The sequence below is a fragment of the Tamandua tetradactyla genome, chromosome 16, assembly GCF_023851605.1.
Source record: "Tamandua tetradactyla isolate mTamTet1 chromosome 16, mTamTet1.pri, whole genome shotgun sequence".
Taxonomy (NCBI): Eukaryota; Metazoa; Chordata; class Mammalia; order Pilosa; family Myrmecophagidae; genus Tamandua; species Tamandua tetradactyla.
In genome coordinates, this window is record NC_135342.1 from 57,603,295 (window position 1) to 57,747,473 (window position 144,179).

At 35.8% G+C, this 144,179-nt stretch overlaps 1 pseudogene; it reads right to left on the reverse strand.

Moving 5' to 3' along the window:
• Window positions 1-23,326: 23,326 nt before the first annotated feature.
• LOC143658445 (zinc finger and BTB domain-containing protein 1 pseudogene) lies at window positions 23,327-87,891 on the reverse strand (annotated as a pseudogene).
• Window positions 87,892-144,179: the final 56,288 nt, after the last annotated feature.

Sequence of the window (144,179 nt, forward strand, 5' to 3'; positions counted from 1 at the left end):
AGTGGCACCACTCACTATTACCCCTAGCAATCCACTAGGAAAATTTTTGTTTCCTGTCCCTGCAACCTTAAGTGCTGTTGGTCTACAGGTTTTAGTCCCAGAAGGGGGAGTGCTTCCACCAGGAGAAACAACAATGATTCCATTGAACTGGAATCTAAGACTGCCACCTAGTCACTTTGAGCTACTCATGCCCCTGGATCAATAAGCCAAGAAGGGGATTATATTATTGGCTGGGTTGATTGACCCTGACTAACAGGGGGAAATAGAACTGCAACTACACTATGGAGGTAAAGAAGAGTTTTCCTGGAATGTAGGGAGTCCCCTAGGGTGTCTTTTAGTCCTACCATGCCTTGTGATTAAAATCAATGGAAAACTGCAACAACCCAATCTAGGCAGGACTACCAATGGCCCTGAAACTTCAGGAATGAAGGTTTGGGTCACCCCACCTGGCAAAGAACCACAGCCAGTTGAAGTGCTTGTTGAGGGTAAAGGGAACATGGAACAGGTAGTGGAAGAAAGAAGTGATAAATATGAATTATGACCATGTGACTAGTTACAGAAATGAGGAATATAATGCTATTTTGTTCATGTTATAATATTTAAGTTGTAAGATATCAAGTTTAAGAGTGAATATTACCCAAGGACTAGCACTGTACTCTGGGGAGATTTAATGTGTCTCTGGTTTTATGTGGGACAGTTGAGTATTCCTAGCCAGGAAAAATGTGTCTGTTATTGTTTTCTATTTAGAGATTAAGCACAGTTTAAGGTGATATGTAAGGTTGCCAAGTTGACAAAGGGTAGACTGTCATGGTCAGGTTCATGTGTCAACTTGGTCAGGTGGTGGTGCCTGGTCATCTGGTTGGGCAAGTGCTAGCCTGTCTGTTGCTATGAGGACATTTCATGAACTTAAATCATTATTATGTCAGCTGTATTCATAGCTGATTGTATTTGTAATCAGCTAAGGGAAGTGTCTTCTGCAATAAGTGATGCTTAACCTAATCACTGAAAGGTTTTTTTTTTTTTCCCACATGGGCAGGCACCATCAAACCCGGGTCTCTGGCATGGTAGGCAGGAACTCTGCCTGCTCAACCACCATGGCCCACCCTCACTGGAAGGCTTTTCAGGAGGATTCAGAAGAGACAGTCACTCTCCCTGCCTCAGCTGGTGAGCCTCTCCTATGGAGTTCATCCAGACCCTTCATCAGAGTTCCCAGCTTCACAGCTTGCTTTACGGATTTGGACTTTTCCATCCCCACAGTTGTTCAGCCAGCCTCTTCTGAGAGTTTGTTGAGGAACTTCATCAGAGTTACCAACTTGCAGCCTGCCCTAGAGACCTTGCACTCTACATTCCTACAGTTATGTGAGACACTTTTATAAATTTTATATCTATGGATATCTCCTGTTGATTCTATTTCTTTAGAGAACCCTAGCTAATACACAAGGTAAAGGATGATGTGGTTCATACTGAAAAATTTCAACTTCTGAGTGAGACTATAGAGAGAGATATTTATATGGTACAGAATTTATATTTTGTGTAACACATTATCTAATTTAACTTGTATGATCAATTTATTTGAACACCATAATTACATGAAATCTTGAAATGGGTGTGAGATTGTGCTGATTTGTACATGTTAATATGATGCATTGATATATCCCAGAGTAATTTGGGAAGAGAGTAAAAAATATTTGCAGTGTTCTCTTGGAGGTTTGGGAAGAAAGGGGGAACTATTCAACATCTGCATTTGGAGAATTCCTGATATTCTCGCAGGCAGTGTGGGCAACAAATTCAATACGGTGAGCACTGATCTTGGGGTTCAACCCTATGAAACTTATTCCTGCAAAGGAGAAAATGTTAGTTATAATTATTTCTAGAAGTCACCCTCAGAGAACCTCTCTTATTCCTCAGATGCAGCTTCTCTCTCTAAGTCAGCTTGACAGGTAAACTCACTGCCTTCTCCACATACATGGGATATGACTCTCAAGGATATAAATCTCTCTGGCATCATAGGACAGGACTCCTGGAATAAGTCAGGACCAGGCATCATGGGATTGAGAAAACCTTCTTGACCAAAAGGATAGAGAAAAATAAGACAAAATAAAGTTTCAGTGGCTGAGAGATTTCAGAGTCAAGATCAGATTTCAGAGTCAAAGTCAATATCCTGGAGGTTATTCTTATGCATTATATAATATCCCTTTTCAGTTTATGGTGTATTGAAGTGACTGGAGGGAAGTACCTGAAACTGTTTAAATGTGTTCCAGTTGCCTTAATTCTTTCAGATGATTGTATAACTATATAGCTTTTACAATGTGCTTGTGTGGTTATGAAAATTTTGTGTCTGATGCTTCTTTTACCCAGGGCTGGACAAATGAGTAAAAAAAAAAAAAGAAAGGACAAATAAATGAATAAATAATAAGGGGAGGGGTAAAAATTGGGTTGATTGAAATACTAGTGGTCAATGAGAGGGAGAAATGAGGGGTATGGAATATATGTTTCTTCTTTTTTCTTTCTATTTCTTTTTCTGGAGTGATGCAAATATTCTAAAAATGATCATGGTGATGAATACACAACTATATGATATTATGAGTCATTGATTGTATATTGTGGATGGACTCTATGTGTGTGAAGTTTTCTCAATAAAGATGATAAAAAAAGAAATAGAGGACTAATGGAGTTGATAGTGTAATAATAATGATTGATCATTGAGTCTGAGCTTGGGAAGAAAGGATGTGAGAATATGAGTGGGTGGGAAAAAATTGAAGGGTAACGGTGTCAAAAGATGAAAAGTCTAGGAGGGTTGAAGAATTGGCAGAGTTGGCATATTTGACAAAGTGTGTTAGAAGGGTATGAGAATGTGGTTGATGGTTGAGATGCCCAAATTTGCTATTAAGAATAGGGTGTGGCATTTGGTAGTGTCATTTAGTAATAATCATGGATGACTGATGTAAGGTGGAAGACCAGATCACTTGAGGAAGAGAAGTAGAGAAATTGAGAGGCCAGACTCTAGAAAGGGTTCTCTACATGAATATTGACCCATTCAGAATTTCCAAAGCAGTTGTTAGGCAGAGAGACAAAAACCAGGGGTTAAAGTCTGAGAGAAATGAAGAGGATTAGCAAGGAATTGGAAGATGACTACCACAAAAGGGTTAGAGTATAGGGTGGCATGATGACATGTTGTTTAAGCCTTTGATGGAGGAGAGCATCTAACTGTTTGGAAGTAGCTATAAAGGGCACTGAGACCTCTCCCACCTCTCTGTCTAATAGCATGAGCTTCTACCAGACAAAGTTCTCTGCCTGATGCTCTCAATGGTCAATTGCTGATATACCAGGGTTTCAAAGAGACAGTTTATCACTAGGCATGAAGCAAAAAATCAGATGGCCTATTGACCCCAAAATCCATCTCCCTGAACTGCGGTAATTTTGATAGTTTATAGTATTGAAAGATGAGCAGGTTACAGGATAATGAGCACAATGGCTCCAGATAATATAATTAGAAGTGATCTAATTATTGACCATGCACAGATTGATTACATGCTCTAGCACAGAAGATACGCAAAAAAATGGTGATCTTAATATGATGGTGGAAGTGATTTTCGTATTTTGTATTATAATGAGGATTATAGTTGTAGCTACTGTGTATGTTGGGTCCATTTTGTTTAGATACCAGCTTCAGTTATCAAGACAGCTTGATAAGACAGAAGTGTCTTTAGTAATATAAGACTGTACATTTAGTAAAAAAAAAAAGGATAAAATGGGTACAAGGAATGTTAGCCACAAGATTTTAACAATCACAAGGGCACAAGATAAAGGCTATTATCAGAAATCAAGGCCACTGGGTTTCAGCTCAGAGATTTCAGGTATTTCTTTCTGTCTACTCTAATACACAGAAGGAAACAAAAAGGCATATCTATATAATGATTTGATAATCATAATCAACCCTTAAATCCTAACTTCTCAATTACAGAGTGATATGGGAAACTCCAGGTAATAACTGAGAAGAAGGGACTATTTAGAGGAGAGGAGGGGATAGAGGAATGTTGCTGAACAAATGCTGTAGTTTCTGAGGGCAGAGTGGTTATCTAGCAAGAAAAATATATGTACTGCCAGAGGTGTTATCTGCTTCTAGTAGAGGGGAATCTTGAGCTCCAAGAAGCATTTCCTCAAAATCTTCATGCTTTTGAGGTTTATCCTATAACAATTTGAGATGGAATTTGAATGCCAGTATTACTCCAAACTCAAAAAATTCCAAATCTTTTTTCTAAGAAGATTCAGAAACTATCTAATGAAGTTAGGGGAAGAGTAATTTCTGTGTAATAATCTCCTATTTTCCAAATATGTTTAAGATGCTAGAAAACAAAATATGTCTTTACCAATTTTAAGATACCTCTGAAAGGTTGCTTTTTTCCCTCCCTGCATAGCTCACATTGAATTTTTTTTTTTATCTTTATAGATCAACAACACAGTATATATAGAAAAAGAGCAGAAAAATCTGGTCAGGTTGAAATCCCAGCTCTAGTGCTTTATTAGATGTGGGGTTTAGACAAATCTTTTAACCTCTCTGAGTCTGTTTCTATATTTGTGATTTGGGGATAACAATATCTACCTTGTAGTTATATTAAAATCATAAAAATGGTGATGGGGTGGGGTGGGTTTTGGGAAAAGAACTTCAATTCAAAATTTTTGTATTTCGAGGAAGAAATCACATAATTCATTACAATGGAGGACAGTTTCTTTATTCTCACAGAGACAGTAGAAGGGGACAGGGAGAATAAGAATGGAATTTTAAAGCTATTTCTAGGCCACCTGTACCTTGAAATGTGCCCTACATGGCTTGATCTAGATTAGGTTTTCTGTACTTCAATAGAGTATGGTAATAAACATTTGGATATCCAAAGGGGCAAAGACAGAGTAGAAAAGTAATTGACTCTGCGTAATAAAAGGAGGACAATAGCCTGTGGGAGAAGCTCTGAAAATGCGAAATAGCGATTATTGACAGAGAGAAAGACAAAGAGAGAGAGAGAGAAAGAAAGAGGTTCAGAGAGAAGAGATAATATTTAAGCAATATAGTAGAGGAGATAATGGCATTTTATAAATTGGATGCCTAATATTCAAGTTTAAATTGTTTGCCTATCTCTAACATAAAATCCTCCATTAAGCAGGAGATTGGATCAATTAAACCAGTGTTGCTGGTGAAAGATTAAAATACATCATTCTCTGAAAAAGTCAAATGTTTTAGAGAGTGTAAACTCCTAATCAACCCCACCCTACTCCTTCTCTGCTCCACCCTACTCTTTTCCTTCTACCATATTTTGTGTTCTGAGATCTGGGCTCTTTATTAAATACTTTGACCCACCCTTGGGGCATTAACAGCTTTTTGCATCCAGAAGCCAGCTAAAAAAACAACACCCATACAGCTTTATGATGCAAAGCTAGCCTACAAGCCCATGAAAAACATTTAGCATGATGCTCACCCAGTGAAAGTGCACGGGAAAAAGTCTAGTGTTCTCACTGAATGAATCTTTTACCAGGCTTAATCTGAGTAAAGAGATTCCAGAAAAAGGGAAGGGAATGGGTTTATGACATTTCCATGAATGAGAGAAGTCTTGGAACAAATTAGAAGCATTGCCAGAAATAGGAAGAGTGGATAAGTGCATGGAAGGCTGTGAGCAGTGGGACAAATAATTCTATTGCAATGGCAATAGAATTGGGGGCTAATGGTGATAGCAGAGAGGAGTGTACTTAAAAAACCCATCTGGAAAAGCAATCCTAGGCAGATTGGTACATAAGGGTCTGGATTGGACTGCTGAATTATGTGCAAAAGGATGGTAGGTTGTCTTGGACGCCACCAGGATTGAATGCCATCATCATCTCCATTTATCCAGGACCAGGTAAGCCCTGGGAACACGATGATAATGTGGCCAAACTGACAGGGAGCCCTGATAGCACCGGATTTTGAAAAGCACTGATAAGTAGAACCTGAGCCAATTTAATTTGATTTTGAAAAGTAAAGATATCTGACATTTCTGGAACCCAAGTGTCATGAAGAAAGTGAAATCAGGTCACACAGTTCATTGGAAAATAGAAAATGAAATATCTCCAAATAAGATGGGAATATAATTCACAAAAGTAGGTAACCTTTAATAGCTTTGTGATTTAGGCACACAGGGTCTAGCGGGGCTGCCTGGATTACAAATCCTAATTTACATTTAGTATTTACTTGAAAGGGTTATGGAAAGAATTGAATGATGTTATTCATGTTAAATAGCTCATCTCAGTTCTAGGCACATAGGGAACACTCGATAAGTGTTAGCTTTATCATCTGTTTCATTCTAAATTAGTTGTCAAAATCTGTCAGCCACAAACAGTTGCTCATTACACAACACAGACCTCAATCCACCCAAAGTTAGGAAAAGCATATTTTTGTTACATGTGGGCCTTTTATGTTGGCAAGTGTAAGTACATTGGTCTGAGTTTCTTTAGGAGATAAATCTCTCAGCTGGGCTCCCTCACTCTGACAATTGAGGTTGCCTAGATACTGCTGGTGGTGTGGAGCGCAACCACAAAAGTGCTGTCGCTGGACTGTTTTGTTGCCCTGATGTATAAATAGATTTTCTGTAAAAACAGCCCAACCTTTTGTTTGAAAAAAGTTTAGGGATCCACAGCATTTGAACTAATTATATTTAATAGAGTTAAACATTGTATAATATTCCATAAAATAGTAGCGGCAGTTGTCTTCCAGGGGCAATTAGTCATCCCCCAACTGAAGACTTTTAACACAAGCATTTCTTTTTCAGCTTTCAGTATTGGGCATTTAAACATGTTAGGAGTGTTAATTAATTTACACTTTCAGAAAAAAAAAGTAGAAGGGCTTCTGAGAAATAGTGGATGTGCATAATCAGCTGCTGTATGATATTAGGCATCTCATATCCCATGTTAGAAATGTCAACCCACACTCCAAATTGGAATCACAGGGATGAAATGCAAATTAAGAATAGCTAGTGTTTTAATGTCATGAATTTGGTAAAATCAAGGGTGTATGTCAAGGAAGGACTAGTAATATTTCTACTAATACTGACATTATTGGGGATACCCGACTGTTTTCTAGCCCCCAAGCATATCTTCCATACAACAAGGTTGACTCATGCTTTCATTCTACAGTTTAGGTATTGTCAGCCCAATTTTGCACATGAGAGAGTGAAAACTCTGAGAGTCTAAGTAAATTGCCTCAAGTCACACATATAACTAAAAGTGTTACCATGATTTGAACCTCCAACTTCTAATTACAGCATCTTTCTTCCACCCTACTCTGTCTCACATAAAGGGCCTGAATGGATGTGTTTACTAGTGATAGTTGTAATAGTCAGGTGGTATGGTCAAATTAGGATAACTCAAGGAAAGTTTATTTGTAAAAGCATATATTGAAGTATGGATATAGGATAACTGCAATGAATAATGCATAAAACCCTGAGCTTTATGGAGAAAAACTATTGCTATCTCTAGATTCCAAGGGACAGAGGCAACAAGCAGTTACAGAAAATAGACTCATGTGAAAAAGGCCACTTTGAGAAAAGCAGTGACAGTGGCAACCACAGCAAGTCCTGCAAAATGGAATGTGGGAATCTAAATACCCTGACCCTTCCTCTAATCTCCTTTTGGGACTCCTTGTTGTCCTAATACAGCCCCAAAATAGAGTCACAGGAGAGCAGGATGCAGAAAACTAAAATTAGATGTGGGGGACAAGCAGAAGATAACAGGCATGGTAGCCTTATTTACATTAAGCATGTGTGCCTAGGAGAGACGTTGCTTGTTTCAAAAGTACATTGTTATAACTTCTTGCACCCTTTTTCATCTCAAAACTGATTGTGAAAGTTAACTCTCAAACAATATTGTGGTTTGTAAATAATAGATAATACAATTGTGAGAAAAATTAAAACTTTCGATAATTCATTATATATGTTATACATGCACACACACACACACACACACACACACATACATTTATATACTTTGAGTCCTTTGGAATTGCAGATCAACTATCCAGTAATGAAAAGATGATCCTCTACCCACTCATGAGTCAACATAGTGCAGCCTCTCTCTGCCAACAGCTATTCTCAAGAGTGAAGCATGTTCTATTGCCCACCAAAGGCCAAGGAAAGCCCTTGAAACTGTTAGATACCAATTCAAGTGTCAAAGTCAGGACTGTTTTATGAAGAGATCAGGTGTAGATCAGAGGAGATGAGAGCAAGCAGCTGGGACTGTAGTTTGTCTAAATACAACCTTCTTCTAAAATCCAAAAATTTTAGAAACCAGGGATTCAACAGATAATAACAGATTCCTCCACATCTTACTTACGTATGTTCTTATTTGTTATCTCTCCACCACTAAAAGATAAACTGCAAGAGAGGAAAGGTCTTGCGTGGCTTTTTAAACAGCGAATCCTTAGACTCCTAGATATGTGCCTGGTGTATAGTACTACTCAATAAATATTTGTCAATTGACTGTGAATGAAAATCGATTCTCTCTTGACACTTACAGGTAAATGAAGAATGTTTTATTTACAGAACTACTCATATGTTTATACTTAATGGCAGACATCTGAAAAAACTTCAGTTTCCCTGATATTGGATGGTATTTTAAGCAAATAAGTTTGCCTCACAAAAGCAGTGAAACAGTGACTGTGGAAAACAAAAACAAAAACAAAAACAAAAACAAAAGCAGTGACTGTGACCCAGTTGAAATTCAAATTTAATTCTACAGACCATAAAATAATATGTGATTTCTATTATCTTATTCTAACTAGGTACAGTGAAGGCCTCCCTAGTGAGGTGGCTAAAGACCTTGGGTTTGAAGGCAGATTACACAACAATGACTACTGAAAAGACAGTCAAAGACAAAAGAAGAGTAAATGTCATGGGCCAAAGGTGTGTGTGCTGGTTAGAAGCTATTATCTACCCCAGAAAAGCCATGTTATTTAATCCTCATTCAATATTGCTGGGTGGGTTCTCTTTGACTGTTTCTAGGGACATGCAACTCACCCAATTGTGGGTGGTAATTTTTGATTAAATGGTTTCCTGGAGATGTATCTCTACCCATTCAAAGTGGGGTTGCTTACTACAGCCCTTTAAGAGGGAACCATTTTGGAAAAAGCTTTAGAACAGCCAGAGACCATTGGAGATAAAGAAAGAAAACTCCCCCAAGGAAGCTGTTGAAGAAAGCTAGCCATGAGTTTTTCCAGCTGAGAGAGAAACCTTAAACATCATTGGCCTTCCTAAGCCAAATATTCTTCCCTGGATCCCTCAATGTGGGCATTTTTATAGCCTCGCCTGCACTGACATTTTCACAGACTGAGAACTGCGAACTTGCAACTTAATAAATGCCCTTTTTTGAAAAGCTATTCCATTTCTGGTATATTGTATTCTGGTAGCTAACAAGCTAAAACCATATGTGATTGGCATTTAGTGATTCCAAGGTTGATCAATTTCACTCAATTTGCATTGATTGGGAAGGAACAATACTGCAAGGCATTTTCGATGTCATGAAGCTCCTGATGTCAGAATAGGATCCTGGAATAAGACTCAGGCTTTTTTTATCAGCATTCAATTACACAACCAAGGACCCTGCCCTTCTTCAAACATTCTGATTGTGAAACAAGGATCAACTTCCTGAAGGTCTCATCAAATTTTCATGCTGCCAGAATCATGTTAACATGAATGATCCTTTTTTTTTTTAAGTTTCTTGTTTCTTTAAAACATTTCCCTTTAAAATGTCATAGTCTGACACTTTTTTTAGACTTAAGCTAAAAGTAGTTTATAGAAAGGAGAAAAGCAGAGTGTGGTTCAATTGAAATACTCTACCCACCACCATCATACCTCGTGTACCCCATTAAGTTCTAAATATGTTGCCCAGGATCAAAAGAGTGCATTCCAATGAGTGACTAAGATTAACAATAAGCAATTAAAAACTCCTAAATTTAATGTTTCTTAAAAGCGGGCCAGGGCGGGCCATGGTGGCTCAGCAGGCAGAGTTCTCGCCTGCCATGCTGAAGACCCAGGTTTGATTCTGATGTGCCTGGAGGATGCCAGCAGATTATTGTAAACTCAAACAGTAGTAACTCCAATTGCAACTGCTGTTCCAGATGTGGTATCACTGCTTGAGAAAATCAATACATTGCCTGGTACCTAATATGCAGTTATTGATCTGGCAAATGCTTTTTTCTCAAAAACTGTTAGTAAGGACCACCAGAAACAATTTACATTCAGCTGGCAATGTCAGCAATATACTTTCACTGTCCTATCTCAGGGGTATATCAACTCTCCAGCCTTATATCATAATCTTGTCTGCAGGGAGCTTGATCATTTCTCCCTCCCACAAGATATCACACTGGTCCATTCTATTGATGATATCATGTTGACTGGACCTAATAAGCAAGAAGTAGCAAGTACTCTAGACTTACTGGTAAGGCATTTACATGCCAGAGGATGAGAGATAAATCCAACAACAATACAGGGGCCTTCCACCTCAGTAAAATTTCTAGGTGTCCAGTGATATGGGGCATGTTGAGATATCCCTTCTATGGTGAAGGATCAGTTGCTGCATATGGCCCCTCCTAGTACCAAAAAACAGACAGATTGCCTAGTTGGTCTCTTTGGATTTTGGTGACAACATATTTCAACATATTCCTCAATTGGATGTGCTACTCTGGCCCATTTATCGAGTAACCAGAAAAGCTGCAAATTTTGAGTAAGGGACCTGAACAAGAGGAAGCTCTGCAACAAGTCCAGGTTGCTGTATAAGGTGCTCTGCCACTTGAAACATATAACCCAGCAGATCCAATGCTGCTGGAAGTGTCAGTGGCAAATAGAGGTGCTGTCTGGAGCCTTTGGCAGGTCCCTATAGGAGAATCATAACACAGACCCTTAGGATTTTGGAGCAAAGCCTTACCATCTGCTGCAGATAACTACTTTTGAGAAACAGCTTTTGGCCTGCTACTGTGCCTTAGTAGAGACTGAATGCTTAACCTTGGGCCACCAAGTTACCATGAGACCTGAGTTGCCTATCATGAGCTGAGTGTTGTCTGACCCACCAAGCCATAAAGTTGGGCGTGCGCAGCAGCACTCTATTGTAAAATGGAAATGGTATATATGAGATAGGGCCAGAGCAGGTCCTGAAGGCACACGTAAGTTACATGAGGAAGTGGCCCAAGTGTCCATGGTCTCCACTCCTGCCACATTATCTTTTCTTTCCCAGACCAGAACTGTAGCCTCTGGGGAGTACTTTACAGTGAACTGACTGAGGAAGAGAAAACTCCGGCCTGGTTTACAGATGGTTCAGCACAATATGCAAGTACCACCTGAAAGTGGACAGCTGCAGCACTCCAACCCCTTGCTGGGGTGTCTTTGAAGGGCAGTGGTGAGGGGAAATCCTCCCAGTGGGCAGAACTTTGAGCAGTACATCTTGTTGCTCCTTTTGCTTGGAAGGCTAGAGGTGCATTTGTATATTGACTCATGGGTTGCTGCTAATGGTTTGGCTAGGTGGTCAGGGACTTGGAAAGAACATAATTGTAAAACAAGTGATAAAGAGATCTGGAGAAGAAGTATGTGGATAGACCTTTCATAGTGGGTTAAAAACATGAAGATATTTGTGTCCCATGTGAATGCACACCAGAGGGTGATTTCAGCAGAGGAAGGTTTTAATAATCAAGTGGCTAAGATGACCCATTCTGTGGATACCAGTCAGCCTCTCTCCCCAGCAACTCCTGTCATTGCCCAATGGGCTCATGAACAAAGTGGTCATGATGGTAGGGATGGAGGTTATGCATGGGCTCAGCAACATGGATTTCCAGGCTGACCTGGCTGCAACCACTGCTGAGTGCCCAATCTGTCAGCAGCAAAGACCCACAGTCAGCCCCTTATATGGCACCATTCCCCAAGGTGACCAGCCAGCTATATGGTGGCAGGTTGATTATATTGGATCACTTTGTTCATGGAAGGGGCAGTGATTTGTTCTAACTGGAATAGACACATACTATGGATATGGGTTTGCTTTCCCTGCACACAATGTTTCTGCCAAAACTACCATCTTTGGGCTTATAGTATGACTTATCCATCATCATGGTATTCCACATAGCATTGCTTCTGATCAGGGAACACACTTCACAGCAAATGAAGTGTAGGTATGGGCACATGCTCATGGAATTCTCTGGTCTTACCATCTTTCCCATCATCCAGAAGCAGCTAGATTGACAGAACAGTAGGTTGGCCTTTTGAAAACTCAATTACAGTGCCAACTATGTGGCAATACCTTAAAGGGCTGAGGTAATGTTTTCCAGGAAGCTGTGCATGCTGTGAATCAGCATCTGCTGTATGGCGCTGCTTCTCCCATAGTCAGGATCTATGGGTTGAGGAACCAAAAGGTGGAAATGGGAGTGGCACCGCTCACTATTACCCTTAGTGATCCACTAGGAAAATTTTTGCTTCCTGTCCCTGTGACCCTGAGCTCTGCGGGTCTACAGGCTTTTGTTTCAAAAGGGGGGGGGGGGGGGTGCTTCCACCAGGAGAAACAATGATTCCATTGAACTGGAGTCTAAGACTGCAACCTGATAACTTTTGGGCTACTCATGCCCCTGGATCAACAAACCAGGAAGTGGATTACATTACTGGTTGGAGTGATTGACCCTGACTATCAGGAGGAATAGGACTCCAACTACATAATGGAGGTAAGGAAGAGTTTTCCTGAAATATAGGAGATTCCCTAGGGTGTCTTTAATACTACCAGTGATTAAAATCAATGGAAAATTGCAACAACCTAATCCAGGCAGTGCTACTAATGCTTCTGAAGCTTCAAGAATGAAGGTTTGGGTCACCCCAACAGGCAAAAACCAAGGCCAGCTGAAGTGCTTGCAGAAGGTAAAGGGAACATGGAATGGGCTGTGAAAGAAGGTAGTGATTAATATGAACTATGACCGCATGATCAGCTACAGAAATGAGGAATGTAATGCTGTTTTGTTCATGTTATGCTATTTAAGTTGTAAGATATCAAGTTTAAGAGTAAATATTACTCAAAGACTTGCACCCTATTCTGGATGTGTTTCTGGTTATGTGCAGGACAGTTGGGTTTTGTTTCTGGTTATGTGCAGGATAGTTGAGTTTTTTTAGGTGAAAAAATGTGTTATTTATTGTTTTCTATTTAGAAATTAAATATGGTTTAAGGTAATGAGTATAGCTACCAAGTTGACAAGGGTTGACTGTCATGGTCAGGTTCATGTGTCAACTTGGCCAGGAGGTGGTACTTGTTTGTCTGGTTGGGCAAGTGCTGGCCTGACCTTTGCTATGAGGACATTTTATGGAATTAAATCATGACCACGTCAGCTACATCCATAGCTGACTCCATTTGTAATCAGCCAAGGGGAGTGACTTCTTTAATGAGTGATGCTTAATCTAACCACTGGAAGCCTTCTAAAGAGGATTCAGAAGAGACAGGTTCTCTTCCTGCTTCGGCCAGCGAGCCTCTCCTATGGAATTCATCCAGACACTCCAGCGGAATCATCAGCTCCATAGCCTGCCCTACAGGTTTTGGACTCTACATTCCCACAGTTATGTGAGACACTTCTATAAATTTTATATTTACAAATATTTCCTGTTTATTCTGTTTCTCTAGAGAATGCTGACTAATACAGAAGCCAGCAGTGGGGCCAAAACAATGTCATCATCTCCCAACACTTAATTGTACTGCCAGTACTACCTTCATGTGACTTTATTCCTACCCTGAAAAACACAACCAATGTTGTTTTACATAAATATGGTGCCTTCTGTGGAGACAAGAAATCTAAGAAGAAAGAGCAAAGTCATGGAGTCCGAGTCCTGACCCCAGTGTTAATTATCTGTGTTATCTTGGGTGAGTTATTTGACTGCTCTTAGCCTTTGTTTCTCATTGTAAAATAGGTTAAAGTATGCCAGTTCAGTTTAAGAAAAAAAAAAAAGAAAAATATATATTTGTCAAGAGTAACCCACTTTGCCAATCAGATTGTAAGGTCCTCATGATATATAGAAAAAATATACTATATTGTGCAAGTTATTCATGGTTTCGTTTTCATAACTAATAATAACTACATATAGAACATGCCAGGCACTCTTCTGAGTATATTGCTTTGGGAGAGGCAGTAGGATACAATGGTTAAGAGGGCAGAAGCTAGAGTCTGACTTCCTAGATCCCCATCAGATTTCATCACTGGGCTAAATGAGATTGAGTAAATACCTCAACCAATCTGTGCTTTGAAATTACACTCTACAGAGGAAAATAGTATGCAAGCCCATTTTAAATGCAGGATTACTGGGAGGTTTTACCTGTTTGTTATCTGAAAAGGGCTTAAAATATAATAAGCTCTTGATAAATCCTAATTAATTTTATTGATATTATTTGAATATTTATTATTTTATTGCTACCCTATTTTTCAGATAAGAAACTGAAGCTAAGGAATGAAAGTCACCTTGCCCAACATAATATAAATAACAAAAGAAGGGCACTGTAACAGATGTTTAACACACGTGTGAATATTTTTTACCTATCCACCTCACACATCACAGATTCTGCGTTGAGTTTATTCCCCATCTAACACTGCTAGGTATTACTTCTGATTACCATTTCTGCCCAACCTCTACAGAATGCCAACCAGCCAAGAGGCAGCTCAGATTTCATAATGAAAATTGTGAAATAGCATAGGAATAAATATAGCATTCCATCATCTGGCACCTAATTTAGGATATTAGCATTTTAGCAACACTAAATATTGTCTTTTTCCATTACTCTTTTGTATCTTATGGTACTAAACCATCAGAAATATTATACTGAAAAAAAAACTCTATAATTTGAATATGCTTTTCTTAAACTCATGACTGAATATGTTTTGATTAAATCATGATATGCTAAAAATATAAGCAAAGAATGTATATATTTTTAGGTAATTAACAGTTGGAATTAGAGATGAATATCACTTCCTCCTCCTTACCAGTTGGTTGGTGATTATAACCGGTATTTTTGTCCAGGCCAATTTTTATCATCAGTCTTTCTTACAGAAACTTACATCTTTTCAGCTGATGTAATTTGCCTGATTTAATATAAGGACTATAGAATACTGAGTTGGAATCAGACAAGATAAAAAACATTTCTGAGAATCTGAGCCCCAGGGATTACAATAAAAAAGTAGTATTCAGATATTTTCACAATAATTGATACATAGAATTTAATAAACATCACTACCTTCTCTTGCAATGGAAATTCTCCATGTTGCCTTTGATTGTGTTCAAATTTCTAGGGTACCCATTTTTTTCTTTTCAGTTTTGACACTCACAAAGCTTCTCCCAATTCTCAAAAGCAAGGTCCATGTGGTTGGTCTGGGATGCTGCAGTATAGCCTACAATTCCCTTTTCTTCAAGTCAGAGAAATATTTGAATTATATTTGAATTATTATGAGCAATGAGTTCACCTTCCTCCAAGTGGCACATGTGCCTGAAAAGGAGAGGGATTCCACTAGTGGGACTCTGTGTCCTTTCAGAAACAATTTGGAAACAAGGGCCATATTCAGCTCTCTGTAGTCTATGTTCATCTTACAAATACTTTCTAGTTATGTATCACTGTCCCGTGTTACAAAGAAGAAAACTGGAGCTATGAGTGGTTAAACTATTTCCCAATGTCATACAGCTGGAGCAAGGCAAAATTAGGAGTCAATCCTGCTGTTTGTATTGGACTCAAAAACTCTTATTCTTTCTACCTTGTTGGATTAGATGTTGAGGATTCAAAAAAAGGAGTGGCGGAACTGACAATGAAGCTTGGAGGCTCACTGTGAGAACCTGAACGGAGGAAGCAGTGGTAGAGACAGAAAACTTAAGGTGGCTAAGAAGGGAACCTTATTTACATTTATTAAACACCTACTCTGTACTCTGGACTGTCATTTTCCCAACATATGAAGTGACTCCACGTTTAAATCTTAAGGTATTAGGAACGTGATGATTTACAGAAAGGCATCAGGAAGGAGAACCAGGAAGTAAAGAAGAATCATTTTTGTTTAGCTAACCAAGATATTTTCAGCCTATGTGTCCAAGTCTAAGTGCTAAAGACAGTGTAAAATTTTCATGGCATTCAAATAAATTATAAAGCAATGATGAACAGAAAACACATAAGTAATGTTAATTAAAAATCAAAAGATTAAAAACTCATGCAGAATAGAATATGCACTGCTGTTTTTAAATTTTAAATGTGCCCACAAATAAACCAAAAGGATAACACTAGTCTTTTATTTTATTTTATGTACTTTCTAATTTTACTTTGTACGGAACTATTATATATGCTATTTGGTCTCTTCTTTTGAAATATCTCAGCATAGTTGTATTTTAACCTTGAAAAGTAATTGTTTAAAAATAATTTTAAAATCCCAAATGGTTATATGGTCCCTTTGGTTGAAGAAAACATTTCTATATATTAGTGCAGTTTGTAATTTTCCTACCTCCACTACTGTAAGTTTTCTATCTGTGGTTGCTCTTATTTCAATCCATACTGTTCTAAGGAATGACTCCAGTTTGGTTCAAATCAAACTCCCCAAAGAAAGCATTTATTACTCAATGTAGGTTTCCAGTTACAAACTCCCTGGATTTATAAGGTGCCCCACAGGGTAATTCAGTTCACTAAACGAGATGCCCAGTTCACTAATGAGGTTTTCACAGACCAACTCTACAGAAATAGGTCGGACCTGTGGTGTGATAACCTCTAGGATGCTCTAGATGGCCACGGGGACATTCCTTCTCTTGCTGCAAGAGGCAGCAAATGCAGAACTCCTTTGTGAGTGCTGCACATTCACCTGCTTTTAATAAGCTCATGGGTGTTTTCATCTTAATGCTTTGTAGAAAATAGTTAATTTGTGAAAACAAATTTAAAGTTAATGCCACAATTCCTGGAAACTCCCACCTGCTTAAAAAATATGTTAAGCCTATGAAAGACTATCTGTATTCCCCCTGCACAGCATTGTGTGGTTGTATAGACAAAAGCATTGCTATAGCTGGCAAACCATCAACTTTGGAATTTTTAGAAGAAAGATTTGAAAGCCAGCTCCATCATTTACCAACTGGGTATCTTAAATTTAGTTTGTCTCAGAAACAAGACTCTTGGCCAAGTGTTAAAGTACAAGTAGTTAATTTGGGAAGTGATAAAAGGAAACGGTAGGGAAATGGCACAGGAAAAGGAAGGAACTTGCTAAAGTGTACATTGAGTTGTAGATTGCCATTGAGGGCAATTTGGGCTCAAACCCATTGGAAACCTCTAGAAAACAGTGTAAAACATGTGTCTCAGTTATCCCACCTCACAAGCTGGGGTGTTATCACTTCCATCAGTCATTCATGAAGAGCAATTTCTAGAGGGTGGAAGTTCTTAAGTGCTCCCAGCCTGTTTTGTGCAGGGATAGTGCAAGCTCCAAAGACCCGAGCGACTCTTGAAACAAGTGCACTGTGATGCTGAGGGATGAGGGAAAATAAAACCTTAAGGCTGCTATGGAGTAACATGGAAGAAAATTAACCACTCTCTGCCCCAGTAATCTTATCTGTAAAACAGACTTTCGAGAGTATGTATTAAGGTAGTGCTTATGAATGCTGCCTGGCACATAGCTGTGTTTTGTGTTGTTTTCTTTCTTGATCCAGAGTATAATGTGTTGTCTCTGTGCATTGTTTTGTGGATGAATTTAGAGATATCCCTCCTTTGTCTTCTTTTAACTACTCATCTTGGCTTGGTAGCTTCCTGACAAGCTTTGAATAATAGAATGGGTGGAGGAATTTCAAGATTTCCCTAAATAGCACATAAATAACAAGTCTGAGTCTGTTGATAGGATTGCTAGTTTAAGACTATCTTGGAAGTGTTATTATTATAGCATCACAATTCTCCAAATTATCCCTAATGTTTTCCAGTCATTATGGGATATTGAACAAATTAATTCCTTGCTTAGAGACTTACATTTCCCATCAAAAGCACACAAACAAACCAATAAACTGACAAAAGATATGAGGCTGTTGATCTAGGTATTAGTATCAACAAGTATAAAACTCTCCCTCCTTCAGGGTTCCAAACAAATATAAAATTTCCTCTTCTTCTAGGTTCCATTGCTAATTTACCACACTAAAAACTCAGTATCTTGAATGCAGTATTCCCTAAAATGCAAAGCAAGATGAAAGCCTTGAACCAATAGATAGATTACAATTTCTATCCCATGTTTAAGTTATGGATCCCTGTAGGATCCAATAGCCTAGAAATTTGAGATATACTGTTAGATTTTAAATCTGAGAATATCAAAGTTTGACGAATTATTTGTTCAAATAAAATTCTGTATCAGTTGTATATGAGCAGAAAAATTGGACTGGTCCAGTTTAGGTGGGGGTGCAAATCCATAATTCTTCATTTTAAGTGCCCCAAGCGTGCTCTATATATTGAGCCCTGAAGCATATATGAAGAACTCTGGGGCCCTGGAAATTCATAGAACTATGCCTAATTGGTACAGGTAGCTGGCCTGTCAAAGATCTACCTGAAGATAAGGCCAAGGGTGGAACTGGGCATATTGACTCTGGAATGGTATTTTCCCCGGTACTCCATGACCGGTGCAACTAATTATCCCTGACACAGCTCTCCAGTGATGGAGGACATATAAATCTCCTTGGTGGGCTTTCACAACACAGATCATTCTTGATTAGAATTGATCCAGCAGGATTTAGAGGCAGGAAAAAATATGTTCCCTCACATGATTGTGAAGATGGATTGTTCCAAAAAAGAGGTAGGCTGTCTTGATATGCAATGTGATAGCAAATGGCCTCCCGCGCTAAGCCTGGTACAAAGACTCACCGCCAAAAACCAACCAGAAAGGAAGGTGTGCTGGGACATGAGATGTGCATAACAGAGCCCCTGAGGCTATAAAAGCAAATAAATAAAGTGAAATATGGTAAACACAGGAGGCACGTTGTTACTATATTGTGGAATCTGTTATCAAAGCCAAAGTTGTAATCAGGGAAGAAAAGCGGTATTTCAGATAAGCAGTCTATTAGTTCTGATTTCAACTATGCTTTCAGAGTTTGCTGATTATGCTTCTTAACAAGAGAAAAGTAGTGTAAGATAATTTTTATGTCCTAAAATCATTCGAAAAGGGTTTATTTACATAGCTGGTATGGTGTGGTAAAGACAGTACAGATAAATACTGCATTATTTTTCCTCCTCCTGTATGGTAGCTTCACGCATATTTTAATAAAGTCCCAACAAATTGCAATATTTTGTCAAAAGGAAACCAAGCACTTTTGTGTTAGCCAGAGGTCAACAAAATTCAATGTTCTTTTTATTGGTGAGTTGAACCCTTTTGATTTCTCATTCAGTTTAAGTATCAATAATTTATACAAAACACTTGAAACTTGAATCTTCTATATTGTTTAATCTAGAGGTCTCTATTACCAATATTTAACATGCCTGAACCCTAGCAATTGCTTCAGAATCCATTGAAAGTTTTAATCTAACTTATTTGAAATAGTTAGACATTTTTTATCAACTTGCCTGCATCAGAGAAATGTCGATATCCTGATGTTTTGTACTATACAATTCCTTCGTTAAATCAATCACCCAACTCTTTACTTATTCATTTAATTAATCGTTTGATTATCTAAATATTTGCATTCTTGATACATACTTATTAAGCCTCTATTCTGTATCAGGCCTTGGGAGCATAGTAATAACTATAGTAGTAAAAATAGCTGCCTTTATAGACTTACCATTTAATTGAAACTTTTTTTTTAGTAACATTACTTCATTCATTCATTAATGAATAAAACACCCCCAAACATTATTTTCAAGTCTGTCACTTGCATCTGAGTAACATTAGCCAAATTATTTCATATTTCTGGTTATCTTTTTCCTCGTGTACAAAATCCTTAACTGTGGGTACTTCAGAGTGATATAAGAATCAAATAAAATATTGTATGTAAAAACACTTGATAACTACACATTGCTTGCCTATGCACATGAAAAGAATAATAAATATTAAGCAGACACCTTGAAATAAATATTTCAGACACCTCGATGGCTCTCCATGTCATCACCTCCCTTTGAAATTGTGCATTTGCTTGCATATTTGGTCTATTTTAGTCATTCTGAATTGCTCACATCTCTGAACACACCCCTTGCCATTTTATATACTGTTCTCTTTTCCTGGAAAATCATCCCCTCCTCCCTCCCCAATCCCATATTGAATTATGGAATCTTTTTTTGTTCTTCAAGATCAAATTGGCGTCCCCTTTGTAAATCCCATCATGATCTACCTTGCTTACAGGAAACATGGGCAGTGCCCGCTACACACTATACTTGCTCTTTTTTTTTTTTTTTATTCAATCATCTTCAAGAATCAAGGCTATTGTACTACAGTTCAACAATTTCAGGTATTTCTCTCTAGTTACTTCAATATACCCAAAACTGAAAAGGGATATCTATATACCGCATTAAAAAAAAAAAAACCCTACAAAATGACCACTTTGTTTCATTTCTCTTCCCTCTTTTGATCCATAAACTCTCTTAATCCCATGATGCCAGCACCAGGCTAATCCCTGGGAGTTATGTCCCATGTAGGGAGGAGGGCAGTGAATTCACCTGCGGAAATGCCTTAGTGAGAGAGGCCACATCTGGGCAGCAAAAGCGTTCTCCCGGGGTGATTCTTAGGCATAATCATAAGTGGGCTTGACTTCTCCTCTGCAGGAATAAGTTTCCTAAGAGCAAACCTCAAGGTCGAAGTCCTGGTCCATCAAATCGGCAGTCCCATGTTTGTGAGAATGTCAGGTAGGAAAATTTAATGTGTCCACCTATCCCCCTAGTACCTCAAGGGGACTTTGCAAATACTTTTTAATCGTCTACCCAGATTACTCTGGGATGTATTGGGGCATCACACCAACCGGTCCAAATCGACAAGATCTCACTCCCTATTCAAGTTTCTATGTAATTATCATGTTTGAACAAGCTGATCATACAAATTATTATTAGATAGGGTACTACTGAAAATAAAAGTTTTGCACCAAATAAACATCTCCTCCTTTGATCTCACACAGAAGTTAAAGTTTTATTTAAAACACAGTCAATATCGTCCTTCCTTTACCTTTTATTATGATTCATCTTCGTCCTACCCAGATCAGCTTCATTCATATCTTTAATTGAAGATAAATATATCACTTTTTCTCAGTATTTTTAACAGTAGCTGTAAGGGGTAATGCTGACTTTCATACATGCAGAATCCACACTATTCTTTGGAAATGACTCTTTGTTATAACCCACAGCATGGCTAATTAATGATTTATTTCCATGTTTATACACTTGCTTATAATCTTTGGGCACAGAGGCTATGTCCTCTCATCTTTGATTTCCTGCGCAAAATAATAGGCACTAATTATAGAGTTTAAGATGATAATTCCTTTCTTTCCTGAGAACATTCCCTGTAATATGATAATGCCATCCTGTTTAATTTAGCTCCGTCAAACCTTTCTTTTCTGCAATTGCATTAATATCTCTTGAGTATCACAACCTTGTTTAAATACATTTTCAACAAATTATGTCCCTTCTGAATGATAATAGGTCATCCAAGGGCTAGTGTGCCTCTTTATTTTTCAAGGGAACCATTAGTTTTTTATCTAACTGAATATTTTAGCAATCCCAGTTCAGATTTGCACATGTGATAGAAGAGATCAAGAGTGATTTCATCCACATTTGTCTTAATACATTTTTGTCACTTAGAATTAAATTGAGACATTTTTTCATTATCTGAAATAACTGTGACCGCACCCTAGTAGTACTCTTACTCCTCCCGCCCCATGAACATATTTTTATACATCTAGATGATTTTGTAAATATGGAGATATTGATATCTAATTGCTTATATATGTTTTTCCATTTCATCCTCAAGTAGAGCATTGAGGATTGTTACTAACCCTATTCTAATAGATCAGGAAAGAGTCTTTATATGACATGCTTGAGTTGGTGTGGTTTTTTTCCTGTAAGAAAGGATATGTCCAGGATGGGATCATTGGCACTCATTCTTCTCAATCCATAGGAACAAAAATTAGCTCCTTTTGTTATCAGTCTTGTTAGAATATTGAATATGCTCATGGACCCCTTTCCAACTGGCTGGCTTCTACCTGTCTTGTGGTCTTAGGTCAGGCCTCACTTCTTTTATCATTGACTAGGTGGGGACTTCTTCTACTTAACTCCTCTGCTCACTTGTACTCCCTCTGTCAAAATCCTATTCTTTATTTACTTTGTAAATAGAACAACCAGATTTACAATTATTTTATTAGATTTATCAATACATATGGCAGCTTTCTCAAATCTCAAAGTAAATTCCAAAAATATGTCATTTTAAAGGTGAAAAATCATTTTCCTAGACATCATATTCCCAGAGAACTATTAAAGTCTATATTTATAAACAAGAATAATTGATAGACTAACACTTTAGAAATCAGCATATTTTAAATTATTTTAAATGAATGCAAGTTAATGTCTTTTAATTAACTATCATAGTTAAATTTATCACAAACCAAAATGGCTTATCCCCACTAATTTCTCAAGTAGGTAAAGTCATTGAGTTTTACACTTAATAAAAGTTTTAATTGTGATTACTAAATGACAATATTTTATAAGTTATAGGAAATATTCATTTATAGGAATTTCCTCAGTTCCATCAATCTTTTTAGGCCAAGTCTAAGCCCATGTCAACTTTCAAGGTTAGATTCAGTGCAGCTGATCTGCAGCTTGCCAATTTATGAATCTCAATTTCATTGATAATAAGTGGAATAAATAGTGGCTAAATCACTCTTCAACTGAACAAAAAAGAAAAAAGAAAAAAAAACCCCACTAAACTAAAAGCAAATGGCATAATTTCAAATAACTAATTATTTAAAATGGAAACAAAAAAATTTAACGTGACAGCTTTATAAGGAACAAACAAAAATCACATGGAAATAGTGAAACATTTTATTAATAAAATACAGAAATTTATTAGTCATTGAAGGGGTAACAATCAATTGTAGTCTACAATTAAAAGCAATTTTAATCATAGCTAAGACAAACAAAACAATTTTATTAAGAAACATCAAACTGACAGCAAACATTTAATAACTACTAAAATGTAGATACTAAAATCCTAATAAAAATATTAAATATAAAAGAACTTGAAATGTTTTTTTCCAACAATTCATGTTATAAAATCAGCTTCTAAATAGCTCATATTCTTTGCTTTGGTATTTTGTCTGCTATCAATGTGCGTATAGTAGAAAATCACTTATGTTCTTTTCAAATGCTTGGCATTATAATGTGAGCTTATATCATTTCTCAAATTAAATTTTGCTCCACATATTCAACATATAAACAGATGCACATCCATGTGCTGCTCCAATTGTTCATTATTTGGGAATATCTGGAAGCAGACCTGGCATATAGTCTCACCAGCAGATAAGTGAGAAACCGTAGGCTGTACATGGTCATGTTTTCTGAACTTTCCTTGACCGCAGAGGGAACAGATATACCTGGCCATGCATTTGTGCTTATCATTGGTCAGTCGTCATTGCTGTTCTCTTAAAAACTGCTTTCCACATGTTTGACAAACAAACTGGTTTTCCTTAGTATGAACAGTACAGTGTTCTCTTAAGTGGCACTGCTGATAAAATCCTTTTCCACAGAGATTACAAAAATGCTTTCATCTGTGATCTCTTTCATTTGCCTCCATAATGGCTCTCTTAGACATATCTTGGTCTAGGCAGCTCGACATATGTTCAGTTACTAAGTTTTCGCTTTCAAAACGTTGGCCACAATTAGTACATGCCAATGGACAGGCAGAATGTGTAAACAACTGCTTTTTTTGGATGTTGATGATCTGGAAATGAGTGTCCCTAAAATCATCCAACACTTCAACAAACATATCTCTTATTTCAGACTGCTCTTCAGGATCCTCTTCTATGTCCATTTTCTCCTCAGTGATTCCTAATCCATTCATTGTCAAATCTTCTCCACATCTCTGAGCATGCTCCTGAAGTTGTCTGCCCTTCACAAGTATTTGTCACGTTTACCACATTCACAGATATCTTCAATGTGCTTGGCTAAATGATGAGATGACAGGTCCTCCTCCATTGTTATAAGTCCACACAGTTCACAGGATGCATCTTCAGCATCCTCTTGCACTGGGTTACTGTTATTTGGGGGCCTCATATTTTCTAAACCACCTCTTCAATCAGTACTTATTGACATCTGAGGTTTTAGAGTTTTCCTACCACTTTTTTTTTTTAATACTGACGTCTTCTTCAACACAATATCTATAAAATGACTCTTCAGGTTCATCCTCTAATTCATCATTGTCAGTGGATTCATTAGTCTTTATTATTAATAACAATGTTAATGTCTTTCAATTCATCTGTAGAAATCTTCTGGCTCCACCTTGATAATGATTCTTTTTGTTTCAGCAGCTCTGCTTTTCTTTTCACTTGGTAGTTCTGATTCCACTGTGCCACATTTTCTGCTTCCAGTGGTTGAAACTGAATCAGCAGCAGCCTGGTTTTTGTCTCCTCTGTATTTGCCTGTTTGTGCAGAAAATGTTTTAGAAGACTCTTCACCAAATCCAGCTTTGATGTTACTGTCTTTCCCATCTCTAATATCTACTATTTTATGATAGGCTCTTGTGTTTTGATATGAATGTCCATTAGTACAGGTTAGCACATGCTCACCTAATAATTTTTCACAGCTAAAGCCAAATTCACAGCTGTAAAGCTCTGTCCAAAGAGCCGGGACACATGTTCTTTTGGAGCAGATAATCTGGACTCAGAACTTTATTTTGCATACATCAAATAATGGTTCAGAGAAATCACCTAATTATAAAGACTTTTCAGCAGGCTCTCTATTATGTGGTATGTTTACTTTTGAACTTTGCTCTGCACACCACCTGTTGGCTTCATTGCCATTTCTAGCAGTGTCTTCATACATTCTTACCCCAAATATCATTTTTCTGTTCTGTTTGTTGGAACAGAAGATGAACATTTTGAACTTGAACAGTCTGCATCCTGCATGTCTTCTAAGCAGTCTGGAATATTGTACAGCTGTAAGTAGTTAATTGCCACTTTAAAAGGCTCAAAACTAAGGGGAGCGGTCATAATTTTCCTAAGTACATATAGGTACATGAGATCAAAACACTCAGCACTAATTTTCATGTTGCTTAGATTCAGTTCTGCAGTACTATGCTGATGGTTCATGAAAAACATTCTAAAGTAGAAGTTACAAACAGATAGAACTGGTTTATGTGCTTGAAAGTAAATGTCATCAGTTGCAATACAACAGTCACAGAGAAAACCCCATCCCCTTTGATTGTCTAGCTGATGAAGGACATAGCTGCTGCGCTGGGCTTAGCCATCCATCAGAGACCTTTTCCACTGAAAATTCCCAACTCCCAGATTTTGTACTAGACAAAAACCATGTGTTGCTGGTGACAGGGTGTAGGAAAGAGCAAACCAAGAATCTGCACAGCTCTTACGCCTCCTTCCTGGGAGTGCATCCAAGTCTGCCTTTTTTTTTTTTTTTTAATAAAGACTCTTATTATGTGATTGTCTGACTCCAGACTCTTGAGAATTAGAGGCTAGGAACTAACCCTTATGTATCTTTATATTTCTAATATTTGGTGCAATCCTTAGCACATTGATTTCATTTGATAGGTATTTTTGAATGAATGACATAATGCATCTTTAATTCCCAATAGTTACATTCTTATCTGGAAACACCCAATCATATTGACTCAGTCATGCTTTGCATGATCCTGTTAAGAGATGTGACCAGAAACCCCTCAAGACAAGCATGTTGCCTGTCTTCTTTTTAGTCTGGTAACCTAATATTTCAGAATGTCCCCCTTACTCTGTCCATCAGATTCCTCTGGAATATATGTTAAGTCATAGGAGAAGGAAATATTACCCCCTTGCCCTTGCCATTTAAAATTCCAACAAGGTCATCCCATCATGTAACTTTAACAAAGAACAAAATGTAGTAGCATCAAATAGCTTCTCCCAGAGTTAGCACTGGAGATCATGAAAACATAGGGCTATATGAAAATCACTACAATTTTTGAGCCTCTACTATAGTTCAGGTGCTTGGCACCGCACCATACAGAGTCCTCATAATAGACATGGATAGTAGGTAGTGTGAATACCAATGTTAAATTTACAAGTTGAACAGAATTTCACAGAGGATAAGTAAATATTCCAAAGAGAAAAGAAATGATTATGCCCCAATGTTCAGGTCTTGTCCTGTCTTCCCAAAACTCAAGGTCAATATCTTGCTCAAATTTCATTCAGGTGGCTGTAGCTTGGATAAAAATCTAAAATCACCAAGATGTTTGTTCAAATTGCAAATCTTCTTCCTGGTTCTTAACTTACTAAATCAGTGACAGAGGAAACTCAGGAATTTATATTTCCAGCAATTTTTCCAGATGATTCCAAGAGGTAACCAGGCTTCATGATACTGCACTGCATTAAAGATGTTTTCTAAAATAAATTTAATTTGAGGCAGTATAACTCATTTAATTAAAGTCTAACAGATACCCAATATATGTCAGGGATTGTCCTAGACTGTGGTGACAGCACAAACACTAAAAAAATGATTGAAATTGAACCCAAGGTACAGACAAGTCATGATAGGGAGATGGCATAGAAAGAAATAAATTATAATACACAGTGATAAAACAGTAATAAGAAGGACTGAGGTCTAAAGTAGGGTAGAAAAGAGAATGATTAACTCTACTCAATGAAGGAAATCAGCAAAGCTTCCACATAGGATGGAATATGTTTCTAAAAGAGCTTCTCATATTCCTTGTCAAAAGCGAGTATCTTTATGGTGCATTTCTAGCCCAAAGTTTCAATTTTCACCAAATAAATAGTTTGACTTTACCTTGCTTTTTTTTAAAAAAAATATCTATCACACAGTCTCCCTCTGTATTTATTTTGAAACCCAACATATTCAGGGAATATTTTGGTGACTTCTAAGAAAGTATATTGATGAAGAATAAATTGAATGAATTTATTCTTGATATTTCTTCCTTTTGACCTTTTATTTTTATTGGGTTATTTATTTCAGCACATAGAATATATGATATGGCAGTATGAAATTCGTATTTTATTCTATATATTTTGTGGGTTTATTATTTTTTTCTTCCAAATTCTCAATGTAGCTTGTGAGAAAGCACAGTGTAAATGTGGAAACCTTCCTTCTCCTGACATTGTCTACTGCAACTGCCTTTGGCCTTTGTTTACTCTGAAACATCATGGGAGTTACAGTTTAATTATTCCACATGGAAATGGTCTAGAATAAACTGCAAAGATAATCCATATGAATATTCATCTATATTAAGTTTCTTCTATTTCCTTTTGTGTCTTTGGTTGAGAAGTTTTCTTTTTTTGTGGTTTGTTTGTTTTTGTTTTTGTTTGTAAATGAAAGGAAGGTAAATGTCCAAATAGAAAGGAAATCTTTGAGAGGACGTATTGAGTCCTCCATGTTTACTGATGACATCAGTGAAGACCAGACAGGACAAGAGATTTTCCCAAGAGCACACAGCACCCCTAGCCTTCAAATCAATGTCTTTTCTTTCTCATTCCATAATATTTCCACTTTATCTCTCTATCTCTTGATATCAGTATATAAGGGGATGACTCAATTCTTGTAAATAATATTACTCAATTCTTATAAATAATTTGTTTTAGGGCTTCTTGAGATGTATATGGGAACACGTGGATTTACACATGTGCAGGTTTGACCTCCTGACTGTCAAAAACTGCATGTCTCCATGATGTTTATTAATTATTAGTCGGTTTTAAAAATGTGAGGTGGTATACCTCCCTGAACGTAAGGGATTGATCCAGGAGAGGTTGGCATTTTGCAGTTGTTGTTCACTTCCCTTAGAACTCTTCTGCCTATACAGATCAAACAAGAGTTTAATAGCTAGCCCATCAATTTCATGTCTAGACACCCTACGATCTACCAGCCACACCGTAGGCCCCTGTGGATAGACTACTTTGACTGCTGCTTTAAGTCTGCCACTATGGTAGCCACATTCACCTTGTCTTTGGTGATTAAGTGCTTCCATGTGGCTTCTGTCAACATTTGCATCACTCCAGAAAACGAAATAAGAAGAAAAAAAAAAAACTCATATACCCTATACCCCTTACTCCTCCCTCTTATTGACCACTAGTATTTCCCAATTTATTTTACCTCTTATCCCCTTATTATATATTTATATTTTATCCATATTTTTATACTCCTCTGTCCATACCCTGGATAAAATGAGCATCAAACACAAGATTTTCACAATCATACAGTCACATTGTAACAGTCATATCTTTATACAATCGTCTTCAAGAATCAAGGCTACTGAAGCACAGCTTAACAGTTTCAGGTGCTTCCCTCCAGCCACTCCAATAAACCATACACTAAAAAAGGATATCAATATAATGCATTAAAATAACCTCCAGGATAACCTCTCCACTGTTTGAAATCTCTCAGCCATTGTAACTTCATTTTGTCTCATATCTCTCTTCTCCCTTTTGGTAAAGAAGGCTTTCTCAATCCCACGATGCCAGGTCCCAACAAATTCCAGGAGTTCTGCCCCACATTGCCAGGGAGATTTACAACCCTGTGATTCATGTCCCACATAGGAGGGAGGACAGTGAATTCACCTGCTAAGTTGGCTTTGAGAGAGAGGCCACATCTGAGCAACAGAAGAAGTTCTCTGGGGGTGACTCAGTGATAATTATAAGTAAGCTTAGCCTATCTTTGCAGGAATAAGTTTCATAGGGGCAAATCCCAAGATCAAGGGCCCAGCCTATTGAATTGGTTGTCCCCACTGCTTGTGCGACTATCAGAAATTTTACAAATGGAGAAGTTGAATATTTGAGAATCTGGCTTTTGATTGTGTTTCTTTTTGGTGAAGTTTTGTGAGAAAATGAATTATTTAAATATTATGTTAAGTATCATAGCCACTATTACTATCCTTTTCCCCATCAAAACACAAATATCTAATGCATTTTTTAGTACTGAAATTTCTTTTGTGTTGACCCATGGGGTAAGTGATTAATATTTATTTCTGTTTCTGATACTTTACTCTTGAAGAGTAAGGTTTATCTTTAAGTCAGCCATGCACACTATTGCAGCCATAAATTAGTAGACAGAAAGGAAAATATCACCATGGAAAACTAGAGGGGAGAAATTACATCACATCAGGTGTGGAAGAAATCTCTTCTAGTTTTAATTTTTCATGAAAACAAACGGCAACAGTGATAGAGAAGGCTGGCCTTGTAAAATCTAAAAGAGATGGTGCTTATCCCAAGGCCTAGTTTCTCATCCAGGCATCTGCGACCCTGTGTATTTTATGGTACCTCTGATCAGAGAAAATCAGTGTTAAACCTCAGAGAAATTCACAAATAGATGCTCTCAAGTCTCAGTGCTCGACACACAGTGCTGGCAAGGTGTAATTTGGTACTTTGTCAAAGTTCAAGAGGTGAGCCAATACAAATCATTGATCTCTGCCTTATAAGTTGTTATTGTCATTATTCATCTAAAAGATCCACATAATATGTGGTACTACCTTCACCACTAGCTTATGCATGATTACAAATGCCCTCAGACTTGAAGGGAAAGTTTGAGAATATTCTTGCATGTACATGTAACAGTATTTTCATGCTCAGGAGTTTCAGTGTTATCACTGGTTTGACAAAAAATAAATGGTAGCCAGTTTAAAGTGGGGGATAGTTCCCATTGCAATTGAATTACAATTTCCTAAATGTCTAAAGGAAAGGGATGAGTTAAGCTTTTAGCAAAGATCATTGCATGCATGGGAAAATTTACCAGTGAAGTATTATTATTATCCTTCTGTTTAACATATGAAGAAATTAGGGATCTGCAAGTTGAGTGATTTCCCAAATTCATACACAGCTAATGAGAAGGAAGCCACAATTCCTGCATTGTGCTCTGTCCATTACATTGTGTGAATGGTCAGATCTGAATGAGATTTTAATGTCATATATCCTCCATGACTCATAAAATGCCCAGTGTCATAACTGGTTGATTTTCATGACTGGTAGAAGAATTTATAGTATAATAGACTATAAAAAGTGCAAGCATTCAAAATGACTATATGTTCTCATATTTCAGATGAAGAAATGGAGAGGGAGAAGAAACGACTGCCAATTGATCATTAATAGAACTTATTGAACTTAATCCTCATTATGTCACTCCCTTCTTTAATATTCTTTAGTGGCTTTCCATTGAACTTCAAATAAAATCCAAACTCCTCATAGTGAGTGAGATAACTGCTGAGTGAATTGCTATATCATGGGAACACATTCTCATGTACAACAGAAACTTTCAGCAAATGACCGTTTTATTACTTACACAGCACAAAGTGTTCAAAAGAGCAGGGGAAGAGACCCCACCATGGCCAGTCTCTTCAGAGGCCAATTGCATGGGTCAGCCTTGATGGATGGCAGCTCCACATGTCCTACTTCCCCTGGGAGAGAGAGACAATTGTGCTGCCTAAAGGTGGGGGTATTTATACAACTCAGGAGAAGGTGGCCCTGCCACTGAATGTTCCAGGTCTGATGAGCTGCTGGAGTTGCTTGCTCCCAGTTTCTGGGCTTAAGGCAGTGCTGGGACTTTTTTTTTTTTTTTTTAACTGTGTTTATTTTTTTTATTAATTAAAAAAAATTAACAAAACATTTAGAAACCATTCCATTCTACATGTACAATCAGTAATTCTTAATATCATCACAGAGTTGCATATTCATCATTTCTTAGTACACTTGCATCGATTTAGAAAAAGAAATAAAAAGACAACAGAATAATAATTAAAATGATAATAGAGAGAGAAAAAAACCTATACCTCACATGCAGCTTCATTCAATGTTTTAACATAATTGCATTACAATTAGGTAGTATTGTGCTGTCCATTTCTGAGTTTTTATATCCAGTCCTGTTGTACAGTTTGTATCCCTTCAGCTCCAATTACCCCTTCTCTCTCTCTTTTTTTTTTAATTAACGGAAAAAAAGAAATTAACCCAACATTTAGAAATCATACCATTCTGCATATGCAATCAGTAATTCTTAACATCATCACATAGATGCATGATCATCGTTTCTTAGTACATTTGCATCGGTTTAGAAGAACTAGCAACACAACCGAAAAAGATATAGAATGTTAATATAGAGAAAAAAATAAAAGTAATAATAGTAAAAACAAAACAAAACAAAACAAAACAAAAACCTATAGCTCAGATGCAGCTTCATTCAGTGTTTTAACATGATTACTTTACAATTAGGTATTATTGTGCTGTCCATTTTTGAGTTTTTGTATCTAGTCCTGTTGCACAGTCTGTATCCCTTCAGCTCCAATTGCCCATTATCTTACCCTGTTTCTACCTCCTGCTGGATTCTTGTTACCAATGACATATTCCAAATTTATTTTCGAATGTCCGTTCACATCAGTGGGACCATACAGTATTTGTCCTTTAGTTTTTGGCTAGACTCACTCAGCATAATGTTCTCTACGTCCATCCATGTTATTACATGCTTCATAAGTTTATCCTGTCGTAAAGCTGCATAATATTCCATCATATGTATATACCACAGTTTGTTTAGCCACTCTTCTGTTGATGGAGATTTTGGCAGTTTCCATCTCTTTGCAATTGTAAATAACGCTGCTATAAACATTGGTGTGCAAATATCCGTTTGTGTCTTTGCCCTTAAGTCCTTTGAGTAGATTCCCAGCAATGGTATTGCTGGGTCGTATGGCAGTTCTATATTCAGCTTTTTGAGGAACCGCCAAACTGCCTTCCACAGTGGTTGCACCATTTGACATTCCCACCAACAGTGGATAAGTGTGCCTCTTTCTCCGCATCCTCTCCAGCACTTGTCATTTTCTGTTTTGTTGATAATGGCCATTCTGGTGGGTGGGAGATGATATCTCATTGTGATTTTGATTTGCATTTCTCTAATGGCCAGGGACATTGAGCATCTCTTCATGTGCCTTTTGGCCATTTGTATTTCCTCTTCTGATAGGTGTCTGTTCAAGTCTTTTTCCCATTTTGTAATTGGGTTGGCTGTCTTTTTGTTGTTGAGTTGAATAATCTCTTTAAAACTCTGGATACTAGACCTTTATCTGATATGTCATTTCCAAATATTGTCTCCCATTGTGTAGGCTGTCTTTCTACTTTCTTGATGAAGTTCTTTGATGCACAAAAGTGTTTAATTTTGAGGAGCTCCCATTTATTTATTTCCTTCTTCAGTGTTCTTGCTTTAGGTTTAAGGTCCATACAACCACCTCCAGTTGTAAGATTCATAAGATATCTCCCAACGTTTTCCTCTAACTGTTTTATGGTCTTAGACCTAATGTTTAGATCTTTGATCCATTTTGAGTTAACTTTTGTATAGGATGTGAGACATGGGTCTTCTTTCATTCTTTTGCATATGGATATCCAGTTCCCTAGGCACCATTTATTGAAGAGACTGTTCTGTCCCAGCTGAGTCGGCTTGACTGCCTTATCAAAGATCAAATGTCCATAGATGAGACGGTCTATATCTGAGCACTCTATACGATTCCATTGGTCGATATATCTATCTTTATGCCAATACCATGCTGTTTTGACCACTGTGGCTTCATAATATGCCTTAAAGTCAGGCAGTGCAAGACCTCCAGCTTTCTTTTTTTTCCTGAAGATGTTTTTAGCAATTCGGGGCATCCTGCCCTTCCAGATAAATTTGCTTATTGGTTTTTCTATTTCTGAAAAATAAGTTGTTGGGATTTTGATTGGTATTGCATTGAATCTGTAAATCAATTTAGGTAGGATTGACATCTTAACTATATTTAGTCTTCCAATCCATGAACACGGTATGCCCTTCCATCTATTTAGGTCTTCTGTGATTTCTTTTAACAGTTTTTTGTACTTTTCTTTATATAGGTTTTTGTCTCTTTAGTTAAATTTATTCCTAGGTATTTTATTCTTTTAGTTGCAATTGTAAATGGGATTCGTTTCTTGATTTCCCCCTCAGCTTGTTCATTACTAGTGTATAGAAATGCTACAGATTTTTGAATGTTGATCTTGTAACCTGCTACTTTGCTGTACTCATTTATTAGCTCTAGTAGTTTTGTTGTGGATTTTTCCGGGTTTTCAATGTATAGTATCATATCGTCTGCAAACAGTGATAGTTTTACTTCTTCCTTTCCAATTTTGATGCCTTGTATTTCTTTTTCTTGTCTAATTGCTCTGACTAGAACCTCCAACATGATGTTGAATAATAGTGGTGATAATGGACATCCTTGTCTTGTTCCTGATCTTAGGGGGAAAGTTTTCAATTTTTCCCCATTGAGGATGATATTAGCTGTGGGTTTTTCATATATTCCCTCTATCATTTTAAGGAAGTTCCCTTGTATTCCTATCCTTTGAAGTGTTTTCAACAGGAAAGGATGTTGAATCTTGTCAAATGCCTTCTCTGCATCAATTGAGATGATCATGTGATTTTTCTGCTTTGATTTGTTGATGTGGTGTATTACATTAATTGATTTTCTTATGTTGAACCATCCTTGCATACCTGGGATGAATCCTACTTGGTCATGATGTATAATTCTTTTAATGTGTTGTTGGATACGATTTGCTAGAATTTTATTGAGGATTTTTGCATCTATATTCATTAGAGAGATTGGTCTGTAGTTTTCTTTTTTTGTAATATCATTGCCTGGTTTTGGTATGAGGGTGATGTTGGCTTCATAGAATGAATTAGGTAGTTTTCCCTCCACTTCGATTTTTTTGAAGAGTTTGAGGAGAGTTGGTACTAATTCTTTCTGGAATGTTTGGTAGAATTCACATGTGAAGCCATCTGGTCCTGGACGTTTCTTTTTAGTAAGCTTTTGAATGACTAATTCAATTTCTTTACTTGTGATTGGTTTGTTGAGGTTATCTATTTCTTCTTGAGTCAAATTTGGTTGTTCATGCCTTTCCAGGAACCCATCCATTTCATCTAAATTGTTGTATTTATTAACGTAAAGTTGTTCATAGTATCCTGTTATTACCTCCTTTATTTCTGTGAGGTCAGAAGTTATGTTTCCTCTCCCATTTCTGATCTTATTTATTTGCATCCTCTCTCTTCTTCTTTTTGTCAATCTTGATAAGGGCCCATCAATCTTATTGATTTTCTCATAGAACCAACTTCTGGTCTTTTTGATTTTCTCTATTGTTTTCATGTTTTCAATTTCATTTATTTCTGCTCTAATCTTTGTTATTTCTTTCCTTTTGCTTGCTTTGGGATTAGTTTGCTGTTCTTTCTCCAGTTCTTCCAAGTGAACAGTTAATTCCTGCATTTTTGCCTTTTCTTCTTTTCTGATATAGGCATTTAGGGCAATAAATTTCCCTCTTAGCACTGCCTTTGCTGCATCCCATAAGTTTTGATATGTTGTGTTTTCATTTTCATTCGCCTCGAGGTATTTACTAATTTCTCTTGCAATTTCTTCTTTGACCCACTCATTGTTTAAGAGTGTGTTGTTGAGCTTCCACGTATTTGTGAATTTTCTGGCACTTCACCTATTATTGATTTCCAACTTCATTCCTTTATGATCTGAGAAAGTGCTGTGTATGATTTCAATCTTTATAAATTTGTTAAGCCTTGCTTTGTGACCCAGCATATGGTCTATCTTTGAGAATGATCCATGAGCACTGGTGAAAAAGGTTTATCCTGCTGTTGTGGGATGTAATGTCCTATAAATGTCTGTTAAGTCTAGCTCATTTATAGTAATATTCAGATCCTCTATTTCTTTATTGATCCTCTGTCTAGATGATCTGTCCATTGATGAGAGTGGGGAATTGAAGTCTCCAACTATTATGGTATTTGTGTCTATTTCCCTTTTCAGTGTTTGCAGTGTATTCCTCTCGTATTTTTGGGCATTCTGGTTCGGTGTGTAAATATTTATGATTGTTATGTCTTCTTGTTTAATTGTTCCTTTTATTAGTATATAGTGTCCTTCTTTGTCTCTTTTAACTGTTTTACATTTGAAGTCTAACTTGTTGGATATTAGTATAGCCACTCCTGCTCTTTTCTGGTTGTTATTTGCATGAAATATCTTTTCCCAACCTTTCACTTTCAACCTATGTTTATCTTTGGGTCTAAGATGTGTTTCCTGTAGACAGCATATAGAAGGATCCTGTTTTTTAATCCATTCTGCCAGTCTATGTCTTTTGATTGGGGAATTCAGTCCATTAACATTTAGTGTTATTACTGTTTGGATAATATTTTCCTCTACCATTTTGCCTTTTGTATTATATATGTCATATCTGACTTTCCTTCTTTCTACACTCTTCTCCATACCTCTGTCTTCTGTCTTTTCATTTCTGACTCTAGTGCTCTCTTTAGTATTTCTTGCGGAGCTGGTTTCTTGGTCACAAATTCTCTCAGTCACTTTTTGTCTGAAAATGTTTTAATTTCTCCCTCGTTTTTGAAGGACAATTTTGCTGGATATAGGAGTCTTGGTTGACAGTTTTTCTCTTTTAGTAATTTAAATATATCATCCCACTCTCTTCTAGCCTCCATGGTTTCTGCTGAGAAATCTACACATAGTCTTATTGGGTTTCCCTTGTATGTGATGGATTGTTTTTCTCTTGCTGCTTTCAAGATCCTCTCTTTCTCTTTGACCTCTGACATTCTAACTAATAAGTGTCTTGGAGAACGCCTATTTGGGTCTAATCTCTTTGGGATGCGCTGAACTTCTTGGATCTGTAATTTTAGGTCTTTCATAAGAGTTGGGAAATTTTCAGTGATAATTTCTTCCATTAGTTTTTCTCCTCCTTTTCCCTTCTCTTCTCCTTCTGGAACACCCACAACACGTATATTTGTGCGCTTCATATTGTCCTTGAGTTCCCTGATACCCTGTTCAAATTTTTCCATTCTTTACCAATAGTTTCTGTTTGTTTTTGGAATTCAGATGTTCCATCCTCCAAATCACTAATTCTATCTTCTGTCTCTTTGAATCTATCATTGTAGGTATCCATTGTTTTTTTCCATCTTTTCTACTTTGTCCTTCACTTCCATAAGTTCTGTGATTTGTTTTTTCAGTTTTTCTGTTTCTTCTTTATGTTCAGCCCAAGTCTTCTTCATGTCCTCCCTCAATTTATCGATTTCGTTTTTGAAGAGGTTTTCCATTTCAGTTCGTATATTCAGCATTAGTTGTCTCAGCTCCTGTATCTCATTTGAACTATTGGTCTGTTCCTTTGACTGGGCCATATTTTCAATTTTTTGAGCGTGATCCGTTATCTTCTGCTGGCATCTGTGCATTTAGACAGATTTCCCTGGGTGTTGGATCCAAAAGTTTGGAAGATTTTTCTGTGAAATCTCTGGGTTCTGTTTTTCTTATCCTGCCCAGTAGGTGGCGCTTGTGGCACACTTTTGTCTGTGGGTCCCACCAGTCAAAGGTGCTGTGGTTCCTTTAACTTTGTAAAACTCTCACCGTCCGAGAGGTTCGCTAGCCGAAGCGGCTTGGAAGAGTGCCAGCCGGCCCGGGGTCTGAACACGGGGAGGGTCGCTGGCCGCCACAGCCCGGGAAAGCGCCTGTCCGAATTTCCTAGTCGGCCCGGGGAGCCAAGCATGGCGGGAGGGCGCCAGCCACAGTGGCCCGCCCGGGAGAGTGCACGTTCCCGGGGAGTCACGGGTTTGTAAGGGCCCCCCCCATCGCCGTTCTCCTCAGCCTTGGGATTTCTGATCCAATTCTGTCAGTTGTTCCGGGGGGCCGCGCATGGTGTGGGTACCAGCCACTGTGGTTTGAGGGGCCCGCCTGTCCAATTCTCCCAGCCAGCCCGGGAAGGGGGAAGGGAGTGACTCCGGCTGCTTGCCGCCCCGCCCGTTGAAGCCCGCGCCCCTCGGCAGTCTCACCAGAGCGGGTTCTCTCAGCCAGCCAGCCGTTCCAGGATGGGGTACGCTGTCTTTTTTATCTCTGTCGTGGCTTTGGGAGCTGTTCTGTATCGTTTCTACTCCCCTAGTAGCTGTCCTGGAGGAGAAACTAAGATCCGCGCATCTTACTAAGCCGCCATCTTCTCCGGAAGTCAGTGCTGGGACTTTTCATTAGATCTGACATCTCCCTTGGGCAATGCAATGAAAACATACCAAAACATGTGCATACAATAGAAAAGGGAGATAGGCAAATACTGGGAATTGGCCCCTAGGTGTTACAGTGATTTTCCTCACAATATTATTTGATTTTATTTTTCTGTTTTCTTTTTCTATGCAGTAGTTATTTGAGTTCTCCTTTAGTTTCCCTGATATAACAATTTCCCACCCTGCTCAGTTTAAAGTTTTTAAGCATGCCATAAATTTTTCCTGAATCTATTTTTCTCTATACCTTCCCATATACACAGTTTTTAACCAACACACGTTTATAATTTGGCATTCACCTTAAATGTCTCTTCTTGGTTGACCAAGATTTCCTGCCCAGGTTATTTTCTAATATCACTTGTATTTATTGTCTTGCTCTTGTCATAATTGAAATTAGATGATTAAAAAAAATATTCTAGGGTGGGCTATGGTGGCGCAATGGCAGAATTTTCACCTGCCGTGCCGGAGACCCAGGTTCGTTTCCCAATGCCTGCCCAAGCAAAAAAAAAAAAAAAAAAAAAAAAAATCGAGTTAAAATCTATTATAGTTCCTTCTTGAGTCTAAAATACATGAGGCTGCCTTTTAATACAAAATATTTTGAACAAAGTAATATGGAGTTGAGGATATTGTGTGTGCTAAAGATTTGAAAGGCCACTTTATTTCCTCATGAAGTTCTTGAATTCTCTCTGCAAGATGATTTCTCCAACTGGCTAGCCCTTACAGTTTTTTTATTTCCCTAACTCAACACCATCTTTCACATTAAAGGCTTTTTTTTACAGCACTCATTTACCTATATTCTATTCTACTAAAAAATTTGAGCACCTTTATGTGCTCTGTGAGCTAAGAAATGCTACAAAGCAATAGAAGTATTAGATTATGAAAATAGACATTTGTGTAAAATATAGTAATAGTTAAGCAATTTTTGCTTCTTCATTATTATATGTCATTAAAATAACAAAAGAACCTCAGCTTACGATATGGCACTAGAGTTGTAATGATATGCAAAGTACAGTGGAAACAAAGATGGACATGTAGGAAATGGCCAATGTAACAGCAAAACTTCATAGTTGAGGAAGCCCAAGCCCCAAATTAATTTGTATCTTTGGTTTGTGATATTAAGTGATACTGAAATGACTGCCAATTAATCATTAATAGAACAAACAGACTATACATTCTTTTCTTCTATGCCCTATCTCTGTTTGAATTTGTTGAGCTCAGTGAAAACCTTGGTTTTTGTTCTAATGACAATATCCACTTTATTTCTCATTTTAGTAGGAACCTCTGCCCTCTGCTGTCTATCAAAGGGGACCTTCATATGCTCGTTTTTCTCCATCCAAACTTCTGTCCCGTGACTACTGCAGCTTGACAGGTCAGAGTGATAAGGATTTTATTTATTGACCTTTTCTTTCAGAATATTGCATTCAGGAACCTATGTCAGTTGCAGTTAAAAGTCCATTTGAAATGATTTCTTCTGTTGAAGGATTTCACTTTGCATGACTCTGACATCTCAGATCTCAGACCAGAAGCATTTTTTATTCAACAACTTCAACAAAAATTGAGAATTTTGAAATTCCAGCAATATTTTTCTTCAAAAAATATATTCCTTTGGTAATTTTTGGTCTCTAGTTATACCATCACTATTTCTCTAAAGCAAACAAGCTCTTGACTTTGAAAACCTCACTTCAAATCTACATTTGTGTTGCCCTCTGTGCAGTCTTTGAGGGAAAATGCTGATCCTCTGTTTAGGTTGCTGTTCAGCATTGTCTCACAGTTTACTAAGTGTGATGTGACACATAAGCACCATACTCTGAATATTAAATAGTACTATAATACTGACCAGCTCTCCTTCAAAAAAATAGAAGGATCTGATGCCTGAAGGTTATGTGATAAGATAATCATGAAAAAGAGGAAGACTGATAAAAGCATGTTTAAGACAATTAAGTACCTATTGGAAGATATTTCAAATTCTTTGTTAACCGATTGTGTATTTTTACATGTATGTGTTTCTTTTAATGACATCCACACCATCTACATCATCCCTTCTAAAAATGAAAATCACATATTTTTAGCATATGTAATGTTTACCTTATTTCATTTTACCAATAATCTTATGGCAATTTTTTCACTAGTTTAGGATGGAGAAATAGTGCTTCAAGAAATTAAAAAATGACCCAAGGTCATACATCAAATGGCTGATTAAATTCAAATTAGAAAGCAAGACTGTAGGAATGGAAAATCTATGCTCTTTCAATTCACTTCTGCATCCTTTAAGCAACAGTGAGTCATATGTGTAGAAATTCATATTCTCTTTTCTTGACACTTAATCCAGTCAACTCCACAAAAGTTCCAGAGCTGCACGTAGAAATTTCCAAAGTATAATATGTTGATTTTTTTCTAAATTTAGAATGAGTTGCTATAACACCATGTGCAGAGAAACCCAAATGGAGAGGTGTACCTCACTATTGGAAGCCAAGTGTCTCCAAGAGAAGTATGTTCCAGGAACAAAGTAAGAACAGTAAATTACCTACTGAGCAAACAAGCTATAAAATCATTAATTAGTCTTATATGCTATATTCTGCAAATCCATCACTTTCCAAAGCTGAAAATATCCCCAAAGCTCAAGCCAAGCTTTGGCAAATGAAGCATTATGGAACATGTGATGTTCTTCTTGGAAAAAAAAAAAATTCAGGACTAAAAAAAGAAAGAAAAAAAAACCACACACAATGTTTTGTATTGAAAGTTTGATTTTACTGCTTGATTCCCTGGAAAATTAATGAGAAAATGTGGCGAGATTTCCTTCTACCATTTTCATTTCTAGTTCATTTAGGTGGTTGGAACCAGTGGAGGAAGCAAAGAAAAAGTTCTGTCAGAAGGGTTGATAATGACTTCCAGAATCACATTTAGTGAATTTGACAATAAAAGAGACATTGTACTGAACAAAAGACAGATTTTAAAATGTCATGTAGGCACCTATCTGGAGGAACATTTTTAGAATACAGTGAATCCTTTGCTATGTTTTATCTTGCTTTCTTATTATAAAATCAATCAAATGGCCAGTGGGAGATTTGAAAGTTACTATGAAACTCTTAATTATCCTAATGAAAACTTTGGAACCTCCTCATTGAACTGTGCAGGCGACCTCCCAGAAGGAATGCAATGGTTCCTTCTGCTTACCTTATTCTGATTCCTTACATGCTACTTATTTCCATGTGACACCTTAACATTCATTATTTCATTTGAGTACAAATTTATTGATGCTTAATGTGTACCAGATTTTCTCCTTATTTTAAGACTATGCTAGCAAAAAAATCAAAAAGTACTCCTGCCCAATTAATAGTCTCCTGAGGGAGACAGATAACAAATAAATAAGGTGGTTTATTTCAGATGCTCAAAAAAAAAACATGAAGATTAAACAAAGTGAATCAAAAGCAAACAACTGGTGGTAATGTGTAATTTAGATAGGGAAGATTCCAGTGATAAAGTGACATTTGATTGGAAACCTGAATGACAAGAAGGAGTCATCTGATAAACTGGATCCAGAGTGTTCCAGGCAAAGAGAAAGTATACTAAAAAATATTGAGTTTGAAAGACCTTGGCCCATGTTCTCAGAACAAAAAGGAAATGAGTATGGCTGGAGGTTACTGATCATGAAGTGTTAGGTATGAGAGAAAGGAAGGGATTAGATCTGTAGAGGTATGATACACTTATTTATTTCTGTTTAATCTACTTTGAGTCCTCTGGATCCCTACCACATAGCTGTTATTCTGTAGACTTCAAAAGCCAAGGCCTTTTGCATTGAACTGAGTCATCAATATTCACTTGAAATAAACTCTAACATTAAACTGCCTAGTATTGTCAGGGGTATATCTATATGTATCATTTTCACATGAACACCTGTCAAGTGAAAATGTACCAGAAAGCATGCTGCTTTGAAAGCAGTATGGGGAAATGGATATAGACTGAGTTAAGAGTCAAGGATCAACATTTTAACTCTGTGCTTCCACTTAACATCTCTACTACTTTGTCCAGGTTATATATCTTCTCTTCGCCCAAGTTTCTTTTTAAAATGAAGATAACCATGAATAAATAGATCATTGTTTGCATATATGAAGGACCTGGAGAGATAGTGAACTGGGCCCTCTTTCAAGGTCCTTCAACTATGAAGGGAAGAAATGAGGGCAGAAATGAATAAATATCATTTCAGAAGAGCAAAGAGTCAGAAAGGAGATAAAATATTAGAACCTGGCTTGGAGAACCTAAGTAGTTCAGTAGCCATGTCAAAAAAAAAAAAGTGGACATTACCCTGCCTTTGATATGGTAAAAGTTAAGAATCATTGGTGAGAAACTATGGTTTTGTTCGTTTGTTTTGTTTTATTTGCTTCTTTCTAAATGAGAAGAGGTCACTATATGTTCTAACGTAGCATGGTTCCTGGCACGTAATAAGCCCTCAATAAATATTTGTTAGATAAGTGAACAAAGAAAAATGGATGGACAGATAGATGTGCATACCCACACAGACAGCAAAACCTTAGGGCTTGATGCAATCCATCCCCTCATATATGCAGTAGAAACTGACTCAGCCAAATCATAGTACATTGTAGGACTTGGATGTCTCTTCTGCAATATCTATTTGGTGGGATTGTTTGTGAAAACCAGAAAACTTGTAACTGGTGTAATTAGTGCCTGAGCATAGACAAGGAAGTTTGTTCAGTTAGAATACTAAAATTACTTTGTTGGGTGTCTCACAATCATCTTGGGAATGCCTTCAAAGGAAACTTCTATGGCTCCACATGTAGCAACTAATAAGAATCTCTTAGATTGGAGGCAAAGAATCTGTAATTTAGTCTCTTTGTTGACACAGGTGCTAGTTTGAAAGGATGTATGTCCCCTAGAAAAGCCATGTTTTAATCTAAATCCCATTTCATAAAGGCAGAATAATACTTATTCAATACTGTAGGTTTAAAACTCTAATCAGATCATCTCCCTGGAGATGTGATTTAATCAAGAGTGGTTGTTAAGCTGGATTAGGTGACAATGTCTTCACCCATTTGGGTGGGTCTTGATAAGTTTCTGGAGTCCAATAAAAGAGGAAACATTTTGGAGGATGAGAGAGATTCAGAGAGAGCAGAGCAGAAAGCCAAGACCTTTGGAGATGAAGAAGGAAAATGTCTCCTGGGGAGCTTCATGAAACAGGAACCCTGGAGAAGAAGCTAACAGATGGTGCTATATTCGCCATGTGCCCTTCCAGATGAGAGAGAAACTCTGAGTGTGTTCACCATGTGCCTTCTCACTTGAGAGAAACCCTGAACTTCATTGGCCTTGTTGAACCAAGATATCTTTCCCTGGATGCCTTAGGTTGGACATTTCTATAGACTTCTTTTAATTGGAACATTTTCTTGGCCTTAGAACTGTAAACTAGCAACTCATTAAATTCCCCCTTTTTAAAAGCCATTATGTTTCTGGTATATTGCATTCCAGCAGCTAGCAAACTAGAACAATGCATATGTTCCTAAACCTTGATAATCTCTATTTTAATGCCTTAAAAGCATCTTGCTTTCCATTTGGTTTTACTCATGGGGGATATAAAGAAAGGCAAGTCACTGACTCTATTATGAAGCAAAATTACAAATATGAGTATGGTTCTCCAATTACATCTAAAAGGATTACTTGGATAAAATAAAACATGAGAGGAAGAAAAGCAGGGAAGAAATGCATGTATAAAGTTGTAGAGTTTCTAAGGTTATAATATTTTAGCTTGCTAAAGCTGCTAGAATGCAATATACCAGAAATGGGTTGACTTTTACAGTGAGGATTTATTAATGTAACTATTAATGGCTCTTAGACCATGAAAATGCCTAACTCAAGGCTTTAACAGGACAGTACCTGGACTCTGAAGACAGGCTGCTGGCACCCAGGACACTTCCATTAACCAGGAAACCTCTGTCACATGGGAAGGCACATGGCCAGTGTCTGCTAGTCCTTTACTCCTGGGTTTTATTGCTTTCATCTTCTGGTTCCAGTGGCCTCCTCTCTGAGCTTCTGTGGGACTTCTGTTAGCTTCTTCAGGGTTTTCCTCTAGGCTGTTTGGTTTTTTTCAGTGTGTCCTTTGTCCTTTTATAAAGGACTTAATCTCCAGATTAAGACCCACTTTGAATGGGGTGGGTCACACCTCAATTGAAATAACCAATTAAAGATTTCCATCTCCAATAGGTCTGTACCCACAGAAATGGTTTAAAAAGTACATAACAGTTTCAAATCACCAGAACTAGAAATATGTGTATGGTTCTCCAATTATATCCAAAATATTTTGGATATAGTAAAATATGAAGAAAAAAGTTGAGAAGAAATGCATGTATAAAATTGTAGAGCTTTTTAGATGACAGTAAATCCTGTGTTAGTCAATAAAGTGTGATGTGGCTACTATACTTTCAGACATAGTAATGGAAATTGTGTACTCATCAGAACTAGGGTAATGATACCTAGTCCTGTCAGACTACCAAAGGAATGCTGTGTGGATTTTTAGGTACCAACTTTTGAAAGCATATTCATCAGAATGAAGTGGTCCAGTTTGGAAAGCAATTTTGTAGGAGAAATAACCAAAGAAAGTCTGTCTTTGACTTGGATGAAATGGCACTCAGCAACTATGAGATTTATTTTCAAATTACTGGAGTGCTAGTGCAAGATTCCTTCTGAGAAGAATAGGAGAGGAGAGGGAGTTATTGAATGCTGCAATTTAGGCTCCCTATAAGGATGGGTCTATTACTTGTTCTATCAAGAGTTATATAAAAATTATGGAAAGATTGTTTAAAATATGAGAAAATGGCATCTGTAATTCTTCACTCTAATATGCATGTTCATTTTTGCATTGTCTCTTCTGATTTCGTCCATATCTATGTCTGTTTTTTAGAATAATTTTTATCATTGTACATGCATGTGCATATCTTATTTATACTTATATTCTAAGATTTTCATTGGATTTGTATTTATTGATTTGATGTTAATGCAATGATCCATCAAATGATGCAATAAAATAATCAATTTTCTTTCTATTGAATATGTACGTAGGAAAAACTCTGCGCAATAAAGATAAAAAGTGAAATGGATACCTCAAAATAACTGAATCTTAGGGCTCAGGTCATGTTTTGAGGTTATCTCCACATATAATCACATTTTATGAAGAATAGGGAATCACAGAAGAAAGGAGGGCTACTTGGGACCCTTGGTAAGTAGAAGAATTATTTCTTCTGATCCCTGCATCAATGCTCTTTTTACACAACCTCACTGGGAGAAAACATTTCTTTTAAAGTACTCAAATGGGGTCACGGTGGCCAGGTGCATCATAGAAGGGATTCAAAACATCAAAGGGAAGACGAGTCTGAGCTTCAAGAGGCTTTCCGATGGAATTGTATGGCTTTCCATAATAAGGCCTAGAAGGGAAGAAGGAGAGAGCATGTATCCTATAGCAGCCTGAGAATATTCTCTAAAGGACATGCATAAACTGAACTGGAAAGACTATGGAAGGTTCTCAACTATTAACTGTCCTCAGTTATATATATTGCTATGGCAGAAAGGTATAATGAATCTAACATTGCAATAAAAATATTGTAAATACCCAATATCCATTATTTCATTGATACCGTACAAGAAATTGCAGCTACTTTCCATGATTATTCCATTTTGTAAAAGGGGAAAGTGGGATGGAATCAGGATGTGCTATTAAGAAAGAACTTAAGCCTAGTAAAGGCTCTTTATCTTTCAATCTTTTATTTGTCTGTCCAACCATCTCAGGCAAACAAGTTTAATTTGAAAAATAAGCTTTCTGAAAAGTCTTCAGATCGAACCAATGAGTGTTTAAAGGTATTTCCCAGGGCTAACACCAGGTGCCATTATGCATGCCAGATGGATGTTTTTATACTTGTCTCTCTTTTATTTTTTTAAATCCTATTTTTATAACAGTTCTTAAAATCAAAGCTAATTAAAACAGTATTTCTACTTTATTTGCAAAAGATATCTACTTCCAGATTTGGTCCGCTATGTATGGTTGCCTATAATTTCTCACTTAAGAGGGTAATTTATTCATGACACTAATTGATGATGAAGTGATTATTAAAGCTACATGGTGTGTCATTCCTTTCACTTTCTGTGTCATTTTACATTGAGTCAGGATGTGTCTTTTCTGAATCTCTGTGCCAGGATAATTACATGGTCATATGTAAATCGCCCCATTCCACTTCTATGATTTTTTGAATGAAAACCGGGCTTGGAATTACTGTAGATCCACAACCATTTTATACACATCATAAAAGGACTTTCAGAATTTAATATGAACTATTAGGTAAAATTAATTTGAAAGAGCAGTTTGAGGACATGTTATCAGAAATTAACTTTAATGGTAAATTTGGAGGGCTTTAAACTTAAGCCAATTGAAAGCTTCAGGATTATGCATTTACTCTCTTTACTAACTTCTTGTTAAGACACTCTGTGACTTGTCCTTTATTTTATGACAAGATACTTGAAAGGTTGATTTGTGTGAGTCATAGTCATAATTGTTAGGCAGCATAAAAAGATAATAGATTCCGGAACTCCTTTTTTATTATATATTTTTAAAGATCTTAATATACTACCGTGAACTTTTGCACTATTAAATCTAAAATAGCATTTTATAAGGGCTTGACTTCAGACATCAAATCAAACTTCATAAGTGAATAAAAATCAAGCCCCTTATTGATAAACTTATTTCATTTTAAAATGTATGGATTATTGCCCTTATGTACAATGTAGAAACTTGGGCATATAAATTGAAATCTCTCACAATCACAGAATGATTTTGAACTTTAGGGGTGTTGGGAGGAGAGGATTCTCATCAACTCCAAACCCAATATAGTGCCAAATATATGGCTAAATATTAACATTGCCTTTCTTGCTACTATTTAGGCCAAAAGTCTAGGTTTGGCATCTCCCTTTTCTTGCACCAATATCTAACCGGTCAGAAGAGCTTGAGAGCCATGCTTCAAACCATTAACAGAAACCCCATTCTCTGCATCTTAGACCCTAAACTATCCTTCCCTTCTGAACTATCACCCCCTTTTTGGTTCTTTGACACTTTAGTGCCTTGAATTCTGCTCTTCTCTCTTGCCTATTTTTCACTCACTCTTCTTGTTGCATTTATGCTAAATATATTCACATATAAAATGCATTAATCTTCTAGTGTAGCAAGGGATGAGCCAGAGTTCTCTTGGGTAGAGGAATCTGACAAGGAGGCTTTATTGTTTTCTCTTGCAAAATTGAAACACAGGCCTTGCACTCCTGTGCTGGTTGGATTGCCACCCCTCTGAGTCTCTTCAGAATCCCCTCTGTTACTTGTACTGACATCAGTCCTTCTAAGCACATTCAGACAGGAGCGATGAAGTCAAGGCCTTGAGGGGTTGATACAGAAATGAGCAGTGTGGTTGGGTTGGATAGATGATTTAATTCCCATTGCCCTAATTTATGGGAAAGCAAGTGACTGAGAGGAAAGAAGGGATCTAAGGAGACATGCTAAGATAAGAGAGGAAAATAGATTGAGTTTTTACACTATTCAGTATTTTAAGTGTTTTCATTTTTAATCATCTAATATTCATTAAAATGCTGGAGATTGATATAATATTTATTTTCAGTTTGAGAAAATGAGACATGCTATCTGCAGGTAAAAGATTTACCTTATTAGGAATATATCTAATAGTTTTGGGTAATGATTGCAAAATGCAGAGTTCTGAGAAAATCAGATCTCCACATGAAAAGTGTCAAGATTCTGCAGTCTTTAGATGCTGAGCACCCTGTTTGCCCCTCCAGGTCCACTCTCCACCCTTCTCCAAAAGGCTCACTTTCCTTTTAGTTTCAAGTTTCCTGCATCCACTTGGAAATGTGTTGACATATCAGAGGATGGGAACAGAGGAAATTTGGAAATTTTATTCTCCCTTTCCCTTCCCTGCAAGGCCCCTTCCTCCAGGTTACACTGCTATTTCAGCAGGATTTGTATTATAGCTGCTGCTGTGGTCCCAATAACTCTTCCTTCACTTTGACCCTGAAGGCCTAGGGTAGATAAGGCTCTTTGTTTTGCTAGTGCTGGGGTAATCACTAGTATACGGTTCTTTTGTTTTTGAATGATGCTACAACTTAAGACACAATTTTATTTAGAGAAATTATACGCTTACAGAAAAATATAAAAATAGAGAATTTCCATATGCTACCCCTCCCTATTATTAAAACTCTGCATTAGTGCAGTACCTTTGTTATAACTGATGAAAGAATATTATAATTGTATTGCTAACTATAGTCCATAGTTTACATTAGGCCGTATTTTTTCCAATATATCACCCTATTATTAACACGTTGCATTATACAACATTTTTAAGTAATTAAAATTTTATTAAGCTTTTTTGTTGTGAGATAATAGAAGATTCACATGCAGTTTACTGAAAAAATGTGGAGTGATATCATGTATGCTTTATCTGGATTCATCCAATGGTTACATCTTGAAAATACAGTATCATAACCAAGATGGAACAATGATGTAATCAAAGTATAGAATATTGCTATCACTACAAGAATACTTTCTGCTACTGTTTTATAGCCACACCTACACCCTCTTTCCCCATCTCCTCCTTAACCCTTGCCAATCACTTATCTTTTCATATTGCTAATTTTGTCATTTAAAGAATGTCATATAAATTAAATCATACAATATGCAACCTTGTTGGTTGGCTTTTTTTTTTTTACTTAAAACAATTCTCTGGAGATTCATTCAGGATTTTATGTGTATCGATAGTTCACTCCTTTTTATTGCTGAGTAAAATTCCAGTTATGGATGAGGCACAGTTTATTTAGCCATTTAATCACTGAAGGGTATGTGGTATGTGGATTTTTCCAGCTTGGGGCTATTATGACAACGTTGCTGCAAACATTCGTGTACAGAATTTTGTGTGGACATAAGGTTTCATTTCTCTGGATAAATACTCAGGAATGCAATTGCTGGGTTTTATAGTACTTGCAAATTCTTATACAAATTCTTTTTCAGAGTGCTTGTACAATTTTGCATTCCCAACAAAAAGTTTGAGGGATACACATCCTCACCAGCATTTGGTGGTCACTATTTTTTATTAGAGGAATTTTAGATAGATATATATGTAGTGATTTGTCACTGTGGTTTTAATTTGTATTTCTCTAATAACTAATAATGTTGAACATTTTTTAAATATACTTATTTGTCATCTGTATATCCTCTCCAGTGAAATATCTGTTCATATATTTTGTCTGTTTTCTTTTTCTGTTGAGTTTTGAGAGCTCTTTATGTATTCTAGATACTAGTCCTTTGAAGGATATGTGGTTTACAACTATTTTCTCCCTGCCTGCCGCTTATGTTTTCATAATTTAAATGCAGAGCAAAACTTTTAATGGATCAATTCCAATTTCTAGACCTTTCCATTTATGGGTTGTGCTTTGAACATCAAGTCTAAGAACTCTCTGCCTAGCCCTAAGCCCCAAGGATCTTCTGTTATCATTTTTTTTTCTAACATCTTATAATTGTACATTTTATGATGAAGTCCATTATCCATTTTGAGTTAACACTTGTATAAGCATGAAATATGAGAGGTAGGTTGAGATTTTTTTTCCTTGTCTATGGATCTTGAATTCCTCCAGCACTATTTATTGAAAAGACTATCCTTCATGGAAATAACTTTGCACTTTCACAAAAATCATTTATGCATAAATGTGTGGATCTCTTTCTGAGATTTCCATTCTTTTCAAGTGGTTTATGTGTCTATTCCTCCTTCAATATTACATGTCTTGATTAATGTAGTTGTATAATTATGTGAAATCAGGTAGACTAATTCCTCCAAATGTATTCTTATTTTTACAATGTTTTTTAGCTATTCTAGGTCTGAAAGGTTATTCATATAAATTCTAGAGTAATCTTGCCTATATCGTGAAAAATATAAGTGATATTTTGATTGCATTAAATCTGTAGATCATTTGAGAAGAACTGATGTCTTTCAACCCATGCATGTTATATGCCTCGCAATTTATTTAGAACTCCTTGTATTTCTTCCATCAGCACTGTACAGTTCTCAGCCTACAATCTGGAACATATTTTGTTAGATTTATACCAGTCTGTCCCTCCTTTCATCCCTCCCTCTATTCATTCTTTCTCTTTCTCTTTCTTCATCTCCCTCTCTTTCTCTCATCACTTCTCCTCCTTCCCTCCTTTGCTTTAGCAATTGCCATGGTAATACAAATTTTAATTTCAGTATCCATGTATTAATTGTCAATATATAGGAATACAATTGTCTTTGTATATTTATCTTGTACCATGTGGCCTTGCTGAATCTACTTATTAGTTCTAAGAGTTTTACTTTTTTGTAGATTTTTTGGACTTTCTACAAAGTCATCTCTATCATGCACAAATAGGGACAGTTTTACTATTTCCTTTTTTTTAGTTAAAGCTTTTTTTATTTATTTCTTGGCATTATTTACCAGTTAGAATTTTCAGCCCTGTGTTGCATAAGAGAAATTAACACAAATATCCTTGCCTTGTTCCTAATCGTATTTGGAAAGCATTCACTTTTTCTGACTAAATGTCATGTGAGCTGTAGGTTTTTTTGTAGATTTATTTTGTTGAACTGAAAATTTCCCATTATTCTTACTTTTCTAAGTAAGTAATTCTTGAATTCTGTCAAATGATTTTGTTGCATAACTTGGTAAGATGTTGTGATGTTCTACTTTAGCCTATTAATATGGTAGAGTACATTGATTTATTTTCAAATATTAAATCAATCTTGCATTCTTGGACTGAAACTCATTTGGTCATAGTGCGTAATCTTCTCAAAGTATTAATAGAATTCTATTTGATAATATTTTGAGTATTTTTGCATCCATATTCATGAGGGTTCTAGGTCTTTATACATATATTTAGTACTACCTTTGTTTCTGGTGTGAGGAGAATACTAGCTTTATAAATTCATAAAATGAATTGGGAAGAGTTTCCTCCTTTCCTATTTTTGGAAAATATTGTGTAGAATTGGTATTAATTATTTTTGAGATGTTCATTACAATTCTCCAGTGGAACAATTTGAGATTGGGATTTCTTTGGGGGAGTTGTTAAATTAGAAATTCAATTTCCTTAAAAATTACGGGGCTAATCAAAATATCTGTTACATATTGAGTGAATTGTAACAGTTCATGTCTTTGAGGAAAAGGTTTATTTCATCTAAGATGTTAAATTTATATTTGTAGAGTTAGTCATAGTGTTTTCCTTCCTGTTTTTCAGGGACTTGCAGAATATCATTGGCAATCTGTGTTTGCTCTCTCTCTCTTTGACCCACCCCCCTTTCTGTCAGTCTTGCTAGAGGTCTCTCAATTTTATTGATCTTTCCAAAGACCCAGGTCTTTGTTTTACTGACTTTCTCTGTTGATTATCTGTTTTCAGTTACATTGATTTCTGCTCTTGTCTTTATATCATTCATTTCTCCTTATTTTGTTTGATTTTGCTCTTCTCTTTCTAGGTTCTTGAGGTGAAGAACCTGATTTGGGACGTCACTCTTTTCTAATGTATGGATTTAGCACTTTCTGTAAATCTCTCTCTTGGCACACATCCCACAAATTCTGATTTATTTTTATCTTCATCCAGTTTAATGCATGTTTTAATTTTCCTTGAAACTTCCTCTTTGACCTTGGGCTGGTTTGAAAATGCTATGTACCTCAGAAAAGTCATGTTTTAATCCTGATTCAATTTTGTAGAGGCAGCAGCTTCTTTTAATCCTGATTCAATACTATAGGTTGGAATCTTCTGATTGGATTATCACCACGGAGCTATGATGCGCCCAATTGTGGATGTGACCTTTGATTAGATGGAGATGTGACTCCACCCATTACACATGGGTCTTGATTAGTTTATGTAATCCTTTAAAAGAAGAAACATTTTGGAGAAACAACAGACGCCTCAGAGCTTACAGAAACTTCACAGCAGAGCTAACACAGATGCCAACACATGGAGAGCAGAGATACAGATGTTTGGAGTTGCCTGGAGCCCAGAACATTTTAAGTACAGAGCCTGGAGAGAGCCCAGGGAAGCCAAAAGATATAAGCCAGCGCTAGAGAAGCAAAGTGAGGACCCCCCACAGGAATAGGCTGAAAGCAATGGAGCCCAGGAGCAGGAGACCAATGGATGCCAGCCACATGACTACCCAGCTGACAGAGGTGTTTCTAACATATCAGCCTTTCTTAAGTGAAGGTAACCTTTTATTGGTGCCTTAATTTGGAAACTTTCACTGTCTTAGAACTGTAAACATGTAACTTATTAAATTCCCTTCTTAAGAAGCTATCCCATTCCAGGAGCCTGCCCATGCCAAAAAAAAGCCATTCCAGTTCTGGTACACCACATTCCAGCAGCTTACAAACTAACACAGGCTTATTGGCTATTTAGTAATGTGTCACTTAGTGTCCAAGGGTTTGAAGATTTTCCTGTTATCTTTGTTATTGATTTCTAGAGAACCGTACAGAGAACCTACTCTATATTATTTCAATTCTTTTAAATTTCTTGGCCCAGAAGATGGTCTATATTGGTATGTTAGTATTTGAATGCTTGAAAAGAATGTGTCCTTTGTTGTTACTGCGGGTTGTGTTTTATAAATGTCAATTAGATCGGGTTGGTTAATGGTATTGTTGAGTTCCTCAGCGCTCTTGATTTTCTGTTGAGTTCTAACAATTTTTTAGAGAGGGGTCTTGAAGTTTCCAATTTTAATTGCAGATTTTTCTATTTTTCCTTTTGGCTCTTCAGCTTTTTATTTCACATATTTTGCAGCTCTTTTGTTTGCTGCATATACTTTTTTGAATAAAATTTTATTGATATGTATTCACTATACCATATAATTGATCCAAAGTATACAACCAGTGGCTTATAATATCATTGCATAGTTTCACGTTCATCACCACAGTCCATTTTAGAACATTTTCATCACTCCAAAAAAAAAAAGAAAGAAAAATTGAAAAGAAAACCCCAAACATCCCATAAACCTTATCTTCTCCTATTATTTTTGAACAGTTTTATTCATACACTATATATCCATCCTAAGTGTATGAACAGTGGCTCTTGGTAAAATCACATAGTTCTACTTCATTACTAAAATTAATATGATAACGTTCTCATTTCTTCTGAAGAAAAAAAAGTCCTATAGCCTTTATTTCCCACTATTATTGACATTTAGCTTTGCTATATTGACTTTGTTTCTATTAATGCAAAAATATTATAATCTTACTCTTAATTATAGACCTTAGTTTACAGTGATGGTATTTTTCCCATATACCACCCTAATATCAGCACCTTGTAATATGATGTATATTTGTTCTCATCCATTCATGTAAAAATGCTCTTATATTTTTACAGTTAACCACTATTTGTCCACTCTTAAGTTTTCTCTATGTGAAACATCTGTTTTTATGCTCTGGCTTTCCTTCTGGTGACATACATGACTCGAGCCTTCCTTTTTCAACCATACTCATACTAATAAGCTATGTCAGTTACACTTACAGTATTGTGTTACCATCACACAATATTGTGTTATCCATTTCTGAACCTTTACAATCAATATTATTGAACATTCTATACTCCTTAATCATCGATTTGCTGCATATACTTTTAGAATCATTATATTTTCTTGGAGGATTGGCCCATTTATCACGATTATATAATGTCTTTTTCTGCCTCTGCTAGTTTTCTTTGCTCTGAAGTCTATTTTATCTGTTATTAATATAGTTACTCTTGCTTTTCTTTGCATGATATTTTTTTATGATTTTTGCATGATATAATTTCTCTTATCTTTTATTTTTATTTTCAATCTGCCTATGTCATTTATTTGAAGTGAGTTCATTGTAGACGGTAGGCAGCTGGAAAATTTTAAAAATATGTTTTGCTTATACCTGTCTTTTAATTGGTATATTTAGATGATTTACACTTGATGTAATTATTGTTATATTATGGCTTGGGTCTGCTATTTTATTTTGTTTTCTGTTTGTCTCTTCTATTATTTAATTCCCTGTTTTCTTTTTTTCTGTCTTCCTTTGGGCTATATAAACATTTTTTAGAGTTTCATTTTTAATCATCTACTGTTTTGAAATATATAGGTAGACAGATTTTTAGTGGTTGTCTTAGATATTGAATTATTTATGCATAACTTATTAGTCTACTGGTGACATCATTTTGCCAGTTAGAATGAAGTGTAGAAATCTTGCTTCCTTTTACCTTTTTTCACTCTTCCTCATTCATAATCTAATTACCTTAAATATTTTCTTTACATACATTAAAACCGCATCAGATAGTATTATAATATTTACTTCAATTTACACACTTTAGAAAACTCAAAATGCAACAGAAATTCTATTGTCTTATTCATATTTTATTCACCATATTTTCTTCCTCCCTTGTATCCCACAACTCCTTATTTTATTATTTCTGATCTGTTTACATATTTTCCTTTAGACATTATTCTAAGATTGATCTGCTGACAACAACTTCTCTTGGTTTTCTTTCATCTGTATATGCCTTGTTTTCGTCTTCATTCTTTTAGCACTTGAAAATTGTGCCAATTCCTTCTTTTTGTGCCTCCATGATTTCTGATGCCAAGTCCTCTGACATTCGATTTTTTCCTCTAAAGAAAAAGTGCATTTCTCTCTCTGCTTTCTAGTTTATTTTTCTCTTCTTTTTCTTTACTTTTCAGAAGTTTGATATGGTATGTCTTGGTGTGGATTTGAGTGTACTCTACTTGAGATTTTCTCAGTTTCTTGTGTCTGTAGGTTCATGTCTCTTGCCAAATTTGAGATTTTTGGGCCATTATTTCTTCGAGGAACATTTTAGTTCTGCTTTCTTTCTCCTCTCCATCTGGAATTCTAATAAAATAGGTGTTAGATCTTTTATTATAGTCCTATAGTTTCCTGAGGGCTCTATTCGCCTTTAGTCAATCTATAATCTCTCTGATGTTCAGATTGGATAATTTCTTTTGCTCTATCTCCCAGTTCACTAAACTTTTCATCTTTCCACTATATTTTTCCATTTATCCCATGCACTAATGTTTTTTATTATTATTATTATATTTTTAGTCTAAATTTCCATTTGATTCTTCTTTAAACTCCTATTTCTTTATTGAGACACTATTTATTTGTTTAGACTGTCTTTCTTTTTCATTTTCTTCAAGTGCTTTCATAATTGCTTTTTGAAGTATTTTTTGATGCTGCTCTAACATCTTTGTTAGATAATTCTAACATTTCTGTCATCTTGATGATGTTGTCTTTTGACTGCCTTTTTTCATTCCATTTGAGATCATGTTATTGGCATGGTGAGTGATTTTCAATTAAAACCTGGATATTTTGAAGTCTTATTTGATGAGGCTCTGGAACTTAAATTTTCTCTTTTAGCTCTGGCAATGGATAATATTTACCACTTTATTAAAATCAAATGAAGGAGAATGCCAGGTTCCTGGATAAGACTCTGTTGACACCTGCAGGTGGAAGGTCATTCCTCATCACTTCCCACCAGGCCACCATTGATATCCTCATTCTGGAAAGGGTAAAAGTGTCCTACCATGTTCCCCACATGACCTCTGCTAATACCATTGGGACAGAGTTGGGGGATGGGGTGTAGAAGGGATTGCATTGTTAGACAGTGGTGAAAGTTCTGATTCTCCACTATGCTTCCTCTGACATCTCTGATTATATTCTTGCTCACCACAGTTGCGGGGAGAGATTAAAAGCCCAGCTATTTACTTGGCTTACTTACATCATGCTGTGCTTAATTACAGCCTTGCAAAGGTAGAAGTCTAGGTTCCCCATTGGACCTTTGTTGATGGGAATAGTGTTGGGGTCACAGATTTTCTAGTAGTGCTTTGCTGGAGTAGAGCAGCTATTACCTAAAAAATTCCATCTTGTTAAGCATCTGCTTTGGTGACAGAGGACAGACTATCATTGGAGTTTTTGTTTGTTTGTTTGTTTAATGTCCATGCTCATTGGCATTTCCAGGTTGCTGGCTTCTTCCACTCCTAGTCTGGGATATATCAGGCTAAAAAAAAAAAAAAAAACCCAAAGGAACAAAGCCAAGGGAACTCACCACTGAGTCATCTGTTGTCTTCCAGATCTATACCTGGTCTGCTTTCTTCTCTTCACCTTTCAGTGTTCTCCTTAAGTATATTTTACATATACTGTCTTGGGTTTTAAGTTGTATGTAGCAGGAGGGATAGGGAAAGTATGTGTTCTCCATCTCACTGAAAATGAGTATGCCTTCCATACCTGTTTAAATAATCCTTCATAAGCTTTTCTTCAATTATCTGGTTGAGTGAAACATCTGTTTTCTTCAGAAACTCTGACTGTTACACATTTTATCACTCCTAAAAGACTGACTTTCGTGGCAGGATAAGTGCCAGATTCATATTTCTATTCTTTGAAAAATACCTAAGTCTATAATAATTTAAAAGTCACAAATATTTCCATAACCCTCTCATCATTATTTCTATGAAAACGTGTAATAAAATCTCTTTACAAAGCAAACCATTATGGTCTGTGCATTCAAGTTTGACAACTACAGGAAAATTTTTGTCCTGAAAACCTATCCACCTAAGTATAAGGGTGAGGAAGAAGGCAAGGGTTTCCTGCCATGTCATGGTGGCCAGAACCTAGAGGAGACAGAACCACATTAAGACTGGATGTGATACTCATTACAAACAGTAATTACTTCTCTTCTACCACTTGAATCACAGTATCGCAATGCATTTCTCCTCCTTGGCTACATATTCTTTAGGCCACAGATCTGGCCTTGTTTCTACAGTGCCTATATTAGTCCCTCATAAAAAGAAGGTAACTGGCAAAAGGTTTTCAATGTATTACCCATATATGTATATGGTCACTTGTACATATTACACTTAACATACTTCAAAAATGCTTAATCAAAGAATGCATGGTATATATTTCTTGAATAAAACATCTTAAGATGAAAATATATTCCCTTGCAAAAATTTAACAGCATCAATAAAATAAATATTATATTGCATTTTTCAAGGATATATTAGCATTGTGCAAGGATAGTAAAATGGGTACAATTGACTTAAAGTTGCATAATTAAAGTAGTTGAATTATTGTCATCCTTTAGAAAGGTACAGATTGTTTCCCTATCATTTTATTATATTTTGAAACTTAATTTTGACTGGCCTCCAGAAAACTCTAGTCCAACGAGAAACAACCTTATTTGTGTATTTTTTTTTTAATTATAAGATAGAGTCTTCTGAAATCATGTTTCTGAATTACCAGTTAATAAAGGTCAATCATCTAGGATCTTGATTGGTTGAAACTGATTTCATTAGGTGTGTTATGGTAATACAGGAGATGATGAAAGCCCATCTGATTAACAGCAATTTGAAAGGCAGGAGTCATTCTGGGATAATAGCATGCAGAATTCTTCAAGCTATTGAAGTGTACAGAAGATGTTAAAATAAGCCATGGTGCTCTAAATGGAGAATTTATCCTATACAAGAAGGATGAATTTATGCTAATTGTTCATTTAGAGTGGATAAAATTGCCTTCTACTTTAGAAAGCACTGACCTCATCATGGATTTGTGAAGTTGGAGGCTGACAAAAAAGGACCAATTTTTATTTTTAAAGGCCAGAAAATAACGAGGAAAGTAAATCAGTGCCCCAGCAGCCGAGAATCAAATAATGCTATGGATATAGTCTAATAAATATCAAATATATATAAAAGACTCCTAACTAAATACCAATGGTCACACTCATCAAATGTTTTACATATCATCTTAGGTATTTTAGTTCCAATGTGTGTGTACGCTTTTTGTTTTCTTACTGTGAATTTTCAACAGAGAACAGAGTCAAATTAGAAGCAGTATAGCCATGGCTGAAATGAGTTGAAGATTACCAGAACCCCTGCCAAAAGATGAGAACTGATTGTGTTACAAAAGAAAAGTTGTATTCTCCATTATTTCAGGCACTTTTACATTATAGGCTGGAAAAATGACTCCTTTCTTCCAGGAACATCTGAAGGGGAATGTATCAAGCCTTTATTTGATAGATAATCATCATGAAGAAAAGCAGTTGGGACAAACAAACACACGTTGAGGTGGCTATTGTTTTGTAACTGGGAGAAATGTATGTACACATTTGATAATACTGTCATTGTGTTTATTAAATGGGCTCCCAATATCACATTTACTGTTGCTATCTAATAAGGATGAAAATATTTAAAAATTTATGCAAGAGGCTGACATATTATTTAGTACATCCCTCAATCATTTTATAGATGAGAAAACTGGTTCTATAAAGATGGAACTAATATATTCTTTTTCTTTTTTAATTCTAGACTTTTTCCACAGAAAAACTTAAGCTACAATTTTTCATGTGAACTTTTCCCAAAAAGATGATAAAGGAAAATTGAAGTGCTTGACAAACCCCCATCAGCCCCTTCTCCAACCACTCCAAAGGAAGGATATTTAAACTAAAATAAATTCACCTTGTAGAGAAAGGGTAAGAGGGTTACATGTCTACATTTTCCACCTCTTCACATGTCTGTGCTGTCCTACCCTAAAGTCATAAGCAAAGCAAAATGACAGGAAAGGTTTTGTTTAAGATTACACTTTTTCAAAAACTCTGAAGGACAACTTATAATGCTTACATTGGTGTAAGACAACTAACACTGTGGCATGCTTCCATATGTATGTAACTGATTTAGTCCTTCAATACTATTTTATTGGCATGTATTCTTAAAGACTTAAATCCCGCATGTCAAATATCTGTGTATTGTAATACCTACTCCCAACCTCAATGAGTTATAGTCCTGGAAATGGGATTCAAGTTTGTTCTGAACACAAAAGCACAGATGTTTGTTTATTTTATAAGCAAGAAGAATGAGAAGGAGGAAGGGAGTGGGGAAAGAAAAGGAATTTAAAAAAATACCTTGTACATTGTTAAAAGTTACGTGTATGGATTCAAGTATCAAATAAAATCTGCATAAATGCACTACATGATTTAGTGTATAAATTGCGCAATCATGTTTTTGTTCATGGAATTTGAACATTAGAGAAGAGTCAAAAAGGTAAGAATATTTTACAATCTCAAGCTTCACTAATCTTTTTAAATTCTCTTTAAGAGAATATAATGATTTCATTTGACTCGCATAGCAATTAGCATAAAGCAATATTTCTTCAAGTATGTTCTCCAAATCATATCAGCATACCCTGGGAGCTTGTTAGAAATGCAACTAAGGCCCTCTCCCCCAACCTACTGGGTCAGAAGCTCTGGGGGTGGGACCCAGAAATCTGTGTTTTCAGAAGTTTGAGAGCACTTGCATGTAAGTACATAGTGTACTGTACATTTTAGAGTTACTCTCCTGAGAAATTTCTTAAAACATATGGTGAATACAATAAGGATTTGTCTTTTTCTAAGAGCAAAGAAGAGGAAAAAATATTTTGAGACTGATGGAAATGATCTTTTTTCCATGTAGATGTCCATTCTTTTCAAGTGTCAAAGGTGAAAGTCAAATAATTAGAGAAGAGTGGGAAGACCAGCAAGCTGCTTCATCCCTGATAATAGCCAGCATTGTCCCTAATACAGAAGGATAAAGGCAGTCGCTTAGGCAGAAATGGGTTGTTATCTCTATTGCGACTTCAGGGTCTGCAAATTAATCCTTTCAACCCTACTTCTAAATTTGATAGTTGAAATTGAAAGTCTTTGTGCGTATCAAGTGACTTATAGAAGTGAACATGTAAATAGTTGAAGAAAACGTGGCACTTTCCCAGGTTAGCTGGGAAACAAGAGATGAATGTACCTATAACAGATATATTTGAGATCATTTTTTTGCATTAAGGACCCTTGAGTGAATAATATATATGAAGGCTGAAGTTAGCTATTGAGGAATAATATATTTGAAAATATTATTCAAGACCACACTTGTGAACTGGAAAGTCATCTGAACAAATTCTCTAGAAACTGTTTTCCAGGTCCAATACAGGGAAAGGAAACATTTTCTTCATTATTTGGCTTAATTTATTTTACATTAATTTGTTTAAAATTGATGATTTATTTAGGAAATTAGAAGAAAAAACACTAATGTACATTTTCTAGTCTATCAATTATTGCAAATGAATTGGAAATTTAATCACATAAGCCACTGTTTTTATGTTACCATATTAGTCTGAATTATTATTTTAATTGAAAGTTCAATTGGAAAGTAGAAAATTATATTTTGTGAGCTTGGTGAGCCACTTTATTTCCCCTGGCCTCTGTGTTATGCTGAAAATACAAGGAGATAAGACTAGATCTGTAATTTCTATATGGAATGTAGGGAGCCTTCAAAGATGATTATGAATAATCATCAGTATTATTAGCAGCCGCAGTTGGGAAGGAGAGAGGGACCGAGTGTGCTGGTTTGAAAGGAAGTATGCCCCCTAAGAAAAGCCATGTTTTAATATAAATCCCATTTCATAAAGGTAGAATAATCCCTATTCAACACTGTATATTTGAAACTGTAATGAGATCATTTCCCTGGTTGATATGATTCAGTCAAGAATGGTTGTTAAACTGGATTAGAGGATGACATGTCTCCACCCATTTGAGAGGGTCTTGATTGGTTTACTGGAGTCCTATAAAAGAGGAAATATTTTGGAGAATGAGAGATTCAGAGAGAGCAACACTATGAAGCAGAGAGTCCACCAGCCAGCGACCTTTGGAGATGAAGAAGGAAAATGCCTCCCAGGGAGCTTCATGAAACCAGAAGCCAGGAGAGAAAGCTAGCAGATGACACCGTATTCGCCATGTACCCTTCCCGCCGAGAGAGAAGCCCTGACTGTGTTTACCATGTGCCTTCTCACTTGAGAGGGAAACCCTGAACTTCATTGGCCTTCTTGAACCAAGGTATCTTTCCCTGGATGATGCCTTTGATTAGACATTTCTATAGACTTGTTGTAATTGGGACATTTTCTTGGCCTTAGAACTGTAAACCAGCAACTCATTAAATTCCCCTTGTTAAAAGTCATTCCATTTCTGGTATATTGCATTCAGGCAGCTAGCAAACTAGAACACCAAGACTCGAGGCTCAAGTGAACAAGAGGTAGTATAATTTTTATGGTTTCATATGTCAGGCTTCCTCACAATAGTATATGCTGGGAATAACATTTCTATTAAAACTGTTTGGAAGCAACTGACTGAGCTGGCCTCTATTTTCATTTCTATTTCTAAAGTTTTATATTCTCTTATAGCTGGTTTGGTTGTGAGAGATGTTTCATTCAATGGCATGTACCATTATTTATGATATTGTGGTACTTGATGGATTTGATTTCATGGCTTGGAGTTTGTTTCCTCCCCATTTGAAGGCAAAATTGTGTTTGGGATTTATGTATAGACTACAGTGAAGTTCTCCTTAGGAGTAGATAGTAGAGATTATCCTAAAATTTTAATTTTCCCCTAAAAAAAGATATTTTTGTTAAAATAGTATATGATGCACCAAAATTATTCCTGCTGATGTGCTGTTGTTTTAAAGAAATATGTACTGTTGACACACACATGCACATTCTCACACAGAGATATATTTTTTAAATTTTATTATGGACAATTTTCAATTCTATAGAAAAGTGGAAATATTTTTACAGTGAACACCCATTCATGCACCAGCAAGATTGTACAATTACTAGTTTACTTTACTTCTATTAACATATCTGTCCATTTATGGATTGCTATATCTAACTATCAATTCATCTTTTATTTTTATTTCTTTTTTGGATGCATTTCAAGGTAAATTACTGCATCAGTACATTAAATACTTCAGATTACATATCATTAGGGTGAAATATTTAATTACAGTATTTTTTCCTTTTGAGGCAACTCTAACAAAACTAAAATTTACAAATCTTGAGTATAGGATATGACAAATATGTATAAAATATGACAAATATTTGGCAGATTTATACATTTGAGTCAAATGGTAGGGCATTAACATCACTCAAGAAAATTATCTCAATCCCTGTACCCAGTAACAGTAAAAATTCTGAATTTTTTACACATAGATGTATTCCTGCTTGTTCTAGAATTTCAAATAAATGGAATCATACCTTAAAATGTCATTATTCAAGTCTGCTTTCCATCAGCATAATGTCTTGTGATGTATCCATGTTAGTGTGAGTGTAAGTTCTTTTTTACTGCTGTCAGCATTCCATTATATGAATATAACACTTTAAAAAATGTTCTATTTATGGATATCTGAGTTGCTTGTATTTCAGGGTAATATGAGTAAAGTTGCTACACACATCTTGTATAACTCTCTTCGCAAGTTGGTCTTATTATCCAAGAGCATCTCTAGGAGTGGAATTACTTTGACAAAATGAGGAATAAGCTTAATATTAATAAGAAATTGCCAGATACTCTTCTAAAGTGCCTGCACCATTGACTACCCCAACCAACAATGTATAAGAAAGAGTTGGTAGCAGTCAGTCTTTTCAAGTTTAGCCATTTTGGTAAGTACATGTAAGTAAGTACATTATGGTATCTCATAATGATTTTAATTTGCCCTTTCCTGATAATTCATGCTATTTCTCATTTTTAAAAATGCCTACTATCCATTTGAATAACTTCTTTTTTGAAGTGTCTTTTCAGGTTTTGCTCATTTTATTGTGTTTTCTTTATTATTGAATTGTAGGTGCTCTTTATATATCCTGGAGAAACCATGATAAATTTAACCCATCCTTTATTGAATAATATTTTATGTGTATTACATCTGCATACATTATAATCCTCATAGCCCAGTGTTAAGAACTTTGTTTTAAATAGTCTTGAGTATTTGAAGAATATTAAGAGAAATATGTAATGAATATTTACTCAGATATTTACCATATATGATGTTCTTCATTTCTTTCTAAATATTTTAGGTTCCATATGGTATCATATCCCTTTAGCATAAAAATCTTCTGTTAGTATTTCTTGTAATGCAGGTCTGCTGATGATAATTTATTTTTCTTATCTGAAAATATATGTATTTCACTTTCATTATGAAGGATATTGTTACTTGTTTTAACATTATGGATGCATCGTTTTATTTGTCATTCAGCACTTTAAAGATATTTGCAATATCTTTAAAATGAAAATGACTGTGGTAATCTGGATCATTTTTCTATTCCATGCAAGTTTTTGTTTTCTTCTTGCTGCTTTCAAGGTTATTTTTTATTTTTGTTTTCTTAGTGGTTGACTTTGACATGCCTAATTACAATTTATCACAAATTTATCCAATTTTGGGTCTACTGAACTTTTTTGGTCTGTATATTTATGTAGTTTTTAAGACCATCAAAGTAATTTTTTAAATTCAAATATGGTATTCTTTTCTTTTAGGATTTTCATTTTGTTCTTTTTTATAGTTCTATTTTTTGGTGAAAATTTCCTACCTTTTCATTTATTTTGAGCAAAAATTGTTTTAAATCTAGGAGCATAGCACTTAAATTAAAAATTAAAAAAAGCTAAGCATATCTTAAAAGCCCTAATTGGTGCTCCAATATCTAGGTCTTCGTGAGGTAATTTTATGCTGATTTTTCTTTTTCTTGAAAAATATTACATTTTCAGTTTCTTTGTATTTTAAATAATTGAGTTTCTATGTATCAATATCATGTTGCCAAGACTCTGGATCTGTTTTTTTTTAAGGAGTCATTTTATTTCAAAATGTAAACATCATCAAACATACATATATGTTAAAACAATAGAATTTACATTTTTGTTCATTTTTTTCTTTTTGCATAGGATATTATTAAATATAGAATCTATAGTTTTTATTTAACAGTGTATTTGTTTTAATATACAATCAACTTCATTGGATTGAAAATGGTAACTCTACCATGTGTCAATACAAACATTAGATCATTTCCTTAATCCTTAGTGTGCTGCTTAGAATCTGTCCCTTATGAACATGTTTCCAGGATCAACTGGATATCTGAATGGAATAGCTTATACACAGGATTTGCTCTCTGTCATCCCTGAAATTGCTCCAGTCTGGGATCCCTTCCCCGACTTTTAGTGGCAATTGTTGCCAGAAATCTGCTCTCTGGTTTTTTCAAACCAGAAAGATAATTGATTTTCTATTTTATCTATTCCATATAGCACTGATTTCAGTCTATCTCTAGGTTAAAACACATTAAGAAAGGGAAACTTACAGCCAGTTATTTTCCATCACACCTGTTAGTGCGCTCTGAAACACGGCTTCCTAATTGTTACTCTTCAGTGCCTTTGGTTAATTGTTGTACTCTTGCTCAAAGTTGTTATGTGTAGGAGTGTTGATTTGGTAGGCGTTTACTTGGCCATACCAAAAGTGGAATTTTCACATGCAAATCAAGTTACTTTCTCAATGAACAGTTAGTTCTTCTTAAACTCCTTAAGATAGTTCTGATTCTTCTTGTTGGACTTTATGGGGCCTTAAATTTCTTTGCTGTTCAGTTTTTTGAATTTAAAAATTATTGAGTCGATTAAATTGCCTTAAAACATGCTTTTACATAAGCTTACCTCCAAAGGATATGTTTAATTCACATAACCATCTTTTAAGGAATTTGTATTGAGGGCTATGTCTTATTTTAGAATAAATCTTTTGAGTTTTGCTTAACTCTGTTCCTGCGTATATCTGTTGCTTTTATCCTAACTTCAAATCTCTGAGAATCAAATACTTTCTGTAATAAAAGTAAAGTAAAAGTGAAAGAACAAAAGACAACAGTTTCCATATAAGTATTTCTATGATTTGAGAAGAGCATAGTAGATATACACAGAGACATAGATAGATAGATAGATAGATAGATAGATAGATAGATAGATAGATAGATAGATAGATGATAGATAGATAGATAGATAGATAGATGATAGATAGATAGATAGATAGATAGATAGATAGATAGATAGATGGTGTTCTAGTTTGCTAGCTGCTGGAATGCAATATACCAGAAATGGAATGGCTTTTAAAAGGGGAATTTAATAAGTTGCTAGTTTACAGTTCTAAGGCCAAGAAAACGTCCCAATTAAAACAAGTCTATAGAAATGCCCAATCAAAGGCATCCAGAGAAAGATACCTTGGTTCAAAAAGGCTGATGAAGTTCAGGGTTTCTCTCTCAAGTGAGAAGACACATGGCGAACGCAGTCACAGTTTCTCTCTCGGCTGGAAGGGCACATGGTGAGCAAGGCATAATCTGCTAGCTTTCTCTCCTGGCTTACTGTTTCATGAAGCATCCCAGGAAGCACTTTCCTTCTCTGTCTCCAAAGGTTGCTGGGTTGTGGGCTCTCAGCTTCTCATGGCTATGTCGTTCTTCTCTGCTCTCTCTGAATCTCCTTCATTCTCCAAAATGCTTCTTCTTTTATAGGACTCAAGAAACTTATCAAGACCCACCCAAATGGGTGGAGAAATGTCGTCACCTAATCCAGTTTAACAACCACTCTTGATTACATCACTTCCCAGAGAGATGATCTGATTGCAGTTTCAAGCATACAGTTGAATAGGGATTATTCTGCCTCCTATGAAATGGGATTTAGGTTAAAACATGGCTTTTCTAGGGGACATACATCCTTTCAAACCAGCACAGATGGACAGACAGATAGATGGAAAAAAATAAAGAGAAAGAGGAAGTATTTTCCTTTTATTTAAAACTTTGATCTATCTTTGTTGATCAAATTAGTTTAACTTTTTATTTGCATCACATTTAAATTTTATTTTAAGTACCTTAAGGACTTACGTTTTTTTCTATATGGGCTTTGCAGCTAAGACAGGTGCCTCCACACTCACCTCCACACAAGAAGCCATTTAAATATGGGGTCTTGAAATTTGAGAATTATCCAAATTAATTACAGATATTTAATTCTGTCAACATGTAGTTGTATAACTATGAGAAATTCCTGAATTAGTTGGAAGGTGATAACATATATTAATAGGCAGTCTATGACTGCAACAGAGTTACTTCTAACCAGTTCTTTCTATGAAACTGCTCTTTGTCGCTTGACAAATCTGGGGGAGGACTCCACTCGTTGAAATGACCACAGTTAGGTTGAACCTGTCACTTGTAGCACTGAGATGAAAGCACCTGCCTATATTTTGAAGAATAGGGGAAGAGAAGATATTTCTAGATGAAAAAGATAGGAGAAAGCCTTTGGCTTTCACTAGATGTGACACTGTCACAAAGGCCTTTGTAAATTCAAGCAAGAGCTTGTAAAGCTAATGAGAGCACAGACACATTTGCTTTTAACATCTAATACTTAGAAAACAAGGATAGACTGAGAGTTATCTATACTTGAAAATAAAAACAGATTCAAGCACTAAAAGAAGAAAAACCATACAAAGTTCAGTTTGTCCAGAGATTGACTTTGGAACACATAAAAGAAAGTGCATATACTAATGTTTTCAATGACTAAATAAAATAATCCAGAAAGTGAGAAGAATATTTGTTAGCCCTGCTTGCTAAGAATTTAATCAAATTCTTAGTGAGCTATTGGATGTTGATACCAGAGTGGTATTATGCATTATTTGCAATTGCTCTTGTGTGTGTGTGTGTGTGTGTGTGTGTATGCATACCTATATAACTGTTTAAGCTTACTGCTTATTAGCTACATTTAGTTTGTTTATGAGATGTGGATTCATTCTTTCTCAAAAAATAGTGGTTGCTATTATACATATAAATATATAAATATATATATATATATATATATATATATATATATATATTTTGCCATCCTGAATTAAGTATTTATTAAAGGTCAATTGCCTAATAATGAAACTTCACATACATATAATAATTTGATAATTATCTTTTAGAAATACTATATATTTTATTCTCCACTTAGAGATTTGCAATGTACAAGGATGTGCAAAAAAATTCTAAGAAATTTTGCACCTAGGAAAGTTATTGGAAATTGCTTTCTTCCCTCCCTCATTCCCTCCCTCCCTGCTTTCTTTCTTTCACGTTCCCCTTCCAGATCATATAATGTCTACTTACACATCAATTCCCTTGGGATGCTTTTTGAGAGCATAGATGCAGAAATACTGAATAGATATAAATACAGATTTAATATGCCCCGGATTTAATATGCCCCAGATGACTACTGCATCCAAGACTCTAGTGTCCAAAGATGATAAGCCAGGTAAAAACTGAATAAAAATTGGCTGCTCCCCCATAGACTCAAAGTGATGCATCACAATAAGCACTTTTCTGACAATCCTGGAGGAGCTAAAAAAGTATTTTAATAGTCACTGTGTTCCCTTAGAAAAATTCCAAAGGAGAATTCCTTTTATCAAGAAGGTAAATGTCTTCAAATATCTTCTCCGTCCATCCATCTCTTTAAATATAATTCATGGACCAAAGCAGATGTCCTTAATCTCAAGACGACCGCCTAGTCACATATCCAACTCTAACTGCTTTTGCAAAACTTCCATAAATCTCCACAACAACGTCTTGCCTTCTGATCACTGATTGATTTGACTCTCCAACAATGGTTGAATGTCAAGAGCCTAATGAGCAGGGATTTTTTTTATTGACTATTGTGTATTCCCTCTGAACTTATATAATAAGTCTATATTTTTGCCTAAGATGAAAGTGTCTTTTATTGCTATCTCATTGTGACACTTTTTGCTTTCACAAGGCAAAAAACATTGTTTCCAATGTTGTTGGATGCACATAGATCCTTTATATCTAATCAGGGGATTCATGCAATGATTTCTTTCTCTACTTACAAAGACACAGTGAGTGTGTGTGTATGTATGTGTGCATGTACATGTACACACATGAGCATATGCACACGTGTTTGTTCACTTGCTTGTTTTAAAATATGGTTGATGATAGACTCCAGGAGAAAGAAGATTGTCTAGCCTCTGAAAACTGGGTTTTGAGCCTGTATTTCTAAAAAGGATATCAGAGACTTCCAGGAAGATGGTGGAATAGGGTGGGCAGAGCTCATTCTCTTCCGTGGAGCAAGTAAAGAAAAGGCAGAAAACAACTGGGACAACAGATCCAGGGTTCAGGTGGCCAAAGGACCTTTGCATTACATAGGAAAGACCTGGATGAAAAAAATGGAGAAACTATGATTTGGAGGTTGGGGTAAATATGCTTAACTCTGATGATGCCTGGACTTGCTGCTGCATACCAGCCTGGATGGGTGGCTGAGGAGTGGTACATTCTCAGTTTGGTTGCCAGCTGGGGAGGCCATCCTTTTCAGTCCCTCAGCTTGGAATTCCTGCATGGGAACCTGGGAGCCAGCAGACCCATTTTACTCACACACAGAGACCTTGTGGCAAGGCCCAGTGCCTAACTCCCATTCCTGAGGCAGGCCACTGCAGGTCCTGGTTTGGGGAGAGACTGCAGGATCCTCTCTGCATGAGGAGAGTGGAACACAGAGCAATGTTGATCTAACAGTTGGCTGATGAGAGAGATAATCTAGGTCCACTGCCACCATCCTTTCTCCACAGAGGCCTGGAGCACCCATTCAGAGCAGAGAAGAGGAGACTAAGGAGGGAGCTGCATTACAATGCCAGGCACCGTTTCTCCACCTGCAGGGCCCAGGGATGCGCACCAGCCTGGGTCTTCTCTTTTGGTGAAAAGCAATTCAGTCCTTGGCAGGATACTGGCTGGGGAAGTTGAACCATTCAGTCCTGCAGCCTGAGGTCTTTCCACACAAGACCCTGGAAATCACTAGACCCACTGTGCCCAAAGAGAGGTCTCGGCTGAGGTGTACAGTGCCCAAGTCCATCCTCAAAGCCAGCAGCCTCCAACACACACAGAGGCCTGCAGCCTTGACTAGACTGTTGCTTGCTTAGCAGGTTGCCACAGCTGGGGAGAGATAGGTTTGTGGGAAAGAGTTGGCCCAAGTGTGCTGTCTGCTGGCAAGACATGAAAAGTGCATTCTGGTAAGCTGCTTTTCTGTACAGCCTAATCAGACTTCTGAAAAAGGTTGTACCCACTGCATGAGGCCCTGGCCTTGGTTTGGCTTAGAATTTCTGGCAAACCAAGTGTCAAAGGAGACCTTCAATACAAACCTAAGCAACTACAAAATTTTAGACAAGCAAGGGAAATCAACTTTCAAAATAACTTTATCAGGATAATCAAATGCCAAGAAACCAGCAAAAAATAAGAAAACACATGAAGAAGCAAGAATATATGGCCAAGTCAAATGATCAAAGTAAAGTCAGAGGAGACACAGAAGTTGGAACAACTAATCGTAGGTGTTCAAATGAATTTCCTAAATAATTTCAATGAGTTGGCTAAAGAAATAAAGGATAGCAAGAAAACATTATAAGAGTATAAAGAAGAATTTGCAAGAATAACTAGAAAAATAGCAGTTTTACAGAAATAAAAGATATGGTAGATCAGAATAAAAAGATACTAGAGACACACAACAGATTTGAAGACACAGAAAAAAAGAATAAGCAAACTAGAGGACACAGTAACTGAATTCAAATGCAGTAAAGAATAAATGGTGAAAAAGTTGGAAAAATTTGAATTGGGGCTCAGGGAAAGGACTAACAATATGAAGTGCACTTATCGAGGAAAGAAATAGGAAGATTATTTGAAGTGATAATTGGAGAGAACTTCCAAACCCTTAAAATAGACATAAAAATGCAAATCAAAGAATCCCAATGAATTCTAAACAGAATAAATCAAAATAGACCCACTCCAAGACACATACTAATCAGAGTATCAATTGCTGAAGAGGAGAGTATCCCCAAAGCACAAGAAAAAGTGATTTGCTGCATACAAGGGAAGCCACATAAGACAAAATGCTGATTACTCGTCAGGCAATATGGAGGTAAGAAGGCAATGCTACAATATATTTAAGATTCCTGAAAGAGAAAAACTGCCAGCCAAGAATTCCTTATCCACTGAAGCTGTCCTTCAAAAGAGGGAAAGTTTAAAATTTTCACAGATAAACAAATGCTGAGAGAATTTGTCATCAAGTGACCTGCCATTCAAGCAATACTACAAGGAGTCCTGTTGCCTGAAAAAAAAAGTGAGACAGGAGAAAGAGGTCTAGAGGGTGGAAAAGAGAGAGATGTGACAAATAAAAACCAAAGGATAATATGGTTGAATCAAAAACAACCTTTATGGTAATAACTTTGGATGTTAATGGATTAAACTCCCCAATCAAAAGACAGAGATTGGCAGAGTGGATTAAAAAATATATGATTTGTCTGAATACTGTTTACAAGAGACTCATCTTAGTTTCAAAGATACGAATAGTTTGAAAGCAAAAAAATGGAAAAAGTAATACCATGCACATACTAACCAAAAGAAAGCTGACACAGCTTTACCAATATCAGACAAAATAGACTTTATTTTTTTTTGTTTTTTTGTTTTTTTTTTGATATCTATTTTTTTTATTAATTAAAAAAAAGAATTAACAAAACAATTAGAAATCATTCCAATCTACATGTACAATCAGTAATTCTTAATAACATCACATAGTTGCATATTCATCATTTCTTAGTACATTTGCATCGATTTAGAAAAAGAAATAAAAAGACAACAGAATAAGAATTAAAACAATAATAGAAAGAAAAAAAAACAAAAAAAACAAAAACAAAAACAAAAAACCTATACCTCACATGCAGCTTCATTCAGTGTTTTAACATAATTGCATTACAATTGGGTAGTATTGTGCTGTCCATTTCTGAGTTTTTATATCCAGTCCCGTTGTACAGTCTGTATCCCTTCATCTCCAATTATCCCTTCTCTTTTTTTTTTTTTTTTTAATTAACGGAAAAAAAGAAATTAACCCAACATTTAGAGATCATACCATTCTACACATGCATCATTAATTCTTAACATCATCACATAGATGCATGATCATCATTTCTTAGTACATTTGCATTGGTTTAGAAGAACTAGCAACATAACCGAAAAAGATATAGAATGTTAATATAGAGAAAAAAATAAAAGTAATAATAGTAAAATCAAAACAAAACAAAACAAAACAAAACAAAAACCTATAGCTCAGATGCAGCTTCATTCAGTGTTTTAACATGATTACTTTACAATTAGGTATTATTGTGCTGTCCATTTTGAGTTTTTGTATCTAGTCCTGTTGCACAGTCTGTATCCCTTCAGCTTCAATTACCCATTGTCTTACCCTGTTTCTAACTCCTGCTGAACTCTGTTACCAATGACATATTTCAAGTTTATTCTCGAATGTCCGTTCACATCAGTGGGACCATACAGTATTTGTCCTTTAGTTTTTGGCTGGATTCACTCAGCATAATATTCTCTAGGTCCATCCATGTTATTACATGGTTCATAAGTTTATCTTGTCTTAAAGCTGCATAATATTCCATCGTATGTATATACCACAGTTTGTTTAGCCACTCTTCTGTTGATGGAGATTTTGGCTGTTTCCATCTCTTTGCAATTGTAAATAATGCTGCTATAAACATTGGTGTGCAAATGTCCGTTTGTGTCTTTGCCCTTAAGTCCTTTGAGTAGATACCTAGCAATGGTATTGCTGGGTCATATGGCAATTCTATATTCAGCTTTTTGAGGAACCGCCAAACTGCCTTCCACAGTGGTTGCACCCTTTGACATTCCCACCAACAGTGGATAAGTGTGCCTCTTTCTCCGCATCCTCTCCAGCACTTGTCATTTTCTGTTTTGTTGATAATGGCCATTCTGGTGGGTGTGAGATGATATCTCATTGTGGTTTTGATTTGCATTTCTCTAATGGCCAGGGACATTGAGCATCTCTTCATGTGCCTCTTGGCCATCCGTATTTCCTCTTCTGAGAGGTGTCTGTTCAAGTCTTTTTCCCATTTTGTAATTGGGTTGGCTGTCTTTTTGTTGTTGAGATGAACAATCTCTTTATAAATTCTGGATACTAGACCTTTATCTGATATATCATTTCCAAATATTGTCTCCCATTGTGAAGGCTGTCTTTCTACTTTCTTGATGAAGTTCTTTGATGCACAAAAGTGTTTAATTTTGAGGAGTTCCCATTTATTTATTTCCTTCTTCAGTGCTCTTGCTTTAGGTTTAAGGTCCATAAAACCGCCTCCAATTGTAAGATCCATAAGATATCTCCCAACATTTTCCTCTAACTGTTTTATGGTCTTAGACCTAATGTTTAGATCTTTGATCCATTTTGAGTTAACTTTTGTATAGGGTGTGAGAGATGGGTCTTCTTTCATTCTTTTGCATATGGATATCCAGTTCTCTAGGCACCATTTATTGAAGAGACTGTTCTGTCCCAGGTGAGTTGGCTTGACTGCCTTATCAAAGATCAAATGTCCATAGATGAGAGGGTCTATATCTGAGCACTCTATTCGATTCCATTGGTCGATATATCTATCTTTATGCCAATACCATGCTGTTTTGACCACTGTGGCTTCATAGTATGCCTTAAAGTCGGGCAGCGCGAGACCTCCAGCTTCGTTTTTTTTCCTCAAGATGTTTTTAGCAATTCAGGGCACCCTGCCCTTCCAGATAAATTTGCTTATTGGTTTTTCTATTTCTGAAAAATAAGTTGTTGGGATTTTGATTGGTATTGCATTGAATCTGTAAATCAATTTAGGTAGGATTGACATCTTAACTATATTTAGTCTTCCAATCCATGAACACGGTATGCCCTTCCATCTATTTAGGTCTTCTGTGATTTCTTTTAGCAGTTTTTTGTAGTTTTCTTTATATAGGTTTTTTGTCTCTTTAGTTAAATTTATTCCTAGGTATTTTATTCTTTTAGTTGCAATTGTAAATGGGATTCGTTTCTTGATTTCCCCCTCAGCTTGTTCATTACTAGTGTATAGAAATGCTACAGATTTTTGAATGTTGATCTTGTAACCTGCTACTTTGCTGTACTCATTTATTAGCTCTAGTAGTTTTGTTGTGGATTTTTCCGGGTTTTCGACATATAGAATCATATCGTCTGCAAACAGGGATAGTTTTACTTCTTCCTTTCCAATTTTGATGCCTTGTATTTCTTTTTCTTGTCTAATTGCTCTGGCTAGAACCTCCAACACAATGTTGAATAATAGTGGTGATAGTGGACATCCTTGTCTTGTTCCTGATCTTAGGGGGAAAGTTTTCAATTTTTCCCCATTGAGGATGATATTAGCTGTGGGTTTTTCATATATTCCCTCTATCATTTTAAGGAAGTTCCCTTGTATTCCTATCTTTTGAAGTGTTTTCAACAGGAAAGGATGTTGAATCTTGTCGAATGCCTTCTCTGCATCAATTGAGATGATCATGTGATTTTTCTGCTTTGATTTGTTGATATGGTGTATTACATTAATTGATTTTCTTATGTTGAACCATCCTTGCATACCTGGGATGAATCCTACTTGGTCATGATGTATAATTCTTTTAATGTGTTGTTGGATACGATTTGCTAGAATTTTATTGAGGATTTTTGCATCTGTATTCATTAGAGAGATTGGTCTGTAGTTTTCTTTTTTTGTAATATCTTTGCCTGGTTTTGGTATGAGGGTGATGTTGGCTTCATAGAATGAATTAGGTAGTTTTCCCTCCACTTCGATTTTTTGGAAGAGTTTGAAGAGAATTGGTAATTCTTTCTGGAACGTTTGGTAGAATTCACATGTGAAGCCATCTGGTCCTGGACTTTTCTTTTTAGGAAGCTTTTGAATGACTAATTCAATTTCTTTACTTGTGATTGGTTTGTTGAGGTCATCTATGTCTTCTTGAGTCAAAGTTGGTTGTTCATGTCTTTCCAGGAACCCGTCCATTTCCTCTAAATTGTTGTATTTATTAGCGTAAAGTTGTTCATAGTATCCTGTTATTACCTCCTTTATTTCTGTGAGGTCAGTAGTTATGTCTCCTCTTCCATTTCTGATCTTATTTATTTGCATCCTCTCTCTTCTTCTTTTTGTCAATCTTGCTAAGGGCCCATCAATCTTATTGATTTTCTCATAGAACCAACTTCTGGCCTTATTGATTTTCTCTATTGTTTTCATGTTTTCAATTTCATTTATTTGTGCTCTAATCTTTGTTATTTCTTTCCTTTTGCTTGCTTTGGGGTTAGCTTGCTGTTCTTTCTCCAGTTCTTCCAAATGGATAGTTAATTCCTGCATTTTTGCCTTTTCTTCTTTTCTGATATAGGCATTTAGAGCAATAAATTTCCCTCTTAGCACTGCCTTTGCTGCGTCCCATAAGTTTTGATATGTTGTGTTTTCATTTTCATTCGCCTCGAGGTATTTGCTAATTTCTCTTGCAATTTCTTCTTTGACCCAGTCGTTGTTTAGGAGTGTGTTGTTGAGCCTCCACGTATTTGTGAATTTTCTGGCACTCTGCCTATTATTGATTTCCAACATCATTCCTTTATGGTCCGAGAAAGTGTTGTGTAAGATTTCAATCTTTTTAAATTTGTTAAGACTTGCTTTGTGACCCAGCATATGGTCTATCTTTGAGAATGATCCATGAGCACTTGAGAAAAAGGTGTATCCTGCTGTTGTGGGATGTAATGTCCTATAAATGTCTATTAAGTCTAGTTCATTTATAGTAATATTCAGATTCTCTATTTCTTTGTTGATCCTCTGTCTAGATGTTCTGTCCCTTGATGAGAGTGGTGAGTTGAAGTCTCCAACTATTATGGTATATGAGTCTATTTCCCTTTTCAGTGTTTGCAGTATATTCCTCACGTATTTTGGGGCATTCTGATTCGGTGCGTAAATATTTATGATTGTTATGTCTTCTTGTTTAATTGTTCCTTTTATTAGTATATAGTGTCCTTCTTTGTCTCTTTTAACTGTTTTACATTTGAAGTCTAATTTGTTGGATATTAGTATAGCCACTCCTGCTCTTTTCTGGTTGTTATTTGCATGAAATATCTTTTCCCAACCTTTCACTTTCAACCTATGTTTATCTTTGGGTCTAAGATGTGTTTCCTGTAGACAGCATATCGAAGGATCCTGTTTTTTAATCCATTCTGCCAATCTATGTCTTTTGATTGGGGAATTCAGTCCATTGACATTTAGTGTTATTACTGTTTGGATAATATTTTCCTCTAACATTTTGCCTTTTGTATTATATATATCATATCTGATTTTCCTTCTTTCTACACTCTTTTCCATATCTCTCTCTTCTGTCTTTTTGTATCTGACTCTAGTGCTCCCTTTAGTATTTCTTGCAGAGCTGGTCTCTTGGTCACAAATTCTTTCAGTGACTTTTTGTCTGAGAATGTTTTAATTTCTCCCTCATTTTTGAAGGATAATTTTGCCGGATATAGGAGTCTTGGCTGGCAGTTTTTCTCTTTTAGTATTTTAAATATATCATCCCACTGTCTTCTAGCTTCCATGGTTTCTGCTGAGAAATCTACACAAAGTCTTATTGGGTTTCCCTTGTATGTAATGGATTGTTTTTCTCTTGCTGCTTTCAAGATCTTCTCTTTCTCTTTGACCTCTGACATTCTAACTAGTAAGTGTCTTGGAGAACGCCTATTTGGGTCTAATCTCTTTGGGGTGCGCTGAACTTCTTGGATCTGTAATTTTAGGTCTTTCATAAGAGTTGGGAAATTTTCAGTGATAATTTCTTCCATTAGTTTTTCTCCTCCTTTTCCCTTCTCTTCTCCTTCTGGGACACCCACAACACGTATATTTGTGCGGTTCATATTGTCCTTGAGTTCCCTGATACCCTGTTCAAATTTTTCCATTCTTTTCCCTATAGTTTCTGTTTCTTTTTGGAATTCAGATGTTCCATCCTCCAAATCACTAATTCTATCTTCTGTCTCTTTAAATCTATCATTGTAGCTATCCATTATTTTTTCTATGTTTGCTACTTTATCCTTCACTTCCATAAGTTCTGCGATTTGTTTTTTCAGTTTTTCTATTTCTTCTTTATGTTCAGCCCATGTCCTCTTCATGTCCTCCCTCAATTTATCAATTTCATTTTTGAAGAGGTTTTCCATTTCTGTTCGTATATTCAGCATTAGTTGTCTCAGCTCTTGTGTCTCATTTGAGCTATTGGTTTGTTCCTTTGACTGAGCCATATTCTCAATCTTTTGAGCGTGGACAGTTATCTTCTGCTGCTGGCGTCTGGGCATTTATTCAGATTTCTCTTGGTGTTGGACCCAGCAAGGTTGTAATATTTTTCTGTGAAATCTCTGGGTTCTGTTTTTCTTATCCTGCCCAGTAGGTGGCGCTCGTGGCACCCGTTTGTCTGCGGGTCCCACCAGTAAAAGGTGCTGTGGGACCTTAAACTTTGGAAAACTCTCGCCGTCCTGGGGGTTCGCTAGCCGAAGCGGCTTGAGCCGGCCCAGGGTCCGAACGCAGGGAGGGTGTCCGAACGCAGGGAGGGTTGCTGGTCGCCGCAGCCAGGGAAAGAGCCCGTCCGAATTTCCTAGTCGGCCCTGGGCAACAAGCGTGGCGGGAAGGCGCCAGCGGCAGCGGCCCGCCCGAGAGAGTGCACGTTCCCCGGGAGTCACGGGTTTGGAAGGGGCCTCCCCCACTCGTCACCGTTCTCCGCGGCCTGGGGGTTTCCGATCCAATTCTCTCAGTTGGTCCAGGGGCTGCGCGTGGTGTGGGTGCCAGCCGTCTTTGTTTCAGGGGACCGCCTCTCCAATTCTCCCAGCCGGCCCGGGAAGGGGGAAGGGAGTAGCTCCGGCCGCTTGCCACCCCGCCCGGTAAGGCCCGCGCGCCTCGGCGATCTCACCCGAGCTGCTTCTCTCAGCCAGCCAGCCGTTCCAGGATGTGGTACGCTGTCTTTTTTATCTCTGTTGTGGCTTTGGGCGCTTTCTGTATCGTTTCTACTCCCCTAGTAGGTGTCCTGGAGAAGAAACTAAGATCCGCGCGTCTTACTAAGCCGCCATCTTCCAGGAAGTCCCAAAATAGACTTTAAATGCAAAGATACCATAAGAGACAAGGAAGGACACTGTATATTAATAAAAGGGGTAAGTCACCAAAAATAAATGATGATCACAAATACTTAAGCACCCAATCAAGGTGTTCCAAAGTACATGAGGCAAACTCTGGCAAAACTGAAAGGAGTAATAGATATGCCTACAATAATAGTGGGATACTTCAACACACCACTCACTTCAATAGATAGAACAACCTAACAGAAGATGAATAAGGAAGTAGGTAACTTAAACAATATATTAAATGAATTATCTAACACATCTAATTAGATCATTGTACCCCAAAACACCAGGGTATACATTCAAGTGCTCACAGAACATTCTCCAGGATAGAACATTCACTGGGGCTTAAACCAGGCCTTAATAATTTTAGAAAGATTAAAATTATTCAAAGCACTTTCTCTGGTCATAATAGAATGAAGCTGGAAATCAATAACTACCAAAGACCCAGAACATTCACAAATATATGGATGTTAAACAGCACACTCTTAAGCAATCAGAAGGTCAAAGAAGAAATTGCAAGAGAAATAAGTAAATATCTGGACATGAATGAAAATGAGAGTTCAACATATCAAAACCTATGGGAAGCAGCAAGGGTGGTGCTGAGAGGGACATTTATGTTTTTGAAAGCTTACATTAAAAAGGAAGAAAAAGCTAAAACCAAAGACCTAACTGAATGACTGAAGATACTAGAGAAAGAGAAGCAAACTAACCCTAAAGCAAGCATAAGAAAAGAAATAATACCAATTAAAATGGAAATACATGAATTAAAGAACAAATAAAATAATAGAATCAATAAAACCAAAAGTTTTTTTTTTTGAGAAAATAAAAAAATATTGGCAAATCCCTAGCTAGACAGACACAATAAAAAAGAGAGAAGATACAAATAAAATCAGAAACGAGAGGGGGCTCATTAACATGACCCCAAGAAAATTTTAAAGTCATAAGAGATGCTATAAACGACTGTATGTCAAAAACTAGACATTCAGGCAAAATGGACATCTTCCTAGAAACAAACGAACAACCTATACTGACTAGAGAAGAAAAAGAAGTCAACAACCCAATCACAACTAAAGAGATTCAATTAGTCCTCAAAAATCTCTCCCTACAGGGGATGCAAGGGTAGTTCAGTGGTAATTCGTGCCTGCCATGTGAGGGACATGGGTTCGATTCCCAGCCCATGCATTTCCCCAAACCAAAGCAAAAACAAACAAACAAACAAACAATTCAACAAATGGTGCTGCAATAAAAAAGAATGAAGTATGACCCTGGCAATGCAACATACAAAAAAAAAAAAAAAAAAACTCCCTACAAAGAAAAACCCAGAACCAGATGGCTTTATGGGGTAATTTTACCAAATATTCAAGAACAAATTCCCACTTAAACATTTCCAAAAATTTGAAGAAAGGGGACCATTACCTAAATCATTCTTTTAGGCTAATATCACTGTAATACCAAAACCTGATAAACATATTACAAGAAAGGAAAATGACAGTCCAATCTCCTTAACGAATATAGATGCAATAATTCACACCAAAATATTTGCAAATTGAATCCAATGACACATTAAAAGAATTATACATGACAATCAAGTGGGATTTATTCCAGGCATGCAAAGGTGATTCAACGCAAGAAAATCAATTAATATAATGCAACGCATTAACAAACTGAATGGGAAAAAAATAACAAACATCTTGAATGATGCTAAAAAGGCATTCAACAAACTTCAGCATCCTTTCTTGTCATAAACAATTCAAAACATAGGAATCAAATGAAACTTCCTTAATATGATAAAAGCCGTATATGAAAAACCCATAGCCGACTCACACTCAATGGTAAGATACTGAAATGCTTCTCATTAGATCAGCAGTGAGACCAGGATGCCCTCTGTCACTAGTTATTCAGTATGGTCCTAAAAGTTCTAGCTAAAGAAATTAAGCAAGAAAAGAAATAAAAGGCATGCAAATCAGAAAGGAAGAAATAAAATTCTCATCATTTGCAGAAGATATGATCCTATATTTGAAAATACTGAAAAATCTACAAAAAAGCTATGTGAGCTAATGAACAAATTCAGCTCAATGGCAGGATACAAGATTAGTGCAGAAAAATCAGTAGTATATCTACAGACTAGTAATGACCTAAAAGGGGAGGCAATTAAGAAAAATAATTCCACTTAATAGCAACTAAAAGGATCAGTTATCTAGGAATACACTTAAACGTGGATGTAAAGGGCCCAACATATTCAGAAAACTACAAAACATTGCAAATTTTTTTTTATATATATTTAAATAGGTGGAAAGACATTCCACGCTCATAATAGGAAGGCCAAATGTCATCAAGATGCCAGTTCTACCCAAATTATCTACAGAGTCAATGTAATACCAAATTTACAGCAACCAATCTGCAGACTTGCAAAAGTTGGTTATAAAATTTATTTGAAAGGAAAAGGGCCTCGAATAGTCAAAAACATCCTAAAAGGGAAGAATGAAGCAAGAGGACTTATACTTCCTGAATTTGAAGCTTATTATAAAGCCACTGTGGTCAAATCAGCAAGGTATTGGCACGAAGATAGACATACTGATCAATTGAAATGAACTGAGACTTCAGTAATAGAACTTAGATCTGTGGTCAATTGATTTTTTTGACAAGGCCCCCAAATCCACTGAACTTGGACAGAATAGTCTCTTCAAGAAATGGTGCTGTGAGAACCGGATATCCATATCCAAAGGAATGAAAGAGGGCCCCTATTTCGCATCCTATAAAACAAAAATAACTCAAGGTGGATCAAGGACCTAAGCATAAAAAAGTCCACAGCATAAATCTTCCAGAAGAAAACATAGGGAAAGATCCTTAAGACCTAGTAATAGGAGGTAGCTTCTTAGACCTTATATCCAAAGTACAAGCAATGAAAGAAAAAATAATAAATGGGAACTCCTTAAGTTAAAGACTTCTTTACTTCAATGTCTTTGTTGAAAGGATATAGAGGCAGTCAACTCTATGGGAGAGAATATTTGGTTACCATATATCTACATCCAGTATATATATACATCTTACAACTTCAAAGATAAAAGGACAAGCAACCCAATTATGAAATGGCAAAAGATATGAATAAATATTTTTCTAAATAAGAAATACAAATGCTAAAAAGCACATGAGAAGATATTTATCTTCATTAGCTATTAGGGAAAATTCAAGTCAAAACCACAATGAGATATCATCTCACACCTATAAGACAACTATTAGACAAACAAGAAACTAAAAATGTTGGAAAGGATGTGGAGAAATAAGAAAACCTATTCACTGCTGGTGGGAGTGTAAATAAGTACAGCCACTGTGAAAGATTATTGGCAATTCCTCAGAAATGCAAGTAATGAATTGCCCTATGACCTGACAATTCTGTTTCTTGGTAAAAATGAACAATCCAAGCATCCATCAACAGGTAAGTGGTTAAACAAAATGTGGTATGTATATGTATATAACTCAAGGTGGATCAAGGACCTGAATATAAGAGCCCACACCATAAATCTTTGAGAAGATTATATATGATGGAATATTATGCAGCAGTAAGGATGAATGAGATTTTGAAGCTTACTACAACATGAGCAAATCTTGAGGCTTGAGGACATAATGCTGAGTGAAATAGGTCAGGCAGAAAAAGGACAGATATTGGATGCTTTCACTAATATGAACTAGCTAAAATATGTAAGCTCAGAGTCTTAAAACATAGAGTATAGGGTACCTAGAGATAGACCCTAGAGAAGGGGGAGAGGCTACCTAATACATAGAGATCTGTTTATGAAGTTGAACTTAAATGTTCGGGAATGTATAGCAGTGACAGTAGCTCACTATTGGGAATATAAATAATAGTGCCATTTTGTAGTTGAAGTTGATTGAAAGGGGTTGTTTAGAGTCATGCATGTCAGTGATTAATGCTACATATACAAGTAAGTTCTTGCATGAACTACTACAAATGTATGACACTTGTGCAAAGTGTTAATAATAATGGAGGGATATATGGGGACAATTACCTATTGCAAGGTACAGCCTGTAGTTGACAGCAATACCTTAATATTCTCTCATCAACGGTAATGGGCATACCATACCAAAACTAGGGGTCGATAGTGGGGGGATGAGTTATATGGGGTTTTTTTGGGTTTTCACTTTTTGTGTCTACCTGATATTTTTCTTTCGGAGGTAATTAAAGTGGTCTAAAGTTGAGTGTGATGATGATTGCACAACTAAGTGATGATACTATAAGACACTGATTGTATACTTTGGATGGAATATATGGTATGTGAATATATTTCAATAAAATCTGCAGATTAAAAAAATATGATTGATTGCACTCTCTTATGCTACCTGATTTCTTGGGAGGCCACATGAGTGTAGGTCCTTAATTAAGCAGCAGTTGAACATCACCAATCACATCATCTTTTTCATCCCTTAATAACTATCAGTTTAATTCTGTGATGTCCCAAACTAATACATGAAAAAGGATGTTGAAAATAACAGTATTTGGTAAAAGTTACGTGAATTGTGATGTCCTAAATAAAAGCTCGACTTATTTGGGAACATGAATTTTAAAATTGTTTCCTTATCATGAAAGATAGCAAAATTACCAGTTTTATTTGGATTCATGTGCCAACGTTACCTTGCATTGTGCCAATCCTTCTCTAATAACCACTACTCTTTCTCCCCTCCCCTGTCTAGTGACTGTTAATTTGATAAAAGAAAGATCATAAAAGAATGAGGGCACAGTGCTAGGTTTGGGTGTCAGAGAATTTTAAACTAGTAAGTTGCCTTGAGAAATAAAATTTGCAGATCTTATTTAAAATTGAACTACTAAGATTTCTCTTCCTATCAGCAGTATTTCTTGTTTGCTATGCAACGCCACTTATTAGCATATGCCATCAGGAAACTTATGGCGACTTTCTGTGGCTCAGATTCCTCATCTGTGAAATGAGGATGAAATTAAAAAGCAGCAGTTATTTCCAGGAGAAAAAGAGTATAAATATATGAACCCACTAAAATACTGCTGAACTTAGCAGGCACAACAGAAGCGTTAGCTCTTATCATTTTTTGTGTTGTATTTTTTATTCAAGAATTTTCCTAAGTTAAAAACAAAACAAAACACTTCACCATACACCAATAATTCCTGTTGAAACATGACAGTAATCTTTGTGTGAGTGTGAAAAAGTCCTCTGTTCATAGATATTGACTGGCCTACTGAACTTGATGTTCTTTTCTCCCACATATAAACTGGATGATATGAATAATTCAGAGGAATTAAAATAAAATACATTAAATTCCACATGTTAAGATCGCCCTTAATCATTTTTAACATGGAAGCATTCTCTGAATATATTTTTGTCAACCTTTTCTTCACAGTAGTATGTGTTTGAACACATACATTTTATAATTTAAAATTCTGCTAAAACTTGACCTTCAATACTTGCATAACATTAACCTTTGAATAGCAAATTACAGAGACATCTGGAAGCATTGAAACAGTAATATTCACTCAAAAGTACAAATTATGTAGCCTACAACATATCTTGGAAGAACTAAAATTGCTAAAAGCTACATATTTAATTATGCATGACCTGAATACTTTTGGAACAAATTTAATGTGTTCAAATAAGCACTGTTTCAAAAGGGTACTTTAGAACAGAAATGTAAACTGACATCCCCTTTTGTGACTTACTTTCTTACTCAATAGAAATTTACTTCTAAAAAGAAGCATGAAAGAGATCCACTTAATAGGTCACTGTTATTAGAAAAAAATGCAAATGAGCAACTAAACTTCACTGCACAAATCAAGCTGCCTACTCTCTTGGGTATTATTCAGTGCTTGCTTTAATATTTTCCTAACATTTTGAGAGTTTTTCCAATTAAATATTAATATTTTTCTCAAAGAGAAAGATAAATTTATCATTCTAAAGAGATTGTGGGAGGGAGGGATAGTGATCTGTGTCAGCAGTAAGAATGAGGAACTGAGGAGAAAGGTTCATTAAGGAACACACGCTGAGTCTTCTTTCTCTCATATTCCAAAGAGCCACATATAGAAGCTCATGTCTATGTGGTGGAATTGAAGAACAAGTCAATATGATCTCCAAGTGATTGACCATACCAGTCAAGGAAGTCCTCAACCATATTATCAAATCACTGGAAGGTTATGGAGGCAGTACAGCATCCAAATGGTAGGTCTTTATTTAAAACAATAAACAAAACGAATACAACAGCAAAAGCCTAGAAGCCTTTCAGACATTGTTGCATCTCATCTTGCCTGACTATGGAGTCACCACATACAGAAATCTTTTGACTTCAAATTATATATTGCTTACCACCTTAGACTCCAAGATCTCTCACCCGAGTGTTCTCCCATAGGACAGAAACAATTTTTGTGAAGCTGCTTGGAGTATTGATGGCTAACAAATCTCAGTTCTTTTAGGGATGTGACATTGGTGAAATGAGCTGCCTTGGCCACAGTCATGCCCACGTTGTGAGGCCATCATACGTCAATTACTGGCCCGTGTCAGGGGTAAAGACCTGGACCCATCACTCCGATTGAGGACAGCTCTGAAAATCCATTTCAGCACCAGAGTGTCCTGTAAAAATGGCAGAAATCTTCGACATTACTGCATTGCAGTTCCACATTTCTCTCTGCTCACTCCTACTTTACCTACTCCTCCAATAAATTCAATCTCGAGAGTACTCCCCCATAAGCCTTTTGCATCAAAGTCTGCATTTAAACATTTACTTCTTGGAAAACCCTTCTGGGGTATCTACCATTCCAATCGCCTAACCCTGTGACTTTTAAGTTGAGATTTTTATTGGAAACAACTGTAGCTTTTCTCTGTCTGTGGTGTCTGAATGCCCAGAGCATGCCTCCCTGGATTGTAAACACTGAGGCTTCCTAGACTGTCTCAGACTGAACTGCTCTACAGTTGTAGTTTATAAGTCAGACTAAGCTAGGCTGCTCTGAATAACAAAGATTCCCCAAACCTCTGTGGCTCAAAAGCATAAAATTTTATTGCACGATCAAAGAATTATTTTGATACAGAGTGGGGTTATGTTCTCCTATAATTCTGCAATTCTTTATTCGGGTATCTGAGCTGCCTCCGTTTTATAGTTGTGCACTCTGTACCACTGCCCTTATGAAGATGCTGAGGCAGAGGAAGAAAAGATATAGAGGAGGCGTGCTTTTTCTAAACAGCTTTTATTCCAAAGTGATTCTCATCATTTCTGCTAACTGCCCATAAATCAGAACTTCATGGGAGGTAGAAAATGTAGGGAAGCATATGAATAACAGGTAAGCAATAAATAAGCATAAGATCTCCATGCAGCTGCTTCACATGTCCCCCCAGCCACACTTGCCCAAGTGAAGTTTAGAACTGCTTCTAAGCCACATAGTAAGTGGCTGAAGTATAAGCTCTAAATGGGTAAAATTTTCTTACACTTTTCTTTTTTATAATAAATAATTATAAATTATTAAAATGCATTTAATTTATAAATATATAACCTACAATTTATAAATATGTAAATTATAATTTATGACAAATTATTGCAATATAAAATATAAATAATATATAATATAATGAATATAATAATTTATAATATATTATACACATTATACATAAAGAAAGAAAATCACTTTACTGTATTTATAAAAATAAATATAATCCAAAGCCTCAGTATTCTGAGGTGTTAAATAATATAATATCAGATCTGTTAATCAGCTAGCACTTTGCTTGATGGAAAAAACAAGCGCTTTAATATTAGTCTTGATTTTCTCGTGAGCTCTACCCCTGCGCCGGTTTGAAAGGATATATACCCTAGAAAAGCCACGGTTTAATCCTCATCCACCTTGCAGAGGCAGCCATTTCTTTTAATCCCTATTCCGTCCTATAGGTTGGAAACTTAACTAGATGATTGCTACAGAGATGTGACTCATCCAATTGTGGGCATAAACCTTTGATTAGAGGAAGATGTGACTCCACCCATTCCAGGTCTTGATTAGTTTACTGGAATCCTTTAAAAGAGGAAACATTTTGGAGAGAGCTACGAGAACCATCAGAGCCCATGCAGCCAGAGACCTTTGGAGATGAAGAAGGAAAACGTCCCCAGGGGATTCATGAAGCAAGTAGCTTAGAGCAACCCCTTTTATCTAGGTGCAGGTTTTGCTTTTTTTCTTTTCTCTTGTCTGTTATATTTAATAACCCAACCCAGATAAAGGCTTCTCAGAGGACCACCCAATGACCAAAAGAAATACACAGAATGAGACTCAAAATGTGATACAGAAAAAATAACTTGCAAACATATGGACCAGGTTTTGGGAAAATCTTCTTTAATATGAATAGATATTTGGTTGTAAGTAATGTACCCTAAGTTTTCAAGGAATTCTACCTCAGGAGAGACAAGAGAGTCCATGAAGCCAGAGACCCTTGGAGAAGAACAACCCTGAGGGAGTTTCTTGAAACAAAAAGCCTGGAAAGAAAGCTAGCAGACGTCACCATTTTCAACATGTGCCTTTCCAGCTGAGAGAGAAATCCTGAACTTCATTGGCCTTTCTTGCATAAAGGTAACCTCTTGTTGGTGCTTTAATTTGGACATTTTTATAGACTTGCTTTAATTTGGAGTTTTCCATGGCCTTAGAACTGTAAACTAGCAAGTTATCAAATTCTCCTTCTCAAAAAGCCATTCTGTTTCTAGTATATTTCATTCTGGCAGCTAGGAAACTAGAACACATAAATATCAGGTTTTAGGAAATTTTTCTTTAATATGGATAGATAGTTGTATTTATAAGTAATGAATCCAAAGTTTTCAAGGAATCCTGTCTTAGGAGAGAAAAACCTTTTTGAGCCAATGTGTCTTTCAACCTGCCTTGGAAATCTGGTTTTAGCTATTGCCAGGCTTGACAGTCATTCTCCACTTAAGCCCATACACTGGTTCTGTCACACACGCTAGTATAACTTAGGCCAAGTAACTTGAATTTTTATGGCATTATTTTTCTCATTTTTGGATATTATAGGAGACAACCAAAGTTATTAGCACATATTAACTATGTGGATGTCAACCTCTCTTCTGCCGTATCCACTATCTGATTAAGTCCACTGAACTCTCAACCTGAAAGCTACAAACTTCGATATTTACAAGAACAAGTCACTATTTAATAAATCACTATTGAAAGATTAGCTTGTCTCTCCCCCAGATTTGAAATATGGTGAACAAACAATCATTGATCAGATTCCTATCAAATTGTTACCCAAGTGTCCTTTGTGATCAAACCACTTTGGATTCCCCAATATTAACATTTTAATCCCTGTAAAATATAAATATATCTGTTCTTTCTCTTCATGATATCCAATCAACCCATATAACTAGGCTTCTACTAGATTTGTTATTATTCCTCTCTTTCATTGTAATACCCCTCTGATAACTAAAACCTGTTCCCTTCCCCAAAAGGCTAACTTCCATGCCATCTGGTTTCCTTATGAGGACCTGAATCCTTCAAGACCTCAAATTAATTCCTATAATCTTGATCCCAGTTTTGGTCGGTAATTTATTCCATTAGGTGTTTTTAGTTTCTGGTTTGAAAGGGCCACATTGCTTACGTCCAGGCTTGCATGTCAAATGCCCATTGGAGATATTCACCCATTTCTAATATAATATTGCTATTAATTTAAAATTAACTGACCCAGAAAAAAAAAGCTATAATCATTTCCTTCATACTACTTGCTACTTCTCATCCTAGGGCATAAAGTGGTTTCACCAACACAGGAACATAGTAGACTTTCTTGACCGCCTTCTTCTTCCTTACCCTATATAATCTTTATCACAAAATGATGAATCTGATCTGCTATTTGAACCTGTTGTTCAAATGTTCTGTTTCTCTTTGACCTCATTAGCAGTCTCTTGGCCCAGATCACTATAATCTGTCGCCTAAATCCTCTAACAACTTTGCATCTGATTACTTCACTTAAGCCTCTACTTCAGGCCTCCAGATCCAATGTCCACTCCACACCCAACCTGAGCCTAGATTTCTAATCATCTTATTCTCTTTCAGTAGTTTCCCATTGTCCTTTGGATAAAATCTGACCTTCTTTAAATGGGTCACGCTCTCTTCCATGGTTTTATATTTGTTTATCTATCAAGTCACATACCCCTGCCTGCCCCAGACACTCTAGCCACAATGCTTTTGTTTCCTAAATCATACCCTGATTTTCCTCATATGAAAGCTTTTGCAGACACATTTATTTTTTTCACATTCATTTTTGCTCAAATCTTGCTCAACCTTCTGTAGTCTGTAAAAAAAAGTTTTTTTTTATTAGAGACGTTGTCAGTTTTACAGAATAATCATGTATAAAATATAGGATTCACAGAGATCATCCTACTACTAACACATTGGATTGGTGTGGAACATCTGTTACAAGTGATGAAAACACATTTTTATAATTTTACTATTAACTGTAGTCCATGGTCTAACTTAGGGTTCACTGTTTATGAGATGCCCTTTCACAGGATTTAAAAAAAAAATTTTATTCTGTCACCATATATGCAATCTATCACTTCCCCCTATACTACATGCAAATATTTTAGTGCTCCTAGTTACATCTAAATGTCGTGCTGCCATAACCACCATACATTACCAAAAGATATCCATCATTCCAAATAGGAAAACTGTACATTTTTTAACCATATAGAAATATAAAACTGTCTTCATTTATGAGTTGTATAAAAACAAGTAGTAGGCAAGGCTGTTTGCCTGACCCTTGCTCTATAGTTACTATCTCAGAGCCAGAAGTTTGCCATTCATTCCAAGAGACATCTAGATTTCTCTAGAACTTGGTTCTATTTGACTTAGGATAAATAAACTCAGACAATACTTAGCTTCCAAATGTATTATAACCTCTTTATTCTTTTGATAAAACTCTTGCAGAGTTAGCTGCTTTGTTTGTAGATGATGAACTGTATAAAGATCCAGTTCAAACACTGGCACTGCTATGAACATGGTCTCCTCCTTTCAACTCAGAATTAAGACTTTTGGTTCTTGTTTTTATATTCCAGCCCCAGAGGGAAGTTAACTGTAGGTATCCATCTGAAGACAGTCTTTTGTTATATAGTAGTTATCTACAAACAGGCTCTAGCTTCTCCAAGAACACTATAGGATGAATTTAGTTTAAATACTTTGAACCAAGAGTTACCCTCTCAAATGAGTTCAAATGCATTTTTACTTTTAGACAACCTACACATTTATGTTTTCCTTAAATACAAAGCCTCCTCTCCAAATAAATCAAGGTCAAAATAAATTAGTTCAAGATGGAATCGGTCCATCTGACTAAGTTCTGATATCGTGTGAATGAAAAGCAGCAGCGAATTATGATGACAGATGATAGATCCAAGGAATTGCCAAGTTTGTTAACATTTCTCCATGTCTAAATCACCCTTAAAGAAAATCCTATATGGGGTCACACCATCCTCTTGGTAGTCGAGGAGGGCAAACATACCATCTGGATTCATGTCTTCACCAATATAGAACTGGCCATTGTTGAAATTAGTAAGGATGCATATGACTTGTTCTGTAGACCCTGTCATAAAGATTTTATTCTTTTTGGTGTCTGTTCTTCAAATTTGCCTTTGATGTCATGTTGTCTTTGTTGTACTACTTGTAGGCTTCTTTTGTGAGGCTGGTTGTCTGTAAGTGATAGCTCATGACAATGTCAACACTGATGATGATGTGTTTTCAGTACCTTCAACTTAGGGGTCTCCGGTGGATGCATTTCATCAATGGCAGCATCATCAATGCCACCTTCTCTCCTACTGACCATCCTCCCCTCCACCTCCAGGCACAGAACACTGGGATTTCCTGGATCTTGTAAATGTCAGAGAACATCTCATCATGGGTGATAAGGGCCCGACAGATGATCATGAAGACCGCTGGAGGGAAGCAGCGGTGAAGGAGCTGGCATGGAAAGAGCACAGAACTCAGAGTGAAGCATGGGAGGGGCAGGAGCTGAGCTGGGGAAAGGAGAGAAGGGCAGAAAAGCACCTTGAACGTTTTAAGCGTTCACTTCTCATTTCTTACACACACTTTATCCTCTGGTAAATTATCCTCTGGTAAATTATCCTCTAGATTTTGACTCTATGAGTTTGCACATTCTAAATATTTTATATCAGTGATATATAATATCTGTCCTATTGTGTCTGGCTTATATCAGTCAACATGATGTTTCAAGGTTCATTCATGTTGTTGGAATTATCAGGGCTTCATTTCTCTAAATGGGTGAATAATACTTCACTGTATATATACAGCGTATATTGTCTATCCAATCATTTGTTGATGGATACTTGGGTTGCTTCTATCTTCGGACAATTGTGGATAATACCACTATGAATATCAGTGTACAAATACCTGTTTGGGTCCCTGCTTTCAATTCTTTGGAGTATATTTATCTAGCAGTGAGATTGCCAGATCATATGGTATTTTATACTTAACTTTCTGAGGAACTGCCAAACTATCTTCCACAACAATGCACCATTTTGAATTGTCACAAATAATGAATGAACGTTCCTTTTTCTCCACATTCTCTCCAACACCTGCAGTTTTCCATTTTTTTTTTAAATAACAGCATTCTAATGGTATGCTCATTGTGGTTTTAGTTTGCATCTCCCTGATGGCTGATGATGTTGAGCACATTTTCATGTGCTTTCTGGCTATTTGTGTATCTTTCTTGGAGAGATATCTATTCAAGTATTTTGTCCATATTTAATTAGTTTTTTTGTCTTTAAGTTGGAGGAGTTCATTATATATCCTGGATATTAAATCATTATCGGATATGTGGACTCCAAATGTTTTCTCCCATTGAATAGACTATCATTTTATTTTTAGGGCAAAGTACTTTGAGGCTCAAAAGTTTTTAATTTTGATGAGGTACCAGTTATCTATTTTTTTTCATTTGTTGCTTGTGCTTTTGGTGTAAAGTTTAAAAAGTGATTGCCTAACACCAGGGACCTCAAGATGCTTCCCTACATTTTCTTTTAGGAGTTTGAAAGCTCTGGCCCTTATATTTAGGTTATCAATCCATTTAGAGTTGACTTTTGTATAAGGTATTAGATAGGGGACCCTCTTTTATTTGAGGTGGGGGATAGAGATCCAATTTTTCCAGCATCATTTGTTAAAGAGAGTATTCTTTCACAATAAAGTTGTCTTTGTCTTTGCCCCTTGTCAAACAATCAATTGGCTTTGGGGGTGCAAGGGAAGTTCAGTGGTAGAATTCTCACCTGTCATGTGGGAGACCTGAGTTGGATTCCCTGCCCATGCACTTCCCAAAACAAACAAAACCCAAACAAATAAACAGCAATAACAAAAGAAATTCAACAAATGGTGTTGCATTAATGGGATACTCACATGGAAAAGAATGAAATGTGACCCCACCATGCAGCATACCAAAAAAAAAAATTAGTTGGCCTTAAAATGTGAGGGTTGATTTCTTAGCTCTCAATTAAATTCCTTTGGTGTATATGTTTGTTCTAGCACCATGCTGTTTTAACTACTGTGGATTTGTAATGAATTTTAGGATCAGGAAATGTGGGTCATCTGACTTCATTCCTTTTTACAAGATAGCATTAACTATTCAGGGCATCTTATCTTCTATAAAAAATTCATAATTGACTTTCCATTTCTGCAAAGAAAGTTGTTGGAATTTTGGTTGTATTATGTTGAATCTATAAATCATTTTGGGCAGAATTGACATCTTAAAAATAGATAGTCTTTCAATCCATGAACATGGAATGTCCTTCCATTTACGTAGGACTCATTTGATTCCTTTTAGTGATTTTTCTGTACTTTTCTTTGAACAAGCCATCCTTGATTATACTTACTTCTGGATATTTCTTTCAGTTGCTACTATAAATAGATTTTTTAAAATTTCATCTTCTGTTTATTCTTTGCAGGTGTGTTGAAACATTACTGATTTTGGAGGGTTGGTCACATATCCCTCCATTTTGCTGAATTCATTTATTAGATCTAAGAGATTTGTTGTGGATTTTTTTCAGGATTTTCTATCTATAGGATCATATTATCAGCAAATAGGGTTCATTAGTCAGGGTATCCTAGGGAAACAAAACCAACAGGAGATATATGTAAATATGAGACTTCATAAAGGTGTCTCACACAACTACGGGAATGCACAAGTCCAGATTCCATAGGCAGGCCTCAAGCTGACAGCTCCAGTGAAGGTCTTAGTGAATCTGCCTGGAGAGGCTGGCTGGCTGATGTGGAGAGAGAGAGATTCTCTCTTCTGATTTCTCCTTTAAAGTATGTGACTGTTTAGATTAAACATCACTAATTGTGGAAGACAATTCCCTTGGCTGATTGCAGATGTAATCAGTCATGACGTGATCAACATGCTGGTGATTTAATAAACCAGCAACGACATGTTCTTGCAGTAATGGTTAGGCCAATGCTTGCTTGACCAGATAACTAAGCACCCTCACCTGGCCAGATTTATACATGAACTGAAATTATAACATAAGGAAAATTGTATTTCTTTCTTTCCAATGCCTTTTGTTTTATTTTATTTTTCCCTCATTCCTCTGGCAAGAACTTCCAATATGATATGAATAACATTTGTGGCATTGGACATCCTTGTTCTTGATTTTAAAAGAAAGGCTTTCAGGGTGGGCACAGTGGCAGAGTTCTCACCTGCCATGCCAGAGACCAGGGTTCAATTCCAGGTGCCTACCATGAACAAACAAACAAAAAAAATAAAAGAAAAGCTTTCAGCCTTTCAACATTAAGAATTAAATACATTGGTTGCAAGTTTTACATGTACCCTTTATCACATGTTGAGGAAATTCCCTTCTATTCCTAGTGTTCTAAGTGTTTTTATCAAGAAAGGATGCTTAAATTACTTTTCTGCAGCAATTGAGATGAGCAGGTGTCCCCCCTTCATTCTGTTAATGTGATATTAGCTGATTTTCTTATTACATTCAACTAATGTGACATTAAGCTGATTTTCTTATGTTTAACCACCCTTACATACCAGGGATAATTACACTTGATCATGGTGTATAATTATTGTAATGTGCTTTTGGATTCAGTTTGCTAGGATTTTGGGGTGACTTTTGCATATATAGTCATAAGAGATATGTATCTGTAATTTTCTTTTCTTGTAGTACATTTATCTGGCTTTGGAATAAGGGTGATGTTAACCTGGAAGATTGAATTAGAGAGTGTTCTATCCTCTTCAATTTGGGGGAAGATTTTGAGCACAACTGGAGTTAACACCTCTTGTAATGTTTGGTCAAATTTCTTGTGAAGCCATATGGTCCTGGGCTTTTATTTGTTGGGAGGTTTTTGATTACTGATTCAATATATTTACTAGCAATTGGTTGTTTTAGATCTCCTATTTCTTCTTCAGTCGGTGTAAGTAGCTTGCATGTTATTAAGAATTTGTCCATTACTCCAATTGTCTAAATTTAATGAGATCCAACTGTTCACAGTATCCTCTTATAATCCTTTTACATATTGTATAAAAGAAGTCCTCTTTGCATATAAAGATATGTAGATTAAAACTAAAAGGATAGAGAAAGATACACCAGGCTAAAACTAATAAAAAGAAAGTTGGAGTGGCTATATTAATTGTAGAAAAAGCAGATTTCCAAGCAAGGAAATAATCAGGGATAAAGAGGGGCATCACACAGTGATAGAGGAGTCAATTTTCCAAGACTTAACTATCCTTGTTGTGTATTTGCTTAACAGTTATCAAAAGCCTACTTTAACATTAATTAAATTGAGAAGTTGGGTCAAAACCACTGGCACAAACTTAATAAACCCAGAAGTCTCACTTGTGATTTTATCTGAGGTAAGATGGGTGCTGGGGCTTGAATGATATCCCTCACAAAGACATGTTCAGGTCTTCATCTGTGTTCCTGTGAGCATGAACCCATTTTCAGATAGGCACTATGAAAATATTATTAGTTAAGGTATAGCCAAATTGAATCAGTGGAGCTTTATTCTATATGACTGGAGTCCTGATAAAAGAGGACATTATGACATAAACCATCAGTAGAAACCAGAAGTAGGAGAAGCCAGAAGTAAGAAGTCAAAAGAATAAAATCCGAATCACCATGTGCCAGAGGAACCCCAAGTGTTGAGGCAAACCAGGACCAAATCACCACAAACTCTGGGAGAAAGCTTGAACTATTGAGTTCTTGATTCTGAAATTCTAGCCCCCAAAGCCATGAAACAATGCCTTGTTGTTGTTTAAGCCAACCCATTGTGTGGTATTTGTATTTGCAGCCAGAAAACTAAGATAATTGGATATAATATGATCATGATGGATAACTTTGACAAAACAGTGGAAGTCATTATAAATGATATTCTGGGAAACTGACCATCGTAGGTAGGATTTAAATGCCTAAACTAGGGTGTCTTAGTAGCTACAATTCTTATATTAATCAGAAATTAGAAGCATTGCTTGAGGTAAGAGCCACATCCAGGGAGCCAATTGGAAGCATGTAATTTCCAAGGAATTTCAAAAGGGTATCTCAGATCATGGCTGTTACTGTCCCTGTGATTCATAGTGGGCTAACAGACACTCAGGAAATTAAATTGTTTAAAGCAAATTCATTAGATGATTTAAATACCACTGACTTCATACCAATTTGATTCAGGAAATGACATAGAAGATGAACATCCAAAAGAGACCACTGCAGACTTTGTATGAAAAAGACAAGGAATAGAGCATGATGAAGTGGAGAGAGTTTCAGATTCTTTATTCAGGGTAGTTTATGCCAAAACATATATCATGTAATCCCTCCAATAGCCTTAGATCCAATTCCTTCTCTTCAATTTAATTATGAGCAAACAGGAGCTCACAAATTTTTTTAATGAAAGCCACACAGCTTGTATAGTTTTATAAGTGTATTACAAAAAAGATGGAATTAAAACCAAGGTTTCGTTGTCTGCAAGGTGCAAATGTGTCTTTTCTACACCATACTAAATTAAATAAATAAATAGTTGGATATAATCTGGTCAATTCCTCTTTATGTCTTGGACATTATCTTTGACAACCTGCTTTTTCTTAAAATGCAATTTTATCAATATATATTCACATACCATATAATTATCCAAAGTGTATAATCAGTGGTTCATAGTATCATCATTAAGCTGTGTATTCATCATCAAAATTGATTTTAATGACAGCCTGTTTTTTTGGTTTTTTGTTTGTTTGTATGTTCGTTTGTTTTTGCATGGGCAGACACAGGGAATCAAACCCAGGTCTCCGACATGGCAGGCGAGAACTCTGCCACTGAGCCACCGCAGCCCTCCCGGCAACCTGTTTTAATCAAATTTATTTTTAATAAACTTGTCCAAAAATCTTATAAACTCACATAGACACTTCAGAAGCTGAATTCTGAATCCATCTCTGTTGGCTCTATGACCAGGATGAGATATTTAATAAGTATATGCCAAGGGAATGATGGGATGAAGGAGATAAAATATGTGAAAGGATACATGTTAGATTTTACACTGATGTAAACATAATATATTAAGAATTATAAAAAGTATAATATAAATTATTCATATATAAAAATTTTATATATAAAAAGATTTATTAAAAATTTGTAAAAGAATTACGGGTACGTGCATCTGATTTGAGAGGGAATAATTAGTGGTGCTCTTGGAGAGTCTTTTCTTATTTCAGAAAAGAATAAATTGTAGGGTAAATATTAGATTCATTAAAGCAATATGATTTTCAGAATACAAGAGGTGGGAACACACCTTATGCAAACAAAACATTTTCTTGCTGGTATAACAGTGATTATTTATCTGAATTACATTTTGTGAGAATTATTGCTAAATTAAATCATGTTCAGATTAAAATGATTACTAATGTAAATGGAAGAGTAATTGGAAACCTGATAATATTTGACCTGGAAAAATATGAAAGGTAGTATGAGACCTCATATTAGATATTTTTAAACCCATCATACAGAATAAGGCTCCTGTATGATACAGTGTTAGAAATACTGTGAATCAGCAGATGCTACAAGATGCCAGGGCTACCCCAAAATGAAAGAAACAGCTCCAGAGAACTGCAAAATAAAATACCAAAGCTCAAACTGAAATGTCAATTGAAAGATCTTATAAAAAGAAATAAAGCTTTGGTGAACAACTTGAATCAGTGAGTAAATGAATAAATAACAAATTGCTTTTTATTCCAATCAAAAGAAAATCTACAAAGTATCGAATATATTCAAAACAATGTGTTTTGGCTTAGGCATACATACATATAGTATCTGACCCTATTAATTTCATAATCAAATGATAGATCCTTCAATATATAAAGCAATTGCTTGCAATATTAAGTTAGCAATATTCAATTCAATCAATCCCAAATTCCCACTTATATGGAGAGAACTTTGAAGGCATTAATGGAAAACAGAGCACCATTAGGTTGGAAATAAAAGCCATGGGGAACTTGATGTTGAGAACTGGACAATGAAGTACACATTTCAGCAGACCTAAAGTGAATACATTTGCAAAATAATTTGAAGAAAGAATATAATAATGCTTGAATAATTGCCCGCCTACCAGTTTGAAGGGAAAGAACTGGAATATGTGTGAGCAATGCCAAGATCACAGGCTTATGGACAGTTATCAAGGGATGAAATAACTAATGCTGGAATATTTGATTTTTGGGGAAGTGATAAAGAAATGTCTATTCTTCTGTACTAAATTAGTTAAAAGAGAATACTATATTTCCTTTTCTCTCTGGAGCCATGTCAGGACCTTAGTAAGTCACCACTGGGAGTCATAAAATGAGAAAGGAATCAGCCATGTGGGGATAGATCCACATAAGATAGAAATAAGACCAAAAAAAAAAAAAAAAAAAAGAAAAATGTCTTGCAACAGGTATGTTGTGTGTAAAGAAAAACAAATATTTATGTCCATTTCATTGACACAACAGGTGACTAGAATCAGAAAAGTTTACAAGAATCATGGGATTTAAAGTTTTGGATTGCATTGGACATGCCAAGGTTTTTTTATTGTTTTAGTATTTTATGGGTGATTTTGGATTGTGTAATTTTAGACAAGCTAAAAATTTAAAGACTTTATGCCTAGTCTGTGTGTGTGCATGTCTAAATAATAGGACAATAATGATAGGTGATTATTTCAGCTTTCATAAAGATTTATGAAAGTTTGAAAATATTATTGCAGTTGAAAGAATGGCTACTGTTCTTAAACTCAGAGTTCAGTATTGAGTGCCAACCTCTCCAGATTCTGTGAAAGTTTTGGCATTAACTTAACCTCACTGACCCTGAATTTGCTCCCAAATAAAATAGAGATGATAAATCCACCTGAACTCCTTTATAAGGTGTTTGAGAGATTTAAACAAAATCAAAGATGTTAGAACGTCTTATAATCCATAAAGCACCATATTAATGTAAGAGATCATTCATTTCAACATTGTTAATAAACACTTGAATTTCCTACATCACATCGTTACATAAGATATTTTCAGAGGAAAACGTCTAATGCCTTGCAATGAAAATCAATTAATGAATTGTGTTACTTTTCATGATTTTGAAGATTTATCTTGCGCAAAGCTCATTTTCTGCCACAAAGATGATTCTGTATTCTGCAAAAACTACAGTTTGAGGAGAAAGTGTGGGTTAGTTTTTCTGCACGAAAAATGCTTGTTGTAAATGAAAGGTTGGGTTCTGTTGGGGACCTTGAACAAGTTACTTCATCTTTCACTGATTTTTAGTTATATTACATCTTGGATGGAGCCTGCCCCTTTAGTACCCTGTAGAGAGCTGAGAAAATATGCATAATCTTTAATATAATATCTATACTTTACACTTAATGAACTAGAACTAGGGAACATATATTCACAATGATAAATAAAAAGTTATATATATAAACAACTTCTATAGAAAGTGATGCTCTATATTTAATTTAATTTTTTTTTTTTTTTGGCTGCATGGTCTGGGAATCGAACACGGGTTGCCCGCATGAAAGACGAGCATTCTACCACTGAACCATCATATACCCTATATATTTAATTTTTATTTACATTTATAACCAGAGTTTATAATTCTTTATTCTTAAAGAATTGCTGGCATTTATATAATAAATTAATAAAAAATCATAAAATTCAAGTAGAGGCAGAAATAGAACATCAAGTCCAAGGAAAAACATGAGACATGCAAATTTTATCATGTAATGTTTCCCAGTTGCTTCAAACTTATATGATTATCATATTAATACCTGCATACTATTCTGACCAATGAATATATGATGATGTGACCTTTGATAGACATTTAGCATTAATCAATGTTATATGATAAATAATTAATATATGTAGTCATATAGCCCTCTTTTGTCCTATCATTGACTAAAAAATATAAACTGAGTCTTGATATAGACTATCACCATGCTTAATAAAAAGGTTCATTTACATATGATTTTTTCAAATAACAATTAATCTCTGGGCATTATTCTTTCCCAGCCATTATTACAAAGATTCAGTCTCTTTAAAATGCCACCCATAATATAAGTATTTGATGAATCGGATACAACCTTGCTTTTATTAGAAACTCATTAAAAATGCACCTCTCAACTTATAAAAAAAAATTCTCATTCTTGTGTAAATATTTACTTTCTAGTCCATGTACATTGTTCTTGTCTTACAATGAGGATGAAATTTGCTTGAGACCAGAGTGCATTTCTTTTGAGTTTCTGATATCACTTAGCATAATGCTTGGCATATTGAAGGGGTACGCTAAAGACACAATTGCTATATAAGCAGAAAAAAATAAATCAATGGAGATCGCAAACTAAGAAAGATGATTTTAGAGAATGTGGTTGTGTATGTAATTAGGGGCAGATAAAACCTAGATATTTGCAAAGTTATAACAATTTGTGCAAAGCAGGTTCATAAATATCAGTTTAAGATGAAGGAGTCAGGGAAGATATCACACAAGTTCGATTTTAGCCAAACTTTGAAGATTAAGTAATGGTTGGATCAGGGGAGAGACTGGTAAAATTATGGAAACATCATTCCCAAATGAAACCCCTGAGATAGAAGTCTGGAAAATATGTTCAAGTTAAATTTCACCCACTTTGGCTGGAGAATTGCCACAAGTCCAGTAATACTAAAAATATACTTCCAGAATTTTATGGTATATAGGTTTCCATTTTTGTGAATAATATCATTGAATCTTCACTGATGACCTTGATATAGTTAGGACAGTTTTGATTATGCTAGTCTTACACATACGAAAAATAACATAGTCATAGAATTTATATATGCATGGCTGGAATATCAAAAGTAATTTGCAAGTCTAAAAAATGCAAACAGAGTTTTATCTGTCCCATTGCACAGTGTATGTTTGTGTGGTGTGTGTGTGAGAGAGAGAGAGAGAGAGAAAAGTCAACATTCTGTCTCACAGACTGTGTATCTTAACAGTTATTATTGTGTTCCTACTATTTACCCAATGTTATGATCCAAATGTTAAATGTTACAAATTCCCCCTTGATTTTTGCAGACATGTAGTTCCCATTAATTAGTCAGGAGAGAAAAGGAAATTAAAGGTATGTAAGTAAAATACCAGAACAAGGTTCAAGAACATAGATGACCTTTAGCTCAGCTCCATTCACATTGAATAAAATGCATAAAATTGAATAGTGAGGTGGTTTTATAGTTTATGATTAAAGAAGTTAAAAGAAAGATTAATATTGTGATTTTAGTCCTACCATTTGTCACAGTATTAAATCAGTGCAGTGATTGAAGGAATCACTTAAATCATTTTTTGTATGAATTGCTTAAATCATTGAGGAAGAAAAATATTTTCTAAATTAAATTAAAGAGAATGTGTGCATGTATTTATGTCTTGTTCATGTACCCATGTTCTTTTTCTTCACCATGGAAAGAGCTGTTGAGTTGTTGAACAAATGTTGGGACATACCAGTGATGAGGTTCCTTGCATTTCTTAATCAGAAATATTCAAGAGATGTTGATGATATGTCTTGTTCATTGATTGGATGTTAATATTATGCCCTAAGTTAGCATATGAATTCTGAAAGTAATGTGGCTATATGAACATATTTTCTACAGTGTCAATGTATGACTTGATTTGATTTGACTATTAATTCTGCCCTATACTCAACCAATAATTTTGTAATTTTGTCAGTGTAATATCTCATTGGCTACTCCAGTAATATTTTTGAACGTGATAAAACTTCCCAAAATCTACAGACCATGTGTGAAGGCCATTGTGCTGATTTGTTGATTTTGCTGCCTAGGAAATATTTCTCCTGTCCTGGTGTCAGCAGCTCTATTTTCCCTTAAAGAATTGCTTCTCTCCCATTTACTCATGGTACGTTGGGAAAATCAATCAAAGAACCTAGACCTTCCTTGGTTAAATTGGTACGTATGACCCATGACTAGAAAATCAGAGTCTCCCTTCCAGGAATGTGAGCCCTGAGCAGCAAAAGCAAGGACCACAAATACTTGACCAGATGGGTCCATAATGAAACTGCCCCTAGTGCCCACACCCCAAACCCCAAACTGTCCTGGTTCATGACTCCTGTCTATTCCCAGATCCAAGTCTTCAGATTATTTCAGTATATCCTTATAATAAATAGTCTCTTTCCTTTGTTTTCTTTTTTTTTGTTTCCTCTTTTTTTCCCTTAAATTAGTCACAGTCATTTTATTGTTGCTAACAACAAAACCAAACAAAATGAAAGCAAAACAAAAAATAAAACAAAACAACACTTAACGAATACAGTTAATTGTGTTTTCATATGTTTCTACCACTCAGTCTGAGCTCAGAGGCTATACTGCTGTAATTCATTCCTCACATAAACTGTGGAGTCAGGTACCTTGTAAGATAATGGAAAAAACCCTTCCTCATGTGGTTTATATATGAAGTACACGTATATATATGTAGTAGAAATATTTATTTTTTTCTTTCTCCTTTTACATATGAAGGAACATCAAGTGACCACATTATCATAGGGTGGAGCCCAGCAAACATCCCCTTTAGTGACACTATAATCTGAAGAAATAACCACAACCAAGGAAGTCTGCATTACAACCAGAATTCTTTTGTTTTTTTTTTTTCAGCCAACATTGCTCAAATATTTTGTATAAACTCATAGCACAAAGACTGTCATTTATTATAGGTCTCAACTGGGTACATCGAAATGTGTGCTCAGAAAAAGAAATTTTACTGTACAGTCACATTTCAAACTTCAGATTTGAGTAAAAAGAATTGGCCAGGTCTGAATTCTATACGTGTTGTGAGCAAAAAGATTCAATTTGGCCATATGATTGGGATTACATAAAAAATAGAATAGCCAACAATAACTGATATTTATTATTTTATTTTGTTGGTTTTATCCTATTCATTTAGTGATTATCATGTCACCAATTTCTATACCTTTAAAATGTGCAATTCAAAAGTTAGTACAGACTTTCATTGCTTAAGTCTCTTGCTCAGGAGCACTCTGTTTTAAGCACAGTTGTTACTTAGAACCATATAGTCCAACCAGAAAGCCCCAGCTCTTCATACCGGTTTAGTCTACCTTCTGGAGGAGTCATTAGAATGAAAATTGGAAGCCAACAAATGGGTCACATTCTAGGAGTAGTTTTAAATATACAGGGACTAAGCTGCATGGAAAAGGCAAAGTTAGAAACACATATGTCTTGATGAAGATGTATATGTACATATATGAAGATGGACAGGTGAAGCTGGGGTCAATGTACAGATTTTATGTTAGAAAAGTGAAAACTATAAAATTAAAAAAAAAAAAAAAGAAAAAACAAACAACATCTAAGGCAGGGAGAAACAGAAAGCCTGGTCCATTAAGCAAATGCGTACTTGCCCAGGGTCATGGGATTTTGTCAAAGAGGGCAATATGGTTTGTACAGACATTTTACCTAAACTCAGTCTTATTCTACCTCACTTTGCCTCTTTCTTCTTTGGTAAGAAAAGCAGGACTGCCTTTGACAGCTGAAACATATTCATCCAATTACGTGTTATATTCTGAGCAACACTGAGCCTCCTGCTGTGAAAATGTCCTGCAATACAGATTTTCCATCTCCTAGAACTATGATGTTTATCTAAATTGTCTCAGTTTTCTGTCAAGTTTAACAGACTAAGGGGAAAAGAATACTGTCAATCTTTTTAGTATTTTTAAAGAAGCCACCAAATCTTTTTTTTTATACTATGAATGTTTATTCTTTGCTCCATTTAAGGAAAATCAATGCTTTTTGGTTTTTGTGGATGTTGAAAATGTATGGAAAACTCAGCAATTCATGCTACTTCTTCTCAACAATTGATATTCCTATGGAATTATGGATCAAGTTATAAAGAGAAGGGAGCCAATGTTGTTGGTTAGAAATAGCATCAGATCATTAGGAGATCAGAGTTCTTATCCTGACTCAGTTGCTATCACTGGTTCTTATCACAGTCCTGGTTTCTATAACTGATCATATGGTCATAGTTCATATTTATCACTACCTTTTTCTACTACCTACTCCAGATTCCCTTAACCCTCAGTAAGCCCTTCAGCTGGCTGTGGTTCTTTGCCAGGTAGGGTGGCCCATGCCTTCATTCCTGAAGTTTCTGGGCTATTGGTAGTGCTGCCTGAATTGGGTTGTTGCACTTTTCTATTTACTTTAATCATAGGACATGATGTGAAGAGATGCCCTAGGGGTTCTCCTGTACTTTATTGTGTAGTTGCATTCTTATTTCCCATTTCCCCTTGATAGTCGGTATCAATCACCCAGACAGAACGGTAATCCCTTTTAGTGACTATTGATTCAATGGCATGAGAAGCCCAAAGTAACCAGGTGGCAGTTTAATGGAATCATTTTGTGTCTCCCGGCGGAAGCACCCCCCCCTTTTGAAACTAAGACTGGTATATCAGCAAAGCTTAAGGTTTCAAAGACAGGAAGCAAACATTTTCCTAATGGATCATTGGAGGTGATAGTGAGTGGTGCCACTCCCATTTCCACCCCTTGATTCCTAGACCTATGAATCGTGAATATGGGAGAAATAATACCACAGAGTGGACGCTAATTTAGAGAACCACAGTCCCCTGGAGAACATTACTTTAGCCCTTCAAAGTATTACCACTTGTTGGAACCATACTGAGTCTTCAAAAAGCCATTTCACCATTCTATCAACCCAGCTGCTTCTGGATGATGGGGAACATGGTAAGATCAGAGAATTCCATAAGCATTTGCCCATCCCCACACTGCGCTTGTTGTGCAGTAGGTTCCCTGATCCGAAGCAATGCTGTTTGGAATACCACGAGGGTGGATAAAGCATTCTGTAAGTCCATGGATGGTAGTTTCTGTGGAAGCATTGCATACAGGAAATATGAACATGTATCTGGAGTATGTGTCTATTCCAGTTAGAACAAATTGCTGCACCTTCCATTTTGGAAGTGTTCCAATGTAGTCAACTGCCACCATGTAGCAAGCTGATCACCTCGGGAAATGGCGCCATATCGGGGACTGAGTATAGGTTTCTGCTGCCGGCAGATTGGGCATTCACCAGTAGCCGTAGCCAGGTTGGCTTTGGTGAGTGAAAGTCCATGTTGTTGAGTCCATGCACAACCCTCATTCCTACCACCATGACCATTTTGCTCACGAGCCCATTGGGCAATGGCAGGAGTGGCTGAAAAAGAGGATGACTTGTATCCACAGAATAGATCATTTGTTTGTGCGGAAGTCATTTGAGCCAGAAAAGGAATTCTGCACAAACACAACAGCAGATCTTTTTAATTTTAATTTAATTTAATTTTTTGTTTTGTTCCCCTCCAATGGAAATAAAGAGCCTTATATTACTTTTAAACACAAAACGCAAGAAAGCTAATGCATTGCTGCTAGTTTAGGATCCTTCGTTAAGAAAATGAGGGAGGCAGACTGGTAACAGCAGTATCTAAATACAGGTGAATACATCAACACTAATATCTCATTAAGCCTAAAGAAAACCAATTTTAACCTAGCCATTTTCTCACTGAATGTTAAAAGCAATAGCTTCTTTAAATGAGAGTAATTCACAGCTGGATTTTGTACATACATATATAAATATAGTTGCCTAAATCTTTATGAAGAAAAATGATTTTTCTATTTGAAGAAATTTAAAATACAAAAAGAAGAGGATCATTATAAATGATTATATTATGCCAAATGACCCTGGAAAGCTTTGGTGAAGGCGTGTATGTGTGTTAGATAAAAATTTCTTAATGTGCACTTTAAAATTTTCTCCCATCTTAGTCTGATTAACATATTTTTTAAGTGTGGCATAAATCACGGTGTGACCCCCAAGGCCAACTCACTGATAACTCTTTATCCAATAGATCTTGTCTGAAAATTCCCTTGAAAGGAACAAAGCATGTTAGATAAATTAAATGAAAGGAACAGATGTAGATTAAGAGTGATGTACATTCTGAGCCTTAACTTTTAATTTCGCTAAATATTATTTTCCATCTTCATGATCACATTACACTGAAATGTTGGAACTTCAATTTCCTCTACTATTTCATTTAATGAAACCTTTGTCTCCTCTGAGCTTTTAAGGGGATGTTAGCTTTAAATCACTTCGACTTCACCCTTTGCAATTTACATGTGTTGAAGAAATAAAAGCCTTTCAAGAATCACCACAGGGGCTTGAGAGGCCTCAAAGGAGTATTAAGACCTGGAGTTTAATGAGAGCTGCCTCAAATACAAAACACAAATCCTCCCTGCGGAATACTAATGGCTTTTGTGTACAGTTACATTTTCTCGTGAGTTTTTAAGAGTCTGAGCGTGGCCCTTTGTGGCAGCCTTTGTGGTAGTGATGAGGAAATGCAACTCCAGTTCAAGGGGCAAAAGGGGCGCTTTCCATACATAGGTCAGCATTGCATAGCTTAATTTACACTGGAATAATGAGGGGCCGTTTCAAAGGCTGAAAAGCAGTACATGTTGGAACTGTAACTTATGGGCTGTGTATCACAGGCCTTGAGTAGAGACTCAGAAGGTTCCTATGATGATTTATTTTAAATGCCTAAAATGTAATTGTTAGTTTAGCCTTTGATATCTAACAGTGCATTTATTCTTTTTCTTTTTCTCAAACTCCAGTTTTACTTTATTTCCTGGAAATGTATGCTTAGTTTTTAATATCAACAGCATTCATTGGGAAAGCTCAAAAGAAGTTTAAGGGATACTGAGTTCTTAAAATCACCTCTGTCTTGCCTTGTGATAGATCCATATTTTAATAATTTGCATTCTATTAAGTGATCCCAGACGATTTTAAATGTGACAGAAAACCAAACCTGTGCTAAGAAACTCTCTTGATGATACTTCTTCATTGTTCACTTGGAGAGCCTAGCTAAACCCAGAAACTCATGAACCAGCAACGAAGAATTTACTGTGGAGCAACCATGCCCGTGCATCCTTCTCAAACTGCCTGTACAATTGTATCACTGCAGGAATGATGTCTGAAAAATAGGGATGCCCGAAATCCACCTTAGATTAATTTGATTTGGAAACTCTAGAGCTGCAGTGTAAATGGAGAAGGCATTAGCCACATGAGGCAATGAAGGACTTGAAAGGTGGCTAGACAAGGTGGCTAGACTGAATTGAGAAATGCCATTAGTGTAAAATACGCACTGGATTTTTAAATACTATGAAACCAACCAACAAATAAAAGAATATAAAGCATCTCAGTAATGAAATGATATTTGGGGCCTATTAGGTTAAATGAAATATATTATTAAAATTAATTTCACTTTTTTTTAAATTTCTTTTATGGTAGCTATCAGAAAACGCAAAATTATATATTTGCCTTGTGTTATATTTCTATTAAATAGCATTGATTTAGGGGTAAAGCCTGGGCATCAATAATTAAGAAAATATTCCAGGAAATTAAATGTGTAGCCACGATGGGGACCCTTAACCTTCCATCATATGCAGAAAATACATAATACACATATTATAACAATGTGTTCTAGATCTTACTATGCAACAGGCACATTTATGTGAACTTTATGCATATTAACCTGCCATAACAATATGCTATTATGATTCCCATTTTATGAACAGGAAAACTGAAATAAGAAGATACGAAGTGCCTTGTTCAGTGGTACAAAGCTAATGAACAGAAGAGTCAAGATTTGAAGCCAGTTATGTTGTGTTGAGAGTTCATGTTTTCCAACGTTGTTTCCTACTATTGGTGGTTCTCAAACTAAGGTTATGTCTAGCTTATTTTATACCTGAAAAAGTAATTTTAACCAAACTATTGTGAGTTATCATGTATTAAATCTTCTATATGCCAGGAATTTTAATAGTCATTTTATTTATATCTTTAACAAACCTCAAAGGCATGTATGTGGCTGTTGCTGTCTCCATTTACCAATTAGGAGAAAAATGCTCTGACTAATCAAAACAACTTGCCCTAAAGTCACTTTGAGGTGAAACCCATATTTTCTTCTGATTTAGGTCATGTAACTCATTGATATGCAGCTTTTCAGCCAAGTAGTTCAGGGATTAGTTCTTGAATTTTTGCCATGTATTGAGTCAAGTGTGACCTGAAGCTAGGAACATGGGAAAAGGTACTGGATCTATTAAGTCAATCTGTAAGAGAGGTTGGTTATTAAGATATCCTCCATAATGCCATATTCAAATAGTATAGTGTCTTAATTCTTTAAAAAAAAACAAAATTATGTATTTTATATAATTGTATTATATTTTATATAAATGAATTATATCTCTGAAATTTGAACTCAGAAATAGCATGTATGTCAGTTCTCAAATCTCACTGTAGACACATAATTTTGCCATTATTTTGTAATTAGTGTTGTCATTAATCCAAATACTGCAGAACAGTAATAAAATAAAATAATGAGCATTTGTAGACTATCATAATAATACTTTGAGATATTACCTGTCTTCAGAATATATTTTCAGCAAGAGTATTTTCACTTAAAAAAGAAACAATATTCATAATTTTGATGAGAATGAGAGGTATGCTGTTTGTTTAAAAAAACTGTTTTTCTCTCATTTTGTTCTCAGCCATTTTTTTCTGATGTCCACACCATTCTCATAGCCGTATTTCTAGGTATCTCTGCTTGCAAACTCAGTTATTGCTCTGAGCAGTACAAGCCTAAAACCATATACTGTAATTGAAGAAGCATCTAGTTTTGCCATCCGAGTATCAAACTTTATTGATTCCTGAGTGACACTGGACATGTAACTCAACGTGTATGAACTTAAATTTTTTTCACCTATCAAAATAAAGAAATTTATATTCATTCTCTATTTGTAGGAATTAAATGAAGCTTATATAAACACATTTAAGCCTGATGTTGGGATCTGAGTATATATTAAATAAAAATGGAAGTTCCATTTTGTACTTCTATCCCTATTAGAAAAGACACACTTCACAAATGCACACAACTGCATGCATAAAACACTTTAGTCTGGTAGGAATTTTCCTCTATAATGTATCCTGGTACCCACATGGACCACTAATACCCTGCAATATTCCCAGAGGGACAATTCTAAATCCCCACAGTTGATTTTAGACACTTCCCTTTCCAGATGGCATCCCTATTCCCTAACCCTAGATTATCCGTGTTCTGAGTTCCTGTCAAGGACCCACCACCATCTTGCCTTTGTGTTTGCCTTAAAAGATGTGCTCAAACAAAAAAGAAAGAAAAGAAAAGATATGCTAATACAAACTTGACGTCCTAACTCTCATTGAAAATCCTATTATGGAGAATTGTGACTCATGACCATCTTTCCCAAGAACCAGCTGCTCTCTTGGACTCTGTATTCTCCTGTACATATCCTCTTCTCTTTTACATCTAAACATTCTGTGTGTTCATGTAAGCCAATTAATGTAAAATCTTTCCCTAACTTCTGCATACTTTTTACTCATGGTTTCAATCCTGAATCCTGCCCAGGAGATCAGATGGAATAAAATATGCTCCTGAAACTAGAATTTAGGATGGAGAATCCATTGTTGTGGTAATTCAGGAAACCCTTCCTCTATCCCTTCCTTTTCAGACAAGAATTTCAGAACTCCCATTACTGCAATATACTCTGCTATGGAGGATGTGGTAACGACTAGTAATTAGCAGTAGAAATCCACCTCTTTTATAAACATAGAACTTTTACTAGCCAGGCATATGGGGTGCTCAGTTAGACATTATTCCCCTCTCTTCTGAAATGTTTGCTAGTCTTTATTGGGTGGTTATTCTCCTGATATTGCCTGAGGTCAATGATGCAGCTGCAATTATCTGGACATTCCCCCAAGGCTTGATAATCCAAGCTGACCTTACTGATGTGTTTGGCAGCTGGTATTTGCACTTGTGTTCTAGTTTGAAAGCTACCAAAATGCAATATACCAAAAATGGAATGGCTTTTAAAAAGGGGAATTTATTAAGTTGGATGTTTATAGTTCTAAGGCTGTGAAAATATCCAAATTAAGGCAAGATTATGAAAATGTCCAAATTAACGCATCCAGGGAAAGAAATCTTGGTTCAAGAAGTCCAGTGATGTTCAGGGATTCTTTCTCACCTGGAAAGGCCCATGGCAATGTTTGCTAGCTTTCTTTCTAGGAATCTTCAATGGCTTCCCCTGGTCTTTGTGCATTCTGTTGGCTCTGTCAGTTCTGGTGGCCTCAAGCATTTTCCAAAATGGTTCCCTCTTAAAGGGCTCCAGTAAGCAATACCACTTTGAATGGGTGGAGACATATCTCCATGAAAACCGTCTAATCAAAGTTACCACCCACAACTGGGTGGGTTACATCTCCATAGAAACAATCAAAAAGCTCCCACCCAGCAATATTGAATGAAGATTAAAGAGCCTGGCTTTTCTGGGCTATACAACAATACATACAACTTGCTTGAGACACATTCCCATACTGACCTTCTCCATGTGATCTCTCATCATTTAAGAGTCTAGCCCAGGTTTCCTCACATGACAATGGAGTTGTTCCAAGAAACTCTCCAATGGAATGTTTGGAAGTAATAGGTACAACTTCTTAGCCTGTATATTAAGACAATAGTCCTGTCCCTTCCATGATCTCTTTCCTCATTCCACCTGCTAGTAACCAGATAGAGTAATAGTATTATTGGCCTGTGTGTGACACCAATAACTGTATCCTCCAACAATTATGAGGAGTACAAGTACTCTACTAAACCGATTTGTTTAGTTGAGGGCAATAACATGAGAAAGACATTAATTACTTCTCTCTTCTTTAAGCCGCAGTGCTTTTCAGTCCAAATAAAGCAAGTGGAGAACAAATCCAGCACTATACCTAATCCAACATGAAGATAAGTTATGAAAAGTTCCCAAATTTACACTGTCTGTAATCTAAGAACAAAGGGCATGAAATATACATATACACAACAAATAACAGAACCAGGATAGGAAAGAAATGTCCCATGCAATCCAAGGGCTTTACAACAAAATGAAAGACCAGTGAAACTATTTCTACAAGGAGGAAAAAAGAAAACTTTGTTTTGATAAGAAACACCAATATCTATGCATATTGCATACTAAAAGAAAAAATATACTGACTAGGATATAATTTTATCTGACAGATACTATACCACTGTGAACACCACTGAAACCTTAACACAAGTATTGATCATTAAGTGAATTTATCATTTTCTTTACACTTAGTTTGATGTACTGCGTGGGCAAAATAATTGCAACTTGTAAGTTTATGGAATAGTTGAAGGAGTTAGGAGATAGCATTTGAATAGCCTATAAAACTTCAGTCCATTTTCTCTGGGGATAATTGCCTGTGGTTATTGAGTAAACTTCACTAGAATGTTATTAGTATTTTGAATGGCCCGGGAAATAGTATAAAGGCAGCTTCTAGGGAGCTGGGAAATGGAGAGATGAAGGTGTCCTATTTCCTCTCAGAGTGAAAGCAACCTTTAATTCATCCTCTAGAGGCTAAATACATTAAATCTTGTCATACTAATCTATTAACTTAGAGAAAGCATCCTAACAGGGAAAAAGGTCCTGAAAAGACAGTGAATACTTTTTAATGGTGAACTTAGAAACTGGCACAACTCTTTCAGTGGTTATTTGTTCAGTGGTGACCATTAGCAGAGAGGAACCAGGTTTTCTCACTGCCCAAAAAGCTATCATTAAAAGATATTTTTAATTTTTTTCTTCATTTGGATACTATTTCATGTTTTTAGTTTCCTGGCTCATGGTGTTTCTGATTCACTCTTCCCTGTTGGGCTTGCTCATCTAATTACCTTACCCTCTCCCCTGTGTTCCAATTTCTAATAGGTTTCCTCTTCACAGCTCACTGGATTCTCAAGAGTTTCTGGCAGTAGAAGAGTTGGGCTTATGCTGAAAGTGTGCTACAACTGGAAGGCATTCAGGGATTTGGAATTGCAACCTCCTCATTTTACAGATAAAGAAACTGAGACTTAAAGAGGGCTAGAACCTTGTCTAGGGGTATGAAATGAGACCTAGGTGAGAGAGAAGAAGCCACCAGGGAGTGAGTATCAGCAGAGTCTGTTATCAGCATGCAGTCTTCCCCAGCTTTACCCTGCCTAGCCTCTTTTGTCCTTTGTGGTCATGGCCATGACTGCAATATTTGTCAAAACCTTCTCAAATACTAACATGCAAGACAAATGAACTCCTTCAGATCCCTTTTGAAGGAAAATTTTATTTTTACTTCTCAGTTGGTAAAAATGATTGGAAGATGATAGCTACAAAATGAAAGCAGAGACTGATTTTCCGATGTGTGACCAGTTGTTATTTGTTTTAATCCTTTGCATTCATGAATCTCCTCCTCCAGAAGGCACCCCAACTACTATCCAGTTGACAAAGAAATGAGAATCATTTTTTTACCTATGAAAGGGTTTTCAATTTCTCCTGTGCTTCTGTCTTGACTTTTTATATTTTGTTACTTTTTTTTTTATATATATAACACATAAACAAAGCGAAGAAAAAAAAGCAGTAGTTTTCAGAGCACACTTCAGTAAGTAGTTACAAGACAGATCCCAGAGTTTGTCATGGGCTACCATACCACCATCTCATATTTTTCCTTCTAGTTGGTCTCGAATATAGGAGGCTAGAAGGAATAAATATTTTTTTATCATCACAATCAACTTTTTTAATCTTTTTTTTGTGAGAAATAACATATAAACAAAAAAGCAATAAACTACGAAGCACAGCACAACAATTTGTAGAACAGATCTCAGAGTATGTATGGTATGGGCCACAATTCCACAACTTTAGATTTTTACTTCTAGCTGCTCTAAGATACTGGAGACTAAAAGAAATATAAATTTAAGATTTATATTTGTATATTAAACCCTACCTTCTCTGTATAACTCCACCACCACCTTTGTTCTTTCTACCCCACTCTTTAAGGGTATTTGGGCTATGGCATTGTAACTTCTTCACTTTGGAAAGGGCTGTCAACAATATGGGGTAGGGAGATGAAACTATCTGATGTTCTGGAGAGGCTGGGCCCTCTAGGCTTCAGGAATTATCTGGTCCAGGGACCCATTTGGAGGTTGTAGGTTTCTGGAAAGTTATTCTAGTAGAATCTTATATACTGCCCTAGGTGTTCTTTGGGATTGGCTGAAATGGTTTTGGTTGAGATTTGGTAAGTTATGATAAGTAACAATACCCAACTGAAGCTTGCGTAAGAGTGACCTCCAAGGTCAAATCTACTTGAACTCTCTCAGCCACTGACACTTTATATGAGAAGTGTAACTAATAAAGATAGTATACTTTATTTATATTAATAAAGATATTTCTTTATACTAATACAGATAATATATTTCTTTGGGCCAGAAGTTGTATCTTATATACAACATTGATTTTCCCGTTACTCATAAGTGGAATGTGCTTGCATTTGTTGAGTTACTATCATGTGTCACTTACTTTGCAAGTATTTTACAGATATTATTTCATTTAATCCTTAGGGGGGAAAATAAAACATGAGTCAGGGCTTATTACCCCTATTTCACATAAGAGGAAAACTGATGCAGAAACACCAGCTAAAAGAACTTTTTCAAGGACTAAAATCTGGTGAAGAGTAAAACAGGTAATTATGTCAAGGCATTCTCTCTCCAGACAGTGCTGTTTCCACTGAATAGCATTGGCTGTACTTACTATCTGGAATACAATAGGAGCTTAATAAACTCCTAAAAATAAGAGAATTTGAAACGTTTGTATATATATGTGTGTGTGTGTGTGTGTGTGTGTGTGTGTGTGTATGTGGTTGTATGTGTATATATGATTGAGAACATGTAAGCATGATTCAAGTCTTTAAAAAAGACTTGCTTTCTGTCTTTGTAGATGTTCAGAATTTTTAAAATGTCAATTATGATTGTCAGCTATCTAATTTATGTTTGCTGCAAGAGAAGAATGTACTCAGATAAGGACACTAACCTGTTCTCAGGGAACCATTTACACTCACCCCAGGCATCACCTAAGAATGGCTTGCAATGCCTAATTTAATACAGAGCCTGAAACACAAACACTAAATTTGGAAAACTTTTCTTAAATTTGAGGGTGGCCCGAAAAAAAAAAAATGAGGATGGCCAATTAAATGGTTTTAACCATGAAATTGAATTTAAATGAGTTCGAGAAGTAATTCATAAGAATGTTTTTCTCCAACAGATATTGCTGATTGATTATTCTTTATAAATAGGCAACAGGAAATGAACTTTGCAAAATGAAATGACTCTCTCGGATAGAATTATTGAAAAACTGTCAACATTTCTACCCATCCAAACCACATATTCAAGCATGTTCAAGCATATTCATGGTTGATCTTAAAAGTTGTTACATTTTTACAGGCAACTTTAAGTATTTCTGCAAATACATTTTGTGCTATAAAGTAGGGATATAAGAGACAGGTTTAGTGGCCTAGTTCTAGGGGGAAAAATTAAGTAAAACATACATGGCGGGACTTCGGAGGATTCAGTATGCAAGGCAGAACTTAGTTTAATGAGATTGCATAGCAATGAATTCTTACGAACAAAAGGATATTCAAATCTATCAATCCAAGGAAAATGACTTCTCTGGAGAAAATTTCTTAAAGTTGGTTCACATGATTATGTACAGTCTCATTTCAGAGTTAGAATGGCAGGGGTTAGAATTAGGTGCATTGTATACATGGGTGAGTAAAATAACACTCCCATTCTTTAGCAGACAATATCTGGGGTGATGTGATACGAAAGTGTTCCAAATGACGTATCTTCTCAAATTTAATAATAACAGTGACACAGATTATCTAGTACTTAGTAATAGTAATTTGATTTCTAGTATAGTATATTTGTCTTCACTAGTAATCATTGAACATATTTACGTAATCACTTCATATTTACTGACAATCATTTGATACTGATATATAATAGCGTTTACATTATTAAAAGGGGGTTCCTCCTCCCCATTCCGTTACCCACTATTTTAAGAATCTATTTATTACTTGAGTAATATGGAGGGATTAGATCCAAAGTGAACTAATTGAATTGCAAGTCACTTTGGAAGTTGGGCTTTCTGCCCAAGGAGAGATGAGAGCTTGAAAGTGGTATATCAAAGGACTGATTTTCAAGAAGCTAGAGAGAGGTGGGGATGGGAAAGTGATGCTTCAGTTCTCACTGATTTGAATTGCATTTCTTTTCTTGGCTTTGCTACTTTGAAGGCTTAAAAATTAGATTCAAGTAGAGATGCCTTCATGATTTCTCAACATTTATAATTATCCTCCTGTAGTTAGATGCCTTCCATTCAAAATAAATCCTTGCTAATACTCCCTTCACTGCTGCACTGATTTCCACCCTCATTTCACACAAAGTATTGATTCCACAGTTATCATTCAACACACATTTGTTAAGTCTCAAGCAGTCTCTGTACTGAAACTGGGAATACAGTAGTCGACACATCAAGCAGAGGTTCTGTCCCTGCTAAGCTCTCAGTTTGATGCAGGTTAAAGTCAAGTAAAGGGAGAATTGTAAGCCACATGCTAAAAGCTGAAGTATGTGCACCAACACGAGAAAAAACAAAAGGCACATCTTACCCAGGCTTTGGGGATCAGTGGCTGTGGAGGGTTGCCAGGAAAGTTTCCAGGAAGAAATTATGTTTTATATAAACCCTTCTAGTTACTACCAACCTGCCTTCCTCTCAGCATGCCTCACTCCCAGAAATGAAATCCACCACACAATCACAAACACTTACTCTTAGGTATGGAATGTCTATATATTTTTTTGCTTATTTTCAAGTGCTGGTTTATTGGCTCAATAGACCTTTTCTCCTTTCTTTCTTCTCTCTCTCCCTCTCTCTCCTTTTTTCTTTCTTCTCTTTCTCACTCTCTGCCGTCCCTCTGTGTGTGTGTCTCTCTATCTTTCTCTCTCTATCTATTTATCCATCTATCCTTCTTTCTTTTCCTTTTTAAGTGAGAGACTTTAGATAAAATATTAAGTGGTGGTCTGGAAACTGTTTTAGTAATACTGCCATATAACTGTTTAAAGTAAAGGTATGCTCCAACTGACTCTATAGTGCAAACAGCACATTGAATGTGATTGAGGAAGGTGGGATGTCACATAAGAAGATGAGTTGTGTGTTTTAGAAATCTTTTATAATACATCAATATCCATCTATCATCACTTCAATTGCTACTCTCTCCTCAAGAAATGAGAAAACTGCTTAGCTGAAAAATAATGGCATAAAGGTAGAAATAATTTTACAAAATTATTTACGAAATAATTTTACTGATTGCTCTGATGCTCTCCGGGTGGTTTGCAGCAGTAGCTGATCCATAATTACTTGACACTGCATTGCTCCATGTAAGAGGTAAAATACAACCATGAGGATAAATTGTTTTGTGGGCATGTTATCAGAATTTTAATTTATACCTCCATTATCAAAGTGAGTTTAGGTTGTAATAATATAAATCAAAGTGGAAAAGATTTCAAGAATAGTTTTCTGACAGATGTCTTTTTTTAAAAAAAATTTAAGCAATATATTTTTGGCCCATGCAAGGCCAGTACGTCATTGGAATAATATTTGTGTGAGGCATTTCCACTGTAAAGCACTATCGATTGTTCTAAATTAATTGATTAAAATAGCAGCAGCTACCAGGAATCCACTGCATGACATCCAAGTTTCTGGTTTTATTCCAGGAGATTAAAAATAATGATAATTATTCTGAAGCAAAGTGGGAGGTAAATCTCAACAGTAGGTGATTTTAAGGCTGTAAAGTTATTTTTAAATTATTACCCTCATAGGATAACTGTGGACATTTTGAGCAGACTTGGAACAGCTTGTCTTGACTTTTGCATGAGTGATTCTGTCGCCAAAAATTGATGTGCTCATGTGATCTTTACTCAGTGGTGAACATGAAGAAACAATAAGAATTATAATTTAGATAATTAAATTAAAACTAATGCTTTCTGAATCTCTCTATACATCATATTATGTGTTTGAATATTTGAAAATTCCAGGGTGTCACACATATCTAGGAATAGTGTGCTTCGAATCTACACATTAAATTATATTTCCAAAAGATTTCCTACTATTATTTCCAATAAATAGATTTTAAATGAATGTTTCTGTCTGGTTTGGCTACTGAAGATCTAAATACTAACTTCATTGAAAAGCACTAAATTTCAGGACATGGAGGTCTAATTCAGATGATGGTTGAATGTGTCATGCCTATCAATGAGTAACTATTTTAACAATTATTTTTTCTAAGTAAGATGAAACAAATGCAAAAAAATCAAGAAAAAGAAGAAATGTTGTACACGAAGGAGCAACAGGCTCCTGAGTTCTGCCCCTTGGCCTCCCTTTGCTTTCTGTATGGACCTCAAAACTATGGCTCCAAGAAACACAGTTTAGGAGCAAATACTTTAGGTTTTGGTATATCCCAAAATGCTTGGAATGAGCTTATAGCTATTCTTCCCAATAAAGTAATTAATAGCCACATGTAAATGTTTAGATTTAAATTAATTAAAACTCAATAAAATTTTAATTCCGGTACTAATGACCACATGTTAATCGCTCAATGGCCACATGTGGCAAGTGGCTACCACAATGGGTGGTACAGATGAAGAATATTTCTGGAGCACAAAGTTCTTAAAACAGCTCTTTGAGCTTTGCAAGGGCAAAGAACATCTTGAGAAAGTGGAGATTAAAGAGACACGGTGGAGATTAAAGAGACATGGTGACATATTACAATGTGATATCCAGCTTGAATTTTGGAAAAGTAAAAGATAATTAGTTAAAAAACTGGTTAAATCCAAATAAAGTCTAAGCACACCCAAATTTGTCAAACTAAGTCCCTTCTTCAAAGATTGACTCATAAGTTCAATGAAGATGTATTTAGGGGTCAGGAATTCAGTCCTACTGGATTGTCTGATGGTCCTTCACTTCTAAATATGGGAGAAACAGAAATTTTGCTTTCCCTAACCTAAAATCAGTGTGAAATATTCAAGAAGGTAACTCATTTGAAGAGTGGATGTGTTCAATATGTGTTGGAAAACTTTTAATTGTATATGTGTGGCGGTCTAGAGCTATTATATACACCAGAAAAGTCCATGTTCTTTTAATTCATTCCTGTGGGCGCAGACTCATTGTGGGTGGGACTTTTAAGTAGGTTATGTCAGTTGAGGTCTGCCCAGGGTGGTGGGTTTTAATCTTTTCATTGGAGTCCTTTATGAGAATAAAAGCAGGGAAAGCCCAGAAAACTTAAAATGAAAATCCCCAGAGAGGGTAAGAGAGGACCCACAGGACACAAAGCAGAGGCCCTGGAATCAGAATCTGAAAGCAGCAAAACCCAGGAGCAAAGGACCAGCAGATCCGGCCATATGCTTTCCCATGTGACAGAGATGTCTTGGTTACCAGTAGCCTGCTTTCAGAGTTGAGGTACCATCCTGTTGATGCCTTAACTGGGACATTTTTATGGTCTTAGAACTGTAAATTATAAGTGAATAAATCCCCATTGTAAAAGCCAATCCATTTCTGGTATATTGCATTCTAGCAGCTTTGGCAAACCAGAACAATATGTTTATAATCATTTTCTTATAACTACATTCACATATTTAAAGCAATTTCATCAGGATGTTTCTGACTTTTCATTTTTTTTCTTTTTGCATGGGCAAGCACCAGGAATTGAACCCAGGTCTCCAGCACAGCAGGCAAGAACTCTGCCATGGAGCCACCATTGCCTACCCTCTGACTTTTTATTTACTAAAGATTTAATTATTTATTCTTTTAATTAAATGATTAAAAACACTTTTGAATACTTCTACTTCGCTATAACACATTTATCATATCCCTTTTAGGTCTTGCATCTTTAATGTTTATATTTCTATCAACATTCTATAAGATGATAGAAGCTTTCTCTATAGTCCAGAAATTTTCCCTATAGCCCAGGCTGGAGGTGTTTAGGCTAGCATAAAATTCTCAAAAAACTTATTGGTCTCATGAACAATTGCCAAGTGATGAAGCCAACAGACCAGTGGATGCTGTACAGATCTTTTCTGGATAATTAAATTTCATTTTTGTCTTCTGCTGAGATGATTGATTGAATCCATGAGTCACAAACCTAATCTCTTTAGCAAATGGTTGTCTAGCCAAAGGCTCAGGCCTGTTTCCAGAACACCCTATCTAGATAGGCTGAGAATTTTCCAAATCATCACGTGCTGGCTGCTTTGTCTATAACAATTCATTTGTCAATAATATCTTTCCTCCTGCACCTTACTATAAGCAGCAAGAAGAAACCAGGCTGCACCTTCCACAATTTCCTTGGAAGTTTCCTCAGATAAATAAACAAGTTTATATTTAGAAGGTTTGCCTTCAACCTTCAGATAGTATTTCACTACATCATGAACAATATTATAACCTCACAAACTTAAATTCCATTTCTCTTTTCACATGCTATTCTTCTTCTTTTTTGCCATGCATTTTACTTCTACAGGTGCTAAAACTCCACAAATCATTATTATTGCTTTGATTAAAGAGTCAACAATCATTTAGAGAAATTTAAACATACACACAAAAATGTCCTCTTGGTTTAATGACATATTTTTCATCTTGGTGCTCTTTGTTCCTTCCTGCTTACTCACTTCTTGGGATTGAGACTTATTTCTGATATCATATCCATCCCTTAAGCACAGATAGTTTCTTTAATAATTTTTGGTAGTGCAAGAGAAAGCCAAGTTTTACGTATCGTTCTGCAAAGATCTTTATTTTACCTTCCATTTCGAGGTATATTTCCATTACCTATAGATTTTGAGATTGTCACGCCATTTTTGTTTATTGTCAGCACTTTAACAATGTTGTTGCATTGTCTTCTGGCCCATATGTTTCCCACAGGTAAGATGTCATCTGCCATTATCAACATTTCACTGTTGAAGTATGTCAGCTTTGTCTTCTCACTGATTTTAAGATTTTATCTTTGTATTTTAGAATTTTATGAATAAGGTGATTAAATGTTTTCATCTTTGTATTTATCATGTATTATTGCCAAGTTTCTTTTTTCCATGATGTGCTGGTTTAAAACTGTTGTGTATGCCAGAAAAGCCATGTTCTTTAATCCTCATTCAATATTGTTGGGTAGGATTTTTTTCATTAAGTTGTTTCCATGGAGATGTGACCCACCCAATGGTGGGTAGGACCTGTTGATTAGGTGGGTTTCATACATATGTTTCTCCACCCATTCAAGGTGGGAGAGCATACTGGAGCCCTTTAAGAGGGAACTCTTTTGGAAAGAGCGACAGAACCTACACAGCCAGAGTCCTTTGGTGATGAAGAAAGAAAGGCCTCCTGGTGATGCCTTTTCAAATAAGAGACCTGAAGAGAGCTAGCAGAAGTTTCCCAGCTAACAGAGGTCTTCCAGACCCATCAGCCTTTTCTGATGAATGATATCTCTCTCTGAATGCCTTAGTTTGGACATTTTTATAGTCTTAGAACTGTCAACTTGCCACTTAATAAATCCCTTTTAAAAGCCATTCTATTTCTGATATATTGCATTCCAGCAGCTTTAGCAAACCAAAACATATGAATTGATATTTTTCATCAGTTTTTGAAACTTTGTATTTTATATTTTCAAGAATTTCTTCTGTACCCTTTTCTCTTTCTTCTCTTCAGGAGTTTAATTTCATATTTGCTAGATAGATTGATAGTGTTCTTCAAGATGTGAAAATTGTTTTCTCCTATTTACAGTTTGAATATTTTCTATTCACTTGTCTAGAAGTTCACTGATTGTGATACACAGACTTTAAGGTGGCCCCATGATCTCTTCCTCCTGAAATTCAAACCTTTGTGCAATTCCGTTGTCTTGAATATGGGTGGGACCTGCAATTTGCTTGTAAGAGTATAGTACTATGGTGCTGTTATGATTAGAGTGGAAGCAGTAGGCACTTAGGACATGCAATATCTTAATAAGAAGTACAGATGCAGTATAGGAATTTGAATGCTAGCATATCTGATGCCAAAATTTTGCTCTTTGTAGCATCGTAAATTGCACTCCTAATTTCTCAAATTTGCACCACTAAAAAACAAAAGGTGTATGTGTGGTGGGGGGTTATTAAGCTTGCCCTATATAGAGCATTTGAAAAATAGTGGATTGTCTATTTCTGTCCTTTAAGTTGAACGAACATTAACTCAGATGCCTTGTTCAGTAGCATGTGGCCTCTTTTTAAATGCTCTTTCATTCATTTTCTATGCAGCAAATACAATTTCAGTATATTGAAAGACAAAAGAAAAAAATAAACCAGCTTGAGATCATGATACTCCAAAGTCAAGAAAATTGATTTCATTTTGGTAACCAAAAACAGTTAATGAAAGACAAGCAAACTGCTGGGTGTTAAATAAATGAAAGCAGACACGGAAAAAACAAAACAACTTGGTCAAATAATAAAATATAGAACCTTAATCAAAGAAAATAACCTAAAAAGGATACAATACTTGATATTCTATAGATGGAATATTTCCAAGGTGGAGAATATATTCACAAATTTAGTTAGATTGTGATACTAGATATATTTTATGAATATGCCTCTTGCTAGAAATATTCCTTTTTATTTCCTACAAAATTGAAAATGGAGTGGGTGATAAATAACTATGTTTTCATTTCTTATGTAAAGCAAAATCCCAAAAGAAGAAAAAATGCATTATTTTTATTTACATTTATAAGTACTACAGCTAAAAGCTACAATTTAAGATAGACTAAAGAAAATTCAAAGTAGCAATTATAATACAGCCTGTATATAATTGGACTAAGTAGGCTTAATGATTTCAAAATTCTCACATTACTCCCCAAATTACCCAATTTGAGAAATGTACTGAATATTAGTACTTTTACTAAAAGGGTTTTACAGCTCAGGCTGGTGGACCTTATGTAAAAGTCTGATGTATGTTACAGAATTTAAGCAAGAAGGGTAGGGTTTTAGAATCCATTACGTATGTGTATAGGTGCCAAATTTTGTACCCTGATTAAATTTGGTAACCACTTTATCTGTTTCTATTTAACATTCTCTAAAGGAATTTATTTAGATTTAATATTGATAATCATTCTAAGAAGCTAAAAACATTAATACATGTTATTATGTATCCATTCATTAAATACCAAAATGATGTGTTCTGAAAAACGTAAAGAAGAGCTGCAGACACTGCCTTAAAACAATAGCGCTCTCTGTGTTTTGCTGAATCATTGTATATTTTCCACTTGATAGCTGTGCTTTTTAATCTTACAAAGACAACAGTTCAAACATAAATACAAGTTAGAAATCCGTTAAGAGCCTAAGTTATTCATACCTGATTTTCTTGTTTGGGTTCTAAATTTTAATCCTACACTGTCAGAGCTCCTTGTTTATCGCATCTTATTTGTTCTGTGTCTCTAGTTCTTAGTTTATAGCCTGCACCTAGTAGGCACCCAAGAAGTAAATGAATGAATGTTTCTTCTATTAGAAAATAATACTTCTCTCCTTTTGTTAATCTCTCTCCCTTTCTGTCCCTCTCTCCATATAATTTATATATCCACATGCATACATATCTACATATATATATACAAATATATATGCAATTTAGGATTTTTATATGGAATATTGTATATAACTATGTAGATATGTAATAATTATCCACTATTTTTATTATGTGCCAAATGGTCTTCTTTGTTCTCTACATATGTTAATTCATTTACTTTAAGAACAGCCCCTTTGTTTAGTGCTGTTACTATAGCCATAAGGAAACTAGGACAAAGTGGCTACGTAAATTTCCCAGGGTCAAGCAGCTGCCAATGGGAGAGTTTGGATTCAGAGATGAATCATTTTATACAAGCTGATTTTATTAAGCATTAAAATCTACTGCTTCTTCAATCATTCAAACAAAAATTAGGTGTTTACATATGAAGATACAATACAGCAGAGGGAAGGGATATGGGAAGTCGACGTTTAGTCCATACAGCATTTCTCTTTGGAGTGATAGAAAAGTGTAGTACTAGATGGTAGTGATGGTAGAACAACGTTGTGAATATATTAACGCCCCTGAATTGTGCACTTAAACATGGTTGTTTTGATGTGCTGAAGGTACCAGAAGGTAATATACCAGGAATGGGTTGGCTTTTCAATACGGATTTATCAGGTCATAAATTTACAATTCTAAGGCCATGAAAATGTCTAGATTAAGGCATCAAGAGGAACATACCTGCTCTGAGGAAAGGCTGCTGGCATCCGGTGTTCCTCTGTCACCTAGGAAGCCGCATGATGATGCCTGCTGTTCCTTCTTTCCTGGGTGCTGATTTCAGTGGCTCTCTCCAAAAGTCTCTGAGTGTTTTCTTTCTCTTATCCTCAAAAAGGACCCCAGTAAAGGGATTAAGACCTGACCTGAAGGGGCTGGGTCCCAACCCAATTGAACCAAGAGGTTCCCAACACAGTAGGTCTGTCCCCACAGGGATGGATTAAAAGAACATGGCCTTTTGTGGGGTCCATAACAGTTCCAAACCAGCACAGTGGTTGACACGGGAAATGTTATGTTATGTATCTGTAACCACAATAAAAAAGATACTTTATTCTTGTTATTCCATTGCTAAGTAATTACTTTATTCATTTTATTTTATCACATAGATACTATAATACTCAGAAACAAACATGAGATATATGCATACATTTAAGCTAGAAGTCTGAAGCTGGTTGCAAGGAATTGCTATTATTTTCTTAAAAGAATGCTAGAATTGCATTCTGATGAACTAGTTGCTCTAGCTATGTGGAGGGAGTGAATAAGAACCCTTGGAAGTTGGCAATGAGCATGACTTACTCATTTTGCTCAGATTCTATAATGTAACAAATCCCAAAACAAAGTTTAAGTGGGAGTAGGGCAAGAAAGAAGGGAGATAGGTACAAAAAGGATGGAGGGAATAAGAAGGGCAGATAGGAAGGAATGCTATGTTCCTAGCTAGAATTGGACAGTAGCTATTGCCTTTAGTTCTTTTCAACTTGATTATATCAGATAAGTTAGAATGCAAAATTCGTATGAAACTTCTTTCTGAATGAGAACATTCACAAGTTCTTATTCTTTTACAATTTTCCAAGTGAGCTGTCCTTAGATAATTGACATGGGCACTATTAACTTCATCATTCGCATGACAAAAATGGAGTTTAGGATAGTTTAATGAATTACCAGAGGTCAGTGCTGGAACTCTTACTCCCTGGTCTTCTACTTTCAAAACTTATGATCTTTCGTAGGGACGTATTAAGCCTCACTCTAACCCTGTACTCAATAATGAAAAATTAAATAACATTTCTTAATGTCTTGCTTTTCAACAAACTTGAGTCTGATTTCTTTTTAAGAGTTTTATTTTCAATAAAACTTAAAATCTCTGACCTTTTCTGTACTCACTGGACATATCTGAATTTCATGAACCAAAACACTTAAGCTCGCTATGAAAATCCCTTATGATGTGTTGTTAGAATTTCTTCCCACTTACAGTATCAGTTCAAACAGCTTTTCAGAGGTAACTGTGAGTCTGAGGAAAGCCTGAGTCCTTTAGGGCTAATCCTCTATGTGGCACTACCATTCACTTTTATTTTTAGCATCATTGTGTTCAAGCCACTGTCTCACTCTGACATCTACAGTAGCTTTCACCTGCATCTGGTCTCCCAAAGAGACCTTGAAGGGAAATCAGCAATGAGTACAGGTTTGGAATGTGTTTCCTCAAAGTCTTACTAAATATGAAACTCACACATTACAATTTTGAGGACCTTCCCAGCCCTTGTGATAAACTGACATTTGAAGATAATATAACAACTATTGTAAGTATACTCTCTATTGGTGGTAGAGCTGCAATCTCAATTGTTCACAAGCAGATGATTTTTACACAACTTCCATTTTTAAAGAGAGGCAGATTGGCCTGATAATTGAACATTCTGTTGCATCAACCACTCTCTTCCATTTATTTGTTCTTTCATGCATTCAATTGTTAACTCATATATTTCATTCATTCAAAAAATAGAAATTTATCATCCATCATAAACTAGATATCAGATTTGGGGAATACCTAATGTGTAAAAGTAGCTCCTAAATTACAGGACTCATGTTGCGGACATAACTCTGTGGAACAATCCTTTATAAAGCTGTATTGTGCACAAAGTCACACACCCACAACTTTCTAATTTTGTCTCTCAAAGTCTTGGAGGCTTCTTTTTTCATTTTCTTTTCCCTCTCCATGACATATTCTAGAGTATTTTCTTATTGCATCCATCAGTAGATACCTAAGGTTCTATCCCAGGCACTGTATGTTTCTGTTTTGGTTATTGTTATTTAAATAGGCGTATATCATTATACACGTAACTAATAATTTGAAGGTGTATAGGAAAGTTGTTAATTATGCTAATTTTACCAGCTCCATTATTGGGCTCTCATTATTTTTGTCTGTTTTATTTTCCAAATTTTGTCTTCATTTCACAACTGAAACATCATATAATTTGCAAATAATGAAAAGTGTATCTTTAATTTAAAAAACATAAATGCCTATTATTTTATTGTCTTTTATGATTTCATTGAAGATCACTTCTAAATTCAGTTCAAAGAGAATGACAATATAGTCATTCTTATTTTTTAATCTTTTTACTAATGGAAATGTTATCATGCATTTTTTAGCATTATTATTTTATATCTCTTTTTCCAACATGCCTATTTTATTCTATTAAGAAAGAATTCTCTAATTATTACTTCACTAACTTTTTCCGTATGCATAGATTTTGAATTAAAAAAATGCCTTTAGTGTCTATTCAAATGATTCCTTCTTATTGGTTCATTCTTTAAATGGGTTATAACAATTAATGTCTTAATATCAAATCACTCTTAAATTCACCATGTATATTTTATTTTTTCATGTTGTAAGTGAGCCATAGTTAGGAAACATATGGAATGCGCAAACTGGGTAGTTATGGAGAGTTTAATAAACAGACTATTTAAAAACTGTGGTCAAGTGATAATGGATGACTTTCACTACCCCTGAACATACAGGGAGAGAAGGCCAAGAGGGTAGCCACGTATAAGGAGAAGACTGACAGGAAGTGTGGCCTTTATTAGAGATGCTCCCAACCAACTGTGGCATTGAATGAAGAAGTTAGGGGAATAAACACCCAGCCTCAATCTTCTGCCACTCTGTATCTTCTTCCCATCCTACCTAAGTCAGACAGCAGAAAAGTTACCTGTGCTTCCTGTCAGGGTCTGCTTTCCAGGGTACAGGGCAGGGTAAGGAAATGATCAAGAGGTGTGAATAAAGACATCTCCATCTTTCTATAAAAAGAACAACTCTGTTAGCTACCATGTTCCCAGGCTCGCACTATACATGCATTTCAAAAAGAACGCTAGTATTGTCCGTTCTTATCTTTTTATCTTTGTATTAATGGAAATGTTATCATGTATTTTTTAGTATTATTAATAATGCATTTTTTGTATATCTTTTTCTAACAAACCCAATAAATTATGTTAAGAAAGAATTGTATAATTATTCTCCAGTACATGACAATTACCCAAACAAATCAAAGAAAGAATTAGAAATTGCGTTAAGAATTGTGAAAGATGTGATTAGGATCATATGTTAAAAGATGGAGATGAGGTCTGTGCCTGACATATGGGGTTGGAGCTTGGTGAGCAAGTAAAGAGTGATTTAGGATGAAGATAGAGAGACAGTCAGGAGAGACGAAAGTTCAGGGTTTACATACCACTGAAAGATGTCTGAATGAATTCTAAGTACAATTAAAGTCCTTTGAAAGGTTTTATTTAAGGGATGTAATAATCAGATCATCTGAAGCATTTATTCTTTAAAGAATCCCTTATAAAATCCCTGGTAAAATCTCAGTGATTGACAAAGATAAGCATGGATGTAGGTCAATTATTTACTATTCTGTGAGTGTGTGTAGTGGATGGAATATGGGTCTATGAGCTGGAGTAGATTTTTAACCATTTTCTTTGTTTTCCTCTTTAGTTCTAGATCTATTAGTTCCTATATTTTTCTGGAAATAGATTTGATAATTAGCCTTTATCTGAATGTAAAGGATGAATTTAGGATGTAACTTGTACTCTATACAAGTAAACAGTATTTTGTTATAATTTTTTTTAAAAATGCCTTCTAAATTAGTATTCATTTTCTGTACTGTGTTTCAGTGCATTTATACATTTCTTTCCTTTCTTTTTAGAAAAATTTCTATTTTATTGATGACTATTTTCCTGAAGAGCAATAATCTTATTTCCATGCATCTTTTTTGTTTCCCATGCATTGGAAATAAGATTATTGCTCTTCAGGAAAGTTCTTAGTTGAACTAAGTCCTTTATTTTGCAGTGTTTTTGTCCAAGTCTAAAACAAACAGAACACCATCTTCTACTGTGGTTGGGTGAGTAACTCTTGCAATAATCTATTCTGATTATGCTTTGCTTAATAATAATTCCATTTAAATATAGTAATTCATTATGAATATCATATTGGTTGTTTCTTATGAGAATTATGAGGATAGCCTCTTGTGAACAATATGAAAAGGAGTTCTAGGTTTCCACAGACCTATGAGATACAATAATAACAGGAACAGTGTTTTAACCTTTTCAGCTGTTTTACTATAATTCCTCCATTTAAAATATATACTTAATTCAATGCAGTGCTTTTCCCAATATAGTTCCACATTTTAAAAAATAGTGACATTTTCCTCATGGTTTTAATATCATAATTTTGGGATTCATGTCAGTAAAAATTGCAAACCATTTATACTGTTTTTGTGAGGACTGATATTATTATTTATTTATTAACCCAAATTTTTGAAGTGTATTTTGCCTCCCTCTATATCCTTTTTTATTTTGTCTTTGATTTGTTAAAACTTAAAAGAGGTGTTTTAAAATCTTCCTCTGTGATTGCAATTTCATTAATTTCTTTTCTGAAAGATTCAAAGTTTTATAATATGATTTTTGTTCAATGGTAAACAGATATTACTGACATATTTTGTATAAAATTTTTTATTTCGTGGTTTGAATTCAACCTTATCTTCGTGGTATTTGCCATGAACAGAAACATAATTATTTGCGTTTTTAATATTAATATCATGACCCAACATCTCATATCAATTGCCATCTCCATTTTCAGAAAAGACCATAAGCGTAATTTTAATCTGCTTTACTGACTATAATTTACACACAAGGAAGTGTTCACATTTTAAGTGTAAAGTTCAATGAATTTTGATAAATTTTAGAAATGTGTAAACACTAACTTAATCAAAATTTAAAACATTCTGGTAACCCAAGAAATTTCTTTGTGTCTCTGTGTAAACAATCCCCTCAGAGTCCCAGATAACTATCAATTCAATTTCTTTCTTGAGAAAATACTGTGCCTATTTTTAAACTTTATGTAAATGGAATCCTACAATGTATACTATTTTTGCCTGATTTTTTCTGCTCAACACAATGTTTTTGGGATTTATTAATGTCACAGGCTTCAATGTTTGTCCTATTAATTGCTGAATAGTAGTATTCCATTGCATGAATATACCAGAATTGTTTAATGCATTCACTTGCTTATAGATATATTTTCCCTATTTCTGGCTATTATGAATAAAGTTGCTATGAATATCTACTTAAGTTTTGTATGTGTGCACATATTTTTTCACTTCTTTCTATGTATCTTTTATGATTAAAAATCTTTTGCTTTTTAAAAATTGAGTTCTTTATGTTCTTATTGAGTTACAGAGTTTTCTATATGTTATGGATACAAGTCACTTGTAAGTTGTGAATAGTATATTTTGAAGAGTAAAAGGTTTTAATTGTGATGAAGTTCAACTTCTTGATTTCTTTTCCTTTTATGGTTAGTGCACGTGTGTGTGTCCTTTCTAAGTGATCTTTGCTTACTTCAAAATTTTAAAGAATTTTTATTATTTCCTTCCTAAATTTTATGCATTTATTTTTAAGGTCCAATCAGGAATACTCACCCAAGTCTTGGACCGGAGGATTTTGTTGGGGTCAGTCTCACAGACATGGAGCACCTGTGGGACTGACTTTAGCTGTTTCTTCTCCAGGTTCTTCCTCCACCCCCAGATGTCAGACTAATTCACAGTGACCTAAGATCCCCACCATAAATCACATCGTAAGCATAAATGATCTGGCATACCCCAACACCCCAGGTATAAAAAGACAGTTGTCAGACAGGTGGGATTAAGGGTCAGGTTTTCCTTTGGAATGTACAGTTTGCATATTACATATGTGCTGAATCAAACTTTTTCTGCACAAATGTGAAGTTGGGGTAGAAGTTCATTTTTACTATAGGACATCCACTTATTCCAGCATCATTTGTTGAAACAATTATCCTTTCCATATTGAAGTATAACAGCTTGGTGGTAAAAAAAATCAATTGACTATATATGTGTTGGTCAATTCTAGATCTCTCTAAGTGCCCATCTTTACAATGATAACCCAAAGACCTATATTGTATCCTTACAGTGTATCTTACAATCATATAGTGCAAATCCTCCAAATTTCTTCTTCCCTTTCAAGACTATATTGGCTAGTCTACGTTTCTGAATTTCCATATACATTTAGAATCAGCTTATTAATTTCTACAAAATACATGCATTTTTTATTGAGATTACTTTAACTTTATAGGTCAATTTATAGAAAATTGTCACTTTAAAAATATTAAGATTCCCATTCACAGATATTCTATTGCCATTACCGACATCAAGTGTCCAGAATTTTTCATCACCTCAAACAGAATCTCTGCAACCATTAAACAAAAACTGCCACCCTCATTCCCTTCACTCCTGACTGCTGGTAACCTGTAATCTATTTTCTACCTCCATGAATTTACTTTTGCTAGGTATTTCATGTAAGCAGGATCATACAATATTTGTCGGGTTTATTTCATGCAACTTGATGTCTTTAAGGTTCATCCATGTTGTCACATGTATCAGAACTTCATTCTTTTTTACAGGTGAATAATATTCCGTTGTATGCATTTATCACATTTTATTTGTCCATTTATCTATTGATGGACATTTTAGTGGTTTCCACATTTTAGCTATTATGACTAATGCCACTATGAACATTAGTATACAAATATCTGTTCAAGTTTTTGCTTTCAATTCTTTTGGCCATATATCAAGAAGTCAGATTGCCAGGTCAAATGGAAATTCCATATTTAACTTTCTGAGGAATGACCAAACTGATTTCTATGGTGGCTTCACCATTTTACAATCCCACCAACAATGTACAACAGTTCTCATTTCCCTGCATTCTCACCAACACTTATTTTCTGCATGTGTGTGTTTTACATTCATTACAGTGGGTGTGAAGTGGTATCTCATTGTTGTTTTGATTTGCATTTACCTGTTGACCAGTGCTGTTGAGCACCTCTTCACATGCTCATTGGTCACTTGTCTTTTTTAGAGGAATGTTCATTAAAGCTCTCTGCACATTTTAAAATTGGGTCATTTGTCCTTTTGTTGTTGAGGACTATAGTACTTCTGTATATATTCTGGATATTAAACTCTCACAAGCTATATGGTTAATTATTTCCTGTAGGCTGTCTTTCACTTTATCTAAATGTCCTTTAAGTACAAAAGATTTTAATTTTGATGAAATTCATTTTACCTTTTTTTTTCTTTTGTTGCACGTTTTGGTTGTCATAATTAAGAAATCATTGTCAAATTCAAAGTTCTGAAGATTCTATCTATGTTTTCCTGTAGGTGTTATATGATTTTAGGTCTCATGTTTATGTCCTTTATCCATTTAAAGTTAATTTTGGTATATGATGTAAGGGAGGGTTCCAACTTTTTTATTTTTGGTGGTGGATATCCAGTTTTCCCAACACCATTTGTTGAATTGAATGTTCTTTCTCCAAATAGTGTTCATTAAAACACTATTTGTAGTAGCAAAAGACTGTGAATAACTCAAATGTTCAATGGAGTAGACGTTGAAGAAATCGTGATAAATCCACCCAGAGGAATACTGTGCAACAGTACCATGTAGAGATGATCTTCATATACTGTTATGAGCAAGCTCCAATATATCATGTTATTTTATTTAAAACTCACTCATTTAGTATGCTTACAAGCCCATAAATATGCTTAGATTCTATACAGAGCATTTAACAGTCACACTGTGGCCATATTCTCCCTCTTTCACCTCTTTTTTGTTGTACTTGCTATTTTATGTATATATATATGTACATACATATATTTATTTATTAAATAATTTGTAGGTTTGTGGAAAAATCATGCAGTACAGAGTTCCCATATTCCCTACCCCACACCACACAGTCTTCCCTATTGTTAACACTTTGAATTACTGTGGTGTTTTTGCTACACTTGATCCAACAATATTATTATAATTATGCTATTAACTGTAGTTAATAATTTGCATTAGTATTCACTGTGTTGCATAGTTCTATGTTGTCATTTTTTGGAGAGAGAAGCCACATCTGAGCAACGAAAGAGGCTCTCTTGGGGGTGACTTTTAGGCCTAAATTTTAAGTAGGCTTGACCTATCCTTTGTGGGGTTAAGTTTCATATGAACAAACCCCAAGACTGAGGGCTCAGCCTATAGCTTTGGTTGTCCACACTGCTTGTGAGAATATCAAGAATTCAACTTGGGGAAGTTGGATTTCTCCCCATTCTCACCATTCCCTGAAGGGGGCTTCGAAATACTTTTCCACTCGCTGATCTATGTTGTCATTGTTTTAAAATTTTTATCCTGGTAACATATATTTAACCTAAAATTTCCCCCTATAAACCACATTCAGATATGCAATTCAGCGATACTATTTGTACTCATAGCGTTATGCTACCATCACCACCGTTCATTACCAAAACTTCTTCATCACCCTAAACAGAAACTCCACAATAACAGAAACTCTATGCATCCTAGTTCATAGTTCAATTATAATATTCCCTCACCTATTATAACAAAGGTACCACACTAATGGAAAAAGCCAATAGTTAGAGCAGGTGTTTGGGAACACTGTATTCTCTGCATCATTTTCTGTTAACTTACAGCTTATATAACAAAGAACAACAAATTCAAACAAACAAAACCAGAAACTGTCCAATTGAGCATTAATTCCCTGTATTCTCTATCCTACCCTGACCCCTGGTAACCTATATTATAGTTTCTGATTCTATACATTTGCTTATTCTAATTAGTTCATATCAGGGAGATCATACAATATCTGTCCTTTTGTGTTTGGCTTAATTCACTCAACATGATGTCTTTCCGGTTCATCCATGTTGAAACACGCATCATGGCTTCATTCCTTTTAACCCTTGGGTACTATTCCATTGTATGGACATCACACATTTTGTTTATCTATTCCTCTGTTGATGGACACTTCGGTTGCTTTCATATTTTCGTGATTGTAAACGGTGCTACTATGAATATAAATGTGCAAATGTTGTTCAAATTCCTGCTTTCAATTCTTTTGGGGTATACTTAGAAGTGAGATTCCCTGTTGCTGTGTTTTTGTTTGATTTGTTTCGTTATAGTCAGAGAAACATACCACCTCTGTCTTCACATACCATGTTTTAGTCCTTCAACAAGTTTCCTCTTGGATTATGATCATTTTTTCTATATGGATTAATGGAACAAAATAACAAAATGTTGGAATAAATTAAAAAATAAAGTTCTCGTCCATTAGCATAATACATATGTCCATTTATTTAGACTTTCATAATTTTTCTCAGCCATGCTCATGCTGCGCTTTTTTCATGCAGAAGTTTTACATATCTTTGGTAAAATTTATGCATAACTATTTTTCTTTCCGTTAAGTAAATTCATTACTGGCATAACCCCAGATAATTATCACCTCATGAATTGATGAGAACAGAAGGCATCACTGAGATTGTCTTTTAATAGCTAAAATTAAAATGAATTTCCATTTAGGAATTAAAGCATCCAGTAAAATATAGTTGCCAACAGAGCTTGTAAGGATTTGTGATTAAGAACAAGCTATTAATGATCAAACCGTGTACATTCTCAAAATATCAAGTAGTAAGTTATTACAAATATCAACTTTGCTATGGTAGTGACCTATGTTACTAAACATTTTCAAATTTTCAAGTGAGGAACCAGCTGTTTCCTTTCCTAATATATTCTTTAAGCTCTTCCAATGGAGCTATGAACTCTTTCAATATGTAGGTTCAGGTTTATTTCTATTTTCCATGACATACTTTTAGAATATAGTTTAAAGTAGTAAAGGTGTTGCATTGTTTTGCTTTTTGGTTTCAGGGACTACAGCAATAAAAATTTGTTTCCACTTTATATGTCTTCCATTTCCAATACATTCTCTGTGAACATTTTTACTATTTTTTTTTTCGTTTCCATTCACTTAGTTGATTTTCAGTCTTTGATTCCCCTTATTAATTTTTAATTTGCATCTAGTCCCCTTTAGGAACTGTGCCAGTTTGAAACTGTCCTGTACCCCAGAAAAGCTATGTTCTTTAATCCTCATTCAATATTGGAGATCTGACCCACCCAATTGCGGGCAGTGAGTTTTGATTAGATGGTTTCCATGGAGATGTGTCTCCTCCCATTCAAGGTGGGGTTGCTTACTGGAGCCCTTTAAGAGGGAACCATTTTGGAAAAAGTTTTAGAGACAACAGAGCCCACATGGCCAGAGACCTTTGGAGATGCATAAAGAAAATGCCCCCTGGGGAAGTCTTATGAAATGAGGAGAGAAAACTAGCAGACACAACCATATGCCTTTCCAGCTAAGAGAGAAACCCTGAATTCGTGGGCCCTTTCTTTGGAGTTAAGGTATCTTTCTCTGGATGCCTTAGTTCGGATATTTCTATGGCTTTAGAACCATAAACTTCCGACTTAATACATTCTCTTTTAAAAGGCTGTTCCATTTCTGGTATACTGTCTTCCAGCAGCTTTAACAAACTAAAACAGATGCTCTGTTATTTAGTCTTCATTTCTGAGATAATTTTGCCTTTTTCTTCCATTTGCGTACAAGTTAAATCAATCAATTATGATTTTTAAAAATCTATTTTTGATTTTACTATTTTAATTGCAGTTCTCTTTTAGCACCTTCAAAAATTTGCTTGATAACATTTAATTCTGTCTTGAGTGTACTCATATAGTTACTTTGGCTTTAGAGCTGTTTTTTGCCTGGAGGAATTTTCTTCAGTTGTTAGATTTTGAATTTGTTTTCCTGATTTTTTCTAATATTTCTGCATGAATGGATTTGTTAAATTTCCTCACTCATTTTTGTGGCATTTCTGTGTTTTACAAAATATCTTCTTAAATGACATCCTCTTTGTCCGTACAGTGAAGTCCATAAACTACAGTGGATAGGTTTATTTCATCAGTAGGGGTATGGTTAGTGCATCTTCCAATTTTATGGATTTAATTCGTTTTGTAGGAACCTCAATTTTCCGCTTTTGCTTCTTTTTACCTCTACTATCCAATTACCTAAAGGCACTTCTCGCTTCCATTTTAAAATTTTTACCCACCAAAGTTTTACCTGCTTTTTTACAAACAATTTCATTTTCATAGACTCCCTTAGACCCACCATAATTGGGAAGGAAATGCATTCTAATGGCATCGATTACCAGAAAGACTGAAGTAGAGGGATGACATTAATTTTTTAAGGTTCCTGTGAAGTTACCTAACAATTATTACTTATTATACTTTAGGTGGAAATCCAGGAATCATTTCTCCTCTTTGTTAAGGTCAGAAAGGACTCCTTCTACTTTTACGGTCTGCTTTCTAACACTACTGCTCTCATCAGATCCAAGAGACAAAGCACAAGCTTTATTTTGGGTTTTTCAGTTTTTCCAATCTTGTCTAACATGTTTCTTTTTCTTTTCTTAGGTGGAGTCAGAAATGAATAGAGGAAGGGGAAAATAGTGACAAGAAGAAAGGAAGAAAATTTCATCTTTCATTTAAATTATCATTCTGAAGAAATACATATCCTCTTTGAAAACAAATAAGCTGAGTCTTATCACATTTTTCAAATAGTTCAGAATTTTAAGAACTTATATGATGGTTTTAGTGGGGGAGGGCTTTTTACTCTTTTTGTAAGGATGAATGCATTGCTCAATGCATATATATATATATATACACACACACAAATATATGTATATGTATTTATTCATACATATGTATATATTATTTGTTATATGTATATATTCATATAACACCTGGGGAAAGCAGCCAATCACTTATCTTTTTTCCACACCCCCCACCCTTGCAATTGCATCAATTTTTCCTATTTTCAAGGCCCCTCTGTGATTATGATTCACAGTGATTAGGGGATGAGGGAACTTACACAGTCTGAAATTGAAAGTCAGAAAAGACAGATCAGAGTGAGTGGTGTGGACAAAAGCCCTCCAAGGCTTTTATTTATTCTGCCAAGGGAGCAAAAATGTACTGGAAACCAGGGAGCAGAACTACACAAACCTTGGCTTTGTACATTCCCTCTATTGTTCGGTTTCTAAGACCCTGATGGACTCCTGTAGTGATCAACAAAGAGGTAGCTCAGATGGTAAGAACTCGCATATTTGTCTCCAGAGACATTAAAGAAGGGGATCTGTCCTCCATACCACTCCTGGCCTCTGGCGGAGGCCACCCACTGGAGAGAGTAGGTGCTGACAGCTTCTGAGAGGAGCAGAGGCAGGCTGTGTCCTGGGGCCCACGTGGGAAGAAAGGAGACTGGGTGTGGGGAAGGAGGGAGGGAGGAAAATTTGGAGGGGCAGGGGCAGTTTCTTCCTTTCTAAATAGAGGAAGCTCTGGTTTTGTAGCAAAAAGTGCTCCCAATTTACCAATGAATTCAAGCAAGGGCTTTTAATGGCATCATCCTGCGGGAGCAAATGACTAAAGAAAGAGAAAATTTCACAAACTGTCGGGTCAAAAACGTATTTTGGAATCACGCATAGAAAGAAGGCAACCTCACGCATCTTATACTAAGCTTGTATTACCAGACAGTGAGAAATGCTCATATTTTTACGCCTTCTATAAATTTCCTTTAGTTTTTAAACAGCAACGTTTGAATGAACTCGTTGATGGGTTTATCTCAGCCTAAAGTTAAACACATATATAAATATCTCTTAAATTTTACACCTTATTTCCTATATACATATTTCTTAGTAAGAGTTTGGAATCATACACATGGTGGGTAAAACTACTATATCTTAATTTTCCCTTGTCAAATTGCTTCTATTGAGAAAAATTTCTATGTCCACTTGGTACATGGCATTCATCAAAACATTTTCACTTGTACTATGATCTGTGGTTGAGCAAACATGTCTCAATCACTAAGAGCATGACTTGAATCAACCCAGCCATGCTGGTAGTATTCAGCGAAAGTGTTAATAATGACATTGCTTGAAACACTTTGATGAATTTAAGTAAAGCTTCTGCTCAAGGCAGTTTTGTTTGTATGAGCTAGAACAGCATGCGATGTTCTGAGTTCAAACTCAAAGCTCTTTGTATCAAAAGTGCCAGACTTGCCTCAAAGGGTGCATGTGGGGAAATAGGTTGAATAATTGGCAGATAAACAGGTTGTTGCTATAATTATAAGTGACATAGACTGAACTCTTAAAATGTGCTAAGTACTTTCAAAGAGCAAAAACTTTGTCACAATTGCCTTAAAAGAAAGGAGATTCTACCTTTCCAATTTATAGATAGAATAGCAAAAACATGGATATGGAAGAAAATACAACTTATTTTTATATCTAGATAGCAATAATTAATACTTTTCTGCTTAGTGACCTAAAAGATGCCTGGCTTGGAAGGTCTCCTTTAAGACTAGCCTTATCCAATTCTCCAGCTTCCTCTTCAGTGTGCGAAATCATAAAAGAAGGATCTAGAAATCTTAGCATGACTGTTCTCAATTTCTAACTTCTCACATTCTACTAAACCTTCTAAATCATTTCTCTCTCTCCAACCAATCCTGCTGATACTGATTCCTTGGCTTCTTTACAACTTTCTCTTTCTTGCCCTGCCTTCCAGTTAGCTTTTTGTTTTCTTTTTCTTTTTCTTGTTTTTTTTTTTAAGATTGTTCAACAAGAATGTTTATACCAGTATTTGTCAAATTATATTCTATGGGACAACGGTCATACTAACTAATCTAAGAGGAAGACCCTCTTTAATCAAATATATTGCAGTGATATTACCAACTTCAGCTCACCTTTGAGAATCACAATCGGTTTCAGGAGAACAATGCTTCTGAAGTTTTCTGAAAACTTCTTTAGAAAAATGTTAATTTTGTTTAACACAGCATTTCAAAAATTTATTTAAATGTAAATCCCTCCACAGATACCATTTAGTAATAGCCTAAAGAATCTTTTATGTCCTTTCTTGTCTGATCATGTATATAGTAAAATTTGTTTTTCAGAAATGCCACATAACAAAATCTTGGATTTCTTATTGATATTAAATCTTCCCTAAGGACATCATAGAATGGCTCTGCAATGGGTTTAACTTCGGTTTCTTTGGTACTAGGCTTCACACAATCCACTTAGAATCACTCATTATTTACCATATGTTCCTGGGTTTCCCCTTAAAGCAAATGTCTTCATGGATACTAACTAATCCCCTGGGGGATTTTGTATGTTCGTTTCCATGTACTCCTTTAAATAATTAAACCAGTTATGAAAAAAGAATCCAAAATGTCACCTTAGAAGACTATCAGTGTTTGCTAAGAGCACTTTATTGAAGAGGATTCTGGCAACACAATGGTGCCCAGGGTTGAGTCCCTGTTCCTTATAGGATGCCTGTTTTAGATTCTAGAAAAGGGAAGGTCCACCCATGCTGTTTTAGATTCTAGAAAAGGGAAGGTCCACCCATGCATGTCTTTGCCATTCTTGAGCATAATCATTTAGAATCCAGTTGGGATTTTTTTTTTCTGATGAAAATCTTCCATACAAGTGATTTTCACTATAAACTTGATAGTGACAACTTAATTATCAAACACTCTGGAGAGAATGCAATAACATTAAAGCAACTTGACACATAATTATCATTTTTCCAATAGAATTACCATGTAGTCACAGCTCAGTTCTTACTAAGATAAGGTTTCTGAAAAGTGATTCTGGACTTACCATTCTTTCCAATCTTCACCCCCAACTATGCTTTCTCAAGCAAAAGCAAAGCAGACGATGGAGAATGGACGTTTTCAGTCAAAGAGATTACCATATTTTTTTTCCTCCTGGATTTGTTTTTTCTAAAGAATAATAAAGTTTGGCATGGATATTTATTGGATACCTGTTAGGTGTTACGTAATGAGCTTCAAGCACTCACACATATGAAGCTTAATCATCTCTACAACCTTGTAAAGTATTATCATTTGAAGATTAGTAAACTAAGGCCCATATAAGTTAAATGGTTATGATCATAGTCTGCATATTTCTGAGGCAGTTGCTCTCATGTTTGCATGTTAGAATCACCTGACATTAATGCCTGGATTTCTCTTCCAGTGACCAGAGTTCGGCCTTGACCTGTGAGCTTTTAAAAATCATCAGGTGTTTTTGATGCCTCCAAGTTTGAGAATTAATGCTGTAAATTCTTTCTAAAATTCTAAAAATAATTTCTTTCCAATCATTGCCCAATAATTATGCTTATGTATATTCAATCCGGAAACCAAAACAAACAAAAAAGATAAGTGCATGCAAGAGTGAAAAAGTCCCATTTACACAATGAGTTTTGTATTAAGCTTGGGGAAATTGCATAGACTGGGGACATAGTATTGTGTTAAGCTTGGGGAAGTTGCATAGATTTGGAGAAGCCTACTGTGGTAAGAGAAATGGGCCTTTTGAACTAAAATGGAATTAGGTTTAAATATCCTCAGGCAAATTACTTAGGTCAGAAAACCAAATCCTATTCCCATTTATCTTCTTCTACCCTTCCAATTCATTGCTAACATTGTTAGTATTAACTCTAACTTTATCTAACTCCTTTGTAAGATCATCCCCACAGGAATGCAAAAATCTGGTCATTTCACATTTGTGCTTAAAGCCCTTTGATAGCTTCCCATTTTTCTTAAGAAAAAGACATAAATCCTCCGGTGGTCTCTCTTCTGCACCAACTAGAGCTGACCTTTCCAGTCTGGCTAGGACCTGACTACCTCTGCGTGCTCCACCACATAAGCTTCCATTTTAGTTTATCCCCCACAACCTTTGTATATGATAGATCATCTGCCTGAAATGTGACCCGCTCTTCTAGCTCCAACCTGAGTTTGCTTATCTTTCAGATTTTAGCACAGAAGCTGAGAAAGTTACAACTTCACCACTGCCCCACCACCAGGCTATATCTGGTGACCTATACTTCCCCTTCATCAAACTCTTCACAGTTGCAATTAAAATTTAAAAATGAGGAATTTGTTTAATGACATCTCATCTTCAAAAAATTAACTCTATTCACTTATGAACACTTTATTTTTGGTTTCCTGTGTTATTCTTTGTTCCTAATAAGACCATTCACAGCAAAATCATGCAATAAATGAACTCATTAATAAAAGAATGAGTGATTAAATGGATAGAAAGGAAACCTCCTTTTGGAAATGGAAAGAATCATTGTCTTGGAAATAAATGCACAATGGCAAGCAAAGAAATCAACCAGTTTTTGTAGCAGGTAAAGCTGGCCTTGAATAACATTTACTTTATTTCATTGAGTTTATTTTCAGTCATTCAATTAAGAAATGCACATAATTGTAATCCACCTTTGTGTGGACATCATCTCTTCCCAAGAACTAAGTTCTCTCTTTCTCACACACACACTCACACAAAAATGCACACACACATTCAAACATAGGACACTGTTCCCACTCTGAAGGATCTGAATTCAAATGGGAGATCCATACAAAATAGTTTTGTGATTGTTTTAAATCCAAGAGACTCTGATAGCCCAAGAGACAACATCATCCTAGGAATTTAGGCGCCATTTCTGCAGGAGGTGATTTCTGAATGGAAGTTCAAGTAATAAAGAAAAAATAGCCTGGGAAAGAAGGGAGGTGGAGGTGGGAAAGTTATTATTATTGTTTTTTTTACTGAGAACAACATGACGTAGAAATGAGAGAGTAGATACTCTGCACACTTGGGAATTCATAAACGTTTGAGCATAGCCTGAATTTGGGGTGCCTTCAAGGCAATGACAAAAGATTTTAAACAGAGTCCTTTTAGTAGATAAATAATCTCTTTCTATTAGAAAGAGCCTCCTAAAGCATAATGTCTAATTCACCACTGAAGTACAAAATCGCACATCCTCTGAAGTCCAGCAATACAAGTGGGAGACATGGTGGGGACATAATGAGCCAGTAATAGAATCAGCCCTCCTTTCAGATATTTTTTTTCCCACATCTGAACTGTTTCTTAGTACTTAGTTTGAGTACACAAAGTATAGCCAGGTCAAAACTCTCTTTGGAAATGGAAAGAATCATGGTCATGGAAATGCCCAGTGACAAGCAAAGGAATCAACTATTTTTATAGCAGCAAAGCTGGCCTTGAATAGCATTCAGAACCAGAGTTTCTATTTCCCCTTAGTTGTCATATTAATGAATGACATATGCCATTGTCATAATGTCAACATATGCCATTTCACACTAGGGAAATTTAAAGACATTTTCTACAATTGTGCATCAAAAACAAATGTACACTTAAAATGGCAAAAGCTGATTTTAGAGGTATGGAGCTAAGAGCAAGGAGGGTTACCCATGGGTGAGCTCGGTTTTTGATGTTGCTTGTCCTTTCATTTCTATTAGTCATTTTCCAACTGATACTGTCATCTTACAAGCTCCATACGCCAATGTATGTGGATTGTAATACAGATGCCTTGGAGTGTTCATCATTGTAGAGTCCAAATGACTGAGTATGTACCTTGATTAAATTGTATTTTTTTAAAAATAGTTCTTGGTTCTTTCAAAAATACCCTTGTAATGTCTCACCAGGAACATTTCAGTAGCTTCTCAATTGGCCCACTGGTACTGGACTTTTCAACCTTTCTGCCTACTTATGACAAGCTAATCATCATATATTTAAAATAAAAGGTATCCAAATCCTTTGGTGTCTTTCCTGACTCTTAAAACCGCTAATCATTCTATGCCAGTTTGAAAAGATTTGTGTACCATAAAAAAGCCATGTTTTAAACCTAATCAATCTTGTGGGAACAACCATTTCTTTTAATCCCTATTTAGTACTGTATGTTGAAGTTTGGTTAGGTTATCTCCACAGAGATGTGACTCACTCAATTGTGGGTGTTAACTTGAATAGAGGGAGATGTGACTCCACTCATTCCACATATGTCTTGATTAGTTTATTGGAATCCTTTAAAAGAGGGAGCATTTTGGAAACAGTTTCAGCATGACAAGAGAATGAGGAGACCCAGAACCTATACAACCAGAGATCTTTGGAGATGCAGAAGGAAAACAGGATTGCTTCGTGAAACAAGAAGCCTGGAAAGAAGCTAGCAGATGGTATCATGTTTATCATGTGCTTTTCCAGCTGAGAGAGAAACCCTTAATGTTATCAGTCTTATGGAACCAAGGTATCTTTCCCTTGATGCCTTAGATTGGACATTTCTATAGCCTTGCTTTAATTTGTATATTTTCACAGTCTTAGAACTGTAAACTAGCAACTTATTCAATACCCCTTTTTGAAAGCCGTTCCATTTCTGGTATATTGCATTCTGGCAGCTAGCAAATTAGAACACATTCCAAGATCTATTTTTCCAAAATAATGCCACTTTCATCCCATTTTATTGATCATCTCACACATGCTATGATTCCCCCTACACTTTCCCAACAGCTTAACATTGTTCACGCAGTTTCCACCACTGGAATTCTCTGCATGCACACTGTTCATTTAGTTTTCTCCACCTGGACTACTCAGCATTGCCTGACCAAAACTATCTGCTCAGATCTACCTAGTTTGAATTAATCTTTCCTCTTACTTTTCAAATCTTCTCTTACATTTCATAACCTTTTATCTTTATTGAGATACTTAGAGCAATATGCCCCATATTCCAATTTATCATTCTGCATTATGTATTCCTGACAGAGAATTCATCTCTCTCTCCCCTGCCCCAAATCACATACCATGTTGCTTCTCTCAAGGTAACAGATCCAATATTTGGTGGTTTAGATTTCCAGTTATGTCTCCAGGAGAGCTCACAGACTGAGGCAGTCTTAAATTGGAGGCCATTTTCTTGGCTTAAATCTTACCTTCCCGAGTTAATCTCACTATAGAAAAGACTGGTTGATTATGCTTGGGGTGAGGAGGAGGTATGGGTCTAACCAATCAATTATTCAATGTTGACAATATTAACCAAGAAAATACAAAGTAAAGGAAATACCTTGCATATTTTCTATATTTGCACCCAGTTTTGTCTCTCTCTCCTCTTCCTTTTTTCTTTCCTTTTCCCATTCCATTTTTCTTTTGCACACTGGATCAATATTACTCTATAAATCTGTGGAAGAAACTAGCAAAACCACCCTTCAACTCCCACAATATAAAATATTTAAGCACACTTTTGTTTTATTGCTTATCCATTACATATAATTATTAGGATTACTATTTATTTGCAATTATTATAGCCATAATTATTAACTGTAAACTATTCTGAGTCTTGGAGCTGTTGTGGTTCCTTTGGGGATTCTCCAAACATGAGTTTTAGGAAATGAGATGCAACTTAACCTGAAGGATTTTTCCATAAGAAAAAAAAAAAATGCTGAGCCTTTTCTTTTCTTTCTTCACTGTTACTCCTCCCCAAGTGTGAGTCTAAGTATGAGTTCATACCTAACCTACTTCTCTAAGGTGCCTATGCATTCCATAGCTCAACTCTCTGACAAGAAAAGGTCAATATGGGCTTAAGGATGTTTATCTTTTCTAACTTCCTCAGTGCATGTTATTTCTATTTACCCTTGACCAACTATATTTTATATCAAGAGGAATTTCAGGAGTTTTATTCTTTATGTGGTTGATGCTTCACAAGGAAGTAAAGTCATTTTTTTTCAATGTTAAAAAAAGGTCAAAGAGGCACAGATTTTCCTCTGACCTTTCTGTAGCTCTAAATCTTTAAACACTTTTGCTCTACAGATATTTGCCCTAGTGTGTATGATAGTACTGTTTACAAAAGTTTTTATCTTTTCTTTTCTAAAACAGGTTATATTGTGGAGGAGATATACTGAAGGGGCTATTGAAGGTGTCATACAAAATGAAATACGGGAGATGCCATGCCCAGAGTGTATGCTTATTATGTGCTTTTTTTGCTTTTTTCTTAGATGCATTTGAATAACATGTCATAAAAGGAGAACAGTTTATTGCATCCTATAGACAATTCCAGCAAGATCCACAAGATTAGGGATCACTGCTGCTCCAGTCTCCTCTCTCTGAAAACACCTAGAAGAGTATGCTAAAAATCATATATTTATTGAACAAAGAAATTAACACGTATAACTAGGACTGAATTTTGGTTCTGACATTTATTAGCCATTGAGCTGAAGATTCAGTTCTTTGAACCTTAGTTTATTCATCACGGACTTGAGGATCACGTCGCTATCTATTTACCTGAATTGTTGCCAGGTTTAAAATAAAGTCACTGGTAGGTGTTGCAAAATAAAACAAATACTCAGTAAATGTTTATTGTTTTGGTTTGCTAAAGCTGCCAAAATGCAATACACCAGAAATGTGTTGACTTTTACAATGGGGATTTATTAGTTTATAAAATTTACAGTTCTATGATCATGAAGATGCCCCAATTAGGGCACCAACATGGACTCTGAAAAAGGTTGCCAGCATCTGGGGTTCCTTTGTCCTACGGGAAAGCTCATGGTGATTCCTACTGATCCTTCTCTCCTGGCTTCTGGTTTCAATGGCTGTCTCACTTCCTCCATGGGCTTTTTTTTTTTTTTTTTTCTTTCTCAGTTCTCTCTGGGTGTTCCTCTCTGAGCTTTCTCAGCTTTTTCTGCATTTTATCCTCTCATAAAGGACTCCAGTAAAGGATTAAAACCTACCTTGAATTGGATGGCTATCTCAATTGAAACAACCTAATCAAAAGGTCCCACCCACAACAAGTCTTTATCTACAGGAATGGATTAAAAGAACATGACATTTCCTGAGGTAGATAACAACATCCAACCAGCACACTTATGGAATGAATGGATGGATGGATAGGTGGAAGGAAGGGTGGATGGATGGATGAACCAAGACAACTCAAACAAGAAGCAGATATTACAGTATGTGAGGATTTACTCACGGGTTAAAGTTAGCAATATGGCTTTGGAAGACAAAGAAGTTATCCTTGGCTTTAACCTATGACCTAACCCCCAAGATGTTCCAGCTCTTGCACATGCATCTAAAATGACAACCTCATTCTGGGAGATCTTCCCCAGTTCCCTCACTCAACCACCACCACCTCCACATACATCAACAAAGGAAGAAATCTTCAGTGCAAGTATTAGGTATTGGTTCACATAGGTACCATCTTTGCACGTGGGATACATTGTTCACCTTTTCTTCAATTTAATACTTGACAGATTTGTGAATAGGAAGGAAAAAATAAGGTAATAATTGAATCTGAAACAATACCCAAGATTATCATTTAAACTTCATACTTCATACAGATTATAGAGTTTTTTCTAAAACATATTTTTCTCCTCTTCGAGTTAAACATTTTTGATTTATCGGCAGATTGTTATTCTTCTCCTGATGGTCATATTTAATAACAACCTTAGAATATATGCACAATTTACTCATATACATTCATATACTTTTAAATGGCATTTAATTTGTTTCTATTTATATATCTTACTTTATGCACTTATTGATTTTTATGCAACTTTTTAATAGGTAGGTGTAACAGGTATGTTAAAATGTGTATGTATTTTTGTGGATTTGTGCATCTCTACATATGCATGGCTGTGGATGCACACACTCATGTTTGAAAGGAGCTATATCATTTAAAGAGAGACTGAACATCAGGCATCTTATGTTTCAGACTATATATGGTATTACTTAGTGGCTAAGTTCATTAGCATTTCGGTAATGTAGCACTTTAATTGTGCTTTGAAATTGCTTTAATCTTCCTCTCCCCAGTAATGAGAAATGTCTCATCCTATTGTAAAACTTTTGAAGTATTGTACACAGTTCTGGATCTTTGTGACCCTTTTAAACAGCATCTCTGGGAAGCAAAATACGTCAAAATCTTAACTGCGGCTTCTCAAGCCCTTCAGAAGCTTGCCACCAGCTTTCTTTCTCAATCCATCACTCCCAATCTACCATTTCCAAAATCTAGCTCTCTGGGGGTGAGCAACACTCCTGGACGTGCATGCATTTTTATGCTGGTAATTAAACTTCATAGCTTTCAACAACAATTTGTTATTATGGTTTCATGTGTATGGGGTTGAGAACATTGGTGATTATTTGACAAGTATCTGTGTCCCTCCCTAAGACTGGAAGCACTGCAATGAAAGGCAGGGGTCATTTCTATCTTTCCTAAATATTCCATCTTCTGTGTCTGGCACATCCAATAGATGTTTGCATGAATGAACACATCAAATAATTAACTAAATTCCAAACACTATGTGCATACGTTTTTTTGCATGGGTAGGCTCTGGGGATTGAAACCGGGCCTCTGGCATGGCAGGCGAAAACTCTGCCACTGAGCCACCATTGCACTGCCCAGTTCATGTATACTTTTAAAATCCATGATCATAGTATGAAATATCTACTTCGACTCTGAATTGTTAGACTCCATCTTGAAGGAATAAACTCTGATTTATTAGGTAAATATATAACTCTTGTAAAGGCTTTTGATTGACTTGGCAATTCTTAGAAGAACTAAGCAGCAAGTCAAACAGTCTCTTCCAGCCTTCTGATTTTGCAGAGGATGAATTTGAGGCCATAGAATTCAAGTTCACATGAAACAATAAAAGAACATTCTGGTTCATTCAGCTATATCTGCTAGCTTCCAAGAGCTGCTTTACCTGCCAGTAACTTCTTTGCCTTTTTTTATCATCAATTTTATCTTCCTGCCTCAGACATCTTCTCTTCAAACTCTTTCCATGTATGTAGCTATTATATTCTAGGTGACCTGCAATCATTGGCAGATATTTTGTTTTTCACGGTTCTACTTCCCACCTGAGGGTTTTACCCTAATTTCCAAGTTGCAAACTTTCTTATACTGGTTTCATTGCTTAATAGTTATGTGTTTTGCATGAGTCACTTAACCTCTCTAAGCCTTAATTTCTTTAACTGAGGGATAGGGAGAGTGATTCCTAATTGAAACTGTTATTATGAGTACTGTATTAAGAATGGTCACTAAAATAAAAAGTGAATCATTAAATAGAGCAATAAACATTATCCTATTACTGAGGAAGTCTCTTATACCCAGCATCTATTTTTTTATAAGCTGCTAATACAAAATAGAAGCAGGGAGAGAGAGAGAGCAAAGGGGAGAGGGAGAGAAGGAAAGGGAGGGGAGAGAGAGAGAAGGAAAAGAAAAAAAGTGTCATGTATATACAGAGAGATAAAGAGTTGGACTTGTAAATTAAATGATATTTGATGGGGAAAAGAGCAAGATCTATCCTTTTTGTTCCAGATTATTTTTGGTAAATTGAAATCAACTATCTTTCAAAGTACAGTCTACATTCTCCTTGAAGAAAAACTTCTGAAATACATGATTTGCACATGTATTTAATATAGTTACTAGGAAAATGACTAATAAATAATGTATTGGGTGAATTTTATTCATCTTAAGACACTGACCTTTCTCTACACAGATAATTGCGATTGCCTCTAGCTACGTGAATCATTTGAATTGTTTTTTTTTTCCATTAGTGACAGCAGTTTTGGCAACTCTATTCTTGCAACGAGATGTCAACCAAATGCTCAAATATTTACGAATTGACATTTTGTGTCTTTTAAATATTCAGTCTTTCTAGGTGCATCCATCCTCCCCAGTGTACAGCTATTAAGAATCAGTTGCAAGAAAAAATAAAGTCATAGAAATAAAAAGGAGGCTTTATAACACATGGCTTGAAATCTTAATGTGGTTCCGAAGATCAATCAAAGCAATGAGCATGAAAGTTCAGCTTCAGTGTCAGTATTTTTATGATAATTTTTTTCTATTTTCTCCTGTGGCTGGGTTATAGAAGGCTGCAGGTAATGTTTGTGTTGTAAAATTGAGGCCAGTAATTTAATCCCCCTATAAAACTCACTCACAATTACAATAGCATTGAAATGGTACATAAATGAGTTCTTCATGAAACAGAAAAGAAAAATGGTGTAACAGTTAAGCTTTTTAATGATGGGCACTAAAGCAATGCTGCTGATTAGATTCTTTGCTAATTACCTTCTGTTACTTAGATAGGATGTATTTTAGCAGAATAGAAACATCTATTCATAAATAGATGTTTTCTTGGTAGCACTGTAGAAACACTTGATGCTAAAGTTGGGTCTCTGGGTGATATCATCCTGTCTTAGGTTATAGATAAATGGGATTGCATCACCCAAAATATGAATACAAAATTTCCACTGAGGTAGAGGAAATTTTGTATTACTGCATACAAAAAAAGGCTGAGCATTATTATTTGTGATGAGGCTTGAGATATCTAGATGAAGAGGTTTTATCTAGATGGGGAATAGGAA